The sequence below is a fragment of the Vanessa tameamea genome, chromosome 7 (assembly GCF_037043105.1).
Source record: "Vanessa tameamea isolate UH-Manoa-2023 chromosome 7, ilVanTame1 primary haplotype, whole genome shotgun sequence".
Classification (NCBI taxonomy): Eukaryota; Metazoa; Arthropoda; class Insecta; order Lepidoptera; family Nymphalidae; genus Vanessa; species Vanessa tameamea.
Genome location: NC_087315.1, coordinates 10801558 through 10928005, shown reverse-complemented (window position 1 = coordinate 10928005; position 126448 = coordinate 10801558). Strand labels below are relative to the sequence as shown.

At 31.3% G+C, this 126448-nt stretch overlaps 3 protein-coding genes across 4 annotated transcripts; all 3 read right to left on the bottom strand.

Moving 5' to 3' along the window:
• Nucleotides 1-6071: 6071 nt before the first annotated feature.
• On the bottom strand, nucleotides 6072-106415 carry LOC113398345 (uncharacterized). 2 transcript variants are annotated; one of them, XM_026637058.2, is made up of 7 exons: nucleotides 106112-106415; nucleotides 17302-17498; nucleotides 15157-15285; nucleotides 10418-10537; nucleotides 9895-10057; nucleotides 9417-9545; nucleotides 6072-8169 (listed from the first exon to the last, which is right to left on the bottom strand). In XM_026637058.2, exons 1-7 carry the CDS (start codon nucleotides 106180-106182, stop codon nucleotides 7935-7937), a joined length of 1044 nt encoding a protein of 347 aa, XP_026492843.1. In that variant the 5' UTR covers nucleotides 106183-106415; the 3' UTR covers nucleotides 6072-7934. The 2 variants fall into 2 exon arrangements, with proteins under 2 accessions (XP_026492843.1, XP_026492844.1); XM_026637059.2 differs by lacking the exon at nucleotides 106112-106415 and adding an exon at nucleotides 71103-71301.
• A 276-nt stretch (nucleotides 106416-106691) lies between these two features.
• LOC113398359 (uncharacterized protein) lies at nucleotides 106692-109421 on the bottom strand. Its single transcript, XM_026637079.2, has 2 exons — nucleotides 109074-109421; nucleotides 106692-106977 (listed from the first exon to the last, which is right to left on the bottom strand). The coding sequence occupies exons 1-2, from the start codon at nucleotides 109248-109250 to the stop codon at nucleotides 106813-106815; spliced, it is 342 nt and encodes a 113-aa protein (XP_026492864.2). The 5' UTR covers nucleotides 109251-109421; the 3' UTR covers nucleotides 106692-106812.
• Nucleotides 109422-113931: 4510 nt separating this feature from the next.
• On the bottom strand, nucleotides 113932-120866 carry LOC113398341 (sorting nexin-4-like). Its single transcript, XM_026637052.2, has 10 exons — nucleotides 120664-120866; nucleotides 120482-120588; nucleotides 120146-120284; nucleotides 118542-118719; nucleotides 118108-118246; nucleotides 117533-117660; nucleotides 116876-117038; nucleotides 116151-116312; nucleotides 115603-115717; nucleotides 113932-115028 (listed from the first exon to the last, which is right to left on the bottom strand). The coding sequence occupies exons 1-10, from the start codon at nucleotides 120739-120741 to the stop codon at nucleotides 114978-114980; spliced, it is 1260 nt and encodes a 419-aa protein (XP_026492837.1). The 5' UTR covers nucleotides 120742-120866; the 3' UTR covers nucleotides 113932-114977.
• Between the last annotated feature and the right edge of the window lie 5582 nt (nucleotides 120867-126448).

The window sequence follows — 126448 nt, the reverse complement described above, 5'->3', positions numbered from 1 at the left end:
TTGTGAATGACCTATTAACTGTTTTCGTATGTATAGATGCAGTTTAAAAAATAAAATAATACAAATAATAATATAAAATTCCAAAAAAAGAATTTACGCGTATTTTTTTCAGAATTTATAAAATTTCTTGAAAAGGCAATATATATGATAATAAATATCAAACATTGAAATCTTTATTACTAAGTAATAAAAAGTAAACGAGAAATCCGATTAAACGGATTATTACAAATGATATACTTCAGGGATAAGGGAATAAGGAGCTCAACTTTGTAAACAAGTGTTAATAAATGGGGAGATCATATAAGAAATCCTCTTATAAGGAGAGCAATAAACTTTTAAATCACAATTTTTATATATTTTCTGAATCTAATTAAATGATCCTTATTCTGTATAACAATTTGTATTTTCGTCAAATCATCATTCTTCTGCTTATAATCTTTTTTCTGTGTTTTTAGACGTATTACATACAGGGTGTCCTCATTTGGGTGTTTAATCCTAGATTACTAACCTAAAAAAAATGTCAACGCATAAATACTAACCGTCGTTATTTTAACTACATATACATGAAAAGGAGATTTTTAAAATTTAGTGAAATAAAACTTTTATTATCTGTATTTATTTATTATAAGATAAGATTATTGTATATTTCGAAGCAGATTTTTTGGGATTAAATTTACAAATACCACATAATCTATGTCTTATTCAATCATTTAATCGAGATTAGTCAAAATAATGATGAGTAGGCATTAAAGGGTGAGTCTACAGGTAGGTGTTATAACAGTCCCTTGACTGTTATAACACCTACCTGTAGACTGTACTTGGGGTTGAACTTCAAAGTTTAGGAAAACATTAGAAAATCATATATTTCTTCTTGTAGCAAATGGAATGTCCCCTGGTTTCTGGGGAGTTTTACTGACTTTAACGGGAATGGCTAAGTTGGCATTAGGAAATTCATTTACATGAAAGGATTCATTGAAATTGATCGGGAAAATAAGGAAAATCGGTAAGGATGACGGTTGTGCGATTAAATATACAACACTTAATCATACACTACAGGAAGACAATACAAGTAATTAATATAATTTATTAGTGAGTCTCGTATTTGATTCAATCCTTTATCTTGGAAGATATTTTATTTATCTCAAACATTATTCTCACCGTTTAACAACTGAGTCAAACCGAACCACTGCTTTCCAACTCACTTCCAGTCCATTTTCCATGATTCGCCATCATCTTCTAATAACTGAGGAAAATTTTTCAAATGAAAAACAGTGTTTTGTTTTCAATTTGAAAATTACCGATATATTGACGTACAATACGATAAGGTAAAATATTCACGTGTAATAGTTGACTTCGTCGATGAGTTGAGCCATGTCCTATGGCTGCTGGAACGGCGCTCACAGCCGTGTCACTATACGGGCTGTCTCATGGGCAATGAGTCTGCTGAGATTAGCTGAGAGATCAACCGGATATGCGCACGCATACTATATTGTGATATTTTTCGTCGATTCGACCTAATTCTAGGGTATTTTAAACAATTGAAAACAAAATCCCTACTAAGTGTAACAATACAAAATCTTTTGAATATATTCAGCATTCAAGTGGACATAACAGTTCACTTTAAACAAAAAGTTATTAGAGTTAGTCGCCCTCAGTTCAATCTAAAAACAAAGAATTTAATTTGTGGTCATTTCTAATTTTATGGTACATTTAATTGGTTTTATTAATTATATAATAGTTAAAAAATGTATTATAAATTCTTATCTCTAATTATTGCTTATATTTATTTTATATTTTTAATACATATTGTGCAATATGATAGTGCACGGTGAGACTGTAAGAAGAAGAACTTTTGCCTAGATAATTTTGATATGTATTTTTTTTTATTTTGATGTAATATCGTATCTACTGTTGCTTGTAAATAAATAAATAAAAGGGTGGCTTTACGCGGTATCGACTAAAAAATGGCGCCAGGACGCCGAGAAGGCCGGTGAAGTCGGCGACACGTAAATGAACAATTAGGGCTGTGAAACCATTCACGCGATAAAAGCTTTTGTTTTATAGAGGTTTGTACTTTTTTCTTACATTGGTAACTGAATTTTATTTTATTATTTCAATAGACTCAAATTTTATTTTATCTACGATATGTTTTACTGTTTTATCCGATAAAGTAACTTATCTTTTAGCAAACTACTGCTTAATACTTAAAAACTTAATAAGTCTTCCCAATAGTCTGTTCTATTACCTAAGGCATCGTCCATGACCTGATGATGATGATGGGTCCTAGTATATAATATGATTATGGAAACTCATGAAGGTTTCCTCACGCTTCAATCTTTTATCGACTATTAATTCCTGTATGTGAACAAAGCCTTATTGCTAATCAGCGCCCTCTTCCAGTGAACGTTTGGCAAAGGGACTAATTTTAAAATTCGTGGGTAGAAGCAAAACTAGGTACAGTATAAGTAAATATTAAGCTTACACAGAAACAATCAATAAATTCAAACATTAATACATACATATAATAATATATATTATAAACATATTTATAATATCTTTAATAAGATTGATAGTCAGCGATAACTTGATTTAATTAACAAAAAAATATAAACGAAGACAAATTTTATGTTGTACATCCAATACAAAAGGGCCTGACTCAATATTTCACATTAAAATATACGTAATTGAAAGACTATTATAGCTCGTATTCATCCTATAACCTATCATCAGTTCCTCATCGCCATCTATTTTATACCAATCAGAAAGAAAGAAAAAACTTTGGGTATACAAAGACATTATTGCATAAGCAATCTCCTAGACTATCTCTAGTATATGACAACATCAGTAAGGAATCGGAATAGTGCAATTGTTATAAGTATATATGCAGTATCGAAAATAAAATCGGATTAATAGTTTTTACGTGAATCCCGAAAACAGACAGAAATAACGTATACTATTAGATGATATCTATATTAATATTATAAATGAAAAAGTAGCTCTGTCTCTGTCTAATGAAAAAAGTTACCTCTTCACGCTTAAACCGCTGAAACGATTTGGATGAAATTTCGTATGGAGATAGTTTGTGACCCGGAGAAGTATGTAGGCTTTTTTTTAATTCACTGTTCGAAGGGATAAAAAGTGGGGCGACGGTGTGTGTGCCAAAGTTTTATCAATTTTGTGCGGTTAAGCAAGTATAGATATAGAACTGCTACATGCTAACTGGTATATCTTAGTCTGAAACTTGGTGATCATATTTAAAGAAAAACGTTCTAGAAAAAAAGTTAAGCGTTATTTGTGTAAACTATTAATTCGATTTGGAGCACGATGAAGCCTTCATTTCAAAGTTCGATCCAAGGAAAAACAAATGAAACGATGCCAGCTTGATGTCTAGACGTCTGAATATACAACAGATTTTTAAAAGTATTTGTGATATTGTGGTATTTACTTCCCACACAACCTTTCTTTGAAACGGCTCGTCTTAAGCCATTTTATTGTGCTCACTTTTTTTAGCTTTACGAATACCGGTGCGACCTAGTTAAAGCAATAATCATGAGGTTGTTTATAATACTATGGTCACTAACAGATGACTATAACAGACGTGAAGTACGTTTGTGTCACCGTTTTTTTTGGTTGATCACACAGATGTGTCAGAGAAATAACTGTTAACTAGCGCCATCTGTTGTTAAATCAGAGTACTACGTCACTACAATTGATGCCAAAATACTGAGACAGACTCTGATTCATGTGGACCCTGGCCTACCAGGCTAAAAGGATTGCCGCGGTAGCTGCAGCTAAGAATGAGATCCTCTAGGCATTCTAATTCACTGGCAATGTAAGAAATATAAAAGAGATGTTTGATCATTCTGCATCTTTTACGGTATTTTTTACGTGTATTTTTTTTTTTTTTTATATATTTTTTTTTTCAAGGATTTATTTGGATTAAACCCAGCTACTGTCAAAATTTGAAGCGGCATCTAGATGTCCAAAAGTCCACAACATTGCAATATTTATGTATTTTCTGCCCCGCACAACAACTCTGTGGAGCCAGCTTTTGTCGGCGGTTTTTCCGACTTGGGAACCTTCAAGAAAAAACACTTCTAAAAGTCCGGCAACACATGGGCGGTGGTAGTTACTTTCCATCAGGTGAAACTCCTGCTAGTATGCTACTTATATCATAAAAAATGCAACTCAGCGACTACCAACGCCAGGCAATCATTAAAAACTGACTACGAGGATTTGGTAGTTATTTCTCTTGACAATCAATAGTTAAGTGTATGTTCTCTATTCAATAAAGATTTTTGACTTCGACTATATTGATGCGTGTTATCTGGACTTGAATGAAAATCTTGTTAATATATTTGTTCGACTTCTTCATGCAGCCAATCGTCTTAATGCTAATCTTTCTAAAATTGACCTAGTTCCCCATTTTTCGCTCTCAACTTCAATGGCTTCTTATTCCCGAACGCACAATAACGAGGATACTCACAACTCATTATTCTGTTCACTGTAACACAGTTTTTCCTGTTTGCCAGCCCGTCTGCGTAGGTACCATCCACCCATCATATGATCTACCACCGAGCAGCAATATTTTATATATCGTTGTTTTCGGTTTAAAGGATAAGTGAGCCAGCGTTACTAATCACAAGGGGCTTAACAAATTAGTTCCCAAAGTTATCGCATTAGAGTTGTAAGGAATGATAAAGCTTTCTTAGGGCGCAAATGTCTATGGGCGATAGTGAATAGTTCGACTATGACGCGATTTGCCGAATGCTATCATAAAATCCTCAAAAAGGTACCCTTTAACCATCACGTGAAAAAACGCTCTAACGAAATAACTATCAACTAGTTAAATTTATTATGAAACTTGTTGTAATAGTGTTATTTCACGACTGCCCAAAAAAGGAATGCAATGTTTTCAGGTTTAATGTATGTAAGTGTATGTATTCTATCATAATTTTAAATGCAATAAAATAAATAAAAATATATAAGACATTTAATACTAACTTAAATACTTCACCTGTAACAGAACTAGCACGTTGGGATCATTAAAAGATTATATCTGGATCTGAAATCGGTCCAGTGTCCTTCCGGTGATTTTAATTTGATTTCATTTGAAAATATCAGCGACTGTTTCTAGCGAGTTTAGTAGATTTATTTCTTTTTTTATTTAACACTAGCGACCCGCCCCGGCTTCGCACGCTATGCTATGCCATTATACTACAGAACGTCTTACAAAGTACACAGTTTTTCAGTCGTTAGACAATACAAACCGTTATGTCCCTGCGTTTTAAATCTTCAAAATATCTTCAAAAATATTCATTTAAATTACTTTCTGTAAAGAGGTGTCTATATTAAATGCACAGTGTAATTAAAATGCATAATTGGATAAGGATTCATGCTGTATTGCTTATAATCGCTTCGAAAATAAACCAATCTATCTTGTAGGGTTGACCCAGCATTTGCAACGTAAGCGCAAAAAATGTGTTTATTTACATCACTTTGGAAAAAGTTTCTCTACTATATTGTGCATGTATTATACATATAAACGTCCCTCTTGAATCAATCTATCTATAAAAAAACCGCATCAAAATATGTTGTGTAATTTTAAAGATCTAGGCATACATAGGGACAGACAGCGGTAAGCGGCATTGTTTCATACTATGTAATGATGATTGTAATCCAACGATGTCTAAAAGTGTTCATGCACACTTTAGTGGCTACATGTCCCGTTACTTGCTGTTTTCCTGTCGTGATGTTTTAGAAACTATCGTAACAATCAGCCTGGTCTTAAGGACAACAAGCGCCCTAGTGCAAGTACAAGTAGTGTTCCTCCCAAAAAAAAATTGAAGATCGCCGGGGCGCCTCATCGATGGTCCAAGACTTGACCATATCAGCGAGGCGCTCCCATTGTGCAGCGCCTGGGCTTTGATCCATAAAGACGGGCCCGATAACGGTACAGCATCGTTAGCGGTGTAGTTTATCTTTATTTTATGACACGATCGGGGCCTTTATTTTTTTTATGAGAATTTTTTTTTTAAGCTAATATAGGGTACGGTAAATTATACACTTAATTTAAAATCAAATTTGTATTTTCACTTCATCCTTACTGCTATAACAATATTAAATAAGCTTAATTAATTATGTATATAATATATTACTTAGGCGTGGCACTTATCTATGAATTATAAAAAATTACATTACACATATTCAATATAACACGGCCAATAAATGCCATCATCACGAAACGAAACTGTTCATAATATTTCTAGCCTAAAATTATTATCTATAATTACGTGTGATCTACATTGTCTACACAAATTCTCAACACCATTGTCTTTTGTGAGCATATATTTATTGAATAAAACGATACAAAACTTTTATTGTGGACGTGAAATATGATTTTTGGCAACATTTTTGGCTCCTTCCCCAAAATATATGAGAATTAATTATTACATTTTCATCAAATAAAACACTTTATAGACTATAGATAATGAATATGACAGTTATAGTTTTTTTAAAGTTAACAACGATGCTAAAATAAACGAAAATATCACAATTCGGGTCTAAAACTAAGATACCTGTTTACGTGTAACTATTCTTACAATAGGACAGTAATATTATGTTATCTATATTCTAAAACAAGTGTTGCCACTAACACCCAATTTCCCGTTTTCGTTAAGTATTATATTTTGTATTAAACTTTGACATTAACAATTTAGGATGCACGCAATAAAAGTTGATCGACTATAAAATTAAACAATAAAAAAATATCAACGTAAATATAATCGTAGAATCTCCGCATCTTTAGAACGGTTACTCACGCATTACTTCTGTATCTAATAAAAATATATCTTAGCGACCATTTATTAGTATTACTGACCAACATCGATCATATGTCTCGAGAATATTTGACAGAAATTAATAATAATACAGCACTTAAAAATGCCTACTGAAATTAATATTTATGTCAATTGTACATACAAATAACGGAAAATTGGACCCTTAGCAAAACTTTATTAAATTTAATTTATATACGTTTAAATAAAAGAACAAATGTACTAATATATTTATTTTCAAATTAGGAACAACATTATTCTACTGAGCCAAAAATCGTACGTGACCACTATTTAATAGACAAAACATCGGTAATGTTACTATTACAATAAATTAGGTGCTATAGACTAGACTGTCAGTTTGATGAAAATAAGTGCGAAATAATTTTTTATCGCAGATTCTTACCTGCTTTACGACAAATTAGTGTTTTCAATCACATTAGCGAAAACCAGGCGTGTTTTAGTACTTTAGTATTGGACATCTATTTAACATAAAGTTAAAAAAAGGAACATAAAAAAACACTCAATTAGAGATGAGTGTTTTTTTTTAATAACCTATGATGAGTATTACAAACAGTGGGTAGTTTCGATTTTACGTTAAGTTAGCATTTAAATCTATTCATTGTCTTAAAAATATTTTTAAAAAGAGTTATAAGAGTTGTAATGAAAATTATGTGCAGCAAATTATTGTGATATCAAATAGTGTTTAACTTTATTGCTAAAATTGAAGAAATTAAATCTCCAGAAATAAATGCGTTGGCATCATGTCATCATCCAACATTGATCGTGCAAAAAGTTCATCAAATAAAAAAAAGCACTGCAACATTGATTTTTAAAAATTACCGAATAAGCGATAGCGGAAGACCAATGTGATTGAGCAGAATCGAAAATTGTTATAGCCACATTACAGATTAAAAAAATAAACCATCCGTACCTCACATGGAATGGTCTCATCTTACGACTTCTACCTTTTCAACCAAAAGTCACCTACACACTTTAAATATATGCTACACTTTTAAAAAAAGTACGAGCAATCAATCAGTTGCCAAAACGAACAGCCATTACAAATTTGAACACTGTTTATTATCTAGTAAATGTCATTTAACCTTTCCCGTCTGGCATCACGATGCACACTGTCGCAGGTCTTTGTTTATCTGTGTATTTATTATCTGTGTATATACTCTTAGTTGGAGCACTGTGACATATTTCGTCTGTGGTCGTTAGTTTACATTCTACACGGTAGTTGCAGTTCGTTGTCCCGCAATCAAAGTCCGAGTGGGGCACAGAATTCGGGATACTCTCGATGGTTTTCGACTCGTCTTTGAAAGTTGGATAGCTGAAATTACAAAATGATTACTCAATAAAAACAATTAATACATACATACATTAATTTTAAACTATTCGATATTAAAACAGTATTTTTATATTACATAATATGATCAAGATTTCATTGGTAAGCAATAAATATATATGCATACGAATAAATATGATCGAAACGTAACTAAACTATTTCGTAGGATTTATAATAGTTATATATATGACAGCATATAGCAATAAATATTTTCTTTATTTGAATGATCATCAAAATACAGTATACTATACTGGTGCCAAAATTGGTAGATTTTCTATTGGTGGACTTTAATCTTTTTTAATGGCTGGAAGACTAAACTTAAATAAACAACGGACTTGGCCTTTAAATTGATATAACATTATTGGTCGTGATCTAACATAATATAAATATATATATATATATTCATTATCTATTCATTAAATTAAAATCAAAATATATTTATTCAAGTAGGATTTTTTTTGACAGTTACTTTTGAATCTTCATTTTACAAAACCATATTAAGTGAAGCTACCAGCGGTTCGGAATGTCGATACCGAGAAGAACCGGCAACAAGCTCAGTTGTTACTCTTTTCCAAAATTTATAATACAAAGTTATGTATGTTAATTTTATATGTATGTTGTATATAGCATATCCTGCCTGGAAGTCTACACTACTATAAAAGAGTGTTTTAACTTTCGGCGTAGTTATCATCGTAGCTTGTAAAGTAAACTTATATTATAATATAATTTGTTAAGTGGAATAGTATTGTGTTATAATTAGTGATATATTATATAGATTAAGAGCTATTTATAGTATATATAATATAGCTATTAACAAAACGCATGGAATAAGTAAATCTAAGGTTTTTTATCTCTACTCCTATTGCCATTGAAACAGACTAAAGTTAATTTACAATATTCTGAATCAAATAATGAATGAGTACAATAAATGTTGACCTATAATTAAATGTTTATTAGAATGGTATTAATGGCAGTCAAAGTTTGAATTTAATAAGTAGGTACCTTTAAAAAGACTGAATTAGAAGTTTAAAAATAGAACGAGTGGTCTTAACCGAGTATCACCAAGTTCAACCGCATCAATTGAGCTTAAATATTGCACACACATGGTGCTGGTTACATTAAATATACAAATTAGTATTTCCGAACTGAATTTATCCAGATTTGAAATCACAGCTTACTATATTTTTAGTATCAAAATATTTGTTCAAAATTACTTTGGTGAATCATCATACCTTAACGGAGGTGGAGTAGGGGACCGAGACAATGGAAAACTGGCGACCTCCCTTGAAATGGCGAGCGATTTGATAGAACCGAATGTTTGCTCTGGACTTAACGGCGCTCCGAGCACTGACGCCATTCCTCTGTAATATAAAATGCAAAGCATATTAATATAATGAAAATTTACTAAAGGCATATTTCTAGGTACAGAGGTAATATAATAAAAATTTAAAAAGCAAAAAGGGGTGAATGGGTTAAATAGTGTTTTAATTAAATTAAAAGCTATTAATATTCATAAAATATATTTTATGCATTATCTTGTTACTTATAAATTTTACTAAAATAACAAATACAAATTACAGATAAGATACAACAAAGGGCACAGACTACACGTCTGTATCAAAAATATAACAATAAATAAATAAAAGAAAATACTTTAATTCAATTTAATTTAAAAATATTTTTATTTGGATTTAGTCAGTCAATACTCACACAACTGAATCACTAGGTACTAAGAAGGGTAATGGAGGCGGGCACGGCGCGTCGGCCCGTGCTGGCGAGGCGGGCTCCGTAGAACGCGGACAGCGTGGCGTCTCGCCCTCCTCTATCATACCGAGCCAACCACGCAACCAACGATACAGACCACTAGGACTACCTGTAATAGGCAATCGAAATATGTTCATGGAGTCAGAAAATATTAGAATTAAAACTGGATAATAATATATTATATAGATTATTGAAAAAGTATAGTCAACGAAAGTAAAGAAACTCGATTGGGTTTGTCTCTTAAATTTACAGTATTTGATATCATTTTAATCGAGACGATTCATCCAAACCGATGCGAGCGATTGAGGAACAGCGAGGTAAAACAATAATTACTCTCAGATAAAATCAGGATAAAAGAGGAAGCACTTGCTCATTATTACAATACCTGTATATTACATTGAATTGTATACATGGTAGATTCACATTTAATTTAACACCATAACATGACGATTCGAAATATTTTACTTACGTGAGTATTTTCTGCTATTCTGTGGACTCAGGGGGTAGAAGTCCCCGTGTATGGGACAATGGAAAGCCAGTCTTCGCTGTCGGCGTTGAGCGGCTCGCATCAACATACATAAAACAATACCTGAGAAACACAAAATATTTACACATTTCACATTTGCTGGATGAACAATTTTATTATTAGGTTATGGTAAGCGCTTTCGCTAATAAAAAACAGCATTGTATGAATTATTAACTCTTCTATACACATTATGATATGTCCCTTGTGCTTCTAATTATACTGACTCAGGTATCGTTTATACTGAAACACAGCATTACGTATTGCTGTTCAGCGGTAGAATACATTTTGTTCGTGCCTTCCCAGACAATTTGCTCCTTCTTACCGAGACCCAGATATTATATCCGGCTAATACCACTTTTGTCATCTACCCGAGGTACAAATTGGACAATTAATTATGTAACGCGGGCTGCTGGTTGCCTTTACTTCACAGATGATAATACGAGTATGGTTTCTTTTACAGACCCTATTGGAAATCTTAACTACAACAAACATATTATAAAAGTATTTGTATCCAATAACATCCATACATAAGATGTAAAATTTAATTGGCATATCACTAACGACTATTAAAAGTTTGAGAAGAAACAAATCATAACCAATAGTTTTAATAACTTGAGCTCAACCTGAAAATACTTTATGAACAACTTATAACTTATTGACAACCGTCAACCGCGACTTCGTTCGCGTAAGGCGTAAAAAATCTATAGCCTGGGATTCAAACTTACTGTATACCAAATATCATCAGATGAAAGAGCAGCAGACAGACAAATTAGAGTTATTTTCGCCTATATAATATTAGTATAGATTTAATCAAATTATCCTGTTAGTCTTTTCATTACCCAGTTTACATGCCCTTAAGCTGAGGATGATGTCAGTTATCTTTTATTTATATGACACTGTGACGTTGGCATATAATCAAATCAATCTATATACTTCATTCAACTATTTTACAAGTAAATTTGAATCGTAAGAATTAAATGTAAGACTCATAAGAAATCGTTAGCCATTTCTTTAAAAATATTCCAACGTATAAATCGTGATATCAAATTAAAAGTTCGTGAATGACAGTTTCATCGCGTTTATTAAACGTTTTAAATTGAAACGTCACGACATTTTTGTCGTGTCGGGTGTGTGGTCACGAAGTCGTGTCTGACTCTGAAATTAAACCTAAAAGCAAAACTACTTTTTTAATATGCTTTCATTTCTGTCAAAGGTTACCTTAATATAGACAAATAGGTATTATAACAACATAATTAATTTTATGACGCATTCATCCAACGTCATCTATAAATAGATACGCCCTCACTGTTTCAAAGGGTTTACTTTTATGTTTATTTTTAGTATTTTTTTTCTTGACCATGGTGATAAAAATAAACATATACCTACTATTATTGAAAAAAATCCGCAGATTTACCTACCACTTTAAACTAAAAAAATATTTTTATATGAATTCATAGTCAGTTACTTTTGAAAAATTAAACAATAACACTATAAATAATAAAGCCGAATCGAGAACCTCCTTCTTTATTTAGTCGGCTAATATAATTACAGCTCAGTAAATTACATTTCGATCAATTTACGACGCGTATTTCGAAATAAATTTTATATCCAATGACGTACTTTAGTTATAAATTACATATATTGTTTTTTATTTCATATAATATGTTTATTACATAATATGTAATAAATCTATAGAACAATATTGTATATGTCCAAAATAAATCAACTAAAGAGCCAGGTCACTGGTTTCATACGTTACCCCCTAAAAATCTTGGAACACTTTTAGATAATGAAGCATTCCGCATATCAATTGACCTGCGACTGAGAACACCGCTGTGCTTTAAACTCATATGCCATGATCTCTCCTTGTACAAGGAGTTCATGCAGGTTTTTCCGTCACGGTTCTCTTAATGACATAATAAGTAGGGTTCTTGTCACCATCGACGCTCCTTCTCTTATTGAGCCCCGTGAAATTCATCGTGATGATGACAAGAGTTCTGATTGACTGACATTGGTTCGTTGGCACCGTCGCATACCATCAGTGAAACAATATTAAGGGCCGGAAAAAGCCGAAGCGAACAAACGATCCAAATATTCGGGTCTTATTCCAAATTATATTTTTGTCCCATTTGCTGTTGGAACTTAGACCTCGCCTTATTGCCTCTACTGGTGACAGGAGGTCTGGTTCATTTTTTGCCCAGAGTATCGAAATTGCGATTCAACAGGGAAATGCTGCTAGCATTCTTGCTACCATTTCACACGGTCATTATTTATACGGTAACGGTACGGTATTTTTAATTCTTATTTTTATATACTTAAGGCTTTAATGTTCATAAATCTTATCTGTCGAAAATATATATTATAATCATATGGTTGAATAGATGAATTATTTTGAAAAACTCAAAATGAAGTTCCACAATGGTAGAGGTATTTTTTAAAAACACACTTGAAACTGACGCGAGTTTCAAGTGTGTTATTGTGTATTTGTGTTATGAAATTAAGTGATATGTGATATTATAATAATTATAACGTAACGTAACGTAACGTAACGTAATAACGCATCAAAAGAGCGTATCTCCGTCAGACGGTTTTCAATATTTTAACGAGATTGATAAGAAATATGTTCTTGCAGAATTGTTCGGCTGTAGGTATTGTACAAGCTTTACTCTAATGTCGTGTGAAGCGATTATTATCTAAACGTCTTAAAATACAAGTAAAATTTGAATAATTTTGTATCATATTGTATTATATATATTACCGACCAGTTTAAATTAATTAATTTAAATAAGGTCGCTATTAAAACCCAAAACGGACGAAAGAACAAGCAAAATAAATACAGAGTCTTTGTTAAAACCACACGGATAAAGCAGTGAGCAAAATTAGAAGATATTTAGGTTCAATCTCTGAATACGCAAGGGTCTAATTAGGAGATCCCGTGTTTTGTTTATAATATTTATATAAAGATAAGCTTATTTCTCATGTTATTAAACTACCTTAAGTAACTCTTTTGTAGAGCAATGTCAACGTCATTTTTACTAAAGAATTTAAGAAAACGACTGATCAGTTAAATTAACTGACACATCAACGGACGTTTCTGTGCAACATAATATTAAGAAAAGTGAGTTTATAACAATATATTAGACGATTTCAAGTTATTTAACAAAACCGCAATAGTTTGCGCATAATTTTCAGGGACGATTGTTTATCTATTGGTAGTTATCAACTTATTAATTTTATTAATATAATGCTTCAATCTAGACTAAGTACAGTTAGATTGACATATTATAAAAGAGCATCAACATGCTTCAAATGATTCAAGAATAAAAAAATAAAATTGTAACACTCTGTCTTACAAAATTAATTGGAATCCTGGCCCCTATATTAGTAAGCCCATGTCTTAAGCGAAAGTTATTTGAAAAAAAAGAATTCTAACAACGCTTTCTATAAGGCATGAATCTTATTACAAATATTTGATTTCCTCTAAAAACAAAAGGTTCTCGAAATATACCTAAGATGACGATTTTTTAATGTCGTAGAGAAACAGAGCCTCTAAGAAACAATACAGTGAATCTACTCTGTTTGAATACACGGTATGTTTCAGTAATTTGAATGAAAATCAAGGTACTTCAGCTTGGAATGTTGTATACAATTCGTTATTTGTTGTTATTTGTGTATCTGTTTTGTTTCGTAACAAAGCTTGAGTTGCAGACTTCGTGATATCAATTTGCATAATTCACCTGAAATATCTTTTATCAATACTGCGACGTATAAAACATTACTATCTACGATGAGACATTTTAATTCATCATCCGTAGTGTTTTAAAGAGTTTTGTCTACATTTTCGCTTCCACCAGCTATGATTTTGTAGAGCTTAAAAAATATATTAGTAAAAATAAATTCATACACAATAATGTTTCCCCAAAATGGCGCTCTGGTTGGCTGGTTTTCGAAATTAACTACAATAACTACTAAAGAATTTACAATATAATTTTAGTGCAGTTATTACGCTAGGATACGATAGATGGCCTTGAAGTCAAGTTATTAATAAAATATATATTTATAGACTTATATTTATGAATTACATGATTAGTTTTGTGCCAAAAAGGAAAATCGCAAAATTGGACCCGATAGGTGGCGATAAGAATTATTCTAGTTGTCGAATATCATACACAAATACTAAATGAAGTATAGTTCTTAATCCATATACAAATGATTTCAAGAAAAAACCGAATATCACAATTTTATATTCTTAGAGTTTTACTACACGCATTAAAAGCAAGGAAATAGAACACTTTAGCAATAAAGAAAGAAATATTTATTAACCAGTGGGTACATGGATGTACAAATAGTCATTAATTTCAAAATTTTGATGTAGTTTTACATACCCTATGTTTATGTCAATATTAACAAAGCATAAAGCGGTTATAGTTTAAAGTATTAATGTTTAAACACCCTGTAAGTCTATCAATCATATCTACGTTAAACATAAAGAAATGTATATAAAATTAAAACAAAATAAACATAGTTCTAAGTACGTCGGTGCGTAAAAACTTCTAACTATATTAATCGTAAACAATCGTGTTAATGGCTTCTGAATTACAAACTCATGTACAGAGTACACAAAGGGTAGAAATATCGCGTTAATTCAGACTTAACTTAAGGTTATGCAAACATGAAGTTACCAGCTATTGTCATAAGAGCGCCCGCGACAATGCAAACAGGGCCAAGGACACGTGAGTTGCCCGTGAACGCGATCCTCGCTGCGTAGTGGTCAGGCTCCTCATTTTCACCGCAACCGCGATACGACGCCGCTGCAACAAAATATAATCACTTTACATACCTTATTTTATATATCTATATTTATAATAAGGACGTTAAATCGTTTTGGTCCTACGTTTGTATTCTACGGATGAGTCGGATTGCCATTCCATCGGAATACTTAGTACACTTGTGTTATCTGATGGCAGATTTTCCTATGCTTCTGGCAAATCTGCCGTCGATGATAGCTAAAATCGGTCAGGGGACATCATAATTTATAATGTAAGGCTTCGCTAGTTTGCTTCGTTGAACGCGTTAACCTTTAGCGGATTACGTGTGTATGTATGCAAATATTTGAATTAGCGCTACAGTACTAGAAATGCCCGCAATATGATTATGTTTTATTAAACTGGATCCATTTTTTTAAAGTAATGCTGTCACGTTCAAATAATTAATAAATAATCAATACTTCGTAACTAAATAGTTACTATATAGGAAGGAGTGACCGACAGAAGAATATCGGGAGGGGTTCAAAGTCTGCATCCTTTAAGGCACGTGGATTGCGTTCCAAAACGCTGGTAAATAGAACGATAAGTTCAAAACAAATCTCGAATAAGAATTTAATCACAAAAGAGAATAAACATAAAAAAGGTTTTATAAAAAATCTTTCGATTGTTTCTGAAGTCGATTTGAAGGTAAGATACAAAAAAGGCATTAATCGTAATAAATTTTCATAAAAGTAGACAAAAAGCAGCGACTAAATGTCTCTTGAGAATTCACTTTTCTCGTTAATCTTTTGTTTAAATGAGAATAAAAGACGGTATCCTCAGAGGAATTCCGTTCTTCAATACCTTCATTGTTCACAATTCATCCTTGGTATTTAGTACATGTTCGTGTTTATATCACAGTTCCTATCATGAGGCATAAGCTATATATCGTATAGGATTATCTAAACAATCTATACTAATATCATAAATACGAAAATAACTATGTCTTTATATCTTTTTGGTACTCAAATTTGTTATGAACCAAGTTTGAACTACTAGGAAGGACATAGGCTTTTTTATCACTGACACCTTATGACTAACTCCTAAAATGCGAGCGAAACCGAGGGCGTATTATTTGTCGACCTAACAAATAGTACAGTAATACTATTAATAGCTACCTACAAACCATTTTGACAAAGCTTTTCATCATTAAAACTAATTCATTCAAAAGTGAACCTTAAAGACGAACAAATAAGACTTTAAATAGTATAGAAAAAGATTATCATCATACATGTAAATGTTTATAATCAAATACAAACAGAACAAGAGCGAAGAAGGGTTTTCATATGGAACATCGTTCCCATTAATCTTCACTTGGAGTGAAGTTTGAAGATTCAAAACACATTTGAAATGGTTGTGTCTAAGTGAAGTGTGACGTAATCTTTCAACACTACTTGGTTTATGAGACTACTGAATATATTGCAATTATCGTAAATACTTAACAAATGCAGCTGCTGATTTTTTTTTCTGCTTATGTTTCGGTTCTGAAATAACTTCCGCAATATTTATTGTAAGCGAAATCTCTACAACCAGATATTGATAATTTTATGATACGAATACAATTGAGACCAACAACCTTGTCTCCGAATGAATGCCTAGAAAACTAAAATGACAGAATAAAATTGTCCTTCTTTTTATTGAGAACCAAAACAGAATGTGTTACATTTTGCGAACAAGCAAAAATCAATCATAAGAGTTTAGGTATATTAAAACAATTTCGCTTTGTTATTTCTTAATGATCAAATAGAGCAAAGGAACTGGTCACCCCTATCCATTGGCAATAACACTGTAACAAATATAAACCATATTTAACATCATCCCTAAGTTGTTATATCCCTTGTTTGTATAAATATCCATGTTTGGAATCACTAAGAAGAAGACGGTACAGACGGACGGACAGAAATCTTCTAAACCTTCTAGACTATTTCCTGTCCCGTGAAACGATTCATAGATATTATTTTACAATTGTGTCCACTCTATTGGCAGTGAATTTGTTGGTTCGTAAAATTTAATTTATCTTACCAGTAAGAACGCATCCAACCAGCATAAACAGGAACCCAAAGATAGGAAGAATGATCTGGCAATTGGCGGCAACTACCACCCCAGCGACCGCTAGACCACCTTCTACTTTTTCCACTCGCAGCCGCGATATGGCGGGAGGACATCGCGGCTTGCCAGCTGGAGCACGCACCAACGGCTCTCCGGGAGGGGACGTCGTCCTACGAAAAATAAAACATTTATTATAAAAATGTGTACTTTATGGCTTAACCAAATCTGTCGAGATTTAGAATGTAAATTATTATCTTTGGTTTAGTTATTTTATTTACATAATATGATTTTATACATATATTAAGTTAAATATGAACTTGAGAACAATTCGACCATTTCAATATATTTTGTACTTTATTAGATTCGAGTTGTATCAAATATTACTATTTCTACAGAAAAGCATATTGTTAAATTTTAGTTTTAAACAAAAAAAAATTGAAAATGTCTTTATAAAAATAACATATTGTTAAGATTTAAATGTTTTTTTTTTTTTTTAACTAATCTGAATCAGTAATTAAAGCATTAATAGCTTCACAGGACTGTAGAGCTATTAATGCTGTAAGAACAATCTCGAAAAATTGTCTGAAAGATAAATTGTCAAAATACGTAAGTGTTAATATATTTATCGTTGTTCTAAGTGTAACAATAAACATTTGCACGGGGCATTGCGTAAAGCGTGTTTAACGGACAATGCCGCTGACGTTTGACATGTGAAATTTAATTTTAGTGAAACGCGGAAATTTCGTTGACTGTTTGTCAACGTTACAAAATATGACATTGTTCGTAAGTAGATTTTGGTCTGTTTAAGGTAAATCGACTTCAGCTCCGTTTGACTGATCACCATGAATATATTTTTTCATTGGGTTATATTATCAATTTCGTCGTTAATCGCTACTAGATGGCGCTGTAAGACAGTTTTATATCGTTTAACTGTAATTATACGAATAATATAGACACTTTACTTTCCTTTAGCTCATATATATATTTCATTTGTTAATATACAACTACATTATTATTGGATGTCTAATCTGACACCAAATATATATCATTCATATCCGTAAAAAAGTATTAGTTCCTTTTTTGGCTTAAAATAGTTACAGTTCAATAATTTTATATTGAAATTGATCACCTTGCATCAATGTATTTAATGCTTGATCCGAACTGTACGCGGGTTTCAGTTTTATGTTCCATATATTAATAACATTTAAATTCGTAACAAAAAGCTCTTGAAAAATTTACTTCGCTATTGTTTAAGATCCGTCGCGTGTATTGTCCAAGTCTGTTCTTAATTGGTTTTTATAAAAAAAAAATGCTGTTTATTTTGTCTGCGTTTTGTTTTTATAAACCTTGGATAATATCGATCTAAACACATTTTCGTAATCCGCTTTAATTAAAATTGGCACTTTTACGATTTCTTTGTTTTTCTTCGATTGATTGATTTATTGATAACGTAATGAGCTAAAATCGTAGGTTTATAACCGATTCTAAGCCATAAAGTTTTTATATATATCAAATAGGTAATTTATGTCCACGAAAATACATTTTAATCTCATTATTATGACTTATGAATAATAAGATTAAAAAGTAAAAAAGTTTATTAACATAGAGTTTTTATATATTGTTTTTTAATCGTACTTCATTTATGTCCTTCACATGCGAGTTTTCTTGCATATTATATTTAGACGCTTATAAAATGAATTATACGCATAAATAAATTAGTTTGATTAATTTAGTAATTGTTTGCATATGTATATTATATTCGTAAAAGCTATAACGTGATAATGATAACAGATGTCTTATAAGAGTTATAGAAAATTAAGGTTGTATTAGTCGTGAGGAAACCTGCATTTGTCTAATTTCAACGAAATTATGCCACATGTGTATTCCACCAACCCGCATTGGAGCAGCGTGGTGGAATATGCTCCATACCTTCTCCTCAAAGGGAGAGGAGGCCTTAGCCCAGCAGTGGAAAATTTACAGGCTGTTTATGTTTATTTTTTAAGGCGCTGGCATACTTTAAGTACATCTTTAAATCCGCATAATTATAATATTATTGAACAAAAAATTTTTTTTTTCCGAAATCGTGTAAATAATTTGAAAAAATACCAAATATTTATCAGCAATGAATAACGTTCGAGATACGTGGGTGCCGTTGTGTAAGCAAAATTCATATTAATAAACAAAGAATAATCTTGAGAAATTTCCTCATACCATATAACAATATGTTATTTATGTCTTCGAGTTGGAAAGACGTATGTAATGTCGTTTGGAATTATTCTTTTTATGGTATAATCTTAGCGGAAGACATATTTTCTAAGATAATATATTATATAAAGAAACGAAATGTTATATATAAAAATGGATGTTGTGTATTTGATATTAATAGACTTCGACAATGTTTGACCGATCAACGTGCTTTTTATTCAGAATAGTATTGGGGTTCTTCCTGACTGGTCTGTGTTAGCCTGTCTGGGTACGGGCCTCGAGGATTCCATCTTTACCAGTGCTTTTCCTCACCGATAGCCTCCGCTACGATGGCAATCCTTAAGGCCTGAAAAGCCAAGGCCATTTATAACTCGCTACTAGATGGCACTGCAGTACATCGATCTATACACTTCAAATGTTTATCATGAAAACAATTGAAATATATTTGATCACGGAGAATATTTTGTGCTTAATCGGATAACAATTTTCAAACAACAACATACAACTTATGTCCGTTATATATAAGCATCATTGACATAGACTTACAAGCACTTTAATTTCTGTCTTTTTTTTAAAGGAGTGAACAGTTTTAATAGATTTCGAAAGAGAAGAACATCAATAACTCTTAGTTTTTGTATTTGTTTATGCATATACTCAGATAGGCAATGATTTGTTGCTGATTTGAATCGAATATTTTAAGTAATGTCTGCTGCTTTATTGAAAAAAAATCCAATATTTTGACTCGTATAGCCTTTGTCATAATTATTATAGTCTCAGTCGTATTTCTCTATTGTGTTCCTGCATTGAGTTTCAAGTTCTTATAAAATAGTTCTACAGATAGAACTATAAATAATATACGCTTAAGTATAACAATAACTTTTAATTTGTGACCAAGGAACACACGTTGTATATTCTTACAAAACGAAGCTTAAATCTGGCATCAGTTCAAAATATTATGTAATCTATTTTTACTAAAGAGAGATGGGATATTTGTCTCAAATACGAAATAGTTCTTGTTAAAACGAGATAAATATATATTTCTCAATAAATTCCTGCAAATGAAATAGATATATGCTGTTTAATCTGTATGACATTATTGACATTACCCGATATATTTAAATATGCAATAGGATTCGACAACTCCAGTACAGTTTGGAAGACTTCGTAGCTTGGTAACTATGTGTATAAAAAATGTTTACGGAAGACTGACTAACGTTGACGCCTCGAAAATATTTTGTTTATTTTTATCTTATAGCTGTATTACGCGAAGGTTTCTGTTTTATATTTAACGAATATCACAACTCTTAGTCATTTTCAAACAATTTAATACATACAATTTATTTGATTAAGTTTTTTGCGTTATCAGACTCGTTTATGCTATTTGATTGTGTTTATTTCAATTACATATAATATGTTGTAATACATATGTTAATGTAAGAACATGGTATTATATATATAGAGTAGGAAGTATTACTTCATTAATAATTACATGTTTAAACACGCTGTTTTATTGCGAATTACGAAATCTTTCAATTGCCATAATTTATTTTCTTTTGTTGCAGGATTCCTTAAAATATTTTCATTTACGGTCGAGCACTAAATTATTTTTTATTTGCAAAATTTCGCGACAGGTTATGTCAGTTTTTCTGATTTTGATTACGCGCGACCTTGAACAAAAGTGAGATATGTCCTGCCAATTGTATTTTCAACACTTGTGTAAAGATTATTAAACCATATTCAATGTCCATTAAGAACGAAAACATTATATACTAACTCTTCCGAGCTTGTTTATTTTAAACTGTATTTTTTTCTCTTTTTTTTTCTAACAAACAATAAACGACCGTTTTAATATTACTTCACTTAATTCAATTAGACGTCAGAAATGCCAACAGTTATTCATTTTATTTATTCACAGTACGTTGAGCATGCGTTAAATAATATATGATATGATATATATCTACCAATACGAAATAAAAAAAGATTATATTACTCGTAGCTACTAATTATAAAAATAAATGGTCTCGGTGCCAATTTGTCTTTAAAGTTCGGAAAAACTTTGACGTTTACGTCATTTCTATATTATAAAAAAACTGCTAAGCTAAATTAGATAAACACTTATTTATTATACTTCTAACAAAGAAATCAGTTAAATCATTTGAGCATTCTGTAAAAGTGATGAAAACATTCACACACGTAGACATGTAAGTACTTTCTTACACACATAGATACAACACAAAAATTATATTAAAAAAAGAAATTTTAATATTCGAATAACGCAAAACGAATACGATTTCGGTTTTTAAGTTTTATTAAATGCACTCAACTTAAAACTACCAGTGCAATTTCAAACTCAGCATTTAGTTTTTCAACAGCAAAACTCATTGATGCATTAATTTTTTATATGGCGAATTGAACAAGAACACGAATCGAATTAAACAGCGTTGCACTTTAACATTCATAAAATATACTGATATTGATTTTTGATGTAATATTAATTTATTTTCAAATCAGTTTAAGCGTTACTATTTAATAACTACCTGTAAATGTATGTATTCTTCAATGCTTCAATGTTAAACGCAGAGTGGCATTTGACCACGGATGTTTCATGGACATATTTACATATATCTTTGTGTTAAATCTAAACATATAATTTGTTTAGTCATAAGACATGTACAAATTATCTACTCATTAGCCGATTATTAACTGAATACTTGGTAGATAAGATTTTCGAACAAGAGTAATTCTTTTTAAGCTTTTATTAAAGAGCTCATATTCGATAATTTCTTCTTAAATAAGTAATATCTGCTAAAACGTGTTGTCAGTACATTTGATGTATTTCTCTTATTGTTTTGATTGGCACAGGCACGTGTATTAAAATTCCAGGAGGTCAATTCTACTAACATTCCCAACCGAACCGCAACTGGATTAAAACATTTAAGAAATGCTCACTTACTAAATTAAATGTTTACACATAAGGTAGATATGTTTATGAGCCACGTGATAATAAGGAGTCACTTTCGTCCATAGACAATTCAACTGTTAAATAACTGTCTATATGTTACCAACGTGATCTTAGACTATGACTTTTGTCTCTATAGTTATAAGGTCTTACTAATTAAAATGAAACACATACAAAAAAATGTTTTGGTGTTAAAATAATGTTGGGAGAATGATACCCACGCAGACCGGCACACACATAGCTTTAGCACCGGAAATTAAGGCAATATAATATGTAAATTGAATAGTTGCGGAAATTAATACAACCATCGATGATTGAATGAAGCGATACCTCTCTAGATATAAATAAACAGATGAACGCTTAATCCATAGCAACGACGCAAGCGCTAAATATATCCGTGGACCGCAAACAGCGACAGTACATGCATCGAATTACGAATGTAAAATAAGATTTTACACAAATAACGTTCTGATTGCTCTCTTCATGGAGTGCGAGTTCAATTGCATCGAGTTACTTTCATTGGATCGGATTAAGTTCCTCGCGTTGGTTGGAAAAAGGAGTGCGATTATCTATCTTTTATCACCATTTCAATTGGTGTTGATTTGTACCGTGACTACCCGTCTCGGATTCGCACGTGTAAAATAAAAGCGACCACATAAAACATTTGTTTTTGAATGACAATTATACTGCAAATTATAAAATTTCTGTTTTTATATTCCAGAACCGTCTTAGGCTTACGCACAAATATTGTTAAGTTAACCGATGAACTGCTCATTACTTCTAGTTTAATTCCGTCTTGATTATTTTCTTGATTTTACACCTCTAGTATATCACAATTAATATATCTATACAAATATCATAAAGGAGAAATATTCTTTTGTATGTAGGGGTAACCTCCGGAAGTCCAATCCAATTCTTAATATGGTAGAAAACTTTATTATTGCTGAGAGCTCTAGGGTATCAATTATATTTGTATCAGAATATTATAATATTACAATGCACCCATACGACGTTTAGGCGGGTCGCTAGTAACTAATACAAAGATAAAGAATAGTAAGTAATAGTCAATCATAGGATAGAAACATATGTGGAATTGCCGGTAGTATGTTGATGTTGCTACAAATCCTCGTATTACTTTTACGTTTGTTATGAGCTTGTTACGGCAGATGCGATGAAGACATAAAAAATGTTTACACCCGTTAATGTCGAAGCAAATTAATTAATTTATTTATTTTTAATTTTAATATTTACTCAACTCTTCTCATGATATTTTTTTCGGTTTCGGCTTTTGCTTTTTTTTTTATTATATTTTTTTACGTAATCAATACGCGAATCATGGTGCACTCTATTTGTCACCAAATGACCTGAAAAAAATGCGCTAAAAGGACCTGATACACTTTTTTCCTCAAATTTTCAATAGAAAACTAGATTTAAATGCGTTAAGAGCGTAGTTTGTAAGCGTGGGAATTAATTTTAGAACACACACATAGGTACTTTTCAATAATACAGTTGCATTGTGCAGTGTATCGTACGCATCCCCGGAGATAATCAGTTGCTTGTTTTCGGTGCAACGAATAAATTAAATTTTCATTGCGCGTTCATAACGTAGGATTTATAAAAATACATTTCATTACGAGTAATGTATTAGCTATAAGGTTGTCACTCGCAAACGCAATTATAAATTATTTGTTAGCATAGGGTGCGGTCAGAGTGCATTAAGATGCCAAATATTCATTATGATTTTTATTGTTTCAACTGCTTTCGTCTAACTAAATAATAATAATTATTTTCTTGATATTTTAAGGTTGGTAGATATACCGAATTAAATTAAAGTAAAGACACATTAAATAATCACTTCTTAAATTTTATAAATATAAATAACGAAGTTAAATATAATTTTTTTCAATACTCTATTTTTAAGTAAAATATTCGAAAAAAATATTTTAAATCAACTTCTCGTCCATTTCGGTACAAATACTATTTTTCATAGTGAGCAATTCGGTTTTACAAGAGGTCGCTCGACAACTGATGCGAGAATAGCACTTCTTAAACATATTTACGATGCTTGACAAAAATCACAAAATGCTATTGGAGTATTCTGTGATTTGTCTAAAGCATTTGATTGTGTAGAACACGAGACGCTTCTTTATAAGCTCAAATACTACGGTATTAAAGGTAAAGCTCTTGATCTCATTGCTTCATATTTAAGTCAAAGAGTCCAGCAAGTTTTAATTAATGGCATAAAGTTTTCTGGATCTACGTTATAAATGAGTGTTCCACAAGGATCAATTTTGGGTCCCTTTCTATTTCTACTATATATAAATGATCTTCCTTTCTATGTTAAAGGTATTTGTGTTATAATGTTGTTTGCTGACGATACTTCACTGATTTTTAAGGTAGACAGGAAAAAACTGACTATGACGATGTGAACGGTGCATTATCACAGATACACGATTGGTTTACAGTAAATAATTTAGTTTTGAATACTCAAAAAACGAAATGTGTAGTTTTTACCCTACCAAAGTTTAGAAAGCAAAATTATAATATATCTTTAAATGGTGGCCGGTGGCGTTTTTTTTGGGAATAGCATTGGATTCCAAACTTCAGCGGAGTCCTCATTTATCGTCCCTGACAGGAAGACTCAGCTCCGCAGCATAAAAATTAACAATTGTGTCCCACGACACTCGCGCCCCATCCTTATGCTAACTTGTCTATGTGTGCGTAGACGTTTTGCGAAATTATAAGAGTCGGCTCCAAATAAAAATAGACGTGCTCTCACCTTGGGCTCTGGGGAGGGACTGAAAATTTATTGACAGCGATGTCGAATAATAAGTCAAAATCGTCAAATTATTTTCTCCATACTAAAATGTATGGACGACGAATGCCAAAAAGTAAGCAATATTTAAATAAAAATTACTATAATATTGTGAGATATAATAGAAATTGAACACGGTGAACTTATTATTTACACTTTCGTGTTCCCATTTAACCAAAAATACATGTATAAACTAGCCGCTAAATAGCTTAAAAAATTCTAACAGAAAAGGTCGATTTCAGTGTTTGGAGTGATGTTGACGATTAATTTACCAGGTTATTGATACAAATTTTATAAATATCATGCGGTGAAACTTGAGATATATCTATTGAGATACTGAATGTATTTTTTTATCCATAACCAATGCTCCAGTTTTAAGATATTTTAAAAATAGTAAGCGCTATTTTGGCGTTCCGCAAGGACTGTCCTCTTAAGATCGTTTCAAGATCAGAGCGAATGTTTTGACGGATCCGTTTAGTGCACTTTGTTGAAGATATATTAGGAAGAAACATACAAGTTTTACTAATGGTTTAATTATTTGGATTTCTCGTTCAAGCTTCATGTGATAGATTTCGTTTATTATTTTTATGATGAAAATTGTTATGACTGTTCGAATTAAACGTCAGCCAAGCTTTTAAATTCCTTTGCTATTTCGAATACTAAATAAACTCACTCGATTTGTAATTTAGATTTTTTACTCATAGTATAATTTTTACTGTTATGATTATATTTTAAAAAGTTAATTAATAGGTATGTGACATATATTATTCGACTCCAAAAGGAGGAAGTTCTCAATTCGTCTGCATATATTTATATATCTGTAGTCAGATAACTGTTTTGTTTTTTAGCGTTGGGTTATACCAAATGGATATTTCAAGTTGTTAAAGTTATATTTCAAACGTACGTTCAGCAATAAAATACTTATATTGGTTTTTCTATATTTAATTCAATTTCACTTTCATGTGAGCAAACTTTGTCATCAAATTGATATTTTGTTTCTACAAAAATATTTAGCCTCTTCATTGTCAAGCAAAAATCGTGCACACGATAATTGCCAAAACGTGTTGCGTACGTAGACTTGGCTCTAATATTTTACCTACGTAAGAGACTAACGGATCTTCATTAATTGTTAAACCAGAATAGATGACAATTTTTTTTTATTTTCGGCATCATTGCGCGGAAAAGTTTTTAATGTATTTAAAGTTGTTAAATAAGAACACAATTTGGAAGCTGTTTATGCTATTACTTATATTCCTATAGCGGCTGAAATAGTTGCCAATGTTAGGTACGCAATATATTTTTTGATTGAGGATTCTAATATATCTTAGTAAATCATTTTATAGATGGAATAGTCATATAACTTGCAATTAAATTTAAGTAATTTTACATTATGTATATACACATCATATAACAGTATGAGAATCAGTGCCATCTTTGGCATACAAGTATTTAGAGCGATAGAACTTTTCACAAGTAGCAACACAGGATTTCAGGTGCTTAATTTTTGTTTATAATTCATCTCTTGCTCGTCGGTGATGTGACATCATATGTGTAGCCACTGACGCGCAATGGAGTAGCGTGATGGTAAGTAAGCACAATTACTGTTACTTTATGTAAAAAAAAAAATGCGTCATTCATAAATAACTAGTGAGTCTCCCGCGAAAATTCGCGTTTATTCAAAAGATTTTTTAAGAATTTCGAAACCTATGACAGGTTTTATTTTGATTTCATTTCATTGTAAACTGCAAGTAACTCATCTACATGTGGCGCCAAAATTATGAAACCTTATTCCAATGAAATTCTTAATGTCAAATAGTATACATTAGTTCAGTTAGAATTGGAGTTTGTTGAAAACAATTTACTTTAATTTTATTAAGGTTTTTCATTTTTTTCTTATACAACCGTAATACTGCTCTCTAAGCGTCCTTTTTTCTATCAAATAATTCATTTGTTAAACTGTAACAGTATAGTAAATAGCAATCAAGAATCCTCTTTAATTTATCTGCACATCTATAGCTGGAGCTCTTCAAAACGAGACCATAGTCGATTTCATATGTGCTGCTATTGTCCCATAATCACTGGGACAAAAATCGGCTTACGCTATAAATATATAAGATATGAAATTTTATTTATAAATACATTCCTATAACATGGTTCTTTCAACTGGGTAAGACATTACAGAGCATGATGTGAACACCTGTCGACCTTTCGTTATTTACGCGTCCAATTTACAAATTCATTTTATTAAACGACGCCAAATACCTAAGATATCAACTAGAAAGTATAGTATTTATAGAACTGTATAAGAAAACATGCCTTATTTCATTTGGTTTTTATGTCTCCTTTTTGTAGAGGTATCCTCTCCGAGAAAAATCGAAAGTCACCGCAGAACACGAAAGTGAATTTAAGAATGTGATACGCGAAATTGACTGTAATAATTATTACATTTATTAGATACACGTATCGAAATGGCGTATCGACATATTGACAACATTTCGGGAGTGATATACGAAGTGATTTCTCACAGAATCGAACTACTGGCAAAAAAAAAATGGTCGTATGTATTTATAAACGATCTCCTTTAATAAAAGTCTTGGATACTAATGACTATATAATATTTATCATAGCAGAAATATTCTTTAATAAAATAAAATAATAATTCGTTTTTAACGACATATTTAACATACGTAACATAATATTAACAGTCTGTAAATTTCCCACTGCTGGGCTAAGGTCTCCTCTCCCTTTGAGGAGAAGGTTTGGAGCATATTCCACCACGTTGCTCCAATGCGAGTTGGTGGATACACATGTGGTAAAATTTCGTTGAAATTAGACACATGCAGGTTTCCTCATGGTGTTTTCCTTTACCGCCGAGCACGAGATGAATTATAAACACAAATTAAGCACATGAAAATTCAGTGGTGCTTGCCTGGATTTGAACCCGCAATCATTGGTTAAGACGCACGCCTTCTAACCACTGGGCTATCTCGGCTCTTCATTCGACGGCATATTTAATATTTAGTAATCAATGTACAATCGCATTAAACAAAAAAGGACTCATTATAATACAATGGGTACAGTCGCAAACCAAAATGGCATGACAATATACTAGCCATAAGTTCAACGGTTATATTTGTTGAACTTAACTGTGCTATTAAACTAATTATTAATCTTTATTGAAACCTTATTATCTATGTCTAAATAGGCCATCACCAGACCGGTTCTGTACTTTTTCTTTTGTCATCAACCTTTTTTTTTTTTTAGTAGCAATAGTAGATTTGGAAAACCTTGTCGTTGTTAGTGTTGTCCATAAATAAACTAATATCGACCACTGAACGAATTAATAATAAAATATTATCCTCGACATGACGTTAAACTGTCGTAAATACACTTATGTAGAACGTAAAAGGACTCAGTATAATTGTTCTAAGAGGCCTTGATATACATCAATACAGGTCCACTTAGGGTGGTAATGGAAGAGCGTCTAGACCACGTTAGGTGGTTTACAGTACATCTGACAACAGCCGAAGTGTCGCGGTATATATCTTTACTCTCACAAAACAGACGGATGATCTTTTGGCCTAAAAAGATACAGCATTAAACATTAAAATATGTATCAAAATCGTACGTACGTAGAGCACGTGTTATTTTTTATAGCTTAGAAAGGTAACGTATTTACGAAGTGGGGTATTTATCGTTATTCTCTTTTCAATGTTATTAGACTGTTATCCTACTATGTACCTACTTAATTTAATTTCATATTATTTATTTACGTAGACAATTAAATAAGTATTCACTAAAATCAATTGTAATTGTAAATGAAAGCATATACTTTTTTAATGTTTGTTTTATATAATAATACTTATTTAGATATATAAGTTTATATATCTAAATCAGCAGTGAAATTCTGTAAGACTTTACTTCGTATCTCATTTGTAAAATTTTGACAATTCGCTCACTGTGATACGCTATTTTGATAAGTGTATTTTAATACATTTTATAATTATCATAGACAAAGTCTCATATCACGTTCTGACATTTCACGTTTGTTTTCTGCCGTGAGTTATGAGTTTCTCCTTACAGAATACGTCTACTGTACTTTCGTGACGTCGTTATTGCGATGCTTAATTTATTATATTTCAAATGTATTTGTTTTCAATGTTTAATAATTATAACAGTGTTTCTTTTGTATAGATATACGATTGTAAAGACAAAACCATATTGAGTCTAAAGTGAATTATTATCAGAGATAAATCGAATGATGATTTAAACTAGATGCACATTTAAAACTTACAATAGCAATGCTTTATATACTATACTTATATGTTATGTGAAATCTGCACAATAGCTATGTAGGAAGTTACTGAATACAATGCTACTTCCGCTTTGATCTTTAATAATAGTCGACGAGCGATACGACAAAGTACACTCGAAAAAAATATTGTATTCGTATTTAAAATAAAGAAAAGGTCATTGATCTGTAATAAATTATGAAAACCAGCTACCCGCCTCGGATTTGCACTAGCAACACTGTAAAGATAAATATAATTAAATGAAGTTTTCCCTAGAAATTTTTAGAAAGAGAGAAAAGGTATATTTTATTTTCATATTACTTTATGATAATTAGCATAATAATCATTTCCATATCGGTACATAATATCCATAAATCATATAAATCTGTTACTAAATTAGTCAAATACAGAATAAAAATCCAGCAACTGTAGTGTTTCTATGATAAGCAGAAATATACATTCAAGTAAACACAGTAAGTGGATTGACGATTGAAAATTAAGGTTTCAAACTAAATTTAGATTATAGATAACAAATAATTTTATTTATTTTTTTGTTTAGGAGAAAGTTTAATTTATTATGTTATTTATAATGGCAATGCACAGTAATGTATTTAAATAGCGAGATTTAAGTTATTATATTCTTTGCAATCGTAATTGGACTGTCTCGTAAACAACAATAGCAAAACATGTAGCATATTCCTTTATTGTAAGTGTTCAAGTTATTGATACTCCTTGGAATGAAATGGTATAATCAAAGTTTATGATCTTTCGTTTATTTCGGCCAGTCTCGGTGTTATGGTGCTCTTATATTTTATTATCCATCAAACCAGAGTGTAGGAGCCCGTTTACACTTCACCGATACGACAACTATCAAATATGCTATGAATTTGACGGCGTGTCGCGTTACTGGAACTCTAGCGGTGAGTCGTGTCGATGGTAACGAGGCGGCCATTTTAATTAAGAAGAAATCGGAATATCACCAGCGCGCCATGTCAACGGGAGTTCGCTATCTACTATTTAATTATTATTAGATGGAATTATATATTTTTTTTAATAGTGACGGGTAAATAGTCCACCTGATGACAACTGAGTCCTTACATTACACCTATGCTCTACCAACTTTCGGACCTTGTGTCTGCAGTTATATGAGCTCACTCGCCCTTCCAACCGGAACACAACGAACTATCTGATGAGTGGATGGTACCTACCCAGACGGGCTTGCACAAATCCGCACCACCAAGTAGTAAGTAAATATAATGCTTTTTAATAATTGTTACTGGAAGATTAAAAATTATAATACTTTGGTACAATTAAAGAAGTATGACGACCTCCGTGGTCAAGTAGTGTGTACACTGGTTTTCATGGGTATGCCACTCCGAGGTCCTGGGTTCGATTCTCGGCCGAGTCAATGTAGAAAAAGTTCATTAGTTTTCTATGTTGTATTGGGTCTGGGTGTTTGTGGTACCGTCGTTACTTCTGATTTTCCATACCACGTGCTTTAGCTACTTACATTGGGATCAGAGTAATGTATGTGATGTTGTCCGATGTTGTCCAAAAAAGATTAGTTTGAAATTTTTATTAATTGACATCGACATTTATCCACAAAAACCATATTGAGTTTTGATGAATACCTTTATATTTTTAAACCATCATTTAGTAGAAATGCATATATCAGCCATCATTATAATTTCAGTAAAAAATAATTCGAAAATCTTTGCGTCATATCGTTAAAGTGATGTGTATCGAACGAATAAATAATAAGTTCGGGATGTACCGTACTATTTCCGATTCACTGACCATGGACAAACGATGGCCACAGATCATCACACTCTTTTTGCAACAAATCCATGTTGTCAAGGTTTCAAAGTTTTTGTTTCCGTAATTTATAGCTAAACTGGATAAATTTAAATCGAAAAGTAAATTGTATATAGGTCAAAATGATTTGTATAAAACATTTACTTATTCTGCAATTTTTTCTAATATTACAATGAATTATTCATAAACTAGCACTTGGAAGAGGCAAAGGTTTAGATTATTAATTTAGGTTTAGGCATTTAAGAGTCTTTGAATTTTTTGAAACATAGGCATTTATTATTTTAAATATAAACCTGCGACCGTCGTATTTAAAACCCTCAACAGCGAACATAACAAACAAGTTGCCTAGTGGCTTGTCAAACATTTGATATATATGAACAATTTGTGTTTACAAAGTAACAAACTAACACACTTAAAGAACAATGTGTGCTATAATAATAACAAACTATACCATTCACTAATTATTAAATTCAAAAACAAAACAAGATCTATTAAATTCATACCTAATCTTAAATTTTCAATACATTGAAAAATTTTGGAATGAATTGGTTAAACAATGCTGTCTTATTTTTCGAATATCAAATCAACGATGACAGAAAGAGACGAATGGGTATTTTATTGGGAAAGGCTAATACCTGACGAATAACTTTTATCTATTCACACACGAAGACGCGCCCCTCCACTACGAGATAGTGACGCTCATGTTTATAAGGTGTCTTTGTGTGCGTGAGACGATGAAAAGTAAAGTCAGCAAAAAAATACAAATTATTTGTTGATTTAATTTTATTAAAAAGTTCATAATTTATTGTTAAGGTTCAAGCCGGTATGGGTCAATCTATAAGACTGTTAATGTTCATAAAATAATATAATCAATAAATAATCTACCATCAATATTACAATATTTTATGAGTGAAAATGAATAATGTTATTTTAATGTCTATGTAAAAATTAAAGTCTTCATTGATGACGTTTTCGGGCGTCAGACGAGTGAATATTATAAATAATATATAACATTTATGTTGACTGAAGTCCAATTCATATTTATTCATGAGCACTCTAATAAAGTTGAGCTGGGAATATGTACACATACATTTTATACTAGTTGCTTCAATAAGCGTAAATTAAACTAATATTTTATATATATTTTTATTTGCAGCCAAACTATCAAATAGTACATCGAATGGTAAGTGGTCACCACCCATAGACTGCAAGGAATATTAATCATATCACCAATGCACCAACAAAAGGCTACAATATGCAAATCTTTATCTATTATTATAAAGATAAAAAGCACAACACAAAACAATTCGAACTAGTCGTTCCATCTACTCTTTGATGCGTTCCGTTACAGGCTTATGTTACAGGCAAGCGTACACCGGTCATTAATTCTGAGTACGCACACTTAATGCACATTCTCAGACACGCAATAATTAATTACTCGACAAACGCTTGAATTTATTCGTCGTAATTTCATTGCTTGATTAAATTAATCGCAATAAAAAAAGAAATGATAAAATTTATCAATACTAATACATGTGGAGTCTCCTCGTGAAACTGTTAAACGTGAATTTCATATTTTTGAAACATATATTGTTTTATCCAAAATTATGAGTAATCAATTGGAAAGAAAATTGATCTCAATTCGAGATATATATTGGTCTGCCGGAGATCTGTCATAATATTATGTTTAATCTGTGATTGGAATTACTGCTCAAGACTAAACTCTTAGAATGAACAAAGTTAAGATATATTTTCCAAGTAGTGGAATATTTAAAGATTTTATATTCTTTAACCGAAATACGCATACGCTAACATTTTTTTTAAATTCAAATATAACTATTATTAAGGACCCAATACCAGGACTGTAGTAGTGAGTTTTAGTTTTCAGCTATGTAAGTAACTTTTAAATAATTACAGTTCTTTTTTTTATTTCGATGGGTCGACTTCAGCCTTGTGGTCAGATAAAGGTTTAGTTACATTGAAAACTTTTAAGAAGTTATCATATCTTAATAAATTCTCAACGTTTCTATGTGGCAACAATAAAAATTTCGTTTTCATTTCATATGAAAATTTTAAAACACAATATTATATTTTTGAGTAACACCGTCGTACGCTACAGATCCGCACTCGAATACTGCAGTTATTCTCGTCGCTGGGGGGCAATTTGCTGTCATTAGCACGAGAGCAGTCGACGCTTCGAAAATAGTACGTCCCCCACAAATTGAGTGACAGAGGACGCGTTGAACGGCTGTATCCTGTACCATATTAAGGCGGTGTCGCTAACAAGTTGATTAGTTTGTTGCGTACAGGTAATGTATCGAATATCGCTATGGTTTAGCACAATTTTATTGATTCACTTGCAATATTAATATTATATTACAATATAGAATCCAAGACTTGTACTCATTTATTTTCACCCAAACGTTATTTAGTGTCGTGCTAGGAACATATACTTTGTAAATTTACAAAGTTTTATTGCAAAATTAGTAATAACAATAAATATATTTAATAACAAAGTTGCACGATATAATGTATTTTCACTGTCAAAAGCAATAGGTTATTGACGTGCTTAACTGGAGTTTAGATTCCAAATTAATCTTTGACGTATTCGCAATCAAAAGAAATAGTTTTTTTTAAGTCAGACGATTTTTTGAAAACTTTACTTGAAATTAAACTATAATTATTTTATCGAAAGATTTTATATCGGTCTTATTAAATAATAATTTCAACCGTTAGAGCGTAAAAAAATACATAAACTATTGGCACAAAAATCGAAGGAGTAGATTATAGTGTACAATTACAGAGTATCTACATACAATACATTTTAATGTAGTTTTGTTACAATTTTAATGATGAAACTTATTCGAGTTTTTTTTATTCACGGTTACAATGAGTAACAAACGCTTGCTGAAAGCGACATTTTTGACGAGTGACGCCTTTGGCTACCGTCCTATATTTGCTTTTTAAGAACTTTTCGGTCGTTCTTTGACGTGCAGATAAAAGAGCTGAGACTATTTTTAAACATTTTTCCCGTCAAACTTAATTTACAAATAATTACAGATATGAGCCATGTCATGCACGTGAATGTTTATTGGTGTGCGTGTGAAAGGAGCGCGTATAAACTGCATAAAACATGATATGACTACATCTAATATTTTTGGACATATTTTCCGAAAAGTCATAATGTTCATGTTGCTCTTTACCAACGTTCGACATAAGGGGTTGCACATCACATGTGACAGTGATACGCGGTCGCTTTTTTTTTAAAATATAATATAATTTTTAATTTCAAAGTATAATCTTACCCTTAATAACAATTGTTTGCACGGGATCAACCTGATGCTTGTATTCTCACTTGTTTACTGAGTGGTTATGTCGGCTAATCTCCTCGTTAAAATGATGACCGACAATAATAAACACGCTTCGTTGAGCTAAATATAGAAAACGACGTAGTTAAGATAATAAGGGAACAAATTTTGTTTCTAAATTTAATGTAATATATAAAATATTACGACATTATATGTGTATATACGACATTATTGTAACAATGAATATGTAAGTATAAAAACCACAACCAAGACTAAGGAAATATCGCTCTCTGAAAAATACGAACTCGTCTGTTTATACTTGGTAGTAGGGCTTTGTGCTAACCCTTCTATATAGGTACCATCGACTCATCATATATTCTGGCGACAAGCAGTAATACTTGATAATTGGTATTATTCTGTTTCGGTTTGAAGAGTGAGTGAGCCAAAATATCTACAGGACAAAGTAAAGCATCATAGTTCCCAAGGTGGCGCATTGGCGATGTAAGGAATGGTCAACATTTCTTAAAGCGCTTATGTTTATGTGACCACTTATCATCAGGTGGCCCATTTGCCCGTCCGCCTACTAATATCATAACAAAACCAACGAGTCTATTATATAAACTTAAACATTTCTATGAACATAGCCAGGGTACTTTGCGAGCATAGATGAACATACATAAATTTATAGGCTGCTAAAATCATGAACCTCAGTTTGAATTCGCCTTAGTTGCGTAAAAAGAAACAGCCGCAATTACCTTACGGTGTTCTTGATTCTATTGTTATTCTTTAACGTCAACAGTCACAGTTACTGGATCGGTTTTGAGAATAATCAGTTTCATTGTTTACTTACGTTATGCAATTATAAGCTTTATAGTCTAGTGGTTTATATTTATAAAGTCACAAATCTCGCGATACTGAGTTCAAGCTGCGAGTCAAAAAAATATCAGTAGCGATCTGAGTCTGTAACACATTCTAGTGCGTTAGGAAGTTGCTTGTCTTTCGTACTAACTTTCCTTAATCGACATAAATTTGGTTTCTTCTGAACGAACCTTTGTACGAATCAGATCGTGTTGAATATAAACGAATTCTCATTATCATTTATGATCTCAACTTTTCACGTCTCGGTTTTGCGACGATTATAAAACTCGACTTACAGTTTTCAAAGCTGCACTTATTATTTCATAATTTGACTTTATGTTACTAAATATTGAAGTGACAAAAATAACTACTAATTATTACTTTTTCATTGTTTTATATAATGTAGGTCATTTGTATAACGAGTAGGAAGAGATTGTACCATGGTACAGGTTTTAAAAATAAATCAGGTTGTTCGACACCATTCTGAACTGACCCATAGTCTGAAGTATTTCCTATATAACACGTCACGCTGGTCAGTGGGCTTATAAAAATCATGTTGTTTTTTTGTTTGTAAAAAATAATATTCCAATTGATTTTCGAATCTCATGATGAAAGTACTGAAATCATCGCTATTAGATTAGTCATTAGTAATTAGTTAATGAGTCGAAGTCTGTTATTAAGGGCTGTCCTGTACATTAAAAAAAAAAAAAAAACTATTAATACTTCCTAATATTATTTTCAAAATTTATATTGGACCTTCTTTGGTCCTTGCCAATTGAAAATATAGTATAAAAAAATCTTGTTTCACCGAGTAGATAGTAACATAAATGGATATAATAGCTGTAATTATTTAGGCATAAGGTAGCAATGTCAAAGAGTTCTATTTTTAAACTTGTCGCTTATATATCTTACGTCAAAAGGTGTGGACATCGTTTATTCATAATGTAGGTTAATTTGGATACAGAGAACTTTATAGCTTTTATGTCACTATGCACACAAGTTAACGAGACTTCTATGGCGAACAAAGGAGACGAGCGTAACGAATGTCTGCGCCAGAGCGGAAAGGACGTGGTTCAATGTACGGTCCCGTTCGGCCACGTGGAAACGAAATGCACTGAGCTGACATACTATCGGATAAATACGGTTAATATGATTTTCTCCCTCTTTTATGTCGACTTTCTATTTTCTTTTTCACTTGCATCAAGATAGTGCAAGTGAGATAGATAATTTTATCAACGCTATGAGGAAAAGAGATCTAGATATTACCGTCGACTAGGGCTATTGTTTTATTAACATGTTGTGTTCAATGCTATTTCATAACATAGAAAAATATGATAAGAAATTTGATTTCAGTAAATTAATGAAAAACTTGGCATAAGAAATGATTGAAAAATCGTACCTATGTACCAAATATTATATGAAGTTTAAGATTTAATTAAAACCAACTTTATACATATTTGTTGAAGGACTTTCATAATAATGACCTGTTAAAATAACAGTGCCATTAGAGCAGAGAATTATGAATCAACTGTTAACATTCTTTTAATGAGAAGTCAGTCATAACTTCCTAAGTGTAATTATTGACCACGACTTACCAAGACATTATAAAAAGGAAAACTCAAATGGATTTATATACAGTCGTTCAACATGACCATAGATATGAAAGATAATCGTAACAGGAATCTTTATTGACTTCGCAAATCTGGTCTGTAAAACTATTCAGAAAGAAGGTGCTCTTAATTCACCGAACACAATCGTCAATTGTCAGAAAGTTATATGCGCCATTGACTATAATAATTATAGCGCGTAAAGGATACAGTTAAGTATCAGAATAGCGTATCAATGTCATACGTATAAGTCGTTATTCAACATTTTACAAATGAGATACTCAGTAAGTCCTTACACAATAGTTATCTTTTGAAGTGTATCTGCTTTTATAAAGTTTATGAAGCTAATGTCTTTATAAATTGTAAAAAAATATAATTACATAGTATAAAGAAAAGGCACTTACCGCTGTCTGTCCCTGTGTATGCTTAGATCTTTAAAATTACGCAACGGATTTTGATGCGGTTTTTTTTTAATAGATAGATCGGTTCAAGAGGAAGACTTATATGTATAATACATGCACAATATCTATGAGAAACACTAATAATTTTAGAGTATTCTGAAGTAATGTCGTAAATAAATATATTTTTTTGCGTTTACATTGCAAACGCTGGCTGAACCCTATGAGATAGATCAAAATAATGTACTACAGTATTGTATACCTTAAAAAGGTCTTCAAAAAAGTCCCATAACTGGGATAGCCCACAACAACCATTTTTTATCCTTTACTTTTTACGAAAAATAATGGCTTATTTTCGAAGCAATTTTAAGCGTTACAGTATTAATCCATATCCAATTAAGTAGAATTAAATACATTGTGCATTTAATATAGATCAATATGGCCCTTCTAGCATGTAATTTGAATGAATATTTTCGAAGATATTACCGATTTAAAACGCAGGGACTTGTATTGTATTGTCTAACGACTGAAAAACTGTGAAAGTTGTAAGACATTCTGTAGTATATTTAGTATCAGCATTGCACTCGTGCGAAGCCGGGGCGGGTCGCTAATATATTTATAAATTATGGTACATAAAGAACTCTTTCTTCTATATAATGGATGGTAAAATACGTTAATAAAAATAAAAAATGACGTATTTCAATCTTGGATAAGTTCTCATACCATAATAACGTAGCTAATGGAAGATATCTCGAGGAAATATGCATTTATCGGAGTAAATCTTGAGACGTATTCGTATATCCGCCAATTAGCATTGAAGCTGCATGGATTCAGCTCTACCTTGGCTGTTCATAAAGCGGTCTCTTGAAAAGGGGACATTCCATGCCCAATAGCAAAATGTATGGTTACAGTATTATATTACTTTTTAAAACTGTGAACAAAGCGTAAATATGCCAAATTGAAATGACCATAACTAGTTTTTTGTTTCTACGTCACATGCTTTGTGCAAAGGATTCTAAAGTTGCAATAAATAGATTTTACTTTAATAACATGTCATTATGACGTCACATGACGGAAACGTTTTAATAAAATAAACTTTTTTAAATATAATCTCGTTTATATTTTTTGCTGACTTTTAGTTGTCTCACACACACTGTGACATATCGTAAGCACGTGCGTCACTCACTCATACTAATGCATAATATTTTAACGTGAAGGGGCGAGTCTTCGTATGAACCTATAGTTCTATAGTAAGATCTAAAGTTATGTACGGATAGGCTGTTATTAGACCGAAATAAGATTTCTCAGCATGAGTTTAACCCGAATTACGGTTAGATGAGAGTGGGCTGAGCGTCATTTTCGCAATAAAGCTGATTACTCTTGTACGCAGCTTATAAATCCACCGCGTCCTAGTTTCCGTCGGGAGATGATCACATATGTGGAGCAGATTACTAAATAAATAGCCTATAAAACTGTAATTTTTGAATAAACAATAAAGATATTAAATAACAGCCTGTAAATTACTCACTGCTGGCCTAAGGGCTCTTCTTGCTTTTAAGAAGGTTAGGAGTCTATTCCACCACGCTGCTCTAATGGGGGTTGGTGGATACACATGTGAAAGAATTTCCTCACGATATTTTCTTACACCGCTGTGCACGAGATGAATTAAAAAAAAAAAAATAAGCACATGAAAACTCAGTGATTCTTGCCTGGATTTAAACCCGCAATCATCTGTTAAGATGCACGCGTTACGCACTTATATATACAAATATTAAAACATAATTCGATGGTATGATATTTGCTCAAAGAACATATCGTGGATCCAGGATACAAGTAATTTATATGTATATTCATATAATGGTAGAGTCAATCCATCCGTCCGACAACTTCCGCACATACATACGTGCTACAACAAGACGCTATAATAACAAAAACATATTTTTCAATATACTCATGAATTAAAGTAAAGTTTAAACTTAAAACCTACCTGTAAATATCCCACTTCTGGGCTAAGTCATCTTCATATGAATATAACCATAGTGCAATCGTATTAAACAAAATGGTTCGAGTGCTTTCTGGTTTTATGAAATGCGTAAGCTGTATAGCTACAGATATGCTGATACTAAGCAAGTAGTGACGCGACCACACTTTGCGCATAGCACACGGCCGCTGCGCATGCGCCCATCATGAGCATGTCGATAACGCGAATCCATAAGATTTTCCCCTAACAAAAATGCCCTAAGCGGCTAAAGAAGTTTGCACTATTATAGTATTTATTACTATTCATTGTATATATTTGTACTTTTATACTCAATTGACACGGATGATTTCACAATCAACATACACACAGTCATTAACGCACAGCCATAGACATCCTTATGAAAAATCATATTATTGGATAGGAATATTAAAAACGTTGCAACATAACTTCCTAATTAAATTTTGACATATTTTTCGACACGATAACAACGTGTAAATTTTCACGCGTAAAATAATCCGATCTTTGCAAATTTATTACACGTATAATCGTACATATTTTTCGATTTTTATAATCAGCGATTAATATTCTGTGGACAGTTTCAACATACCTTAAAATAAGTATATTAATTAGTTATTCGAGTCAGGGATACGCAGCGTTGTGACGAGTCCGCTTGCATATTCAATTCTACCGCAGTTATTATCATAAGCTCGTTTTAGCTTCGATCATTTACTAATTGACGAGGAAACCGGAGATAAAAAAGATACTAGATACTATTTGTTTATTATTTCTGTGTCAGAATGATTATTTATAAAATGAACACTCTATAATCTAGTTTAGTCTAAGTTTAGTCTCAGCTATAAATGATCCGATTATTGGGGTTGTTTACCATCCCGTGCCTCGGAAAGCACGTAGGTATTGGTCTGGCCTCTTAACTCTGTCCGGCCGTATGGATTTGATATCCCATCGTATTACGAGAGTAAACGAGAGTGCACTTGAGAATATGCATACTTGTGCATTGTCATACGCACTGCAGTTAGCTAATTTCTCTTGAGAATTTCCTTTGTGGTCGAAATGAAATAAAGCAGGCGTAGCAAGGCATATCGAGCATTATATAGTAACTATTATTAAGATAACACGAGCTGACGAACAGAATATTATATACCTAATGTCGTCAAAGTAATTTAGGTTCAACGGAGTATATTGTCAAAAATAACCGGGGTCATTCAGCCACATTTTTATTCTAATAAAAAAAGTTTGCAAGCTTAGGACTTCGATACTAGTTTATCAAAGTAACATGCCGGAAATATTTCATTACCGTGTCTCATAATTTTATAGGACTCATCCTTCTTCTCCCGACAGTTCCCTTCAACACTGAACACAAGATTTTAATTCACAAATTAGGCACATGAAAATTTTGTGGATTAACCTGATGAAGATCCACGTGTTCAATCACTACGATATTTGTGATAATATTATTTAAATGGTAACTGATATTAATGTACAGTATTGTATGCCTATTTTTATTTATATGAATCTCATTATCCCGACGGAAATAGTTTAAAACAAATATTACATGTATATGGTATATAACAATGAATTATCGACAATAATTTTATTATTATTAAATATAATAAATAAAATTAATATTATCTACGGTACGTTGTTGTCGCAATGCAGAGGTCAGATAATGATCGTTTTGTATTATATTTGAGCATCCTCAACTTTAAACTATATTATGATAACGCTTTAAATTTGCCTAGAACAGTTTTGTGTATTTTAGCGACTTCAAAAGGTTATCATATTGACTAAATGTTTTTATTTTGCAATATTCAGTAGTCCCTGAATATTTAAAAAATTAGCTGGTATCTTTAATTAAATTAGCTTCGATTTGTTTTGCTGTACAATAACTAAATCGTGGGTTGCAAGTACCCATGCGAACTTGTACAAAGACGTACCAATGTGAATTATTTTCTTTGTTCTACATAATCTTGATAGAAGACACAGAAGCAGAAAGCTGTAATCTTAAGTTGCAGATCGGTCACCTCTTCGTAGTGCACAGTGCATTTGGCGGTTTGCTTTGGATTGATTGCCGGCCATAGCGAATGATAAACCCGACGGCCAAAACATAAAGATAGCTCCAAATACTTCTCTAATAAGTGGAATCGACACGCGATTGAGCCGTTGCAAAACTTTCTTTAGCGGTTGAAGCCAAATAAAAAAGAAGTTAAAATAATATATTGTATAATAAAAAAATATTGTAACTGGAGATAAAAACGACAAAAAAGTTGCCATCAGTTTGTCGACCTTGTTCTATTACAAAAAAAAAATAAAAATAGTCAATCTTTATTATCATCCGCCGTATATTACCAAGTCTTCCGGAAAAACAAAAACCATAATATATCGGGTGAAATCCTTGAACCGAGAATGAACAGTGAACAAAGTTATTTCATTACTTAAGCCCAACAAGGGTGACTGTACCGAACTTACATTACGTAACAGTCTTCGGTATTATAGGGTCCGTATTGACGTTTTCAGTTACGTACCTAACTTGAGAACAAAGCAGGTTGAGATTATTTAAAGATAAAATTTAATAAAAATATTAACGATTAATTTTTTAACTTCTACTTTCAAAAGTAATGGAACGCTCACGTAGCTCCAGACCCAAGCCAAATACGATCATCGTAAGATGTCACATAGACAATTTTTCGGGATTCGTTCTCCGTTGCAAATCAACAAAACGGAGACTAAGCTAGTCTGGTAGGCCTTTATCCATTTAGACCACTATCAAAACCCTAAAAACTCATAATAATAAAAATGATATTTTTTGAATACGGCATGCTTTGGAATCTATTTTTAGGTATATTGTATTGAATCATCTCACTGTTCCAATCGCTTTGTTTATTTGATCAGATTAGATTTCTTTACAAAATGAACACTTTTCTTAAATGGATTGGCACGTGTACGATACATACTAGATGTTGTGAATATCAATAAACAACAGATGTATAAAATAAATAATCTATATAATCATTCAATAAGAGCTTGAAATGTGTTAGAATTAGGAAGGTCTCCTTAACTTTTTTAGCTGTTTTCAAATCTGACAGCGTCAGATGGGAGATAAAAACTACTATTGCTGATAAATAGTTTTGGATGCCACATACTAAGTCGTACCAAAATTTCAACCAGTTAGTCAAATTATGATTTAGAAGCTAACCACTAAAGCTAACTGAACTTCCAGTCAGTAAAACGTAATACAATTACGTAGTTACAATTCACAAATTATGCAATATTATTAAATTCGAATACAATTAATAAATAAATTCCTTTGTGTGATAAACTTTAGTGTCGGCCAAATCACAAAGGCAACTAATTTATTTGAAACCACTTCTATTGATTGTATCTACTCCAATATATATGACATTGTTGAAACGAAATTGCATTGCCTGCCTTTATATCACAAGTGACACTGAGATTCTTGAACTGCAGTTTTTTTTTGTTATTTTGCCTGAGGCTTTGACTCAAAATTAATTATTTGCTTTATTGTTGTATTCTGTTATATTGATAAGAGACTAGTTTGCCTTTGTGATTACAAGCATAAAGGACGTAACTTCATATAAATAGATCTCATAATAATAAATAAATATTGGACAACGTCACATACATTACTCTGATCCCAATGTAAGTAGCTAAAGCACTTGTGTTATGGAAATCAGAAGTAACGACGGTACCACAAACACCCAGACCCAAGACTCGGCCGGGAATCAAACCCGACCTCGGAGTGGCGTACCCATGAAAACCGGTGTACAAACTACTCGACCACGGAGGTCGTCTAATAAATAAGTTGGCAATATTAACGTTCCACTAAATGTGAAAGCACTAACATAAAGCAGCGCTTCAACTCGTTCCAATCATATCAAATTTACCATTGTATTATGAGTACGAGCGAATGAATGAAGAGTCCACTTGTGTTTGCGCACATAATTGTGTAAAAAACTATAACCTGTGCAGTTGGCTAGTCTCGCTTGTAAACGACTAATTAATGGGCAGTATCCATCTGTTGCTGCACAGATTCCTGGAAATAGTATCTGTCTCATAAATAAAACACTATATTTTAAATAAGCATGATGCGAGTCATGTATCATTATTTGCAATATTGAAGCTAAGAAATTCTATTACGTTCAAACGATAACAATAGATTTTTACGATAGAAAAGACAAATCTTATACTCATTGCGTAAACAATAAACTTACCCGAGTATAAAATGTTTTATTAGGACAGACCTCGATGTGACATAAGAAAAATACGAAGTAATATTTGCTACACTTATTTTGAATAGGCTCGTTTTATTTACAGTAACTTTACTCAATCAATCAAAGCGAGTGATACTCCTTGACGAAAAAAAATTGACCTCTGTTAATGGTGGTAGATATTTTTACTGACTTCAAAACAAGAGAAAGTTTTCTAGTTAGATGTTAATATATTTCTTTTTAGATATGTTCGAATGTTCGGGCATAACTACGGCATATATTTGCAAAGTTTTTTTAGTGCGAAAGTAAGTTAATCAGAAATGGTCCAGAAATTTCGTAAAGATCTGATGATAAATATCGGAGATAGGACAAAGGAACTTCAATAAATGCCAACAAAACTCTTGAAGCGATTTTCTTATTTTAAAAATCTTTTTAAAACTTTATATCATCAACAATAATTATTTGGCTTTATCTATATGTCTTATGAGTAGGTACACTAGATTATTTTTTGCACCAAATAATTTTAGCTGTATAAACAGATATAGATTTAATTTATCTACTTATAAGGAACATGAAGATTATACAATATTAGGCTATTTCCAATTTATAGTTCTAAAATAAATCATACAATTCATAAAACTATTGATAAAATCAGACTGAAGTTTGTTATAACCAAGATCCATGGGAAAACAGTACGTATAGTTAGAAGGAGACGCATATATGTTTCATTGTTTCGCCGCATACTACGTAATCGTTAGAAAGTAAGTCTAAGATAACATACGGGACAAAGGCTAGGTCGGATGTCACTCTTTTATATTGTCATTCTTGGAGGTATGAAAAGAAATAGGGCACTTCCAGATCTGACAACGTAGTTGAGGAAATTGGAACGGGGTTGCTATATAAAGAAGTTTTTTTAACTAAAATGAAAGGTTTATTTTAAGTCAACGTCGAGTCGTTATCAAATGTCGAGTTATTTTTACACTGTGATGTGCGGAAAGATGATTTATTAAGACCTTTTACGACACGTAAATACCGCGATATCAATATAGCTTATAGAAATAAATGGTTGATGAAAAAAAAAACTAAATTTACTTATATATGTTCTATAAATTTATATTTTAACTGAACTCTGAAATTTACCACAAGAGCAATTAATTTTCGAGTCTTCAAGATCGTTTGTTCGATAACTACTCCTGCTATTGTTGAAAAGTTCTAAACGTTTCGAACTTCAGACGAGATTGAAATTTCATCTTAACGTGTAACTCTAGACCAATAGTGGATTTAATAATCATTCAACGATATTTTATAATCTGTAGTTCGACTATAAAACTGTGGTTAAAGTACAGATTATATAAAGTTAAAGTTGTTTTAATTGTGTCTAAAGAATTCGAAGACATTTTCATATTTAATTACAAGTATCTGTTTATTAACTCATTCTTTCGGTTGTAAATTACTACAATATATATTTAAATAACTTGACGTCGCGTTTATTAAATTAATTGTTACTTTTTCTCTTTTTAAATTGTTTTGAGTTTATACTTTTTAATGTAGGCGAGATCGCTCAATTGATAGAATTGTCTTAACTGATGATGACAATTCTAACCCTAAGAAACAATTAATGATCACGAGCTTAATTTGTGTAAAAAATCGTGAGGAGACCTGCACGTGCCTTTAATATATCCATATTGTCAAAGAGTTAGTTGTAGCAATTGTTTTAAAATAAATTTAATAATATCGCGTGTTGTAGAACCAAGGGCAAGAAAGTCTGCAATACAATGCGGATTTTGTAGCGAAAGTGACATTGTTTAATCTATATTACTAATATAATTATATAGTCGTATAAAATTATTTTTATAATTACGTAACTGATTAAGTATAAACTGATTTTTGCTATAATTACATGAAAAAATCGTGAGTCTGTGTTTCTTAGTTCCTTAATTTATAATTTTGACAGTTATTGTTTTATTCTATTTTATAAATTACGCAATAATCGTTCAGAATCATTTTTACAATGGCCATGGATTACATTTAAACGATTGAAAAATTAAATGGCGATGTCAAATACATACACTGAAACACGTGTCCACGTGTTTTATAAAAGGATTACAAGAACACTCAATCTTTTTACAACAAAGAATGTTAGAATCTGTTTAGCAAAACGTGACAATAATATTAAGTTTAAGGACGTCTTATGCATAATAGTGTGGTCGCGTCAGTTTATTTATATAAAAATATACTTTAATAAATAAATTACAAAATATCAATGAAACAACATTCCAAAAAGGACTCATAAATGCAAGCCTTTGTCTATATATTTAAAAAAAAAACTATTGTTAGTTATATTATTTTATAATATCCAATCTCAATCCTGCGAAATAGATTAAAAATGGCGTCCGATCGTCACAATATGCTTATCTCCTTTAATGGAGTCTTCCGGCTCATTAAAATGGACGCTGTATAGCAATGATGGGAGCTATTACTGAATATTGAGCATGATCATTGCCAATTACTGCAATACCTGCGATAGTGACGTCAGATTAATTTGCAATCTCACTGAAGAGACGTGAATGGGTGCTTCAATCTTTTGTTTTTTTTTTATTCAATGCGAGAAACAGATATAATGAGGTGACAACGTTCATCACTACATATTCTAAAAACAAAACCCACCAGCATGTCTGTCTGTCTGACGCGATAGACTCAACACCTACGGAGCTCATATTCATACTGTTTTACATCAATGCGTCCATTGGTGACTCATGAGGAAAGTTTAGGGATATTAATTGGCTTAAGCATCTTGCTGAGGTGATTGCGAAAGTGAAAGTGACTGTTGTGAAAATTTCGGAAAATCATGCTGAAAGAGATCTTTACGTGCCCGCGTACCAATAGATTATATATCGTAAGACATAAAGGTTTTATGTAAACCTTTATTCTGCGCGTTCGAAGCCGTTAAGCTAGTTATACATATAGCGTGCCGTTTTCTTAATGGTAATGATTGTTATATTACTAAGTTACTCCGGTCTGTGTAAGGATTATTATAAAAATATGAATAATAAAGCCGATATGGCCCAGTGGTTAGAATTTGTGCATCTTAACCGATGATTGCGGTTTCGAACTCAGGCAAGCACCACTGAATGATTATGTGCTTAATTTGTGTTTATAATTCATCTCATGCTCGACGGTGAAGGAAAACATCGTGAGCAAACCTGCATTATTGGCTAATTTTAACGAAATTGCTACATCTGTATCCACCAACCCGCATTGGAGTAGCGTGGTTGAATAATCTCCAAACCTTCTCTTCAAAGGGAGGCCTTAGCCCGGCAGTGAGAAATTCACAGCCAGTTACTTAATGTGAAATAATAAATAAGATTCTTGATATAAATCACGCTGTCAAGTAAAACAAAAGTTATTACATATGTTGGGTACATTATATATTGTATTAAAAAACGATTAAAAATAAAAGTTTTAATTGGTCACATTCACATTCCTTTCCATTTAATAGTTATTATTATTAATAAAAGTATTTTTTAAAATAAATATCAGACGAACAGATTGAGTCATAATGATGTATATATTTACTTTACTTGGTGGTAGGGCTTTGTGCAAGACTTTGTGGTACTTACCAATCACTCATCATGCAGAAATAGTCTTAGTATTGTGATGTTCCGGATTGAAGGGTGTTAATATTTCTTCCAGCATCAATGTCTATCACAGTGGTGACCACATACAATGAGGCCCATTTGCCAGTCCGCCTACATAAAGCAAATAAAAGAAAACAATTCAAATAAGACCATTCGGCAATAATTATCTCGAAACTTTTCGTTTGTTAGTAACTTCCGCTAAAGCAGTCTTAATGAACGTTCTTAATTATATAAAACTTACAGAATCTGGCAGACAATATCATGGTTGTGTATATTAATTGTCTTGGGCCACGGCGATCAGTTGAACAGTACAGTCGGTGCGCTTTAACGCCAATTTGTGGCAAATTACATAATATAAACTTCATGAAAATATATACGTATTTCTATATATATATTTTCAAAGCCCATTGTTATATTATATATAACATTTTCGTATCTGTGCAAAATATTTGTCACCTTAATACTCTTTGGTTAAGAATTTCGTAAATTATTATCATTCTGTGAAAGGGTGCTTTTAATTAAACTACCCTTTCGTGCCCCTTACTAAATGTTCTGTCTCTAAATAACACGGGGTTGCCCTATATTTGGATCAACTAATGCATATATTAATATAACTATGGTCACACCACATTTTTTTTAAAGTACGACCTTCCTCGGTGCACTTAGAGAGCGCTAAATTAATTTTAATAACGTTATGGCAGTATGTAGATATTCTTGTATAATGAATCAACAATTTTTTACTCCGAGTTCTCATTAACTGTACAAATGGGTATGTTTATGTTGTAATTTTTAAAAAAAGAACATCTGTTTTTTTTTTTTAATTTGAAGAATAAGATTCTATTTTCCTCTCTAACTAAGCATAATACTGATGCGTGGAGTGTATACGACATTAGCCCCGGGCGGGCTCGAAGCTACATTCTTTGACATCGGTAATCCTATTATTCTATATACAAGATTCTTTGATTATTTATATTTCTACTTAGAATGTCAAAGCTAAAAACCCGTTGAAAAAAATGTATAAAATATGTTTAATATATTGTCTAAGACAAGATAAGAATTTTAATGTGCTATTTATAAAAAAAAATGGTTATTTCTGCCCAGTTCTTCTTATTAATTTCATGGATTATTTCTCTTATATTACATTTGAAAAAAATTAAGATCCAAAATTTGGTATACTTTTAGTATTAAGACTGTATAAACGCCTTATATACTTTTATCATTTCGTATTTTTCGAGTTTAACGTTTACAATCCCGGTATCCTTAATGCACACGACCTGTTAGGCGTCGAAGTGGAAACGGGCCTTATTTAGTGGAAGCTTCTGTAACCTTAAGATTACAGAGAAATACTGTTAAATAATAATAAAGTTAAAAAACAACACTTACTCTATTGAATTCAATTTGAAAATGTTCGAAATTCTTAGTATTTTTTTTTATATGTATTTCTAAACTGCCAGGTCAGGATCAAGATAACTTTTTATTTTAAAGATTTTATTAGATTTACAATTGTTTTTTTTTTTGTCTTATGGAGTAAAACGTGTCAATAAAATCAAACAAATTACATGACAATATGTTATATCAAACAAGTTACGTTGGAATTAATGGTTGGCGGAGAGATTACATTTTTTTTTAAATTATATTCATAAAAGTAAGTGGCACAGATGCAATATGTAGTTTATTAGTAGTATGACAATTCACTTCCGTTACTAGGCCGTATATTGAAGATTGATCTATATATTTAAATATATATTTAGCATTTCAATCTCAGCTCGCAGATTTAATGTTAATATCGGCTGATAATAATCGGTCAGTGACGTCATATAGTCGCGTCGACTTTATGATAAGAACCATCTTCTCGAAACAACCTTCTACATCGCCAATACGCCACTAACCTTGTGTACTAAGATGTTATGTTTTGTGCCTGTAGTTGGACTGGCTCACTAAATATATCATATCCTTTATCCAAAGGCTTTTGAAGAGGTCGCTGTCTTAACTATACAACCGTTTTTTTGTTTTTGAATATAAGTTTTTATTGTACAATAAATACGTTATATCTAAAACATTATAACTTGGTACTTATTTGTTTCGTTTCTACAACATACATAATTAATATGTTAACAAGCCTTCTCTATTGAAATCCTATTTAGTCAGAGCATTCTATAACTATACTTGACCGTGTTCAACTTTAATTAATTATCAGACTTTTGAAACCCTACTGGTTCGCCCTTCGGACTCCAGAACGTTTTATGCAAAATCATACAATTTTCCCTATAAAACCAATCAGAAAAACAACTTCTATACCTTATTATGTCTGACCATAAATTAGAATAAAATACAAAATGAATTGATATTTAAAATGTTATATTAACTATCATATTAAACGTAGACTAAGTTAGCATTTTATTACGTATACGTATGGTAATGTATTAATTGCACATTTTTTATTTTTGTAGGTCAATAATTATCTAATTAATTGTTTTCATTGAAAACTTTCAGGCTTGTTATTTTCAAACGTAATGGTTGACAGGAAAAATAAAGTTATTTTAACGAATTTAATGCTATTTACGGAATACGAGGAATTTTTTGTCATTGAATTATATGCATTTAATGTTATCATTGGTAAATTAGACGTAATTATTTATGAATATGGCAATAATAATTGCTTGTTTTCATTTACAGAAATCATGTTGAATTAATAAATAATTAAATAATTTGTTTGCATTGAATATTCGAAAAATATTAACTATTGAACACACTTCTCCTTTCTATATGAGATATATGAATAAAAAAATATATGTTTTATATGACGCATGTTATAAATAGTTTAATATAAATAAACTTTCTTGTAAATAAAGCGTCAATAACGCAATGGTTTACGGGCCGCCTAGCGATGTAAAAAGTCGCAGGATCGATCCTGACCCCTTAGGCTATTGTCGTCCCCACTCCTAACACAAGTGGTAAGCTGAAAAGGAGGGGTAAATATTAGTAATTTGGGGAATTGCTACTATTCTTTTTTATTTAATTTTTTTTTTTTTATTATATAACGATATACAATATTAACAACATTATGTTATGCTGAGATAATACTGTAGCACCAAGGAGGTTATATGTTCTGTTTATAGTGTGATGGAATAATATCTGAAAATACCAGAGGAGAGGAATTTGCTCAGTAGGGCATTAAATAGTAAGATAGTTAAACTATTATATATGCTTCCAGTGTCTAAATAAACTTAATGTGTTGTTATCTAACAGTATGCCCAGTTTTGCAAAATTAGTCTTTTCAAATTCTCACAATTGCCGCCCGCACTCGTATAATAGTCGAAACCAACCAATCACGATCGTTAACGTTTTCATTCATCGACTAGCATCAAAACTGAAACTCATAAATTGTTATTCCCATTTCGGTCACTAGACGGCGCTGTTTACGTCAACGCTACCCAATAAGAAGATATAATCGCACTAAAAACACTGAACTTTACAATGTATATATAGCTTAGATTAGATTATTAAAGATCATAATGCAGTATATATAAAAATATCTAGAAGTATATTTAAAGAATAAAATGTGCAACTACCTTTAAATTTCAAGCAAACAACAACTCAAACGCAAACTTTCACGATAACGACATGAAATATAACACGCGATGATATCCCCTTTTCGATCAAAACAAATCTAAATTCGAACTAAGCTAGCTACCCGTCTAGACTTCGCATGGGTAAATTTATGGTTTTATCTTAGTATATCTTTTTCGAAATAATCAAATAATATGTATTTTACAATAAAGCATTTTTGTATCATCAATCAAATATACGCAAAAATATATTAAAATACAATTAACTTACAGGAAAAGTTTAAATTTGACGTTATATTTTTGAGAACGATTAAATACACTTTGTCAAATTAGCGTTAATATTATTCATGTTTACTCAACTGAAAGTTGAGCTCGACTGTACATAGTTCGTTGTCCCTATTTTTTTTATAAATTGGCCTTCAATCCTGTTAACTTCTCAAAAAAAATATATATATGAGAAGCACCTGGACTGACAATTTTAACTTCGATTGAGTTGCCATAATAAAAGATATCTCAAAAAACATAACTACATACGAACATAATATTTAGCTCTAAAACCCTAAACGATCTAAGTAGATTTTGCGTAGATGTTTCATACGATAAGAAATGTTTCTGATAAGGTTTTATATCTTAATTATTTTAGCTAACTTTGAAGATAAGTTTGTTAATTCCATTAAGTCACACCGTAAAGTTCTATTCAAATTTAGTTGAAACGTTGTTTAAGTTTCCAGATCCCATGAAACTCGATAACACGATTAATACAAAACCTATTCGATTCGATTTCATTCAGGGTCAAGCTAGTCGTGATAAGATCTGATTACAAAGCCTCTGCCTTCTAGTTTAAATATAAACATAAGTAATATATTCGTAAATAATCGATTTCAAATCGATTTTTTTTAATTTACCAAATTAATTTAAATTATCTGTGCATAAAATCGATAATAATAGTCAGAATATAGATAATAAATCGCGATGACTTTGATCTAAAAAGCTAACAAAATGAAATTTAAAATATTTATTAATCGCGTTTATTTGCAATGCTGTTACCAAACAATAAATTATAATGTAGAAATAAAAAATGCCAATGTAAAAAAATATATCGATTCGCGCGTATTAGCTCGCATCGAGTTATTTTATTCGATTTAACGTAGAAAGTATACGTAGGTATGATATTGCGGTCGTAAATGTTGAAAATGGAATACTTTCTGATATTTATTCCATAAACTAGGTTTATGATAGTGAAATCAATAATATATTCTAACTATAAATACACGAGTAATTAACTTCTCTTCCTTGATTGGCAATAAATCTTTACTAATTGAAGATTTTATGCAAAATATACAGACGAATTGATAACCTCCTCCTTTTTGAAGTCGGTTAAAAATAGTTTATCAATTAAACTCACTCACTAATAAATATTGTATTTCTTGTTAACTTTATTGTGTTTTTTGTTACTTTCATATGTTAAAGAAAGAGAGAAATCGTTAACTATACAAAGCTTAAGATATATTCTTATATACATACATATATCTAGGAAGAACTAAGTTTCCAATAGGTATATAGGTAGGTGCTCTAAAAGGAGGCTTCATGCACTACTTTCTAAAAAAGAACTTGGTATGGTAATAAATAAATTATATTTAAAAAAAGGACAAATCTCTATTTTGTATAATGTAATGTAAGTGGACGTTTAAAGATAATTCCAAATTTTAAATTTTGTCTCTGTGGGTACTTATCTTGTTTACATATTAAATGTTGTACAATATCGCTTAAAACGTTCATACGTTAAGTACAATTAGACTCTTGGAAACGCTCCAAGAAGTTCAAGATCCTCTCAAGCTATTCTGTTTTTGATAAACTCTCTTATCTTTACATACAACCAAGGACAAGCTTTATGGATTTTCAGATAAATATACTTTATACGAACAAAATCTACTTTAAATAAAAATAAATCAAATTACAATGATTAATTTTATTTCAGAGTAATTTGTAAGAGTTCTATATCTTTATTTGTCAATAGTTTTTACCTTATGAGATATATTGGTCATACATAATATTGCTTTCCCGACAAATAAACTTTGTAAACTGGTTATACATATATTTAAAGAATGCTTTGTCTCCTTCTTTCAAATATCAAATTACTGATAACCGAAAGAGAGAATTCAACCAATAATCTTGACAAGATCGTATATAATATATAAAGTATTATTTATTGGCAGCGAAAATCTTCGCTTATTTTACGTTATATAGTAATAATAACATCATTGTAAACAAAAATCTATAAATTCTAATATAAATAGCTTAAAACTATTTAATATGCAGATTAAGGCGCCATTGCTAAGAAACGATCTCGTTTAAACATATAGGGTTGAAACTGATTCAAATATACAATAAAATAATTGATTTATATCTAAGTTTTTTGTTTGTAATGTTTTATAATAAGGTTTTCTGTATTGTATAATGAATAGACAAAGATATTCTACGTATAACACATGTTAATCTCTAAAGGTTGTAAGTTCATTACATTTCAAGGGCAACCGTTTTTCAAGTGTTATTTGCAATTCATATCGTGCGGAAACCTGCCTGTTACAGAACGTTTTCAAGAGATTTATGTCACTCTATGATAGAGTTACGCGTGTTTATGTGAGACTGAATTCATTTCGTAATAGAATTTCTTCCTTTGTAACAATTCGTTTTAATATTACATAACAGTAATGTGTGCAAAAATAGTCTGATATTATTCATTTTTTTATTATACAGATAGAAAGGCAAATGGGCCATCTGATGGTATGTGGTCACCACCACTCATAGACAATGGCGCTGTAAGAAATATTAACCATTTATTACATCGCCAATGCGCTACCATCCTTAGGAACTAAGATGTTATGTCCCTAGTGCGCCCTCCATATCGGAAAACAACAATAATGAAAACTGCTGTTTGGTGGGAGAATATCAGATGAGTAGGTGGTACATACCAAGACGGGGTTGCACTAAGCCCTACCACCAAATATTCATTTAAAATAAAAAAATCATTTAGAATTCTATTTCATTTTTTCAAAGTATTACAAGAGTACGCAAAATTGCAGCTATGCCGTTTTAGTGGAACTGGCATAATTCAGTTGACGACTTTAGCAATCATATATTAACTAATATATGTATATTGTAAATTTATATGAGTAAGCTTACAGTCGTTTGGCAATAAGATTAATTAGGAAGTAAATTATGTACAATAAAGTACAAGTTGTACCAATACGTGTGCCAAACGAGATCAACACAGAATACAAGTGGAATTCATTTTATCCGACGAATACGCGTATGTTGTTTCGCTGGTTATTTTTCATCTCGATATCTCTGTCTTGGGAATAGCAAGATGCATTATTAATCTCTTTCCATTGTTATATTACGTCGAAGTTACGTTTGCACAACAGTTTCAAAACATACTAAGATATCTTACGTGTTTTAATTTTAGATGGATTATATTAGACTCTAGCGTTAGTGTTAGACTCTTGTTAACGAGTTTTCTGATCAAGAGATTAATTATCAGTCAGTCAATGTTTATGTCTGGAAGTTAGCAGTGTTTACATTCCTGTGCCTCGGAAAGCATGAAAATTTCATGTATCCTCCCTGTCATATAACGCGACTAAAATTTTGGGACTGTATAGTTTTATCTTTGCTTAACAAGATTACATTATGTACGTATTGAAATACTTAATAACCCAGAAAAAGTATCACTGCATCAAAGTTTATTTAGTGTTTCACCTAACAATACAAAGTCATACATAAAAATTATATGTAACTTATAATAATATATTGATTCATGAAATCATTGTAATATAGTTTAATTTCATTTTAATCAATACTAATATTGTTCAACAATTTTAAAGAGAATTAAAGGTTTCCCTTAATAATCTCGGATGTTTCGTGTTTAGCAGTAATAGCGTAGCGATTTGTGATGACATGGCGTGCAAAAGGAACAGTTAGACGGCGTGTGACTCTAGAAATTAGCCGTTTTGTTAAACCCAGATACTTGGCATGAAGGTCGAGACCGTGGCAGTCAGCGATGCGACCGTTTTACGTCAACAAATAACAAAATAAGCTCTTTTCATTAATTAAGTTCTAAGTTATTGTTAAGAAATTGCGGATTTTTTAACTACCTCGTTGGTCTAGTGACTAGCTTAAAAGGCTGCACAAGCCCCAGTTCTAGGTACAAATTTTATCAGGTTTTATCAATAAATTCGGAATATGAAAGTTAGCAGCATTTACTTTGTTTTACGTTATATTACCTTGTCTAAAACAAGTTACAAAGTAGTTGTTCTTCGCCTTAACGAGCCAAGACCGAGTACAAGAGTGACCGGAGTATTTCAGTGTTAGAGTTGACAAGAGTCGTATCACGCACACTAAGACATATTGCTACCATGTGTATTACTCACTCATACTAATGCACACCGATAATAATTATTTAACGAGGAGGGGCGCGTCGTCGTGAGTGAATAGATCAATATGCCATTACAAATAGTACAGTATAAGTGCAGATTTCAGATAGATTTAGACCCCTAAATCATTCATTCATTCAATTCAAATTATAGGTATTACTCTAAGAGAATCGTAAACACAAAAATTATGTTGACTGTGCAAAAAACCAACACATGTAAACATATGGAGTATGTATACGACTTCCCTTTATTCATGTCAAAAACGTAAGTATAAATTATTATTAAAAGCAAAATATTAAAAGTCAATAAACTATTCAAATATTTTTAAGTCATCTTGTCAAAATTCCATATGACGCAGTACGTAAGAGTTTATATAATTAAAAAATTCTTGTAAGTATGAAGTCGGTATAGTTTTGTTTGATTTTAATCACTGATCTATCTAACATTGTTTATGTACATAATATTTGAACAGAGATAACCCTGTACAAACTGTTTTCTATACGATAAGGTTCGTGTTTTCTAAAACATGCAGAGCCAAAAAATATAACTAGCTACCAAATTTATGTAAAAACTAGCTGAAGCGAGGCTTTACACGCGTGAAATTTTTAAAATTTTACCTATAGCACATACACTATCACCCCCCCCTCATTTTACGCCACCGAGGGGTGAATTAAAAAAAGTAGCCTATTTCTTTTCCCGGGACTCAAACTATCTCCATATCAAATATCATAGTGAAAATTTATTCTATTTCACTAGTGTGCGTGTACTCTGTGGTCAAGAGTTGACCATTATTTTTTTCGACGCGTTCGACCGACGTATAAATGATTTAAGATTTTACGTTTCAAAAGAAGTAAAAGTAAGTTTCAGTTTGACAATATAGTAGCTTGTTGTACGTTTTTGTAATCAGCTTAACTTGTCAGTTAAAATGTAGATAAAAATATATGGAATAAAAATCACTTACACGGCAAACAAAATGTATGTACCGTTTCGTTTCGTTGAATATTACGTTTAAAGTTACTAACAGCTGTTCTGTTGCTTGATGAAAAAAAAAAGTCAGTACATTATTTTTTGTGATTAAAGATATATTTTCGCCACTTTGTTAGTTATACTACTAATACCTATAGCCTAGGAGTTATAAATATTCCTATTTTCTCCACCATTTAGGTATAAATCTTGCGCTAAAAGTCGGGACGGCACTAGATCATGGGGTCAGCATCTTCGCCTTTCACATCAGAGGCAGCCAGTACCGTTGAAATATGTCTAATGATATAAATTTGAAGTATTGTATTGCATTATTCTTAATTGTTGGTAATGAACGGTTCGAGAAAATAAATTTTACGTGTAATTATACGAATGATCCTTACGCGGAATCTGAGCACGATTGATTTTATTTATAGATTATAAATACAAAAAATTAACAACGGACGAACACTGAAGTATTAAAATATACATAATATATGTAGTTTCAATATATTTTCTATCTATATACTAAGTGACTTCCGGGTAAAAATTTCGTATAGAACATCAAGTCGAAAAAACAACGTCGACGGGACCAAACCTGCTACCTTCACACAACTAGGCAGTCCACATGCCATTGCGCTATTGTAACATTATTATGAAAGTATATTTACAGGTATGTTATTTTAATATTCATTACGTTAGAAACAATAAAACTTCTATTTTTATTACCGTAAGCTCGGCTGCCTTTAATAAATATACGTATTCGAAATATTACAGTAACTACAATAAAAAAAGTACTACGTTATGGATCGTAAATATAAGTTAATTATTACTATATAGTTAAAGCCGTATCTTTAAAATGATTATATATATATAATTGTAGTTATGCATATAAAAGAGGAAATAATCTGTACTAATATCATAAAGATGTAAAATTTCTTTGTTTGTATGGAAGGGGGGGGGGGGGGTTAACGGAATAAAGATACAAATCTAAAAAAAAACAATGGAAGGCTTCATCAATCCAAAATGATGTAGAGTATTAATTCGATTTATATCATATCATTTTCTTTAATAATAAAGTGCACCCGTGCGAAGCCGAACCCGCATTGGAGCAGCGTTCCACCACGCTGTTCCAATGCTCCAAATCTTCTCCTTAAAGAGGGGGGGAGCGTAGGCCTAAGGCCAGCAGTGGGAAATTTACAGGCTGTCAATGTAATGTGCGAAGCCAGGACCGGTGGCTAGTTTGTCATGTATTGTGTACTTATGCAATACTATTGTTAAAAATTAACTGTTTAAATTACCGTTCAAACATTGAATCCATTACAGTATTTTAATTATACATATATATCACCTAAAGCCAACATTAGCTTACATAACGTTAGTAAAACGTATAAAAAAGTCAGCGGACATCCTTGCCTTCTAATTTAACGGCTATTAAACTATCTTTAGTAGATGTTGGATACTAGAAATAAATTTCAGACAAAAAAATACATAAACCGCTGGTGATATAACAACCTGCTGTGAATTTTAAATGATGTTAAACAACGACTTAAAATTAGAAAAACATACTTTTTGATACATTTGCATATTAAAGTGAACGAGTACTTTTCATCACTCACGAATTGAACGATTGAACGGATCGAAAAGGAATTTTGCATACAGATAGATTACATCATGGAATAGGAGTTTTTTTTTTTAATTTTAAAAATGTTAGCTAAGGCTTAATTTACGTCCATCTCGGTTAACGGCTAGTTCATTTTTATGTAGATTCTATGCATACGATTTGTGTTCTTTTTTTTAAAAATAATTACACCAAATGTGGTTTGAGAGACTAGTTGGCCCAGGGATTAGAGCTCGTGAAACTTAATTAAAGATTTAGGGGTCAATTCTATGCAAGTAGATCTTACATATGCATAATATGCCTTTACAATATCCATATCGTGTTGGGCTATTAAACAACCAACCTACATTCTAACAGCGTATTGGAACGCTCCAAATCATCGCTTCAAAACGACCGATCAGTGTTGGACAATATACAGGCTGCTACTCTCAACTGAGAACGTAATTGCATAACCTCGAATTGATACCCCGAATTAAGTTCGAATCGTTCAAAGGAACCATTGATCGCTGTCAGTATAATCATTATAGATGTTAAAAGAAATAAAATTATAAAAAAGTGTTCTCGAATAAATATAATAAATTTAAATTAAGAAGGAGTTCGTTTGTAGTTTGAATTATGTATAATATTTGTATTTGTATAATTTCCGTTATAATCGTTCCGAGAAATGAAAGCAAGCGTCCGAAATATTTTCAGGATGACTATTTTCAAAGACGTGGGCAATGGTCGTAAGGAATATTTTTAGTTTGATGAATACATAGAATCACAGCATTTTCGAAGTATGACGACTAACGATTTTATTGTCTTTTTTATTGACCTGGTTTCGGGTAACCTGTATTTCTCGGGATTGATAGTTAAGACGTAAAAGTAGATTAACTAAATGTTGCTTTCAGGGTAGATTTAATAAATATGTTATTAAATCTAATAGTAACTATGGATGCGGTAATCGTTGAATCTTCTAAGAAAACGCATTCGTTTTAAAAGCCCCTTCCACAATAATTTATCATTGTTGCCTTATGTTACTAACGTGGGTAGCTATCAAAATCAGATTACTAAAGATTATTCATAACATAGAGTATGCATTTTTAAATTTACAAAACGTATATTTAAATTTACATATATAGAGCCGAGATGGCCCAGTGGTTAGAACGCGTGCATCTTAACCGATGATTTCGGGTTCAAACCCAGGCAGGCACCACTGAATTTTCATGTGCTTAATTTGTGTTTATAATTCATCTCGTGCTCGGCGGTGAAGGAAAACATCGTGAGAAAACCTGCATGTGTCTAATTTCAACTAAATTCTGCCACATGTGTATTCCACCAACCCGCATTGGAGCAGCGTGGTGGAATATGCTCCATACCTTCTCCTCAACGGGAGTGGAGGCCTTAGCCCAGCAGGAAATTTACAGGCTGATTATGTTTTTATTTATATTTAAATTTAAAAAATTAAACTTATAATATGCCAAGTACTAAAACTTAATAAATACTAAAACAACATATTGGAATAATATATAGTAATCTTCCAAAAAATCATGTAAAACTCTAGAACTAATAGACATTGAAGAATTCCGCTAACAACCCCCTTAGTTTTTTCATCAGATAAGCTTTAGTAGGTTGTACTAAATTATACAAGCAATGTTCATTTCGATAGGGCCTAAGATTAGAAAGGTTAAAGTCGACTTGATATATTTGTTTAATTATTTTCGTTAGATATATACTATTCCAGCTAAGGTTAGATTCCCGCACAGACGCCACGCTAGCATGCGAAAGCGATCCCGTGGTACGCGCCGAAGAGAGGGTACCGCAGGTTTTAAATCGGTATTCCGGTCTTAACAATACTTGTATATTGTAGTAGTTGTTCTGATTTAACTGTGAGTGAGGCACTGTAATTACAGCAAAAGGGATATAACATCTCATATACCAAAATTAGTGGCGATTTAAGGTGATGGCATTGGTGATTTAGATAATGGTTAACTTACGACACCAATGTCTATATGTGATAGGGACGTAATGTGTATGATAGGTACTGGTGAACACTTACCACCAAGAAACCTATTTGCCCGTCCACCTAAATATATATGTAATAAAAAAAACAAGTAATACTAAATAAATAAAAACTGTCTCAACCTGCTTCAAATTTACATAACGTGATTCTAGGTGATAATATACTTAATAAATATTTTCGACCAGACTCATTAAACTTACTCGAATAGTTGAAAGCACTTGATCTACTAAGAAAGAACAAGATATTATTAAGATTCCTTTAATATATTCAATCTTTACAAGTCGACTCGAAAAGTCAAAAGTTACATGCATGCATTATTAAAGATAATAGTTCTGAAATCAATAGTGCACTTCAAACTCCCAGCATTATGAATTTTTAATGACGTCATTAAGGCACATTGACATTCCGAACACATGTATTTTCCAAAGCAAATAGTATAAATAAAATAGAAGTACTGTCTATGTAAAATTCAAAGAATAGTTATTAATGTATACTATAAATTAATACAGTTCAAATTTTATAGGTATGTACCTAGTTCTGTATTAATCGTAAAAACCATTAGTTGTTATGGTATTTTAAAAGTATTTCTCTATTTTCTGTAACTATTCTAAAATTTATTCCCTATATCATAGATACAGATGCATTTTCGGTCTAGGCGATAATTTAGGTCACATTATAATATTGGTTGGCCGAGTTCCAGTTCAAAATTTTTTATCTAATTTTAATCCAGATTAATCACGTTCAGAACAATAAGCAACTCCTTTATTTACAAAACAGCTAAGAAACATAAGCTTTATTTGAAAAGTTAGGACTCTGTGGATTTTGATATTGTCATCTAGACTATTTTACAAAGCTTAAGATTTTGTTTGAACACGCTAATTTCATGACCTATTAGTCCGATTTGAAAAAATAGTTTTGCGTTGGGTAGCCTGTTTAAAATACCATATAACAATAATTAGAAGTCAGACAACACACATAGACGCAGTAACCCTTAGAGCGTGTAAAATTGCGCGAAGCAGCCAGATTGTAACAATAACACATTAAGAACTCCGATTTATATTAAAATATTTCACACTTGATCAGTGATCACACATATAAATTTTCAAAGTATTGTAAAGGATGAAAGATTATCCCGAGTCAGACTTTTTCGGTTTTTATGTATAGGTATTCCTTTAATATTATAATGGATTTTGACACACAAAACATTTAATTTAAACAAAATAAGCGCAATAATAAGCAACTTGTTATAACATGCACTCGTAATAGTTCATATCTAGAAAGGAAGTTCAAAGTTCAAGACAATATACCGCACAATAATTTCATATACATATGTTTATTGTAATACGTAAATATAGCTATACTTACATAGTAATGCCTCGCTTTTATAGATAAAGTTCAAAGATAAAATTCGGATGTCACGTCTGTTTAAAGTTACATATTTGTAATAGTAACCCATATTTTCTGAAGGGGTAATTTTACCCACAAAATAAAAACATAAGAAAAACTACAATTGAATATGTAGCGGTACATAAACTAAATAAAAAAAGGTTTGAGTTCCTTAATAAACAGCATATTTATATTATTAAAGTCGGTTTCAATAAAACTTAAATTTGGAGACAGTGTTGCACTACAAAAAAAAACATCATCATTATATTACAGCCACAATAACATAATTATTTATACACCTAAACCTTTCATATTAATCACTCCGTTCATTTGTGAAAACCGTATAAAATTCGTTTCGTGGTTTTTGATTTTATCGCGTACAGACACCGCGAAAGGACTTTGTTTTGTAATGTTATGAAGTTATGATATTACTCATTTTAAAACACTGGTAATATTCGAAAAGTTGTATCATCACTCGTAATGCTTAAAACTCGAAGTTACAGGCTTGAATGTTTTTTTTTGCAATAAATATAGTAACTGTATGACAAAATCCTTGTTTAAAATATTATACAATTCTTATAGTTGTTTGTGTCTTTGTGAGAGAGAGAGGGAGAAAGAGAGAGATGGAGAGAGAGGAAGGAAGAGCAAGAGAGGGGGGGCTAATAAATATTTTAAATTTATATTGCTTTATGCAAATCTTGGTAAGTATTGCTTACTTATTTGTTAGTCTACCGTTAAACTTCAATACCTACTCTATATTTCTGTTTTCCGATTTATTCAATTTAAAGTGTGATTCGTGCCAGTATCTACAATCACTGCCACATGGGCCATAACATTTTAAAACAAAAACATTAAATATTAGTCAATTGTTGTAATTTTATTTTAATTTTATCAATTTATGTCCCAGTGTTACCTTATCAATATTATAGACGATCTCATTTACATTTATACAGTTAATTATTTGTAACTAATCGCACAAAAAAATTGAACCATATCAATAAATTGCGTCGAACTGTTGAAACTAACTATATAATTTTAGATTTTGCTTTATAATTTTGAAATAAATTACTTCTAAACATTACAAATAGTCTTTCAATAGTTACCACATGCGTTATATAATAAGACGGTCTGTGAGATCGTTATAACATGTAACAGTAAATTAATTATAGCCTCGTATGATATTATCAGACGCACTAGAAAGTTAAAGTTATAAATCAACATAAATAATAGATATTACAGCCTATAAACATCTATATGATGGGTACTCACATCTTAAAAAGACTAGATTATTTAAAAAACATGTCGTACTACAAAAGACCTTAAACAAACGAGACAACTTTTTATTTTGGTGTGTGTGTCAGCTGCGCTTGGAATTCGTCATACTAGTGTGCGTGTTCTCAGTGGCCAATTGTGAGACATTATTTTTTCGATACGTTTTCGGCTTTGACAGTCTATATAGGCATATAAATAATTAAGGTAAAAAACATAAAGTATTCATAAATGAATGACGTATCAGTCTATTTATAAACGTACGATTGTATCGCGTTATATTATATTATTCATTTTCAATTAAACAACAGCCAGTAATATTCTAGAAAGGAGTTTGACTATAAGAAAACCTTAAATACTAAAATAGCATAAACTTTTGTATTTATCCGGTATGTTTAAAAAAAGTTGTCAGAAATTACGATGCATATCCCTTATCTTACTTTTCAAACTTAGAATTAAGTTTGTGGTATGATTATAACAGTACAGGCGACCATAAAAATCAAGATACTTAAGGACTCTGGGACGATCTAATTAAGGAATTCGAAATTTATACTATTTATAAATAAACGCAATATAAAAATAGTTCTATGTGGTGTGACAGGTGATTCGTTGGCTCGTCCGCTATAATTACTTGAAAATCAATTTACCAATTTTGAATCAGGCATCGTTGGGCTTATTTAAATACCCAACAATTCGACTAATTGCTGACAAAATTAAGTGAATTGTATTTAAAGTATTTATAGATTTCAATAAATCGGAAAGGCGGATTAAATTCTAGAACCGAAGGATATTAAATCATAAATACAACGCCAATGGTTCTAAATTTATGTGTGGCTATTTCTATTGTCAGCTGTGAAATTACAGCTACGCGCAATTCCATGCAAATTAATAAGTTATATTGAACTTTGAAATGTAAGTCATAAGGTTCATATTTATTTGTCAGAAAATCTTTTCAATTCCCGACATGTTGTTTGGATGCGATGAAGAGTTTATTTTAAAATAGGCCTAAAAGGATGTAGAGAATTACTAACCAATTTCGTGCTGGTTGAATCTAATTTTCTCATGCAATTTTAAAAATAAATTGCTAAAAAGATTTTTTATTATTGCATATCTTTTTGCTTCTAGTAATTTATAGCAGTTATATATGATGTAACTAAAATAGTCAAGTTTACAGAACACTTTGATGATATCAATCAAATCTGCGTAATGCCAATGAAAGGTAGCGAAGGAATCCATCACGAAATCTGTTTTGTCGGAAGAATTTCTGACATAATCTATTTATTACCTCGCGGGGAGAAAAGGCGGTACAGGCTCCAATTCCCCTGGGAAGAGGCATTTGACGGTTTTATGATGAACTTTATTATTTGGATTTCGAGAAAATTTTGAGGAATAGTACTGTTATGCTTGTCGCTTGATAATTTATCCCATTACACAACATAAAATTACCAAGCATAAAATATAAATAGAATTATTGCAATCTATGATGATAATTCTATAAATTTAGATTTTAAACGAAAAATCGAAAGCTCCGGTTGGCTTAAATACGTTTTTATTACATAGGATAAAAGTCAATAGGAAATCTGATATGCAATTCACTTTTTTAAACGTTTTATAATTAAATATTACTCGAGAATCATTCAAATGATTCGGAATTTACGAATAAAGAACACCAATTTTATCTATGTTTTTTGCCCGTTGAAATTTTACCTGCAGGCAAAAAATAAACAAGATTTGGCGATGCCCAAACACTCGGGTGCGATGACCTTTGTAATAATCCGGTTTTCGTGATATAAATAAATAGTAACTGCAGTGTGACGTTTATCTTATATGTTTCGATACAATTTTAAGCGAATTAATAAATGACTTTACTTTTTGCAAAATCGACAATTTCCTCAAAGTAATATTATGTAAAAATTATGAAATTATCAATATTAAGTTCTAATTTAATAATAATATTAATAAGTAATGGAATAGTTTTGAAAACGAAATTATAATTATGGCAGATGTTAAGAAATGACATGTCGAAGAGTCAAAAAGAAAACTATTTATAAGCAGGTGGACTCAAAAGCGTATCGAACTGTGTATTTAATAAAATACAGTATGTTATGTTTTATATAATAATTTAATATGACTTCCATTATACAAAATACACGACTTCAATTATAAAACCACGTATTTCTTTAGACTCCTATATTATTATACAAATAACGCCCATGAGAAAAAGAAAGTCACGACACAGTAAAACTAAGCGCTTTAAATCGATTGATCTCATACGCGTCGTGACCTACAAAACTCGTTTGAGAAATTCGTCGATTCATGATTTTCTATGGCAACTATATTATCTAGTTTAATATAGCGCTTACTTCGCTAATTTTTACTGACTCGGTTTTCTTTTACGAATTTACCGTTGTGTACATCTTCGCTAATTAGTGACTATTAGTTTCGAATTGAGTTTCCAGATTTCGTTCAATTTGGGTCTAGCTGGATGTTTGAAGAAAAACGTAATTTACTATAAGATGAGAATTGAGATCGGTTGCTTGAAACATGATGGATGTTCCGTATTAATACCGATAGAGTTGTTTATTTTAATTTAATGATGTGAGGTAAAACGTAACCCCAGAAAACTTCCGGGTTTTGGTCCCCATTAATAAATAGTTTGAATTAATGTTTTGCCATTAAATAAGAAAGATTTCTATTTTGGAAGAGTTATCTTTAACACGTTTATTTTTTTTACAAATATATGTGCAAATATTACTTATAAATTTAAGAACAAGATCGTTTTCAAAGAATAAAATAATTCCAAGAATTGAAGAATCTGTGAATTGAATAAAATAATTCACAGATTCTTCAATTGTTGTTCCGAATATTTGACCTTTTTGTCATTACAACAGCTGTCAAACATATTCATAATCGCAAACAACACGAAACATATCGCAATAATTAAATCGACTTTAATCTTGTACGTAATAATAAGCAATATATACTATTGCGAAGCGTGGGCAATTAATCTCCTGTAGCTTTTAGTATCTAAAATAGTCTTAAAGAAAATCAATACCTACTAAAATTTAAAATGATAATGTCCACTTTGAACTAAAAAAATATTTTTTCTTTAATTAATTAACAATGTTTTAATAAGTACAACAGTAGCTTCATACCGATTAGCTTTACCGTCAATTGAATATAGAAAAAAAAAATTTGAAAGAGTGCTTGTAAGAACCTCTTTGTATAAAATATCAGTTGATTTATAATGGCCTCAAAAATTAAGAAGTTATCTATATTTATACAGTTATTTCAGACAAACTTCGTGGCGCCAATAGCGTATCACAGAATGAGTTTGTTTATCCTGCCCTGAATAATTATGTCTTAGGAAAATTTGAGTACAATGAACTGAGGGGGGTAGTCTGTGAATATTTCCTTCACATTGTGAACGGGGAGTTGCTATGTCCTAATGTTTGACGCTTATGTAAGTTGTTTGTATGATAGTAGCCGAAATCATTATTGATATCTAGATTTTTCCTGTTTTTTCCAGTATTAATCAAGAATTGTTAAATTTAATATATACTAGTATAAATTGTAAATTAATATTATTTCCCTAAATATGTAGTAATAATATAATAACATAAAAAATATGTCATCGTCGAAAACATTGTAATGTTTGTTTCTTATCTTCCATATTGATGTTATTTCCAAATTTAAAATGAGCCACAAACAATGGAATATTTTTTTCCTAGTTTTTAAAAACAATTCTCGTCTCATCTGTATTGTATGAAGGTATTTTTTTAGAATCAGTAATAAACACATGATTTACTTGTACAATAATAAGTAAAAAATAACATCTTTTAATTTTTTAAAAATACAACACTGTAAAACTATGTTCTCAAGGAAGTGATTATCTATGAATTGTTATCGTGAATATAGATCTTTAATCCTAAACCTACCAAGTGTGTGTTTTATGTGACTAGAATATTTTAAAAAAAAAGAATTATTTTTAAATAGGTCATAGTACTTGCTGATTAGACTTTCAAGCTATCTTGTATTTGATTGGGCGTTGCGTGTTATTCATGGCAGTTAGCTTTTTAGCGCATATGTCAATGCCCACCAGTAAGACTTTTTTGTAGTCAAGCTAATATACATAAATATAAAATAATTACCTAATTCAATATATTATACATATCAATATTTAGTAAAGAGTTTATCAATCGTGACCACCTCAAGGGTATTTCAGAATGTTATAATTCAGATTATAATGGCGACGACTTAAACAGCCGGTCACTAATGAATGATATACAAGAAATATTTTTAGAAAATATTTTTGAGGATGAGATCAACATTATTATGAATATAATAAAAATAAACTTCAGATAGAATATTCTATATTGAATTGGGTTCAATTCAAATGTAAAAAATATTTAGATAATGTATGCAAAGATTATCTCCTTATTACTTCGATTGTTTCATAAATTAATCAGACTTGCCATTTCTGAAACGCTGATCTAAATCATAATTTACTAATCTGACTAAATACGGAACCCTGATTGGTCACATATGATACGTCATCAGTAGCTATGACACATTGGCCATTCAGATTAAAGTATATTTATTTAATGCTACTTTGATCAGTGTTTCAGAAACTGGAAGGGATATTTCTAAACGATGTATTGAAATATTAATTGGTGTTTGTAAAATAAACATAAAATATTAAAATACAATGTTATTTGTGACATCATTCCTATTATAAATTATGATTTATCGTCATTAACATAATATACAAAATGTTCTTATATTATCATAAATAATCGTTAAAATAAACATTACTCATTATATATTTAGTAAGTATCAAAAGCCATTATATATTCTTAAACATCGAGTTGCATTTCACGAGAATGTCCGCGAACCGCAAAATTATTTGGCAGACTAATTTAAAATAGACTGAAAGAAGGTCAATAAAATTTAAATTAGGATTCAAAGGTCAAAGGGTACATTTCTTTATTTAAGGTAAATGCCCTCTTTGCATCAACTAAAGCGGGAACGTTATTATTAAATGCTTTTATATTATAATTAAAATAAAGATTCAAGCCTTTTTACCACTTTCAGTAAACGCCTAAAGACGTTATAACAATTACTTATCTAATATCTCGTGTTATGTCCCTGGAAGTGTAATGATCTTATTATTTAATAATATTTTTGATGAGTTTTCTAAAGCTAAATATTTTAATTATTTATTTATTACTGTTTAAAACATAGCATGCGTTACAATGCCTCTTAGAATGTGCTTTTAAATGATTTTAGTAATACATTTATCTAAAACAGAGAACAATATTTTTACAAAAATATACATAATAAAAAAGCATTAATTATTCTACATGAATTTATTATACTGTTGTTCATTCGAATGTGGTATAAACTTTATTGAACAGAATCATTACAATTGATTGTCAGCAATTTATCACCGGTTCGGAAATAAATATCTCAAACTTAAAAAGAACGGCAGAAGAAATTCAACGGGATTAAATAATTAAATTTTAATCAAGTAATCTGTACATATTTTTTTTTTGTTAACTACATTTCAATTCGTTATTTATTATAAGAAACGAAATATATTTTTTTTTATTTTCAGTACTGATAATTTATTTATGTTTTTTGATTACCTATTAGAAACGAAAGAGTTACCAATCTAGTCATTTAAAAACGAATATATGTTACTGTAATATAAAGGCACATTTATATTAGTACATATAAAAACGTATAACATAATAGTTACTACTATATTAACCGAAAATTTTACCATATACCTGACCCGGTTAAAGTATTATACATGCATATTTTTATTAATGAGTACATAGCGCCAATTTAATTAAATATTTTAACGAAATTGAATCGAGATCGTTTACGATATTCACGAGGGAGTGATTAGAGTGTAGTTATTAATTAACTAATGATTTATAAAGACCTTATCAGTTATTAATGGTAGCCTTATCAATAGGTAGGTAGGTGATAGCAAAACCGTCACCACTTTTTTCAATTTTGTCAATTGACAGAAGTGTGTGTTTAATGCGTTTTACTCGAACGTTACATAAAGATTTCATCTATAATTTACATTTAAATTTTACGAGCATCTAACCTAAAGATTTAATTACAAAAAATACTCAAAATATACAATTTTTTTCATGAATACGGATCCAACCGCGTGGTGACGGATAATAAAGCTACCTAAAGGAATCAATAGAGTTTGACGATTGTAAATAAACTAAAATATTAAAAAAATAATCGACACTACAAATTTTTGTTCAATACTTCATTAAATTTTAATTTAATTGATTAATAAACTTTATATGGTAGTAATATTTTTATTTATAAAATATATTTTTTCTCAAAATTCAAAAACATAGTACGAAAATATGTGATCACGTATTAAAAAAGGTATGCGAATATTATTATACAGCCAAATGCAGTTTTCAAATTTTCATTAAAGTATTAATTCAAATATTTTATCTTTGCCATTAATTTTAATATCTTTAAATATTTTGTAAATAGAAAACAAATAATACAAACATACGTACATTTGGTTAGTTTTTGTAGTTGTTTTTTTTTACGATAAATGACAATTTTATTTCAAGAAATGATGTAATCCCCTTGAGTCAGTTAAAACTTAACGTGGTTCATAACCAAGCGAATATAGACATGGTTATATTCCCAATTACATTTATTTTATAAATTTTGTTTAATTTAAGCTGTAAGTAGCTTCTGAATATTAATTAACATTGTTGGCGATATTCCATATCAAATTCATGACACTTCCAAAAATAATTACAAATGGAGCGTTTTAGCGTTATGGGTAGTTTACAAATTCATTTTGAATTTGAAAATAATAAGCAACGAAATATGACTGAAACATTTAAGTGGAAACATCATTTATGTATTAATAAAAAATAATGAAGAGCTAAAATTACTTTTTGTTATTTCTCAAGTATATTTGATACGTTAAACAACATACAAATTAAAAATGTATAAAAGCAAGAATATTATTTGAGCGTTCGAAAATTAATTAGAATTGAGATAATTTTGTTTCCATTTAGTGCAATTGGATTTATAAATAAAGAATCATTTTTAAATAAATTAAATTCATGAATACTTCTATTGACTAATTCAATATGTACAATATATTACAACAAGATGTTATATATTAAATAATAATACTTCAAGTTGTCTCTGTAAATTATCAGTAAGTTATTGTGCGTTTAAAAGAAAAAATATATTTTTTGCGCGTTGCGTGAATGAGTAATTAATATAAATCACAGTTAAATAGGAATAAAAGCGGCATTAAAAACTTAATATTTTACTTTATGTTTTTTTTAAGTCTTAAGCGAAAACTTTTCATTTGTATATGTAATAACATTTCTAACGTTTTTTAACTTGGAAGAAAGATTATAATATTGATAAAAAAAAATTAAGGACTCTATGACTCTATATAAATTTTAAAAATTGTTGCTCGAATAATATTTTTTCCTACACACATATTATTAACATATTAAAGAGTCATTAATTCGTTTTAAGCAGAAAATTATAACTTGTAACATAATAAATATAATTCTGCTACTATGATAGGCTCCAGGGAATCTCTGGCGGAAATAAGCTTTCTATTATATCATATCATTCTATAATAATTATATAAGTACAAATATATTTTTAACATAAATTGATAATGTATAAATCTATATTTAATTTTAAAATAAAATCTTCAAGTAATTCACCTAAATTATTAGAGTTTTCAACTTGTCTTAATTTCTATCTACCAATGATCAAAATCGTTCTGTATATCGAATGACAAAAAGTATAGAAAACGACATGAAATTACCAAAACATACAGTGATAAACCGCCACGCATCGACCTTCCAGACATAAGCTAGTGATAAATAAATATATGTAATAAAAGCCCTCAGAGTCACTATACACTCATTTCATATGTTTTCCTAAATAGCCTCATTAACACTTCGCAAGATGACGTTCAAAGAAAACTAGTAAGAAATGTGATTCGATTTTATTAATAGCTCGTTTCTGAAAAAAAATACTTCTCTAATTATGAACAATATATTATAGACTGACATACAGGATGAATATTTTTCATCTATATATTGAAACAATCTCTCAGTATTATCGGGTTCATAATAGGAATAATCATGACTGGCTTTTAATCGTGTTTATTGTATAGGATTTTTGGATTAGACGAACTGAGTTAGTAATCAACAAATAATTGAAACTAATTATAAATTCATATTTTGAAATAACATATCCGATACACATGTGAAAATAAAATGATTAAAAAACAACGGCTAATCCGATAACAATTTCTCACACAACAAACGAGTTTAACGCACTTAATTCAAACATGCTTTCTAATACACGTGAGCGCTCACCAGACCGGTTGTCCCTTCATGCCTGCCTGCAGATCCAGCAAACCTCGCAAGTGCATCACCCCCTTAACACACACTCAAATATTCACCGTCACCGGTCATCTTTATCACAAACACGATATCTGTCCAAGAAACACCAGTTCGATACGTCTTCCCCACGCAGCGACTAACGTACGACTGCCGAGGCCCGAGTTGCTGACACAAACTACGTACAACGTAGTCCGCTATGAGAGAGCGCCCTAAATCAAAATCCTTTGTTTGAATTTAGTCTCTATTCTTTAGTACAATGGGGTGATTTTTGTTAATTATAGGAAGGTGTTTATATCGGTTCGAAGCGCTGATAGTAAAACTAGATGCGGACGAAAGTAAGTAGGCGCATTTCCTCGTGGATGCTGCAGGTTCGTATTTACGATCGCGTTGCGGTGACTGTCGCATCTGGCGTATAAATTATTCTAAGAATTGTAGTACACTTCTATTATTTTTTTAATTTTGTGGAAAAACGCTTTAAACCGTATTTTTTTAGCCAATATACATTCATGCGTATTTCCTTCTACATAGAAATTTCAGACGGTTTAGCTGACAGCAAAATAAAATTCTGCTGACATATACATGGTAACGACGCGGAATACGATTTGTCAGTAACTCAGACGTTCAATAAGATATTTTCGAGCTGAAATATTTGAACGAAAAATATTAACAGAACATTTCAAATATATAAAGTCATATTTGTCAAGACATTTAGTATAGTTTTAATATATATAGGGTATATAATGTATCAACACAAACAAAACACACACAAACAAAGATATCATTTTTTTTCTATATTGCCGGTTCTTGTTTCGTGTCATAATATAATAACGCTGTCCTTATTCTAAATAGGACAACGGAGCGGATCTTTCGTTTGTGTAGTAGAGTTTTGTAATTGGGATTTTGTAACACTTTGTGTTTACTACCGATAATACCCTAATATGGCAAGTCGATAATCATGAGTCTAGTATTCCAAGCCTAATGGGGATCCCAAGACAATTAATCCCATTAATACTTTTTTTCTAAAAGGTGTGTGCGAAAGTGACTCTACACAGAGCCTCAGATATGACTCATATCGAAAAACTATTTAATCTCATCATAATATGTTCAAATATGAATTATTTACTTTTCGTTATTGATCAATAAATCTTCATATAAGTTTATGTAAAATCAAAGTTTTCAGAATTATATTTGTACGGGATAGATATAGGGACACAGATTCGAATTCAAGAGAACTGGGTTTACTAAAGTCTTGCTATAAGAAATTATTGTTGATAACTCCGAGCCGGGAGTTTCACAGTGTTAAACTTCGGTTCCTCAGAAAGCAGGATAGCCTTAGACCCGCACTTTCTCAACGATATCGTGTAATTGCCTTCTTGTCGACCAACAGAGTGACTGCAGTGGGTGCCCCTGGATTGGCGAGCATTTGTGCATTATTATATCTCCTGTGCATCAATTATGTATATCTATGTATACCTATATGTGCATATATTAGTGGCATAATGTTATCACTTACCAAGTGTTGCTACATGAGGAAAAAAACATTTATACATTATAAAGTACAAAATCTTTCCATTAAAGATCTCATCTTATTCCGCGATCTGATATTACATAAACACAATATTTCCCAATAAATTGGTTACGGTAAGCGTCTGTGCGTGCGTTCACTGAAACATTATTTATTTACATAAAACGTATGGAAAAGATATTTCTATAATAGAACGGTAATTGGAATGAGCTTAAACATAGATCATCCCGTCTTCGTACAACAACAAAAACACTAACAGCCTGTAAATTTCCCACTGCTGGGCTAAGGCCTCCTCTCCTTTTGAGGAGAAGGTTTGGAGCATATTCCACCACGCTGCTTTAAAGTTGGTTGGTGGATACACATGTGGTAGAATTTCGTTGAAATTAGACACATGCAGGTTTCCTAACGATGTTTTCATTCACCGCCGAGTACGAGAGGAATTATAAACACAAACTAAGCATGTGAAAATTCAGTCATGCGTCGTGCTGGGTTTGAACCCGCAATCATCGGTTAATAGGCACGCGTCCTAACCACTCGGCAATCTCAGCTCTCGGCACGACGACTGTCATCTTCGTACACTGCAGGCATATTAAGTATCAATAATACGAATTCGGAAAAGGTTTTATGTAGAAGAAGCAGTTCTTCCCTGTTTCACTTCTCTTTAAATTCAGACTATTGAAAATCGTGAACTTCATATTCTTGTTCCTGTATAAAATTCAATATTAATCTTTTAAATGTATTCCTTTTTAAGTAAAAATAACTGTTATTCTGTTTGTCCTTTACTATGTATTTAATAACTTAACCTATTGTGTCCAGGACAGGCTGGTTTTACGTAGAAACCGTTTCTTGTTATAGGATGTGTATTGAAAGGTTACCAAGTCCCTTAGGCATTTATATACGAAGTTAATATTCCCATTAAAAAATAAACATAAACCACCCTACAAATCGACTTACTACTTATAAATATTATTCAATAATTTTATTAGACACAAATTATTTCGATTACAATACGAGTATATACTGATAGATTATGAATTATTAAATTCTTATTGGGTAGTTATTGTCTGTGGTAATGTCTATGGACACTGGTATGTTATCATCAGGTAATCAAGTAAGGTAAAAAGGTATAAATGCATACTATATCAAAATATTAAATATCTTTAAAAATTAAAAAAAGGTTCTATAATAATAATTAAAAACAAACATTAAAAACTAATTTATAAAGGCAAGTCTAAGCAAAAGAAAGTTGTCTGACGAGCAGCAATTCGTAATGTACCGGTTATTGTACTACTAGGTTTTGAATGCCTCTACTATCTTAGGATCTTATTAATATTAATTTGTATAATTTATATCGCTTCTTAATTAACACTATTTAAGATGACTTCCCTCATTCACGTGGCGTATTTGTCTGTCTGCCTCATTATATAAGTTAAGAAAGGATTATCGATGGCGGAATGTGAACAATCAAACGTCTTTAATAAGGCTTGTTCTCGCAGCTGTCTATCTGTCAAACAAGTGAATTGAATTGAATGAAATTTGGTATGAATCAAGCTCGAACCTCAAAGAATTGATACCTAAAAGGCTACATTTTATACCTAAAATCTCACGACCGACCCCGCCGCGGGGTTCAACTAGTATCCAGTAGTATCGAGTAGTAGACCAGAGAATAATTTGTTATGCTGTTTTATAACAAAGAAACTGACTCGTACTAAAACTAATACTTACTTACGGTGATATGTTATTTTGACGCGTACCATTTATTTGTTATAAAATTGAACGCATGCCACTTTCTGAAATTTCGTGATCGTGTTCCACGGAGAGCTCTACTGGTAGTATGTCAGGACAGCTCATAAACAAAAAAAAAATCACTATTAGAAATATTAACTATTCCTTAGACTGTATAGACTATACACACCCCAGCCATAGATAAACATGTTATATATAGGTACATGAGCCTACGTTACTTGGTGACAGAGCTTTTTCCTTTGTTTGGGTAAGGACCACCCAGTCATCAGATATTCTACCGCTAAACATCAATAGTTGTATTGGAAATGAGTCCCAAGGTTGGTAGCGTGTTGGCGATGTTGGGAATAGTTAACATTTCGTACAACGGCAATACCTAGGCCGGTGGTGACTACTTACCATAAGGTGGCACAGTTGCCCGTCCCCGCCTTCCTATCCACGTATTAATTAATTATATCGTTCATGTTCTACGGTATTTGTTTAGTTTGTTTAATTAAAACGATCTAATATCAAAATAATATGACTTCTGTTAAAATAAAATACAATAAAAAATGATTTCCATATTATTGTGTCAATGTTGATATCGAAGTTTTATTAATAAAACAAACGAAATAATTAATTTGAGAACAGGCGTCCCAAACAATCATTTTTAATCTACATCTAAAAATGCCCAAGATAGAGGCAGTTGTTTACACTTTGTCCGTAAGATGGCTTGGGTTACATCATAGCGTTCGTTTCCAATGATTAAAAATACGCCGGGTTGAAAACACTATCGTTTTCTTAAAATTATGAAAACTTCCAATGAAATTTTGTTATTCAAGGTTTGTTTGTACTGTCAACATAAATAAATAGACATTTGTAGCGATAGTAACAAACAAGATATGTTTATGTTGTCTGTGGTTACAGAGTATTCACCAACTCGCATTGGAGCAGCGTGGTGGAATAAGCTTCAAACCTTCTCCTCAAAAGGAGAGGAGGCCCAGCAGTGGGAAATTTACAGGCTGTTAATGTTACAGAGTATTTTTTTCGCTTATTTAAACAAAATTATAATCTATAATATCGTTAAAAAATGATATATTTTTAATCGATAATATATATCCTCGAAATTCGTATAATCGAGAAATTTTGATATCAAATCCATGAAATTCAATGAAATGAAATTCAACGGGCGGCCATGTTGACGTTTACGGGTGCATTCAGAAATTGTGTTACAAATAATAAATTCGTGCAAGGAGTACCTACGTGATATATTTATATTTGTTTAATTTTTATTATTTTACCCGAATATTTTTCTACTATGTACTTATATAATAATTCGCAGCGATTAATATCTAATATAATAATAATTGGTTTAATTTGCTCTAATCACTTTCAAGTCAATGTGATTACTAATATACCATACTTAGATACATTTAATTGGTGACAGAGCCTTGTGCAAGCCCGCCTATAAAAACCATAGTGTTATCCATTTAACTACGTAATATATATTGTTTTGAAAATGGAATCTAGAAAACATTTCCATTTTCAATGCCACTCTATAGATTTACGCGAACACAATGAGATCTCGTGAACCACGTGTCTAAAAACAATGCTATTATAAATATCATCATCAAGAATCATTTCAAAAACATAATTTTAAAACAAATATCTAACAATAGTATTTTTAAAGTATACTCACCCAAAACTTATGTTCCGTATTAAAATCTCTTTTTTGAGAAAACTATTACAAGAGCAATGAAATCAGAATCGAAGAATTGGTACAACTGACAGTAAAATCATAAACGAACTTCTATCGTTAAAAAAAATACATTTTTAAATGAATTCTATAAATCAGCTGATGATGATGATAATCAAATTATGACTTTTCACTGTTTTTTTTTTTATGAGCTGATGATTGCGTTGAATTTAGTGTAATTGCAATGTCGACTTCAATTGGATTGTTATAATTCCATTTTTTTATGAAATAGTACGCGTACGCAAAAATAGGCTTGATGGTAAATGACCACCGTTCACAGACATTGGTGCCGTAAAAAATATTAACCACTCCTTACATCACCATTGCGCCCTCAACCTTTGGATCTAAGATGTTATATCAGCAGTTATACTGGCTCACTCACCCCTTAAACCGAAACACAACTATACTAAGTATTGCTGTTTGGTAGAATATCTGACCAGTGGGTGGTACTACCCAGATAGGCTTACACAAGATTCACCCAAGACAAGTGGGTATTACACATTGTAAAGATTTTCTCTCAACTTATGATTTGCATAATATTTTATTGTTGAAAATAAATCTGTTAGTAACGCTATTATTCGTCGCGAAAGCTAAATTATTCAGTCTGTATTACTGTAGTATATAAAACACCTAACAGGATTCCAAGTTTATCTTAGATAATGAAACTGCTTCTCCGTAAAACCTCGTCAAAGTAAAATTAAATATTGATATTGTTTCGTAAAATGAGTTCATGAATAATTAAAAGGTACCATTTCGTACCTAACGACACTTAAGTTTTTGAATGTTTTGATAATAATTGATTGTAATGACGTTATTTTTCCATAAAAAATGGCAGTCATTATTAACTCCTACGAAACTTCGCGTTTATTCAAAAGATTTTTTTTCATTTCATTGTAAACTGCAAGTCAATCATCTCCATTTGGCGCCAAAACGGAGAAACCTCTTTAAATGATTTCTTAACATCAAATGTATACTACATTACTTCAGTTAGAATGTTTACGTTTTTTTTATACAGCCGTAGTACCGTTTTCTAACCGGCCAGTATCGTTTTTTTCCGTTCTCTAAAATTAATTCTTTATTAAATCGTAACAGTTTAGTAAATTGTAATCAAGAATCCACTTTAATTTTCTGCACATTTACGGCTGAAGCTCTTGAAAATGAAACTATAACCGATTTTTTATATGCAGCCATCGTCCTATAATCACTGGGACGAAAATCGACTTACGCAATTAATATTTAAGACTTTTAATATTTGATTTTAATGAAATCAAAGTAACGTTTGAGTAATACAATCGATTTTAAATAACTGAATTAATCTTCTAACATTTCCTGATTACCTACCTGATAATAATTAAGGAGATTTTTGGGTAGTTGTGCGATGACTTAGTTCTCATAATTCAATCACTCCCAAGTGTGTCTCAGCTTTATTTAAAATTGCAACGGAACTTACCTGAAACAAAATATCATACATTATTATATGATACACGAACTTCGGTTACAAGAATATTTTACTTATAAATATAACGAAGGTAGTAGCTGTTCCCCGCGACTATAACACACGTTTTTCTGTAATTATATATCGGTTTTTTTTACTTATAGCAATACTATATCAAAAGCGAACGCAAATCCCCGGTAGTGTGTGTAATTTGTTTACACATCAATAATTAAATTGACGTGAAGTGACTCTTGACGTATTAACAAAACGATGCGTCATTTCGTACTACCGAAAATTTATATGTATTCGCTTTTGCTTTTGTATTCGCTTTTGTTGCTTCACTATAATGTTCCGTGCACTCCATTTGGCTTTTGTTTTGTAATCTGAGTTTATTATATATCCTTATTCAGGTCGAAAACTATTTATATTAAATAAGATCGTTAGCTTCGGTGAATCTCATATTTGATTCTTATAATAATTTATTAGTAGAATGAGGATATCGATAAAATCATATTTGAAGAAGGATCTTTTTTTTGTCGACTATGATAATTGTTACATATACAATGTTTTGATTGACAAATAAAAGTCTTGAGTTAAGAACTGCTTACTTGTGCTGGGTTTTCTCTGTTGAATCTACATTCCGAACCGGTGGTAGCATTTAAAAAAGTTATTAATATTAAATGACAATTCAGAACCTGAATTGTCTAAACTTTGATTAATCATTACTGTAAAACTATAATACTAATAGTAATTATATGTAAGCAGAAATGTTTTAAAGGTCATGGAGTAAGGAGGTTTTATTAGGAATGGGATAGAGCAACATCAACTTCGTTCTTTTACTTAGTTTATTTATAAAAAAAAATATAGTATTAGTCTGAACCGAATAGAATGATTTGATTTAGTCATCACACAAAGGCAGATTGCGGATGCGCCCGCATGGAATAAATCAGACATCTCGTATTGAGTATTGTTGGCTTGGGCTCGATTTAGTTAACTAGTAAACTGTTATTGTATTTTAAATATTTAAATTTAGCAAGCTTACGAGCGAGATGTTCCTGTATTTTTTTATAGAGAGCATTACTTGTGTCAAGACGCGCGATGAAAATTTGTATCATATACGATTATTTAACGAAATAATAGCTTTGATTAACTTCAAACTTTATTTTCTCCTTTTAAGAGATTTTTTTTTAAAATGACTTATCAATTAAATGAATAAAACCTTATTTTTTATTATATATATATAATATATATTTAATTTTGTCTTTATATGATTATCAGTTGTAACTGTTACGGTTAATAGTTTAATATAAAATTCGTCCTCTTAACTCTTCAGAAGTTGAGTCTACTCTATTGAGTTTTTTTTTAATTTTTATCATAAATATTATCAAAATAAAGGTAAAGGTATAATTATAATTTTGGGAGGTAAAAATAGTTGTCATCTAAGGTATGAAAACGTCGAGGAGCTTTAGTTTCAAGCTGGTCATGATTAACCGCCTTCAGCTCCTAACACTAACATTTGATAAACGAATTGAAAATTCTGCGTAAAACAAATACCTAACTAAGCCATTTTAATGCAACAATAATAATGGATTTTGATGGTATCGATATTAACATTCTGTCCATCGAGTGTAGAGAAGTATTTTCCAATATGAGTTAAATTTTTTTCTATAAATAATTGTTAAAATATCTTTTCATGGAATCGTATCACAGAAATTAATGTTTAATCTTCATTGATATATAACACTTATTTATTGATTGTTAAAGTGAATAAAAGAGAACCATGACAACCCGACGAAACAAACCCAGTTTTTTGTCTGATTTTTAAACTAGCTGTGCCCGCGACTTCGTGCTCGTTTGTATTTAAGTTAATTGGATATTGCAGCGAGACTTTATATTTATTTTATATATATAAATAATTCTAAAATAAAAAATGTTATTTTAGTATATGTACCGTGTATACATACATACATATGCAAAAAGCGGTTATTTTTAATATTACAAACAGACACTCCAATTTTATTATATGCATATATTGTTTATTTTATTAGAGTCCAAGGTATGCTTTTGTCTATGAACACATTTAGTTGTGTAATAACCTTTACCAATCAAACGTCTCTTTTCAAATTTAGCACTCATCACTCGCTCGCAACATCATTCGCGCATAAGGTGCTGGGCATAAAAATTCTATGTCCTTCCAGAAGTTCAAGCTTGCTTCGTATCAAATTTCATCAAATTCTGTTCAAAGAAAGAGCGACAGACAGAGTTACTTACACATTTATATTAGCAAAGATAATACAATTTCCGCAGACGAAACTCTAGTAATCAAAAATATGAATATAAATCATAATTTAATGGATAGTTCGTGCGCGTAATGTATCAATATCTACACGAATAAAAGTAAAAAATGTCTATAAAGTGCCCATGAATAACCCTATTTTAAAAATTCAATATCTGCGATGTATACTGATAATATAAAATAGTAGTGTTCACAACATTGTATATATTTTACAAAGTAAACGAATACCAATATTTAATATTAAATTAAAATTTAGTTGTTAAAAATGTGTATCCCGGTTTTTGCACAATGAATACTTGTTTTCTATAAAAACGTATCTCGCATCCATCATTATCAGTATTAATAGTAAATCATAGAGCTAAGAATGTATTTAACTCGTTAGAGATTTTGGTAACGAAATACTTTAACATTTTCTGTACCCAAAATATTCTTTGAAAATATGAATATGTACAACTCAAAACATTTTTTTATATATAAATATGTATATTTTTTTGTGAATATAAAATTCAAAGTATAATTTGTCTGTAAGTTTTGACGCATACGGTTATACATCTGTCTCGTGTATGGTGTCCTCATAAGTTAGGCTAATATGAAATTTGTCTTCAAGTAAAATTCTTCTCAATGAATATTTGGAATCATGAAAAATATACATAGTTTTTTACATGTTGATATGACTGTGACTGGATGGCAATCCTACATGATCGGTAAAATTCTTCTCAATGAATATTTGGAATCATGAAAAATATGGAAATATATATAGTTTCTTCCATGTTGACATGACTGTAACTGGACGGCAATCCTACATGATCGAGAAAAGTTTAGGTAAAGAAAACGTTTACGTGTCTTTCGATTCAAGGGGAAATAAACACAGCCGACGAATAAAAAACCTTGGGCCTCGAGATCTTCGGTCATATATAAATAAACGAATATAAAGACTAGAATTACATTGGGCATTTCAGATATCGAATCATATTTGTAGATATAATATTATGCTAAAAGATACGATCAAATATAAACCTATAATAGTCTATAACGTATATAAATCGTCGTTAGCTTTACAATGAGTAGCCTCTACTGGATTGAATTTATTTTAGTAACATTGAGGGGGTATAAACGCCCACTCTATTTTTATCATTGTAGTATCGTTAAACACATGTTTATAAAACTGACCTGATACATTAATTGATGTGGGGGTAAAAATATATTAGGATCTAACGAAAAGGAATCATTTATGTACAGAAGTAGTGTATTTGTAATAAATGAGTACCTTATCATAATATTGTTCGAGATGTGCCCTAGAGAGACGGGAAAGAGAGGTAACGAAGAGAGTGGGGGTAATAGAAATAACAGGAATTAATTGACAAAATTTGGTTCTGTACATAATTTTCGTTTTATTTAGTAACTAGTTGAATCTGCGGCTTTCCCCGCGCGAAATTTATACACATTTACTTGTATCACACATACTATCACCACCCATTTCACTCCTCGAGGGATGAAAAATAGCCTATGTCCTCCCACGGGACTCAAATGATCTCCATACCAAATTTCATCTAAGTCAATTCAGCGCTCTAAGCTTGAAAAGGTAACAGACAAATCAAATCAAATAACTTTATTCAATAAAAAAGAAGCTTACTTACTTATTGATTGTCAAATTAAACACTACCATCGTTTCGGAAATAAAAATACTCTGACCTGAGAAACTCAACTAATTACTTTTGCATTTATAATATCAATGTAGATTTTTAATGTTCCTAAATGGTTTTAGTTTTTGCCATTAATCGAAAATTTTAGATGGCTTCGATCGTGCGATCGGCTGGAGACCGGATTTCTGAACGATTACTTGTTCATATGGTTACGCTGAACGAATAATATAACCACGAGATAATATTAATCTTGACACTCTTTGCATAAAGACACTCTAAGTAATATAAAATAATATATAAACTGAGTCTGTTTGCTTGAATTTAATAAATGTTTTAGTATGATATAGTGTTGAAGCCGCGACCGTATTAATCGCAATTGTATATACCTTGGAGAATGTATATGTACCTATATATATATTATAAGTAGCCGTTAGCGACCCGCTTCGGTAGGCTTTAAATAAAAAAGGAAGGATAAATGGATTGGAAATTAGATATGTTTATTTACGTTCATAGTTATTAATCGTTACTGTCCTGTTCGGTCAAATCATGACTGGATTGGTGGCAAGAAAACTAGCATTTCCCCCTTGAATCGCAATTCCGATGAGCCTGATGAACTAGCCAACACCAGTGGAGGCAATAAGGCGAGGAATGAAATGAAATTGATCATATATCAGATACGGGCCTACATCCCAACATATATAAGAGATAACCTATGTTAATAAACAAGATAATAATATATTTTGCACGGTTTATCTAATTTTATCACAAGGACGTTAAAAAATGCGGTCGAAACCAATACATCGATTTTCACAAAACATTCCACCAGTTACCTTTTCAAGTTATTTCTGTACGTAATATTTTTGTAGTAGTTATTTATGTTTATTTTAAAATAGATTTGACCTTCGTAAATAATATCGTAAATGCGAAAGCGAGTTTTTTTAATGTTAATAAATAATAGCAAAAAAATAAACAGAGATTAATGTAAAAAGGGGTCTTATCTTTTAAATAGAGATCGCATAGAGACGTACTCTGGGTAGAGGACTTGTAGTTGAAGTCACGGTGAGGAGTCCACGTCAATTAATTGAAATAAATATAAAATTATAATTATAGCTACGCGATTTAGAATTAAATTAATAAATACTAAAACCATCATCATGGAATTATGCGGACACGTAGTTACGACAACAAAAAAGGACATAGGATACCTAACGCCCCAACCCCTCGCGTGGGCGAAATCGCGTTCTGAAACTAGTTTTAGATATTTTCAATTTTTCTTTTGTTTATTTGCGGTATTTTTTGTTAACACTACTAAACTAACATCGAATGCCTAATCAGTGATCAAATACATATTCATACACCAAAGTAAATATATTAACAGTTATGGCAATGTCTACCGAATTCTGTTAGCATTTCAATTTATGGAGAAGGTTTGGAACTTATTCCACCACGCTACTCCAATGTGGATTAGTGGATACACATGTGCCAGGTTTTCGTCTAACGTGTGCAGGCTTCCTCACAATGTGTTCCTTCATCGCGTAGTAGAGCCAGTCAGTCAGATCAATCTTTTCTCGCACTTGATGCTTGTGAAATGATCTTTCTCCCGGAGCGTATTTCGCCTTCTGTTGCAGGTGTTCTTAGGGGACGGTGACCACTTACCATCAGGTGGAGCAACTGCTATTTGTCACCTATATAAAAAATAGCTTCTAACAGTGATTAACCTTTATATTAACACGACGCTACTATAACATAAATAAATATTGGACAACATCACATACATTATTCTGATCCCAATGTAAGTAGCTATAGAACTTTTGTTTTGGTAAATCAGAAGTAACGACGGTACCACAAACACCCAGACCCAAGACAACATAGAAAACTAATAAACTTTTTCTACATCGACCGGGCGGTGGTGACCACTTACCATCAGGTGGCCCATATGCTCGTCCGCCAACCAATGCCATAAAAAAAAAAATGTCGATTAAATAAAGTGACAACACAAACATCTCTGGTGATCTGGGAACACTGAGTACTCGCAACGTACACGCGTTTGCACAAAGTGGTCGTCACGGGATTATGTTATAATAAATTTAACAATACCAATTTGTAACAGGAGTATAATAGTGTTTCCTCAAAAATATAATAAATATATATTTTTTTACGTATAGTAATAATATCATATGCGACACGCGCCAACACACAAGGGCGTAGAGAGATCCATGGCATATTATGGCACTTAATATATTAAAAAATTCAGGTAATATTGATCATTTATAAATACCTAAAACTTATTACTTGCAGTCATTATTAAATGCAGACATTGAATTATTAAATTCGCCCTACTTTCAAAAGGTCCATGCACCGTCCGATGTTGACGCACGAACCGTTCCGGATAAAAGTCGAACGGAAAACCAACATTTGCTAAACGTTTCCCGAATTATAAATAATAAATTAATATCACATAAAATAATTATACTTTTACAAATATCAAAATAAACTTTATTCAAATAGATTTTAGGTTCAAAACTTTTTTTTGTATTATCTACATAATGTATTGTTATTTAATAAACATTTTATTGAACAATATAAACCAATTATATATTACCTAATTACTTTTTAACTGCTGCGGGTTTTGTCTGTTAGTCCGCTTTATGTATCAAGATTATTTCAGTCAACTACAAATTTAATCTATTAATGTTATAATCTTATATATAAACTTTGAATAATAGATCCGTCGAATACACTTAAGATTTAAATAGAATCTATCCTCGAACATTTTGTGTTGTTATAGCGTACGAGTTGAACGACCTCGGCTGCCATGCGATGGTCTTATCTATAATTATATATACAGGATTTTATGATCGTGACGCAATATGGGAAAATCATTATCAAACTTAAGGTAACTTATCGTAGACCAATTAATCCGAGCAACATATTTTAATTAAAAATTATGTTAAATTTAATTATTATAGATTAAAATCTGAAGATATGTATTTTTTTTCTACAGATAATATAAGAAGTACTTATTAGAAACAAGAAAACACGCTTAAAATAAAATTCGTTTAAAAGATAACTTTCAGCATGACAAAGAATAAATTTATGTGTAATTTAACACGTATAATTAAACAAAAGAAAAAATTGCAATAAAATACTACAACAAAACTATTTAAATATTAATAATATGTACATTTAGATAATAACGTAAAATGCTGAATTTACTTAATCGCGAATAGAACTTATCTCCAAGTTCTCACAGATAATTGATTTCCTACTTAGAAAAATATTCAATAATGTGTCGAGTCGAGCTACATAAAATGTTATGGCATGTTTCTGACAAGTATTTCTATTTCTCTGTAGCCCAGAGTTTGAATGTTGACAGCGTTCACACTCCGTTGGTCCTGCACCTGAACGCTTTCCTGTCGTGGCGGTTTGCATCGGATTGTAAGAGTGAGCGAGATGGAACATCAGTGTTTATTAAACACACTTGTGTACTAATATATTGTATATACTACACAGTTATCGCCATCATTATAAATCGGTATATCAATTAAAAATAAATATAATAATCACGTAATATGCCAAGTAAGTAATATTTTTAATAATATAAGAGAAAAAATATAAATATTTTAGTAACGTTATATTTTATAAATTGTAAGCAATTTCATTGTTATTATTTAATTCATTAGCAAGCAATAATAATTATCTAGACTGAAACAGCGATTTCGATATTGTTGTCTGTTTTTTTAACATAAACAAAAATGTCTATCTATTAAGTTTTAAATAAATAAATCAGTTCGGTAAAATAAAGAAGAGCAATGTTTATACATATTCAGGTAGAAAGTAATATAATTATTTTTAAGTGAAATAAAACGTATAATTTAACAAAAGATGAAGTGATATAAAAAGACATTTAAAAATATATAAGATAATAAGTAACTAAAACCAGTTAAACGTAATTAAACCTCCATTTACAATTTAAAAAAAAAACGAGTGTTTCTCGGGGCTCCCATCAGAAGTGATAACTTAAACGAATCAAAGTTGAACTATTTAATATTGAAATTGAAATTTGAAGCCACAGACAGACTGGCGCCGTAACACGTTACGTAACGGAGCGGTTTACCCTCCCATAAAAAGTTATCACTTTAAAAATACTACCTTATTAATTTTAACTAAACATACGTATCCCAGATGGGCTTGAACAAAGTCCTAATATTATAAAAGCGTTACTATAAATATTATGCTTTGTGTGCAAAGGAAAACATCGTTAGTACAAAGGTAATATTTCGGTGACAATTTCTCGTTATATGATACTTATAAGTCGTAATCCGTTCAGAGAATCTATTGCTTCTCAAAACACTTTTACGGCTTTGTTTGTTTTTATCGACTGCTAATACTAATTCAATTGGCATTATATATTCCGCTACAGAACATAATGTGAATCCATAAAAAACGTATTTGTTAAAATTTCGTGACTTATTTGACTTTGAAAAAAAAAACATTGTTAATATATAAATTACGGTATATGTTTAAGAAGTTTTTTGACGATAATTTTAGTAATAGCTGCAAGAAGAAGTATTTGCAAGCCAAGCATCGAATTTCTTTATACAATAAACACAAATATTCAATTCGAATAATCGAATATATGTGTTTATTGTTAAATCAAATTGTGCACTATTCATGAAGTCACGCTCATATTAAAACCAAGATATTATTTTTTTAAATACATTATTTTATTCAAATTTGATTTCGCAAGATTTAGTATTCGAGTACTTGATCATAAAAGGTCGAAAAAAAAAACTAATACCGAATAATGGATGAATATTTGTGGTAACTTCAATTACGATATCTTCCTGCCAGATTTCGAACATGGCGGACAATGTCAAATAGACAAAAAATCCGGATGTTCCGTCAATTCTAATAATACTGTAGTTTCATGAACAGTAATCCGTATCGTCCAAAGTCAGATCAAAAGCAAGAACAAAGGCTTTTAGTTCTTTTCAGGACGATTGAGAGTGTTCTATTTTTTAATTCAGGTAAATATTCCTTCACAGAAAAAACCCCAAACACTATTTATGGTACCCAATCAGGAACCTCGGAATATACTTCCTTTGAAATAGTAACCAAGAACGACGAAACATTTGCAAAACAAAACTACAAACGCTACATTTGAATATTATGTATTTTTAAACGCCAATAAAAGAACTACGTTAACCAATTTCCCTGTAACAAGATAAACAACATTGGCGGAAAAACTAACGTAAATAAATAAATGGCACGTAATGCAATCATGTCTTATCTAATAGGAAATAAAGATCGTTTTGCAATAAAACTTTATTTTCAGTTCCGACTCGTAAGCGAAAAGATTTCAAAGCCGCCTTTGAAAGATTCGTATAAGAACGTTGAATCTTACCATATATTTATACTTGACCCGGATCTTTTCAATGTTTCTCGCAACAAATGTACGATGAAATAAATATTTTTGAACCTGATTCCTTTTAAATCAAGAAGTATATGTCAACCTGTTTTCCTCCTCGATTACACTTTCTGGAACTATTTATTTTTATAAAACGAACCGATTAACGATTAACATTGTACACGGTCTGCTACTTAACTTGACGCACTACCGAATAATAACGTCCAGTGACGCTGTAAAGGCCAGTAGGGTCAACAGCACTACTCCATACACGATACAAAAAAAACATCGAATAATCGGTTTACTAATAAAAAAATAACAATTATACTAAACCAAATAATAGGCGAAACGGTGAAATCTAACAGGTCAGAAAAATCAGCATCGATATATTTTAGCGATAAGATGATTTTATAATAATAATACATAGGTAATAAATAAATAAATGTAAAGTTTATTAGGAAGCAGCGTGAGTCTCTGCAATACTCAAGGTAGAAACTTTTGGACTGCCACGAAAAAATGTTATCCCAAGGCACACACTTGAGACTTTCGGAAGTTATAACTTGTCTTCAACCAGCAGTGGACCAGTGTGGTGGACATCGCCTCGCTTTTTGAACACTAATATGAGGCCCTTGTATTGCTGCTATATTTAATTATTATAATATGTTAAAATAAAGTATTTAAATACCTCAAATGGCTGTAATTTATATCTTTAAAAGCGAACGAAATCTCATACTTACATTCACCCCCATTTAAATCATTTTAAGGTGAAGTTGACAAAAACGTTAAAATCACCTTATATTTAAATATCTACTTAGATATTTAAAAGGCTGACATTTTCGACATAGAGGATCATTTACTAACAGGTGGTCGATTTGCCCATCTGCCTTGAAGATACTAAGATAAAACGTACACAATTTAAATATTTCGTATGTTCACTTGGTGGTAAAGCTTTGTGCGAGCCCGTCTGGGTAGGTACCCACTCATCAGATATTGTACTGCCAAACAGCACCACTTACTACTTTTTAATTACTACTGTTAGTTTCTGGTTTGAAGGATGACTCAGACAGTGTAACATCAGGCGCATGGGACATAACATCTTAGTTCCCAAGGTTGTTTGCGCATTAGGGATGTAAGGAATCGTTAATATTTCTTATACCGACATTGTCTATGGATGGTGGTGACAACTAACTATCAAGTGGCCCATTTGAGCGTTCGCCTGGCTATATCTATACTAATATTGTAAATGTGAAAGTAACTCTGTCTGTCGGTCTGTTTGTCGCTCTTTCACTGCCAAACCAATGAACCGAATTTGACGAAATTTGGTATGAAGCAAACTTGAACTCCAAGGACGGACATAGGCTACTTTTTTTACCTAACACATGACAACCAACCCCTAAAACGCGAGCGAAGCCGCGGGCGACAACTAGTCTTATATATTTCTGTCTTGACTTTTTATGTTTATCTATTAAGCAAGGCAAAAACATCATATATATTAAAATTAGAATCTCAATCAACGTACAATAGTTAGCGTGAGTCGTAACCCGTAATTGCTTACAAATAAAATTTTAACGAGCTAGTGCGAAGCTTACTGGGCATTACTTAACTACGTATACATTTTCAGCAGAGTTTTTTAATACTTATATATAATAATATTGGTCTATAAATACTTTAGGAAACGTATCAAGTCTTGGTAAATTTAAAATAGCCTAGAGCTATTCTTTAAGCATTTACACAACGGTGACTATGCCAGATTACGTCTCTTTAACTATCTATAACAGATTTAAATGGCAATGTGAATCAGAATTCACAATGGCTCAGAACTTTGGGACTTGGCTGTCCGCCAAGATGGTAAGGATACAGAAAGTCGTGAATAAGCGATTTCCAACGAAAAGTTTGAAATGATTGTCGGCATATTCGAGAGGATAACACACATCGGTAAACGTCATACACCACTAGTAAATGACAATACAATTAATGGTGCAAGAGTGGTTTAATTAAATAAATAATCACCTTTAAATTAGTCGATCGGTTTTAACGGTTTTTTGGGATTCGAACCAAATAGGCCAAATAATCATTTTTACACATATAATGCAGTATATTAGTTTGAGGTTATCTCTTTCATTACGTATACATGTGTCTAATTTCAACGAAATTCTGCCACATGTGTATTCCACCAATCCGCATTGGAGCAGCGTGGTGAAATATGCTCCATACCTTATCCTCAAAGGGAGAGGAGGCCTTAGCCCAGCAGTGGGAAATGTACAGGCTGCTTATGTTTATGTTGTGTAGATATCACAATCCGTCCGACCAAGCATAATCGCAGTTTGTGCTGTGCGCAAACTTGACGCGCTTCTACTTTAGGTAGTATTTATGGAATTGTGCCGTATTAACCTGTAAAAAAATCGAGGTTCCTAAATCGAGTAATAATTATTTGGTTTTTAGAATAATGTATGTATTTTTATATAATTAAAATAAGAGAAATGTTCAACGTCCACACAAACCTTAAGTTGTGATGTACTTTATGTTCTGTTATAGATTTAGTAATTAATTATACAAAGTTTAAAGAAAACTATGTTAAGAAGTCATCAATTAATAATTCAATTTTATAGATTCACTGAAAGGTGATTTTCAACCACGAACGCTGCCTCATCACACGTTGAATGTAGGTCAGAATGCATTTAATGAGACTCGACTCAAAATTGAGTTAAAAGTGTTGAAAAGCGTATTTTAATTTAAAAAGAAATTCAAAAGGCTATTTTCATTTCATAACATTTTTCTCTATTAAAATATAAATAGGATTTTATTTTACGCCCCTATTAATGTTGTATGAAGATTAAGAGCTGTGTATAAATAGTTACTACAAAATCTGTTAAAAAACGATGTTTTTTTAATGATATCTTTAACGTTATATTACTCGTTTTATTAGCTTTTCAAAACTATTAAATTAATACAGTTTACTTTACTTTATACTTTATTGTACACCACGCAGAGAAAATAAATAAATACAACATAGATCCAGCCTTAATAAAAGACGCGTACAATTTTGGCGATCCAAATATCGAATATCCATACCGACTTTGCAGGGACGAAAAAATTAGTATAATAATATGCTACTTACGTCTTTATACGATGTAAACGCCCGGCTGCCTCATCGTTATAGCGACTAGTGTAAAACACAAATAATACCATTGGAATCCCAAAGGTTCTGGATGTAGTAGATGTGGCCTAGAAGACCCGGTTCGGATAAATAAATAAATGGTTTTTCCATCAATAATATAATAATATCAGCCCGCAGTCTGAAATTTGCAGATGTGTCCCACTTTTAAGAGAGAAACTCTTTCTTAATATATTTCATAATGCTAAATGTTTATTAATGAATATCAGATTACTGACTCATTGTTATAAACACCATAACTATTCGATTAACAATAACGATTCACGTTTTCTTGAAAACAAATGACGAGATTAACAACGATAGAGCTTCAGTATAACGTGTCTTGTCGGAATCCGTACATGTTTAATACAATTATTCATTAATTGTCCAAATCACATTCTATTCGCACCATTACTAATGCCATAATTGTGTTAACATTAGGAGCCTCGAAAAAATTTAACAAATAAATCAAGTAATTTTAGGGGTCGTAGGACTTATGATTTTGGGTCGTCTTATTTAATTATTTCTTAAGAACAATTCAATTCTGAGATAAAGAAAAGGCCCCAAAAATGAGCCTTGAGTAACGCGCGAACAAGCTGAGATGCGTAAATTACTTGTGAATAAACCTACATAGTTTGTAGGTTGCAAAATAGCTTTTTTTCTATGACATAGGTAGGCGGACGAGCAAATGGGCCACCTGATGGTAAGTGGTCACCACTCATAGACAATGGCACTGTGAGAAATATTAACCATCACACATCAATGGGCCACCAACCTTGGGAGCTAAGGTTTTATGTCCTTGTTCTTGGCTCACTTACCCTTCAAACCTGAACACAATAATATTGAGTGCTGCTGTTTAGCTGTAGATTATCTATATGTAATAGTTTTATATAAGTTAAAATATATAAAGTTTTTTACCCAACAAGATATAAGATTATCATTTAAAAACAAGTATTTTTACTATGCCGGTATTGCGTCAATCGAAAGCTTACCGGAAATCGAAGTACGATACAGCTAAATATGATGATGTCTTCGTAAATGATTACATTGAAATTCTCGGGGGAAATTAGGCAACTGCACAGGACGTATTAAAATGCACAGGTGTCTGTGTAAACACGAGTGTAATCTTTATTTTCTCACTCTCATAATCGGATAGCAAGCTAAGGCTAACTAACATGGCCGGACCGTCCGGATACAATTCAGACGTAGGAGCAAAGGCTTCACGTACTTTCCGAGACATAGACTCCAGTAATTATTGACAGAAAACCTTAATGTTATTTTACTGGTCTGACCCAGAGTTTGATCCCAGGCCATCAGAAATCTGCTGCCTTATTCAAGACAATTGAATTTGAAAAGACATTACTCAAGACAATCGATGTTATAAACCGTATATGTCGATAAAATTATTTACATCATCATAATGCATTCGTACTCAGTAAATAAATGAAACATTTTTCTGTAACAAAAATGCACGTCGCATGTGATCTTTGTACTAAAAAAATAAAACCTTTGTAGCTTTCGCGTATATTTTCAAATTTGTATTTTTTTGTTCCGAACCGAACTTTGTTATTCAATGTTATACTTTTACCATTAATTCAAAATCATTTTTTAGTTTCACTGTGACTACACTAAAACTATAAACATTTTTTGTAGCATAGACACATACATCGTCATCCTCATCCTTCTGCCCTTATCCCGATTTTATTTGAAGTCGGCGCAGCATGTCTTCTTCTTCCATACTTCTCTATCTGACGTCATCTCACTAGTAACATTCTTTCTAGCCATATCGTATTTCACATATCCATCCATCGTTTCTTCGGTCGCCCCCTACCTCTATATCCATCCACATCCATGCACAAGATCTTCCTCTTTCCCATACCATGACAGCCGGTTACCGGTGCAACTTTCAAACTTAGCATAGACACTTACATTCTAAATTATTTTTAGTAGCAGATTTATAAACAATTTTTCATTGTTGTACTGTATTGCGAGAATGGGACGGAACATTATCCAAGTCTATCGAAAATAAAAGTGATTAAGCGAAAAAACCTTGAAAAAGAATTTTTGAACAATAACTGTGACTGCAGTGATTCACTTAGTATCTCACAACTTTGACAAACGACTTTATATAGATACGCCACTTTGATACTTCTATCCTATAAATTGTATAATTATTACAGTCAACGTCGCATATCATATTCTGAGATTTCAAGGTCGTATTCTGCGGTGAGTTTCGAGTTTCTTCTTACAGAATACGTCTACAATTTAACTAATGCGTTACCTATTCTAATCCAATCTAACATCGACCAAATCGCAACAGGTTGTGTTGGTAGAATAGGAAACGACTAAACGGAAAATATTACGCTTCGAATAGATTGCAATACAGTAAAAATTCGATAGAAAAACTGGTCATAACCCCCTGATTGTAGCTCAATAGTGTTTGCCTAGGATATAAACCTGGCTTCCAACTCTATGCCATTTCAACTCAATATTATTTAAAAATACTCGTAACAATTAAACAATGTTTTTAAATTATTTTGTGTATAATACGTAAAACAAGATTGAAAAAAATATGTCTGTGAGCACGTTTTCCAAAGTTTGTTTTCGGCTAGAATACTTTTTTCCTGCGGATGTTTACAATTCACATGTAATTCTCTTAGAACAAATTCATTACGTCAATCGGTTTGCTGACGGTAGTGCTTACGTATCACTGTAGTGGCTTATTTTTTTTTAAATACAATAGTTACCTTTGAAGCGTTTAAATGTTTACATGTGTAGTTTAAACGTGATCCGTCTGGTTTCCGCTTATATCATTTCGACTATTTAACGGTATAAAAACTCATTAAAAACCAACTTGTTCCACATCAATACTAATAACATTCTTAATGTCACTGATTTAATCAATACTTTTATTTTTTAAATCTAAATGGTGATATAAATATATTTTATGAAATACAACTAATCGTGTGTGTTAAAATATCACACGATATTAAACTGCTATAGAAGTCAAAATAAGTCTAGCCTAAAATAAAAACAAAGCACTTCAAACTCATCACCATGCTCCAGCCACACTAGAGCCCTACATCGGTTTAGGAACACGTTCAACGCAAACACGAATGAACACTACAAACACTCGTGTGGCTATCCTCCATAATATAGTACCTACCAGTGTGAAAACGATGGTCCTCTTACAGGAATAAACATGCGTTTTTAATGATGCAAGCAATTCCTTTTTTCGTGATAGTCCTATCGTTAGTAATAGAGCAAGTAGTACAGAATAGTCAAATTGTCTGTGATTCATTTCATTGTCTTTGTAAAGTATCAGCCTGTACGAGTATATGTCCCACTAAACTAACGTCTACTTTCCCTTTGGCGAGAAGGCTTATTATTATTAGAGCTTATTCTACCACGGTGATCCAACGCGGTGGATAAACGAGAGGCCGAATTTCGTTTAATTTCGAAAAAAAAATCGAAAATTATACACGTGCCGGTTTAAATTAAGCACATGAAAATTCAGTTTTCCTCGAGTAGGTTAGAACTCGCAATCGGTTAAAATGCACACGTTCTACCCACTGGGCAATATTGGCTCATATTAATTAGGTAGTATCTATAATATTCGAAAGTACGCCAGAAGGATATGTTAGAGAAGGCTTAATGCCGTAGGATTCTGTAGTAATAACAATTATTATATAATGTAATTAATAGTTTAACAAGACAAGTCTTAGCGTCACGAATCCCATGGCGCCCCTCGAAATAACGAGACGAGTACCGCTGGTTATTTCGTAGGTGTTCCGCTGTACTAGGGCGCACTGGCCGTCTTGAGCACCGGCAAGCGAAGGATACGCGTAACGCGGGTTTCAAGCGCGATAAAAAAAAGACAAACGCAAAATAGTAATATTAAATTGCTTACTTGGTGTTAGCGTTTTGTGCAAGCCCGTCTGGGTAGGTACCACCCACTCATCAGATATTCTACCGCCAAATAACAGTACTCTGTATTGTTGTGTTCCGGTTAGATAGGTGATTGAGCCAGTGTAATCACAGGCACAAGGGACATAACATCTTAGTTCCCAAGGTTGGTGGCACATAGGTGATGTAAGGAATGGTTAATACTTCTTACAGCGCCTTTGTCTATGGGTGGTGGTGACCAATTACCATCAGGTGGCCCATATGCTCGTCCGTCAACCAATGCCATAAAAAAAAAAAACTAACATTAGCGATTGTCGTCCTGGACTCTGAAAGGAGAAATCATTCGTGGTTCCTCTCATATTTAGAAATTATTTTTAATTTACATGATTTTGCAATTCAAAATTAATTAGACAAGGAAAAAATCCTGGTTGTATTTTAATGTGAAAATATATAAACCCTTCACACAAACTTGCATTCACCGTTCGATTAATGCGACTCATTACTCTCTTCCAACCATTAAAATGCTAGATGATTCTAAGAAACTATTCCTACTGTACAACAGACGTAACATCATGAAATCTATAATTACATTTTCGTGTATTCACCAGTAATCGATGTAATAAAATGAACGCGAGAAATGTAAAGAAATTAATCACAATCGTTTGTGTTTTTGTAATAAATTTAACTCAATTTACAAACGCGATTTATTTTAAAACAAATTTTAACCGACATTTATTAACACAGCTGGAGTATATTCCTCGGTTTTAAAGCCTTTTATACTATATTGCGATGCTTGTGAATTAATTTTGCTTATTTTTTAATTTTACGGAAGCAACGTATCCAATACAAATGAGGATATATTTCATTTATTTTGATTTTTTATCTGTAGCAGTTATTGGCAATCTGTTTTATGTCAAATTTTTTTTTTTTTAATTTGTGATATCGAACTTCTTAGATTTATGCTTTTCTTTATATATAGTACCGAAGGCTATGAGTAATGAAGCCCTTATAATATTTACATCCCAAGGGCGGCTTCGTTTGGCTGCGAAGTCTAATCTATGTTATTTAATTTTTACAGTCTGTCGAATTCAGAAAGACACATAAACCGTAATAATTAAAAAGTTTACTTAAATACGAAGAAACGTATTTGTTATAGTAATTTGTATAACAATCAGTTATTTTACTTCTAAAAGAGTGTTAATGTCAATACATGAACGACAACTTCATTTGAATAAAACAGCAATTACCAATGTACCTGCATCGAAGTTTTATGACAAGTAAATGTCAAATCTATGATTAAAAAGTTAAACGGTTTTACAGTAACTGTCATTAACGTCAATAAACCATTAACTCAGGGGGGGATATTAAATAATTCTATACTAAAGAGCAACAACTCTATAAAATAGTCTCTGAATGCGACTGTCAGACTACTATAAATAGATTTAATACTTACATTTATTATAATACTAGTACCAAAAGTTTAAATAAATATATTATTTATTATATGGAAAGCATTTTACACAATTTCCGTCCTTATGCTTTATTTTAAAATGTCATATAAGCTATTTTTGATTTTATCCTTGTATTATAAATATTCATTATTATTCGACGTCAAAACGCATGCGATTAAAGCGAAATGAGAGTTAATTTCTTTCGTTTGTTTTTTTTTTTTATGTTATAGGTAGGCGGACTGTGAATATGATGTGATACCTACCTGATGATTAGTAGTCACCACTCCCCATAGATAAGAGTACTCTAAGAAATATTAATAGTTTCTCATATTACCAATGACTCACCAACTTTGGGGACTGAAATGAGATCCTTAACTAAGAAATCTTCCTTAGTTAACGATTGTGCCTGCAGTTACATTAGCTCAATCAATGCTATTTAGCGGTATAAAATATTATGTGCGGGTTGTATACAAACGGACTTCCACAAAGCTCTACCAAGTAAAATCTTTTATATAGCAAAAGGTAAAAAATTACTATTTATTAAAAAAATACCCATTATTATTTCTGTATCAATAACAATATATTAAAATTTAATTTAATATTCAATATTACTAAAGTTAATTGCATTTTAAAACCTCCCAGGACTTGAATTGTAAAAATCATTTTGAAAATAACGGTAAAGGAAGGTAAAGGGCAAAGGCAAAATAAAAATAAACCGACATTTAATATAATAAAATATTGAATCTGTAATGAGACACTCGTAAATTTAATTAGAGATCCATTGTACTATTAGACTGAAGCGAATCAAATCCAATGTTTTATAATTTTTAAAAGGATAGATGAAACAAGAGCCAAGATTATTACAACACATGAACATAACCCCGTTCAAATCCGGACACTTAAATTTTCATTAGTATTTATAATTCATCTCGAGGGAAATCCTGAAAGCGCAAATATCGAATGATATCCCACGTCCGTGTATCCACCAATCCGCAATGAGGCATTGTGGTTGAAAAGCTCTCGACCTTTTTAAGAAAAGTAGGCTATCACAACAGTGAGATTTTTGAGACAGACTGTTTAGTCAATTTAACTAATTCGCATTTATTTATAAAACTGCATTTTTATAAATGTTCTAAAATTCTTGATAGTACCATCAAAGCATAATAGGTGGCGCGGGACTTGTATGAGATATTTTTCACAAAAGTAAAGATATTTCAAATCACAAAGCATGCAGTGTCGCACATGCTCTATGTATGTAGTAAGTCCACTTGACGATAGAGGTCGCTAGAAGTTTGTTGCATCGTACTATCGAGTTGCTGCTATGAAATTATATAACGTTTGCTTTGCAACCTTATATAATAGTAACTTTGTTTTGCATTCGACCAATAGATGTCGTTTTTATACAAAACTTCAGGAACAAAGTTCAGGAATATTAATGAGGAAAAAAGTAAGTTATTATACGGCACTGAAACGTAAGTTGTGAAAAGTGCAGTGTTAAGAGTTCTAAGGTTTGGAATACCAATCCAATACTTATAAATCTCCGAAAGTGATTATGTTTGACGACCTTATAAATTAAGGAGGTCGTATGGAGACCAACCGTTCTTTTTGTACAAAAATCTCAAGAAAAACTTATGGTTCATATGTTTTGTTAACTAAACTGGTATGAAAAAAATATTAAATATAATATATATATATACATATATTTAACTCGAATTTTATCGCAGAAATTAAATATATTAAAATTTTAAAAACGTTCTTTGATATATAACATTGCGTGAAAGTGTGATTGACCGAATGATTTATACAAAGCATAATTATTTACTACAACTAAGTTGCAATTATCATAAATTCGTCGTCGTCAATATCATAAAATTAACGTTGAAAGATGAAAAATTACGCATCGTTCAATATATTGTTGTCTCCCTCTCACTCGTATCATAACAAGTACCATCAAATTTGATTTTAATTATTAAAACGCTTTGATCTAAATATATTTCTACTAGTATGCCTTGGGCTATATATATATGAAGGCTATCGTATATATTTAATTGTGTAATTTGATTAATGAAAAATATTATCTACTGATATTTTTGGCAGTTCTCCGTTCTATCGAATCTGCACTACGAATTCTTATTAGTTTACATTTAATTTATCTTATGATCCGAATACTTTTCTACGATAACATCAAATAATGTCTTTATATACGTATGCAAACAATAACGCAGATAATATTGTTATTAATTTGGAAAAAAAATACACGGGAGAATTTCCACGTTTGGTGACATCACGTCGTAAATTGTAATCACTTGTTCGAAGCAATTTGTTTTGAGAAACGTCACTTATGAATAACATTAATGGATAGTAATATCATTTTATTTACTATTCCAACGGAGTTATTATACATTTCAAAAGTTGTTTAATGTATAAGCAACGAATTAAAGCAATCAAAATCTTAAAAAAGATTATAAGGTGATGTATTTTCAATTATGAAATAAAGTATTGATACAACTGATTGTCATATAATATTCGGCCTAATACGGCGGGTCTTGAAGCCTACAATTGTGCACAGGGGATCGTACATTATACAGTAGTTGATCACTATGAAAGGATTTTTGAAAATAAATGTCTAAATAACTTGTAAGTGTATTTTGAAATTCATCCTCTATTTGTAAGGGGTAAAATCTTTACTAATATTATAAACACGAAAATATGTTTATGTGTTTGTTATGTTGTCACCATTTAACTATTTAACCCGACCATCATGGAATTTAGGATACTTCAGTTCTTAGTCTTGACAAAGTATATACGGTACCTAACATATGTCTCCTCACAGTTGGGCAATTGCGCAGGTGGAAACTAGTAGGAAATAAATATTTGTAGTTTAAGACGTTAACTTTCCGATCCACGGGTTTGTTTACCTTGTTTTTCGTACGCGGAAATAACTCATCTCGTAACAAAAGGGTTCAGGGGGCAACGCCGAAGCAGGTTCTTCAATAACTCAGATCCTATCGAGCGCACGGCTATTATATACAATTATACCTTGCCCTTTCTGTTTCAGCTCAAGTCATAGATTTTTTGAAATCTTCTAAATGATTATAATCATTATTGTCATTCTTGAGATTATACAATTTTCAATCAACTTCATAATCGGTTAGGGCGATGAAGCATAAATTCAATCACACTTTCACATTTAAAGTATTTTTATAAGTGATACAATTTGATATTCCACAAGTGCTATAGCTACTTACATTGGGATCAAAGTAATGTATGTGATGTTGTCCAATATTTATTTATTTATTATTTATATTGCGTAAAATTGCATCAGTTCTATGATATAGTCATAGTCTAGATCAATGTCATTCTATATAGCGATTTCATTGATTCTTTAATAATATATTATTCAACCTGAACCGGTTTATGTTGTCTTAACTATGAATATTGAATTCGAATTGGTATAAATAAAAAATATATATTGTTTTTACTACTTTATTATTTTACTACTTTATGAGAAAAGTTATGATAAGTTTTTTAATATACTGCGCAGTTTTCTAAATTTTTTCTTTCATAAAAACCTTTCAACGACAACAGAAAAATCATTAGCAAAATTGGTTCAACCGTTCACGCGTGATGCCGTGACCAAGAGAAATAGGAATTGATTTTCCATTTCCTAAATACAATCTTAAAAAAAATCATTAATGTCAAATTCTTCTTCTTTCTGTTCCTGGGATTTATTAATGCCGGCTATATTGCCAGGGCCTACCTTCCGTCTAAACCTACTCCACTTTGCACGATCTTTAACGTCATGCCATTTCAATTTGTATAACATTCATACAGACTTTCTTCCACGTTCTGCACATTTTTAATAAATATTCTGTTTACAGATATAGTCTATGTAGTTATATGCAAAAGTGTTTAGATTTTGCAGTGAAATCAGATATTATTACGCTTCTGTTTGAACTAGATTGACTTTAGTGGTTTATATAATTAGTGTACTACCAAGTTTGGCATAAAAGAGAAAATTTTAACAATATGAACTTTATAGTTACAATTTCACTCAGAATAGTTTCGTTCAAATAAACGGTTAGATACTTATTCGGTCAACGCTAGCGATAATGACCATAAGATGAAGAGTCCATAATAGTACTTACAACATACATATATAATTGTATTTAACTAACATGATTGTTTTTTTGTTTGTTGAAAACTACTAACTAACTACTGATTTTCCTGTCGGTTTTTCTCGGTAGAATCTACATTCCGATCCGGTGGTAGCTTCACTTAATATAGTTTGTTAAATGACGATTCAAAAGTGCTTGTAAAAGCCTACTTGAATAAACTATATTTTGATTTGATTTGATTTATAATTGTACTCTCAATTGCCCTCCAACCGGAACACACTTTTAGCTTTAGAATAACTGATATTTTATAACTGAACTCTTTTGAGCTTTGTCGGCTTTGTAGAATAGAATTCTGGAAGTTAAGAAATAGAGATTGCAGAATCAGAAATTGCGTAATTAATTACTATGTAACCCTATGCATTTACCGCGGCCAAAATTGCCCAAAGGAGTATCATCAACTGACATGTGGTTTGAACATAGAAAAAAAGATTTGTTTTAAAAGAGCTACTATACGAGTTTCTTGCCTTTTCTTGCTGGAAGCTGCTTTCCGTCCGATTCAAGACATTTAAATTTCTGTATTGTAAAGTTTACTTGAATAAACTATTATGGATTTGGATTTGGAAACCTAACCAAATGAGGCTACACAAAACTCTACCATCGTATCGATGCTTCTAATATCAGCGTTATATATTATTATAGTCGATATTCACAGATTATATAATAATAATTGATGTTGTAAACGTTATCACATCGTGCTACTGAACTAAGAGGTCGACTTTATTCTATCTGATAACAATTGGCGCTGTTATGACATATGGAAATAGCAAACGTTTTAATTAAAAAGTAAACAGAGGTTTTATTCTACTCAGTATTATCAGTTTATATAATAAACAAACAGTGATTAATATATGTTGTACTGCGGGTGAAAACGACGACGAATCTTCTCTTTTTTTCCTTAGTAATTTGACATTTGTAGGAAGAAGACAAAGCGTTGTGTATTCAACCGGTAACTATTGTTTATTTGCAAGAATATTAATATGAAATACAATGTTTAGCCCTTGTCAGTAGTCGTATTAAAAAATCTGATAGTAATATTTTTCGATTTATATTTCGAGATACGCGAATTTTTATTTGTCATTCATTATTATTTGTCTCAAGCAGTTACTTGCATAGCAAAGATATTTAAATAATTAAGTTTCTGAAAAAAAAAACAAACATCCTGTAAATATCTCACGGCTTAGGTCTCCTTTGTCTCCTGCTTCGATGAGGGTTGGTGATGTCAGATATTCATCAACCAGATGCTGGTTTCTGTTGAGCACGAGATGAAGAATTGTAGACACAATTTGTTATTTTTAAATTAACGATTTTATTTTAATGCTGATAAATAACTTGATTATGTATTAACATGTTTTTTATAAAATAAAATACATAATACTTTTAAAATATCTATACGAAAGAGCGATTTAAAATACTTTATTGTTACCATCTGTTGATCGAAATTTTAAACTCAGAACAAAATATATGAAATATTTGTTATGGACAGATACCTACATGTTTAAATGATAAAATGTAATAAAGCCCATTGTATATTCTGCAATCGTACTAAATGCTTTTATATAATTATTGTAGCTGATAAGAAATGTGTTCGAATAGATGGCGATTAATCTCAATTTGATTTCATTTTATCGTGTTATCTGAACTTGATTATTTAAAAATCATGATACTAAGATACGATCCGTTGTACTGTAGACTTGCTAGGAACATAGATGAAGTCATTTGTCTGCTGATAAAATATTAATTTATTTGATAGTTAAGGTTGATCTAACGAGATAATCTGTATATAACTATTAAATTCTAAGTGTCGATTTTAGTCTGTGGAAAAAAGGGTATCATCAAGATGAAAAAAAAAAACAAGTATTCTCGTGTCTGTTATCAAAAAGTAAATAGTCTGAAAATAGAACGAGGCTATGGATATTTTTTTGCAATTTCTTTGTATGTATCTATGGTTGAGCCGAGATGGCCCAGTGGTTAGAACGCGTGCATCTTAACCGATGATTTCGGGTTCAAACCCAGGCAGGCACCACTGAATTTACATGTGCTTAATTTGTTTATAATTCATCTCGTGCTCGGCGGTGAAGGAAAACATCGTGAGGAAACCTGCATGTGTCTAATTTCAACGAAATTCTGCCACATGTGTATTCCACCAACCCGCATTGGAGCAGCGTGGTGGAATATGCTCCATACCTTCTCCTCAACGGGAGAGGAGGCCTTAGCCCAGCAGTGGGAAATTTAAAGGCTGATTATGTATGATTATGTATCTATGGTTCTTATTCATGATATTACATAGACGGCACCTTTGTTTACATTTTACATCGATTCCTTCTGACATGTTTGATCAACATTCACGTTTATCTTGACGTCCGTGAGATGAAGTGAAAATGATAAAAGTAGTTCAGAAGTTTCCCGGCGAACTGAATGTTTATCTTCATAATGTAAGTATAAATTTTTTTTTTTGATTAATGTCTATTTTTAACTAATTTTAAAAAAATATATTCGAAACAAACTCTTCAATAAATGCCAGCAATTAAACGGCTCTCTTATTGTAATTTGATATTGATGTCGGTTTTTTTTAAACTTTTCTAAATAATGTTTTGTCAAAAGTGTGCAATTTGGTTGACTGTAATAACTAAATCAAATCATAAATATAATCAATAGTACTTATAATACATTATTTTAAAATAATTGAATCATATCTAATAATTTATTTATTTAAAGATAGATTACAACAAATCTCCATAAAACTAAACATAACTTTATTTTAAAATACAATTTACATATTATGTAAATGCTTTTTACATATCAACTAGCAATTGTGTTAAGGTCAAGTCTAATCATTTACCATGACCTCAGATCGGACTGCATATCGAGTGTTTTATTTTGCTATTTTCTGGCCGGTTTCCAAATGCAAGAGACACCATATTCCTTTTCATTGACCTATATTTTTCATATTGATCCTTTTTTTACAGGAAGAAGGAGAAGACATTTGTGCATTTGTCGATTCAATTCTTAGATACATCTTGCCCTTAATATTTTTTTAAACCATCGGATGTTTTTCAGGCACTAATGATATTTTACTGCTCCTCAATTATAAGGCATTTCAAACTGGTTCCCTTGCTTGATATCCGGGTTGCATGTAATATTTTCGATAGAGTCCTTGTTAAAGTCATTGAAAACAAAAAATAAATGATATTATCTTATCAGTTATAATTACATTAATAAGATTAGAAATTTTGTTCGCTATAAAGGTTCGGATTACATCAAATTCATGCTTATCAGCATTTGATTGCTTAGCGATGTGTTAAGTGTCGGTCAGTCCTTCGACTATTGTCGGTTCATTGCTGATTGAAAAGGAAACAAGTATTTCTTAACGCATGCATATATTAAAGGAATCTACTCTTAAAATTTAATAATTACTTGTTTAAGTAATATGGTTTGAGCCAGTTTATACACAGATTGAAATGATTAAATTTATATAGTACATAACAAAAAATACATACTGTAAAATGCGGACTTAATACCAAGAAGCCGGTAAACCTTAGTTAACGTTTGTAGGCTTGCAAGAGGTTAGTTTATTCAAATACATCCGTACAAAACACATTCATTATACATACATATCTATATATAAATATAATATTAACTATACTTAAATCACACAATGTAATATCAACATAATCGTTAGATTAAAAAAAAAACTGTGCACGTACATGTATATTATGTCATAAATAATAAGCTGAATATCATCTTACGAATCTCTTCCGACCCCTTTTAGTTATATTTATAAATTGTTCTAACAACTTTCACTTTAACGCTTAAATTATGTAACTCATTATTATATGCAAGACTTTGAGTTTCATAGACTTAGGTCTCTGACCCCTACTCCCACTAATTTAGGTTCTAGATTGTAGCCTGGATTAACGACTTTCAAATCATAAGTAATCGAACCGGTAATTCTTCTATCGAACTTACAATGTTTAAAATACAGTACAAATCTGACCGATGTTATATCTTGACAATATTTACGATTTACGATATTAGTGTCTCAAGGGAATAAATATAATAGGTCACTGGGGACAATTGAATACCGCATCCCATAGACAATGGCTTTGTAAGATACAGAGTCAATTACACCGTCAATACGGACCGTACCTCGGAAACTAAGAAATGTCCCTTGGGCATGTTATTACACTAGCTTACTAAACAGACACAGCATACAAAGTTTTAGGCTGAGTATTTATATATTGTAAACTTGAATTATTTATACACATTCAAAGTTATTTCTAGACGGACAGGAAATATCGTGTACCGCACGTCTACGTGTGCGAGTAAACTAGTAAAGCAGTATGACGTTTAGCGAGTGTCAAGCGTAGCTGTCACGCACACAAAGATAATAAAGTTGGCTGGTATGTTTTAGTTATTTTGTAGTGCAAAGGATCTCCGATACAGCGAACTGATAAGTTCGTTTTGGAGCAAGTCATAGAATAAGTATAATAGTAGAAGTATTAGAAGTTATGCTTGGTGGTAGGGCTTTGTGCAAGCCCATCTGGGTAGGTTACCCACTCATCAGATATTCTACCGCCAAACAACAGTACTCAGGTGAGTGAGCCAGTATAACTACAGGCACAAGGAACATAACATCTTAGTTCCCAAGGTTGGTGGCGCATTGGTGACATAAGGAATTGTTAATATTTCTTACAGCGCCCTTGTCTATGGGCGGTGGTGACCACTTACTGATCTGATCCAATTTCTCATCCACCTAACATTTGGTATAAGTTTCAAGAATAATTGAAGTGGTTTTTAGATTTTCTCTCGAATAATTAATTATTAGCTTATACATGTTATAGTATCTTTGTTCTATATTGATGGTAAAGTAATTGAGTTATTCTAGAAAATTTGTTTATAATTAAATTCAATCAAACGCACGTCTCTCACGGTCTATCTTGAAGTGGAAGAACTCGTTCCTCTTTTGTCTTACCCTTATTGAGATTTCTTATCTTCGGTGTTTACGTTTGAAAATATACAATAACTATTATTAATTTAAGAATTATAATTATGTATTTATAATATAGATAAGAAAAATAGATTATTATTTAATATGCAATACAAATGACAAACATTTTATGAAAAAGTAAACGTTTTCTCTCTCCGATTTTGCTTTGGCGGGGTTCTCAAACTGTTCAGGATATATTATATATAATAATACTTTATATATTATTTAGTACTAAAATGTGCGCGTACCATACATTCAGGAGAAAAGTAAGGCGCAGGACCAATGGCTTTACGTTTTATACAAGGATACAACTGAAAATTTCACCGACTGACGGAAAAAACGAATAAACCTTTGTTATCCCTTTACGATTACCTTGCATAGTCTTTTATCGACTTATGATATAATGGGCACTCATTCATAATAATATAAATTTATTAATAGTCCGGATTGCTGTTATAAATTTACCCTACTATCTTTAGGAATTACATAAAACCTTGCCACCAAAGTGAAAGTAATATGTACTATGAGTTTTCTGAACAAAATGCGAAGGAATTTTTCGCTAAGAACGCCTCTAAATATTAAACCGACCCTTAACTATTAACCCTTATAATGGCGGGTAACCAACAAAAGTATTATTGGCGCCAGGCTGGCGATCGGCTGTAATCAACTACTAAGTTCCTCCACTCGTACAGCTAACTACTTATGAAATAAATGCAATGCCAATAAACTCATATAAATAATGACGGTTCATACTTATTTATCTATAGAAAACATTGCTTTTATTTATGAAAAATAAACTATTTAAATTAAATCGAATGTTTTTCAATTTCATAAATAGAATGCATAAACGTTCTAGAACTTATTCTTGTATCTTATCTCTGCGAACTATTTCGCATTATATTTGAAATGACGAAACCCTTTGTTTTATAAATCAATATTTGGATTATTGGGTTATAACCTACATAATATTTTTTCTATATGATATTAGCAAATTATTAATATTAGCTCAACGTTTAATCGCTTGGACATTTTATCTAACCCAAATACGAATGTCCTTGAAATTCTGGCACTTGAATTACGTAGCATAAATAAATAGGTTTAATAATATTCAACGGTAGGTATATAACTTCTTTTTTTTAAATATAGCTGTTATCTTTCCAATTCATTAATTAAATATGAGTTAAATTAAGATTATTTTATTTCGTGTATCGGATGCCACAAAATATTTTTAATTAAGTTTTATTGTAAGTGGAATTAATAAAGGAACTGGTATTTTAATGAGGTTTTGACGACATTATTTTTTAAACCGTATAAGGCGGCAAGATACAACTGCCTCCAAAGCTTGTTCTTTAAAACGAGAAAAGTAAGGAGTAATGAACTCTGTAATCAACGGTATTGATAATAAGCTTAACTCATTAAAAGAACTATTTATACAAAACAGTGATATCAACGAACGCTTTTTTTTATTTCAGGATTATTTATAGAAATAATAGAATATATTATTTTGAATAGTACTCACCCTATTTCGCGATTTTCTAAAGAATTATTCGACGACCTCGGAACCAAGGGCCTGTAGCTCGACCTGGTCATCTTGATCGTATTAGAATTCACGCACTCTAAGCATTCATTTACGATCACTTAACATTATTAACGCGTCCGACATATGACAATGCGTTTCAACAACTGATTGTTTATTCATTTTCACAACTAGATAAATGTTATCTATTTATCGAGGTACAGTCGACAGCGGCAAGCATAACACAGATAACAGTATAAAGCCGAAAACGGCTTGTAAAAGTATTTACGCTTAACCGTGAGTGGTGCGATCAATAAAATAAAGACGGGGTGAAAGCTCGCTCGCATTAACCACGCCTCCGACCCAGTCCAGCGAGCTTTTATATTAGTTTATTTTAACGCCATCTATGAGTAATCGCCTAAACTAAATATAAAGCTAGTGAGTTGTAACAGTGGGAGCTTTGATTTTTAATTCTGAAATAGTATTTTTGTTCAAATTACGAATATTTATATAATTATATCGTACAATAATTTTTATCCTAAGTCATTATATGATTTATATACTTTTAAATATTTTATTTTTCTATTAGTTCCAAAAATATGCCATACAATTCTAAAAATAGCTATATTCAACAGTGAGAGTTACTACGTTTAGAAATTGATCGAAAAATTGTGAATTAAGTAAATATTCTGATAAGTCGATTATTAGTCATCCTTTTTATTTTCTTCCGGCTTAACCTTTTCCTTTTCTTCTGGTTCTTCGTTAGGTTCATCGTCCACATTTCCTGGGTCCACTTCATACAGTTCGTCCAATTCGCATCCAACCTTTGCCAAATCATCTGCCGTGATGTTAAGATCAGGAAACCGCTTCTGTAAAAACATTTTTTTTTTATTATAATACGTTTATATCACATTGTGTGAATTATATTTTATTTAACAATACATTGTCGAACATATTATCTTAGAAATCAGTTAATCATCATCACTTCTTGTTCGTTCATTACTAAACAAAAGCGTCTCCTAGGGCTTCGTCTCTCAACATGATCGGCATATTTTATTTCAAACTAGGCATTTTTATTGTGTCGTGACTATCAATAATCTACAGTTAATTGGATAATGAATAACATTTAATAATTTAACTAAAAAGTTTATTTTATTTTTATTTTTTGTATAATTGTTGTTGAATCACGTTCGAGGATTAGACGACATTTTTAATTTGTCTACTTGTTAAAAATCTTTGTAATATTTAGTTATCATTCAGAATATATCGCTATGATTTTTAGTTCAAGATAGATAGATTGGCCAAATAGCTAATGGTAAGCCAATTAAGAATTATTAAGGATTTCTTTCATATCAACGTTGTCAACGCGCCGTCAAGAATCAAGATGTTATTCACTCCACTGTTACACCGCTCACCACAAATACCGGAACAGAATAATAATAGGTATTGCTGTTTAGCGCTAGAATATACGATGAGTAGGAGTGTATGATGATGGGTAGTAGGGTATGTGAGGTACTTATAGAGACTACCGAGCTTGTTACAAAACTCTACCACCAAATTAATGTTTATAATCTATTTTTTATCTATTTATATCTGCGGTAGCCCAATCATCAACTATTCTACTGACAAATAACAATATTTTATGTGTATTGCCATATTCTATTCTGAAATACGAGTTAGTTAAATGTTGAAAAAGAGTAACTACTGAGTTTCTTGCCGGTTCTTCTCGGTAGAATCTACATTCTGAACCGGTGGTAGCGTCACTTAATGTAGTGTGTTAAATGATGATTCAAAAGTGCTTGTAAAAGCCTACTTGAATAAAGTATATTTTGATTTTGAGTCAGTGTAATTAATGGTGAAAGTGAGTAAAGCTTAAGATTTTAAATTAGAATGCATATAAAAAATAACATCACTAATGTTTTACACAAAGATCTTATAATGGTGTCTTTATATATAGTACTAGTTGTCCGCCTCTTGGCTGACGTTTTAGGAGTTAGTTGTCAGGTGTTAGGCATAAAAAATAGCCTATGTGCTTCTTTGGGGTTCAACCTTGCCTCATATCAAATTTCATCAAATTGGATTCAGTAGTTTGGTCTTAAAAGAGCAGAAGATAGTCAGACAGACACACAGACAAAGGGACAGTTACATTCTAATTTATAATATTAGTATAGATGAGCCTGAAAAATGATGATTCAAAAATGCTTATGAAAGCTTTCTTGAATAAAGTATGTTTCATTTTGATTTTGATTTTAAATGAAGATTTAAAATCAAAATCAAAATGAAACATACTCAAAGACTTATCTTTAAGCTAAGTTAAATAAAAAAACCTCTATAGGTCTTAATCAAATATATTGTAGTGTTGGAGCTTGACTTTTAGTTCAATTTATTAGTGTCAATTAAAATATAGTTAAAATATTTATTTATTTTAAAATAAAGAGAGCCCTATCCTTTGACTGAATAACATTTTTGTTAAAGCATAATTAATAAATCATTATATTTTTTTTACTTGGTAAATTTGTTATTTAACCCTTTATAAATCAAATATGATCAGTAAATTCACTATTACATTCAGTCACTATGCATTATATATAATATTTACTTGATGGTAGGGCTTTGTGCTAGACCGTCTGGGTAGGTACCACCCACTCATCAGATATTCTACCGTCAAAGTTCCCATTGTTGGTGGCACATTGACAATATAAGGAATGGTTAATATTTCTTACAGTGCCATTGTCTATGGGCGGTGGTGACCACTTACCATCAGATGGCCCGTTTGCTCGTCCATAAAAAAAAAAAACATTATTTATATATCGAACAAGTTATTAACGCTAAATAATAATAAAACTTCATCAAATATATATTAATCATTCACTTAAACTACATAAAATTACATTGTTCATATACGTTACGAATATGTACTAGTATCGTAGAAGGTCAAGCTACTGCGTCATAACAAACGCCTCACCTGAAGCTCTGTAAGCGTATTCTGAATAGTTCTGTGTTGCGCTTGAAGCCTTAGTGGTAGTGTGAAAACTGCATGGAACAGTCGTATCATTACCCAGCACAGTATAGTCAATACACCATACGTGAACATCGTTTGAAACATAGACCAGAAATCCACATTAACATGTTGATGCCTCATTTTAACCTTTTATTTTTAATATAAACAACAAATTATTGCGTGATCCTTTCACTAATAACGACAAATTAAACTCCAATTGCAATCCTGGTTCACAATTTAACAATATCCAGATTTATATTGATTTATAATTCATTTTAAGACAGCATGGGCATCAAAGCATACGTGCATCTATATTGGCGGTTGGTTGTAGAACTGACCCACTTTCAATCGATTCGAGAATGACACCGTATACGAATTACTAATGGCTCAGATGTAGTCAACTCTAGCTTAAAAATATTGAAATAAAATTAATAAAATATATATTTTTTAATCGTGGAAATGTATTAAAGGTATTGCTTGCTTAAATTGGCATTATAAGCGCATATACATCTACGTATTACGGGATTAAATTGAATTTAAAGCTATCAGCGATTCGGAACGTATACTACCGCGAAGATCCTGCAAGAAGCTTAGTTAACTGTAAATCTAGTTAACGCTTTATCAAATAATTATTATTAGTCAACTAAATAGAATTAAATTTACGTGTCGTTCTACAACGCGCTTCTTTATCGTTTAAAAATAATTTTAGTACGAAGTTACGCTTATCAATTGATGTTTTTAATACAAGATACGATGTATTGGTAGGCTAAGTTGAAAACATTTTCTATTTTCCTTTTTAGTTCTTAACGTGTCTGTAGACATGATGAGGAACTTTGCAAATATAAATTAAATAATAGCGAGTATATACGAGTAAATTGTAATTGTTGACAAATAATATGTAAGATCTTTAATTTTAAAACAGATTTCAACTTTATCTTTAACTAAAGGCTCAAAAGTAAACTTTTACTTCTAATAAATATATCTTGAGGTATTTTCTAATGAAATCAGTCCTAATTAAATTAGCGAGAAGGAAATTAAAGATGAATAAACTCGTAAAGTTCCCAACCCAAAATGATGAGTCAGTCGTAAATATCATTAACAACGGGACATAGTCATTCCTTAAATGCCGTGTTTTGGAACAATTTCCTATGACTTGACCGAATTAGGCGTTTAATGCCTTAAAATATATTTAAAAAAACTGTGTTAATGATCAATTTTTTTTATGTATACTTTGACTGTGATATCAACGCCGTTGAGTTCGACGGGGAGAAGTGCTGGGTATCGGCAGGGCCGGATCTACCATATGGCTTTTTTGGCTTCAGCCCAGGGCCCCGTGGATTCAAGGGGGCCCCAACTAAATCAAGTCAAAGTCAAAAATAGACAATAATGCGAAAGAAACCATAAATTCATTAAATTAAACAGACCGTATGGTTTCAAGTCTACGTTCAGATATGTTTTAGATGGGCCCCCTAAGTAGTGTTAGCCCAGGGCCCTCTAAACTTAAGAAAAACAACATAAAGATGTTTACTTCACCTTCTTGGTCGAAGGAGACTTGGGAGGTAAATCTATGTGCACTTTTCCCTCGTAGAAAGCTTATACCGACACTAAAGAGATCCTTAAGATACTCTCCAGGTATTGAAAGACTGCACATGCCAGCGCTTAGGGCGACACTGCAATATGGAGGGTGCTGCTGGTTTTTAGTAGTTATTAATTATGACATTCGATTTTTAAACCCTTAGAGGTCACGTAAATTGCAAATTTTTTAGCCACAACAAAAAATGTATTCAACGCTGAACGCCGATATTCATGAGACGGTGGCGCATTGGCGAAGTAATTTCTTACAGCGCCATTGTCTATGGGCGGGGGTGACCACTTACCATCAGGTGGCCCAAATATTAACTAATCCTTAAGTCGCCGATCTTGTGAGCTAACATATTAATGTTATGTACCTTGTGCCTGAAGTTACACTGACTCACTCATTCTTCAAATCGGAACATTACTGTTTAGCGGTAGAACACCCGATGAGTGGGTGGTACCCACCTAAAAAACGCCCTACCACCATGAATAGTGTAATTATTTTTAACTGTATTGTCACGATACTACTATTGTTAATGTAGTGATTATACTGATCGTGTTTTTATATTTAGGTCAAAGGTTATCAATACCTGAAATCGATAAAGAAATACAAAGCTGTGTGATAGAAATAATTAATATCGTGGAAAAGTGGCCATATCTCTATATCAGATAATAAATCGATTTATATTATAAAAACTCTTTAGAGCTTGTCAAAAATTAATTATACGCTTTTTTTTTAAATTAAAGTAGGTACTCATAGTGCATATTATTAGGCTCATTCTTTTAAATATTCATATTTTAATTTAAAATTTAAAGCTATCACCGTAAATCTCAATTATATCATGAACAATTAGAATCAAATTCAACTCTATTTCTCAAATGAAATTCCATAATCCGTTACATAATAAATAAATTGATAAGTACATTCTGCTAATCTGCGTGTGCACGAATTGTACGAAAATAATATTTTTTGTCAATTCTATTACATTGAGTTAAAACATGTCTCGTTTATTAATATACATTTATGAATAAATAAATTTAAAAATGTCTCTTGTTTTTTCTTCTAATGCCATACTCGTATGTAGCCATTTTAGCAATCGTTTTAAGAAATTAAATGAAAGAAATTTAAATGTCAACCTCTTTACTTAATTAGTGTCAAGTTTTTTGATTTTATTTCATTGGTTTAGTTCTGTTTAATTTTTTGTAATTTAAGTTATTTCATATTGTTGTTTTTGTTTTTATTTTAAAGATTTACATATATTAATATAGGAGAGTAGTGTTTCGTTTTTTTGGTATTAATGTATAATATAAACGCAACGCAAGATGTGTATCACACTGTATATGAAGGAACTGATTTACTACTTTTATTTAATAAATTGTGAATATGCCGATGGTGTTTCGAAAATCTATTAATAAATAAAATAAATTTAAAAACGGCTATTGGGCCCCAGATGCGGCGACTTCAGTATCGAAAATTGGATGACTGGGTTATAAATGTTATATAAACTGTATACTCAATTTAATAATGACTGTTTAGGAATTCTATGCACTATATTGTTATAAGTAATATATTGTGATGAAATTAGAAGAAAGTAGACGTATTTTTGCCCCAAATAAATATACTTTATAGTGACATAGTATGACATAATACTATGACAAATAACCAAACTATATTAAAACATAAATGTAATTCATGTTAGTAATGACCAAATTTTAGACGATTTTTCTAAAAATTCAATCCGAGAAGTTGAAGAGTGAATATAAAATTATAAAAGATTGTCTTTACTATAAAGCCAAGATTCTTAAGTGTTTTCTCATTATTATTTTTTTAATTTTTTATTTAATGATTGCAATATTGATATTTTATAATTCGAAATTGAAAGGTCAACATTTTCCCTCTAACAATTTGTAGATGTCCGCGTACGTACAGCTCAAAAATGATCGATATTGTTTTAAAAAACACACTCAGTAGTTTTTAATCGCATTATTACTTAATAATCTAAATATTATATAATAATAAAATATATAATATTATATAATAAAAATATATAATAAATAATATTAACTTTATTATGTGAGTGTGTTGTATATATTCAAAATTGAATATAATCATAAGTTTATATTAAATTATTTTGATATGTCCCCAAACCTTAATACAGTGTGATTTAATAAGTTATAATCTAATGACATTTCTTCAATACATTTAAAGTGTCAGTACTTACAGTAGTATAATTTTGTAAGAATTCACTTCGTATCTCAATCGAGAAATGTTGACAACAGACCTACGGTGATATGCAATTTTGATACGTATACCTACTGTATACATTTTTTTATATTACATTTTATACATTACATTTTACACTTTACTAATGTATACATTTTATAATTATTATAGTCAATGACATGCATCACATTCTGATATATAACGCTCGTGGTTTTTTTGTATGGTATAGATTGGCGGACGAGCATATGGGCCACCTGATGGTAAGTGGTCACCACCCATAGACAATGACGCTGTAAGAAATATTAACCACAAATCTTGGGAACTAAGATGTAATGTCCCTTGTGCCTGTAGTTACACTGGCTTATTCATCCTTCAAAGCAGAACACACAATACTAAGTACTTTTGTTTTGCAGCAGAATATCTGATGAGCGGTTGGTACCTCCCAGGCGAGCTTACACAAAGCCTTAACACCAAGTTCTTGTTCTTCGGTAAGTTTCGTATGTCTTCCTACAGAATACCTACACGCTCATGGTGCGACGTGTTACAACACAGTAACGGAAATTATAAAGAGATGTACCTAGTACCTATCAACATTTTAATTAATGCAGTATCTTGTTTCGAGTATGGATTACTCACAAAGGCGGTTTTCCATGTTAAATAAGCATGCATTAGTGTGCATTAATTTCCTTGATCGACTGAGAGGTCAGATGTCAGGTACCCTTTGCTCTTTTCTGTAGCACTTACACGTGGAAGTGTTTAATGATGATCAGTTGGGTATTTAATACGTGAAAACGAACTACCTTTCGCATTTGCATGTAACTAGTTGTCGCCCTCGGCCTCGTTCGCCTTTTAGAGTTTGGTTGTCAAGTGTTACGTATTAAAAAGTAGCCGATGTCCTTCCTTGGAGTTCAAGCTTGTTTCAAACCAAATTCGGTTCAGTGGTAAAGAACAACAGACAGTCAGACCAATACTTTCACATTTACAATATTAGTATAGATAATTAATATAAATAAAACAAAATCATATATTTAAATAATTTTATAATATAAAATTTACATTTTTAAACTGTACACTGTATACTAAATAGTTTGAACAGGCGAATAAATATCTGTCAGATGTCGCTACGAGCAAGGTAAGCCTGTGATTGGTGGATGAAAACGCCATTTTGTATTTACAACCAATGGCGTTTATATATTTTGACAGCTCACCTCACTAGCACCATCTTTACTTACAAAGCTTTTAATTTTTGAATCTACATATATCCAAATAAAAATGGAATTCAATTGGTATACTAAACTTTTGTGATAAATTATAGGAAAAATGCTACCCCTAATCTTGCAAACAATGTCTTATTCTGTTGCAATATTCAGGGACAGTATGCGATTTATAGGCACAGAAGTTTTTCAATATTGATAATATATCAAGGTGCACAGACTAACATTAATTACTTTACAAACAAAGCTTCAAATTGTTCAACTAAAATACCTTATCCAAATTTATTTTTTGTTGACCTTGAAATAGCTGCTCTAATTTTTTTCCTTACATTATCTGTCACTCTTATGCAACTAGGATGGTTAGGTTCGTAAAGTATTTGCTCGGAGGTCCTGCTCCCTCATAACATCGCATTGGTAACAACTTATTAGTCATAGAGAAGATAGAAAAAAAAATTGAAAAGGTGGCGCTGTGATTTGATTTACCAAATAGTTTTCTTCTAAGCATAATAAACATTTCATTTTCATACCTTTTCGTAATTTGTAGATAAAAGTATATTAAAAAGTACAGATTGATATTTAAATAGTCTCCTATAATTTATCTCATTATTAGCTTTAGATAAACAAACATTCGTCACCGAGTCATATGTCAGTACAAACAAATATCCACTCAATTCAACTGATGGCATTTCTTAAATATGGAAGATACCTCACAATCACTCGGTGACGCGTGTTGGATCATTTATAAAGAAATTATTATAATAATTGAATATCTATTAAAAGTGATATAAAAGTGTTAATGCCCTTATCTAGTCATATAAATAGCAGGTAATTTGGTGTGCCCGTGTTGTGAAGTATTCAAGGCATGTTCTGAAGGCATTCTTTGATTTGTGTCCACGCTTGAAGGTTCTGAAATAAAAAGAACAATCTATCATTATTATATTATTATTATCATCAAAAAAAATATATATATATATCATTGTCAAAATTTGACATTTAAGTTTTGACAGTTCGTTAAAGCAATACCTCAGATCCAAGAAGAACCAGCAAAAGACTAAGGGAGATTTTTTATTCTCTAAAGTCATAAGTTTTATTTACGATTATGTTAAATAAACGCTACTAACTGTTTTGAAAAGGTATAAATTACACATTTTTAAAGAGTTAAATAAATAACTTTTAAATTAGAGTTTACTATTAATATGAAGCGTAATATTAGATTCAAATACAAACAAGATATATACTTAATACAATTAACATACAACATAAATATAAAGTATCGAACTGATGGTTGCAGAGGCCTTTGTGTCATTTTGGAAGGTACAACCCACCCATGAGCCAATGTTAGCAACAAGAGACATGACATCTTACCAAGGTTGGTGGCGTATTAAGGAATTGTAAATATTTTTTACCATGCCAGGTTGTCCATTTGTCCGTCTGCCAATTAACAAAATGCCAAAATAAAAAATAATAAAAACATTTTTACCTTCTTTGCAGCTTTGACTTGTAAAGTGATGAATCCAACGAGAGATTCGTGCAAATCCTTGTCTTTTTGCTTTTGGAAATGTTCTATTTCGACCGTTGCTTTTTTTGTAAAGTCTCTAAAAATATAAACAAAATGGAAGTATGTAATTTTAGCACTAGTGAATTCAATTACCATAGACTTTCTAATGTTACAGGAACAATGTGTACTATAAAATATTAGTTGAATATTTTATTTTTTATTTGACATAAATATTGAAACAGACAGCTCAAGTGACCACTATCGGAGAGACTATAAATGTGAATCTCTTTCTCTCTGTCTCTATCGTATACGGTTTTAAATGATATTCATTAAAAATATTTTTTTGTTTCACGCGGGATTTTCAGTAAAAATTTTATCATTTAAAAAACGTTTAAGAATAACTCAAACGTTTTTGAATTATTTAATTGTGTCTGTTATTTTATACATAAATGATAGCGAAATCAACTTCGTTCCAAAGGCCATAATGAATATGATTTTCTGTACGAGACGCGAGTGCGCAGTGGACTCACTCCAGGTCCCTGGTGGCGCGGTCGATGGCCTCCCGGTCGGCGTGTATCTTGGTGTCGAGCGCGCGCGTGCTCTGGTCGCGCACGATGTCGGGGTCGGTGGTGCCGAACAGGCGCGACATCAGCCCCGACTTGCCGGCCGCCGCGCGCGTGCGCTCCGCCAGCCTGCAGCGCACACACACACATACTCCCACTCCCACTCCACCCTCATACCTCGACGAGCTATCCTGTGCCTTTTCAGTTACGGAAATGTAACACTGAAAAACTTCTCAACTCTGATTGATAATTGAGGAAGTTACTACCTCATGAGTATGATAAGCTGATAGATGTTTCAGGACAAATATTATTGGAAGGCAGAGTAGTTTCATGAAAGAATAAAGTGTATATTAGTAATCTTTTAACTTACCCTTTGACTAGCAATGCCTGTCACCCTGTTCATACTATCAGTTCCATTCATATTATCTTCAATTTAAAAAAAGAACACTTTACATAAATTTAAAAAAATGTCCTTTTTACTTGATTGAAATTGCTTATGTTATTGTTATGGAATTACATAAGTTAATCTAAATTAATAATCAACCAATATTGGAACAGCTACAAACCTTCACCTCGAAAGGAGAGGAGGCCTAGCCCAGCAGTGGAACATTAACGGACTGTTACAATAATCAATACATTTAATTATACTTGAAAATTACCTTGAAAATCTAACAAATTGTTTTCTATCTCACCTGTTGTTTAAGGCGTCGTGCGCATTCTCGAGCGCCCGCTGCAACGCTTCGTGGTTCGCACACAGCTGTTGCAGCGCTGAAGCGTAGAAAAGGTACTCCTTAAGTTGGTCAGCTAATTGTTCTTCATCTTCTGCCACCGAATCTATTGAATCTGCTATTGAATCTAAAACAAAATATATAATTTTAGAGGAATATAAGACTAGCTCTCTCTGTGACTGTGTCCTAGACGGACATTTATTATTATTATTTTTGTATGTTATAGGAAGGCGTACTTGAAACTGGGCTACGTGATAGTAAGTAACATAGACGCTTAACATAAGCCCCGTAAGAACAAAATAAAAATATGAATCATTTGTAACATCAACAATCCGCCACCATCCTTGGGACCTAAGGTGTTATGTCCCTGTAGTTGTGCCTGTGCCTGTAGTTAAGCTGGCTCACTCACCATTCAAACCGAAACACAACAATACTAAGTATTCCTGATTGATGTGTGGGTGATGAGATACCCAGACGTGGTTGCAAAAAGCCGCACCACCAAGTGATGTATCATATTTTCTCGTTATTATTATCAAGTCCCTACCTACACGTCAAAATTTCATCACGATTAGTTCAGTGGTTTATTTGCGATGAAGTAACAAAACAAAGACTGTTTCTTACCAAAGTAATGGCCTGCTTTTTGCAGTCCATCGCCCATATCCTTTTCAATTACACTCCATTCACTGAATAATTTACCATAATTTGCGTGTAATTTACAAAGGGCGTAGTTTTTTTCTATAATTTTCGACCTGAAATTAATTAAACGTACGAAATATATATATGAAAGTAAACAAACAAATATCTTGTAAATATTATCTGATAGGTGGTCAAAGAACTCATGCAAGGTCGAGGAATTATCCTATACTTTAATTTTTGCCTTACTTCAATTATTATTATTACTATTTTTTAGTGCGATGTTATGCAAATATGTTTCATTTCATTTAAATTATTAATAATAACTGTATCATTCAAAATAGACAGCTATCAATATTTTATTTTTAAATGTGCGTACTGGGTGACAGCCCATTGCGCACACTTATGCTTTATTTTTGTATAAAATATTTTATTCGATTACAATAAAAGCGTTTTCGTATTTCGTGTTACAGTATTAAATTAAATGAATCTGACAAAAAGATTAATCAGGATAATGAATCGATAATAATGGATAAGATATTTAATAAAATATGCAGCTATACCTCGTATACAGAAAATTGCCTAAATTAGTTTCCAATTGCCTTCCATAGTTCTTAACACCCTCAATTTCTGGGTCTGGTTTCTTTAATCTAATTGATACTGATAGTGACTTTAGTTTGTTTTCAGCTTGCAATAAATATCCTGTAAATAAATAGAGTAGATACATTAGGTTACATCATTTTAATCGTTTTTATTTTATGGAAATAGAGATATACTTCTATTTAATGAAATAGGTAACCGAATAGGCTACCTTATAGGAAGTGGCGGTCACGATATTTCTATCAACTTGCATTGGAACAGCAAACGATTAACTCCAAACTTTTCTTCAAGAGCAAAGTATTTCGGCTCAGACGTTGGACATTTGTAAACTGCCAGCATTTTAAAGATCTAATGAACTTCGATTTATGAACAACAAAGGTTTCTCAATATCACTTACCGCTGTCAGTTATAGTTTCCCTCCAGCCGTGTTCTTGTTGCAAGAAATTAATAAACTGATCATCAAAGCAAAGGCGTGGATGTGACGCCACACGCAGGAGGAAGTTCTCGAGGCCAGCTCTCCTTCTTTCTATGAATTCTGGGTCCGTTGTATCTGATTTACGCCACGCATACAATACCTGGTTTAAAAAAATCTACATTCATAACAAAATAAACTTATACTTGCTATGAACTTGATTTTAAGGAAACTACTTATTCTGCTGTAATATTTACTGTAATGTTTAGTAATCAAAGTCATAATTCAAGCCCATTTATCTGATTAACAAATAATTATGCCTTAATTAAAAATAAATACAAAAATATATTATATGGTTATCCAAATACTCAATGTTTTTTAGTATAATCTATGGAAAATATGTAATTAAAATTCAGTCTTATCAATAATGTTATATTTTTCCTTTTAAGTTTTATGTATTCGGTCTTTTAGGCTGTTAAACTATTTACACAGGACAAGTAAAGGAGAACTGTTGAAGTTGTAGGTGTGAATATATTATTCAAGTAAAGACCCACAGCGGCTTTGCAAGGGTGAAATTTGTTAATAGAGATAATGATATAAAATATATAGCAATCAGGAATTATGTAGTACCAATTCTTTCTTTCCCTTTTTTTGTTTCCTCATTTATTATTGTTAAGTTTTATATATGTTAGAAAATTAAAAATATGTGTGTTATGTGTACATTAGTTGTAGAAAAAAAATAGAATTGGATTGTTAGTTCCAAAGATTACCCAGGGGAGTTATCTCTGTGTAAGGACATACAAACCAACAAAATTTAGCTCTCTATAACATGAGTATAGATGTAAAATTAGGCTGTATAATGCAATATTACATCAGCCAAGACTATTCGTAAATTAATTAGTAATTATATTTGGCTTAAATTGAAAGTATTAATTTAAATTTATATAAAAAAGATTTTTTAACAGTTAAATATCTATCAATATTTAAATAAGTAAGACTCAGATTCATGTAGGACTAGTAGAATGACAGAGAAAATGCTGGATATTATAAAAATCATATGTAGTTTTATAAATATTCAAGGTATTTAGCTTACAAAAAAACATGCCTTTAATAAAATATGAACATATATTAGAATAATATATTCCACTTTATATATGAATAGAATTTGGCTTTTGTATTTTAGTGCTTAGATAACCTCATAATATAAATATTATTAACATAATGAAACTCTTTTTGAAATTATACTTTAAAATAGAAAAGATTATTCATTATTAATTTTAATATCAACCAGGTAACCTAGCACACTTAAATATATTAATCCATATATTTTAAATTTCTTGTGTCTTCCTCATTTATGTTTATTACTACATTCTTATGATATACCAACTTCAGCAACTTGTAAAACTTATAAGCCTTTAATAAAATGTCTGTGTTACTTGAAAATTTATTGTGAACGTTATTATACAATGAACTGGTATAACTTTGGACTTAGATGTAATGAAAGGCACATTTCATGTTTTTGATATTATGTATAGTGGATTATCATAAAGGCTATAATCTAATAATTAATTCTTAATATTAATTCATACCCGTTTTTCTGGCAGAGGTGGAATCACTACATGGGGATATGTGACTTGTAGAAAGTCATGAATTTGTTCAAACTCTGTGTAACGCCTCCAAATAGTGCTGATTTTAGACTGTACAAGTTTGTAGTCCGGATCTGTGACCCTGTAAACACAGATATTATTTTAAAATAATTCGTTGTCTGTGCTTATTTACGTTAATATAAAGTATTTTAAAATATATACATATACCTATGGAACTAATAAGAAATTCTTAGAAAAAAATCTATAAATAAATAATACATTAAGTACTGAGGGATTAGATTTATTGAATACTAAGAAAACAATGAAATTAGGTCTTACTTGAGATCAATAAGATACACCGTGTAGTGATCACGAACATGCAAGGTGCCGTTAGCGCGCTTTTCAGATTCCACAATTGTTATGTCAACATGTTTTAACAATGTGTCCTAAAATGTAAAGAATTAATTGATGATAATATTAAGACAAAAGTAGGCGGTGCATAAGTAACAACAAATAACTACTTGGCTCTCGAAGTCTTCCACAGTTTCAAGCTTGTTTAAAGATCTTGAAGATTTAATCGGCGAGCTCTCCGCCGACATTTTATATTTACTGTATGTACCTTTAGAATTTTACGAAAACGGAAAAGGGTGATTTAAAAATATTTGAAAGTGTTTATTACTGTAGAATAAGAAAGTTTAGCTGTCACTTGTCATATTAATTGTCATCCTCGTTGACAACTGGTAGTGTTGTATCATTTGAAAAGTCATTTGAATTGACTTAAAAGAAAACCGTAAACGTATAAAATTGGACAATATAAATATAATATAAAAAATATAAAATTGCTAAACACTTTCAGATACCTACTTATTTTAAATACATTTTAAGCTTTATTCTCTTTGTTAGATTTGATATTGACATTCACGTTTCAACCTGAAATGTCAAATAGGTTTTTTTTTACGAACTTATTTCACTATTTCCAGAATTCAGAATTATTAAGGATAACTTTGGTAGTGAGAATGCAAAATGCTCAAGATTTTGAGTAGTTCTTATTTACTAGATAGTTTTTGATAAACATCATATTAGCAAACATCAGTTGCATAGTGAGTTCACGGTAGACTGAATTAGGTACAGCAATCTAATTAATGTATATAGAAAATAGAATAGAGTTGGACCAATAAAAGTGATAAGGTAGTTCACACGCATTTAATAAAGGGTTGAAAAATACCTCTGTAACAAGCTTTTCTTTTAATTATTTAAAAAGAAGAAAATAAATTTCGAAGTAAATAAAACCCACCATGTTATTACATTTTACAACTTTATATAATACTATGATTTAAGATTAATGTAGTTTCCCTACTGATTAATTTTATTTTAGAATTGGATTATTCATTTCGGACAATATTACCCCTTTCATAGAAACAAATATTAAATAAAATAATATGTAATGTTTTACATGCAATAGTACTGTAACCATATTTTTCCGAAAATTGTCGAAATTTTATGTTAACAACCGTGAATGAATACCAAACTTTGTAAAGGCTATTATATTTGAATGGGTTATTTATTATACAAAAAAATATGTCTGGGCTATTGAATATTCAACAGTTCTGTTAATCATAGATAAGTTCCTTTGCTTGGAGTCAATACTGGGCTTAGAACTAGGTGATGCATATAATAAAAATGCATTATTACAGAATAGAATTGAAAATTTTATTTTATTTGAAAGGTATTTTACTTAATATAAAACTTAAACTTTAACTGTCGTATTTTACTTTATATTTTACCAGCTACTCGTCCCGGTTTCACAGGAGTACGATTAGATCGAATAACAAAAATAAAAATTCTAGTTTTTTTTCGGCTAGGAAAATAGACATTGGCTTTATATTGTAGATATACAGAAAATGCTTGTGTTAGATTTTTTTATAGTGACATAACACATTACTTTAGAATATTTTAAGAAGAAATTCTTTTCCTTTATTACTTTATAATATTTTAAGGCTATAAGACAATAAAAGATTATATGAAGCACAAATTTTTATTTAACCATTATAATAACTGTAATAATCGTAATATTGTATTAATTAATATTTACATTAATACTACTATATTAAACCTTAATACTAACTTTGCATCTTGATAATAGCAAAAAACAATTCATATATATTATTAATAATTTAACAAGCAATAACAATCATACTTTATCACAAAATTTTATCATGCGTTAAATGTTAACACTTTGCTGGTCCAAGAAAAAGTGTTTTTGTTGTCCATCACTTATATAAGCCTCACTACAAATCACATGATTCATAATAATGAACAGAAGAGTCAAAGTACCGTCTTATTTAATATCAATGTTATCAATACAATTCAAAAATAATTTAAATCCAATTATTATTATTACAGAATTGATTGATTAAAACTTACAATAAAATATAATGTAAGCGTTTTTGTAATCATCCAATTATTTAATAATTTCTTACTTAATCTATCAGATTTATTATCCATATAAACCTTTCTCTTGACTGTGTGTGTGTGTTTATTGTCAAAGGCTTCATTAAAATCCGATGAGTAGCTTAAAAGATCTAAGCGTACAGACTATATAGAGATATTATATATATAGGTACTTCAATAGTCTAGACATAAAACTGATAATATAATTTTTTTGAATTTGAAACGATGGTGATGGACGACCTCTGTGGTCGAGTAGTGTGTACACCGGTTTTCATGGGTACGCCACTCCGAGGTCCCGGGTTCGATTCCCGGCCGAGTCGATGTAGAAAAAGTTCATTAGTTTTCTATATTGTCTTGGGTCTGGGTGTATGTGGTACCGTCGTTACTTCTGATTTTCCATAACACAAATGCTTTAGCTACTTACATTGGGATCAGAATAATGTATGTGATGTCCAATATTTATATATTTATTTAAAAAATAAATAAATAAACAAATGTTATTACATAAAAGTTACTACCTAAGTCGTGTAACTTACAAATGTCAATATCACTGGAGCTTTAAATTCAATGTAATTTCTAAAAATACTGTCATTCACTTAAACGGAGATATCTAAAATGTAATCCTCTACATTTTGTGTTTTTATACTGGACAAAGTAAACAACATATAATTTAACTTGTTTGGTTCTCAAAACAAATCTTACTTTTTAAATCAAATCTGTGTCAATGATAATTAAGAGATTATATCACAATATTATTACAATAATGTAACCGGAACGCCCGTTTTTAGAATAGACCTTATTCCATTTACAAACATACTGAGCAAAGAGATCTTTTTTTACACATACAAAGCAAAGAGATCGAGAGCTTTTCCTTTAACACCATAATGTTCAAGCTTATGTAATACCATTTCATCGGACATTTTTTATATTTTTTCTAAAATATGTCGATCGTTCTATTCAATAACCAACCCATTCCTGCCAGTCTGCATGAGCTTAGTTCTGCACAATACTAGTATGATTTTATTATGAGCTTACTGAGGCTACGAATTTATTCGCGTAGACGCTCGAGGAATTTTCGATTATACCTTAGGGATATTAGTTTCCAAGAAATGTAGATATGTGTATGTAGTAGATGTTATATGTTAAGCAGGGGTAAAAAGTATTGATTGCCCTCATTATTAGTGTCTTATTTAGTTGTCTTAAATATTCATATTTCTCTTTAATATTGTTAGGCATTTTTTTAAAATGAAATAGTAACTTAATCATGTGTTTTTAAGCACTTTACAAAAACCTAAACCTCGACCCTGCTATTCTACTCTGTAATTTTGGCAATATTAACTTAAAGATTATTTTCTATGCACCGGGGCCCTTGCCTACCTAGCTACGCCAATGCACACACACAATTCATACAAATATAAATACTGATGATGATTTAAATTCGAAACTATTCTGTTTTTCCTTGTTACAATATAGAAATCAAAACAATTCAAATAAATTATTGTAGGATTTTTACATTCCGCGCCTCTGCTTTGAATAACCTTAATTGCCACAATGTCCTATGAGGACAATGAAACAGATTTCAATAGACCGGAGATTGGGGATTCATGATTGGTGTACTTAATAAGAGTTTTATGAAGAAGCAATGACCTGTTAATATCGTCACCACAAAAACCGTGACGGACGTCCGTAACGTTTAACTCTTGATAAATGATGTAACTTAATGCTAGTAAAATTTGGAAGAGAAAGTTTCGAATGATAATCTGTTTCGTGGTGTTCTTTTGCTTATTCGGCAGTTTTTAATTTGAAAACATGACTTTGTTAACTCTTTTTGGTTTGAAGTTTTCTGGGAATCCATACTAATATTATAAATGCGAAAGTAACTCTTCTGTCTGTTTGTCTGTCTCGCTTTCACGTCAAAACTACTGGACCGATTTAAATGAAATTTGGTACACAAATAGTCTAGAGCCTGTAAAAGGACATAGGCTTTTTATTAGGAAAAAAGTGCTGTAAGGGGTTGAAAAGGGGGATGAAAGGTTGTATGTTGTTGAAAGTATTGTCATTTTTAGAACTAGAAGCATAAAACGTATATTTTAGTCTGTATACTTATAAACTAACTTATCATGACACCCACTTAGGAGCGAATTTTGGAAATTCTACCCCTAAAGGGGTGAAATAGGGGTTGAACGTTTGTATGGAAGTCCGTAATTTTTTAAGTTAGAAACATGAAACTTTATTTTTAGGATACTGATTAAAAAGGAGTAGATACTTACTTAAGTGTTTCTGCATATTCTACCCCTACGGGGGTGAGATACGGGTGAAAATTTGTATAGAAGTCCGTCATTTTTTAAGATAGCAACATGAATCTTTCTTTTTGGGATACTGATTAAAAAGGAGTAGATACTTATTTAAGTGTTTCTGCATGTTCTACCCCTACGGGGGTAAAAAAAAGGTTGAAATTTTGTATAGAAGTCCGTCATTTTTTAGATAGAAACATAGAACTTTATTTTTGGGATACTGATCAAAAATGAGTAGATACATATTTAAGCGTTTCTAGATAATCTACCACTAAGGGGGAGAAATTAGAGTTGAAAGTTTTTATGGGAGTCAGTCATTTTTTAAGTTAAAAACATGAAACTTTATTTTTGAAATACTGGTTAAAAATGAGTAAAAACGTATTTAAGTCTTTCTAGATATTCTAGCTCCAAGGAGTTTAATAGGGGTTGACATTTCTTATATAGCTTAGTCTGAAAGTCCGTCATTTTTTAAGTTAGAAGCATTAAACTTTATTTTTTATGTCTAAAGGGAAAAATAGGTGTTGACATTTTGTATACAGCTTAGTGTGGAAGTCCGTCATTTTGAAGTTAAAAGCTCGAAATTTTATTTTTGAGCTACCAATTAAAAATGAGTTGATTCGCATTTAAACGTTTCTGGATACTAAATACATACCAATGTAGTATACAAGGAGGTCTTAAATTTACGTAATATTTTAAGTTAATTGGTAAATATATTCATATTCTACACGAGCGAAGCCGCGGGTAACAGCTATAATCTAGTATACTTATAATCAAGTCGTGATAAGGATGATTTTCTGCAAGAGCATATAAAATTAAAATATATAGTATTCAATGAGATGTTATTTTTAAAGCTTATTTAAAAAAAATATATAGTTTTTGTATCATACAGGTAAGCGGACTGGCGAATGGGTCACTACTGCTCATAGAAATTGCTACTGTAATAAAACATTAACCATCCCTCATATTACCAACCAATCTTTGGAACTAAGGTGTTATGTCCCTTGTGCCTATAGATACACAACTATACCAAGTATTGCTGCTTGACCGTGGAACATATGATGAGTGAGTGGTCTCTACCCGGGCCTGCACAAAGACCTACCATCAAGTGAACCAATATATATATAAAAGTAATACCATTATTTTTACGGCTAACAACTGAAGCTTAAGCTAAATACACACATAATACCATAACGGCAGTTGTAAATCATTTGATTATAAAATATAAATTGAAAGAGTTATGTAATAAAAGTAGTCTCGACTTATATATTACTAGCTGTGCCCGCGACTTCGTTCGCGTAGTTGTCGGAAACACTATCATGATTATCGTTTGATTGCTCACGTTGGTTTTTGTTATTATAATCGTCAATAAGATTTAATAATATGTTTTACAGTACTTCAGCGTAGATTATATTTTTAGTTTTATTTTCTTGTGGTAGAAGAACATACTGATTTTGCCCGCAACCCGATCTTGACAACGCGACATATAGTTGGCCGTGTGAAAAGCAGTCTTGACGTAAATCGATTCCTACGTGTTTAAATGTTTGGCCCTGTGATTTATTAA

What these genes read in the sequence shown, in the direction of transcription:
- LOC113398345 (XM_026637058.2), bottom strand. Translation starts at nt 106,182, where the DNA reads ATGACCAGGTCGAGCTACAGGCCCTTGGTTCCGAGGTCGTCGAATAAT. An exon ending in CGCTCTTATGACAATAGCTG is followed by an intron (nt 10,538 to 15,156) that starts GTAACTTCATGT and finishes TGTGTTTCTCAG; the next exon opens with GTATTGTTTTATGTATGTTG. An exon ending in CCTACTCCACCTCCGTTAAG is followed by an intron (nt 8,170 to 9,416) that starts GTATGATGATTC and finishes TTGTAATTTCAG; the next exon opens with CTATCCAACTTTCAAAGACG.
- LOC113398359 (XM_026637079.2), bottom strand. Translation starts at nt 109,250, where the DNA reads ATGAGGCATCAACATGTTAATGTGGATTTCTGGTCTATGTTTCAAACG. An exon ending in ATACGCTTACAGAGCTTCAG is followed by an intron (nt 106,978 to 109,073) that starts GTGAGGCGTTTG and finishes ATGTTTTTACAG; the next exon opens with AAGCGGTTTCCTGATCTTAA.
- LOC113398341 (XM_026637052.2), bottom strand. Translation starts at nt 120,741, where the DNA reads ATGTCGGCGGAGAGCTCGCCGATTAAATCTTCAAGATCTTTAAACAAG. An exon ending in CACCTCTGCCAGAAAAACGG is followed by an intron (nt 118,720 to 120,145) that starts GTATGAATTAAT and finishes TTTTTAAACCAG; the next exon opens with GTATTGTATGCGTGGCGTAA. An exon ending in AAAAGCAGGCCATTACTTTG is followed by an intron (nt 117,039 to 117,532) that starts GTAAGAAACAGT and finishes ATTTTGTTTTAG; the next exon opens with ATTCAATAGCAGATTCAATA.